This window comes from Netta rufina, assembly GCF_964035555.1.
Source record: "Netta rufina genome assembly, chromosome: 1".
Classification (NCBI taxonomy): domain Eukaryota; kingdom Metazoa; phylum Chordata; class Aves; order Anseriformes; family Anatidae; genus Netta; species Netta rufina.
In genome coordinates, this window is record NC_140123.1 from 118530641 (window position 1) to 118674819 (window position 144179).

General features: G+C 41.9%; 3 protein-coding genes across 6 annotated transcripts; 2 read left to right on the forward strand and 1 right to left on the reverse strand.

Moving 5' to 3' along the window:
* Window positions 1-49885: 49885 nt before the first annotated feature.
* COL8A1 (collagen type VIII alpha 1 chain) lies at window positions 49886-53763 on the forward strand (the record flags this gene model as incomplete). The annotated part of the gene is made up of 2 exons (XM_084291644.1): window positions 49886-50198; window positions 51664-53763. 2 exons carry the CDS (start codon window positions 49886-49888, stop codon window positions 53568-53570), a joined length of 2220 nt encoding a protein of 739 aa, XP_084147770.1. The 3' UTR covers window positions 53571-53763.
* Window positions 53764-56537: 2774 nt separating this feature from the next.
* ST3GAL6 (ST3 beta-galactoside alpha-2,3-sialyltransferase 6) lies at window positions 56538-110170 on the reverse strand. 4 transcript variants are annotated; one of them, XM_084300627.1, is made up of 13 exons: window positions 110044-110170; window positions 108173-108251; window positions 100199-100365; window positions 82391-82490; window positions 81641-81709; window positions 80345-80422; window positions 77326-77429; window positions 75949-76012; window positions 69534-69629; window positions 67492-67678; window positions 66220-66357; window positions 62439-62591; window positions 56538-60796 (listed from the first exon to the last, which is right to left on the reverse strand). In XM_084300627.1, the coding sequence occupies exons 4-13, from the start codon at window positions 82477-82479 to the stop codon at window positions 60716-60718; spliced, it is 1059 nt and encodes a 352-aa protein (XP_084156753.1). In that variant the 5' UTR covers window positions 82480-82490; window positions 100199-100365; window positions 108173-108251; window positions 110044-110170; the 3' UTR covers window positions 56538-60715. The 4 variants fall into 4 exon arrangements, with proteins under 4 accessions (XP_084156753.1, XP_084156755.1, XP_084156756.1 ...); XM_084300629.1 differs by lacking the exons at window positions 108173-108251; window positions 110044-110170 and having other exon boundaries at window positions 100199-100516; XM_084300630.1 differs by lacking the exons at window positions 100199-100365; window positions 108173-108251; window positions 110044-110170 and adding an exon at window positions 99411-99787.
* A 22694-nt stretch (window positions 110171-132864) lies between these two features.
* CPOX (coproporphyrinogen oxidase) lies at window positions 132865-141585 on the forward strand (the record flags this gene model as incomplete). Its single annotated transcript, XM_084282659.1, has 7 exons — window positions 132865-133288; window positions 133388-133534; window positions 134012-134122; window positions 135028-135169; window positions 137109-137327; window positions 139099-139203; window positions 141046-141585. The coding sequence occupies 7 exons, from the start codon at window positions 132865-132867 to the stop codon at window positions 141131-141133; spliced, it is 1236 nt and encodes a 411-aa protein (XP_084138785.1). The 3' UTR covers window positions 141134-141585.
* Window positions 141586-144179: the final 2594 nt, after the last annotated feature.

Here is a 144179-nt window from a genome sequence, read left to right on the forward strand (position 1 = left end):
AGGCAAAAGATAACTGAATTAATTTTTCTGCTCTCCTGTATTCAGCTGGCTAAGTGTGTAGGGGCTGAGACTCCAGAAAGACAGGAATGCATCATTTCAGCCTCCGGCTGATCAATAACCCTTCACATTTACTTTCAGATCCCAGAATTCCTTGCAAACATAACAAAAACCTACCACTGATTTAATCTCCTAAAATAGATAGCATTATGCTAGCTTCCCCTGGTATGAAACTGGAGCTGAAAGGGTGTAATTCCCTACATATTGACAGGAGCAAAAGTGGCAAGGATGAATGTTAACAACTCTGTTGGTATCATGATACATCTATGGTGTTTTTATTTGTCCAGAGGTAAGCAGAACATATTCACATATAAACACCAAAGAAGAGAGAAAAGGCTGCAATAAGTCATTAAATGCAATTCATTTGTCAAAATGAAATCCCTTGTTGGGTTCAAAAATGTTTCCCCTCAGATTCTACCTTTTCACCTCATCCTTATTTTTTGGCTGGGTTCAGAATGGTGTAGGAAGTCAGTCCAGTGCTTCTGTAAAGCAGAATTGTAGGCTATGTCCTGTGAGCCACTTACTGGCAGCGTTTGTCTCTGAATGTCTCCTGTTCTTTTAAACACATTCCCACAGATGGATCCTTACCTGAAGCAACCTTTTAAAATTTAATAAAAGAACAGCTGTTAGCTACATCCATTACATTTTCAAGTTTATTTTTTTACTCAAGGATAATACTGTCATCTCTTCAAAGTTGCTAGGAATTTATTTTGAAGCAGAAGTAAAAGGAAAGATATCCAACAAGTCATCTGATTTATTGCAGTAACCCTCTTTTATATGCAGTGTTAAAGTGATCATGTGCTTGGCTTTAGAAATGTTAAGTATTTCAATTCAGTGGAAAGGTTTAAAGGAATAAGTTATACACATATGCTTTTCCAATTACATCAGTATGTTAAAAGAAGTTGTTTTTTTAAAAAGTGCTAAATCACTGTATAGTATGTGCAAGCTAAACCAAAAGTTTACTTCAGAGAGAATATTGAAAAGATGTATCCTCCAGGCTAGATAGCAAAAGCTTTGGCACTTATGAAATGGATCTGGAATGTTTCTACATGTAGGTGTGATTCAAAACAGTATACACACATTTCCAACAGCAAGATTTGTAATTCCTCACCATCCTACCAAAAATGCTAAAGGAGGCTGATGGTTTGTACACTACCTTGGCTGAGCCTGTGTGTTCACTGGTGCCAGACATCATTCCTAGTGTATTCAGCCTTTTACATGGATTTCAGGACTCTGTAGCCAAGAAGTCCCTAATGCTTTTGTAGAAAATGTTACTCTTGAGGAGTGTTGCATGCAGGGCTTACACTTCTTTTTCTTCATTCTTTTTTAAGATACAAAGAGTTGTTTATCTCAACATGCTGTTTCCTTGTCTATCCATCTATTCATCTACTCCCCACACCCCAAAATAACATTTTTGCTTTCTGGACAATTTGAAATTCATCTTGAAAGAAGTCTAGAGTCTAAAGGAGAATTATATCCTTGCACAAGTTCTTGAAAATCAGTGGGTAGAGACACAGCTTGGCATGCCCACAGAGGGAAAGGCAGACAAGATTCATCTGTTAGTCATTCAGTTTGGCCTCTGGAAAGTAAAGAATGTAAATCCAGAAGAAATCAAAATTCATTAGTTTTGCTGCTCACATAGCAACTTGGACAATCCATTTGGGTGATGCAGTAAAGGAACCATTCGGGATCCAGTCCTGCTCCTTCATTACCGAGGCAGGAAGAGAGCCTCAGTGGAAATACACTGAGAAAACACAGTTTAGAAACTCACTCTAATATTCTTCTCTGACACTACATCTACCAAACATCAATTTGTCAATTTGCTTGTTGCTTTTTTTGGTGTGTGTGGGTTGTTTGTTTAAGTGTCACAGGACAGTTACATGTTGCAGAATAATGAATCATTCTTTAGCAAACATCTGCTTTACGGGGCTATCCCTCAAGGAACCAGTTTAAACTAATGATACCAAAAAGCAATGGTCAATTCATTGCTCAATTTTAGCAAGCAGGCCATTCCAGGGTGATGTGCACAGCAAAATAAATGAGTTGAACTACAACACCGTTATTGCCCTAACTTGTTGCGTAAAATCATGCCAGAATTGTCCTGTTGCTGGGCTACAGCAGTTGGGGTGAGATCTAAAGCTAACTGCCATTAGCAAAGCTGACATTTTTTGGTTAGACGCCAGATTGAGCTAAGGAGAGGTGGTGAAGTGAATTAGGTACAGACTGGCCTTAAGGAAAGAAACTGTAGGAATAGCCTAGTTTAGAAAAACAAACAAAGAAACCAGCAAAGAATAGGAGTTCATTTTCCATTTTGAAATTGCCTTTTGCTGGCATCATTGGCTTATGGGCTAGGTTAATGTTTTAGCCACAGGTGTTGCCACTCAGAGAGGCAGGCTTAGCAGGGTAGCTGCATGAAGCAACAGCTTGCCACAGGACGGGTAGCACTGAGTACAGCGCATTCGATGTACCCACCACTCTTGTTATTACGCTGAGGTAGCTGTGCTCCTGGACAGCTTCCCTTCCTCTGCATTATCTCCGTTCAACAACCTGCCTCAGCAGCACATGTGCCTCACTCAGTTGGTTAGGGAGAACAGTAACTATTCAGATCCTCTTAATTACGCATGTTCTTCTAGAGTGCACGCGCTAACTTCTGGTCCTTACGATTGCTCATTCATCTTCAGCAAATACTCCATACACAAGGTTCTTGGAATATTTTTCCCTACCCTCACCACAGAACATAAGGAACATATGTTGCCTGAGTACAAGTCAGATGTTAAAACAAACACAGAATTTGAGGAAGAACAGTCTCATATTTTGCCTTTTTAAAGGCAGAATTAGTCCTTCCCATTGTTCATTTGCTTTTTCTCCTCCTCAAACTCCCATTTAGTAACACAGGATACTCTTAAAGACAACTTAAAGCACCTCAGAATTTGAATGAACCAGATGAGAGCAACCATCCTTCTAGGCTACAGATATCCCACTGAAATGAAAACAGATGCTAGTATCATGCCCATGTCCAGCAAGATAAATATGTATTAAATGTACTTGAAGGAAGAGGTAAAGGAATCATTGCTCTTCCGCTAAACAAAGACTTGGCAGTCAGAAAAGCACTGTACAGGTAGTAGGAACCTGGAAGTTTGCCATGTATTTTACCGTATTACCACTGTTAAAATATCAGGTTCTATGATAACATTTATTCTTCACTTCCACTCATACAGTTTAGGGATTAAGCAAAATGAATAACAGAATGCCTTATAAAATAACAGGACATGCTTAGAAACACTGAAGTTCAACATTTTGAAGAAGATCGGTAATTGTCACAGTTTCACCAGAGTACAGAAAAAAGATGCTAACAGAGAGCTTCACGCTGCCATAAGCAGTGTTGCCTCATAGAGCAATACATACCCTTCCCTTTAACACAAAGCCAGAGTCCCTTCTGTCTTGCCTTTGTAGTTCAGAATCTCTAAACTACATCCACTGCAAGCATATTTCAGGCTCTGTAATTTTCAAATACTTGTACTAAGTCCTCACACTTTTACTGAAGTATGAAAGCTGTCCTCATGGGGACTATTTTTCCACTCTTTCTTCAGCCAACAATACAACTTTCAAAAGGAGCTTTGCCTAAGGTGAACAGTCAGGCACAGACACATTTCACAGCATCCACAGCTGCTGTACCACCTGAGGTTATTTTCAAGAATGCAATCTCAGGCCAGGCAGCCCTATTAAGAGAACGCAAAATAGAAGCTGGGGACTATGGCCTTTAAACTCTTTAAAAATAGAAACATCACAGTTAAAAGTGTTTTATTCCTCATCACAGTATTTGCTGTTATTAAACCCAAAGCAGAAAAGGAAGGGGACAGATGCACCACATCACTGCATTTCTAGTCCTTGGTGCAACATGCCTCTTCTTGCTTTTTATAACCCTTTAAAACCTGGGCAACACTCAGTAAATTACTTGGCCCATAGGTGTTGACAAAAGGGACCCTCAGAGTAAAAACACAAGCTACTTTTCTTCCCATCCCCAAAATAAACACAGCAAGTAAGCATAACAGCAAGCGTACTGTACTCCATCCTCTACAGCTATCTGCTGAGGTAACGCTGGTGATCTTTGTGAAGTTGACATACCATCAAAATTTATAAAGCCATTAATAATTTTCAAAGCTATTCTTTAACCTCCTCAAAAACTACTGCATTTGGGTTACAGTTAGTCCATATCTTTCAGTTTTTTTTTCCAGCCTTCCTGAAACATAAGGGTCATGGGCAGATTTAGTAAATGAAGTGTAAAATTCTAATGTGATCCACCAATTCCAGGAGATGGGGACCTACGTAACACCATTGTAACATCTCTGCCTCACTTCTGTTAACGGATACAAGATGACAAAAAAGTGCATGTATACATGGTATAGAAAACCAGAAAATTGGCAAATGAATTCAGAAATTGTTAAATGCACCTGCAACACACACACACACACACACACAAAAAAAAGTAATCCAGAGAACTTTTTAGGGGCCTAGAGATACACAAAAAGCAAGGGCAGAGAGTCAACTACTAACATTTTTACTAACAGAAAATAACTTCAGATAATTTTTAAGACATGTTTAAATTCAAGCAAGTATATTTGATTTTTCACCTTCTTTCAGTCATACACATTTAAGTTCCTTGGATCTAGAAAAGTTCATTTCATAGGCACAGAGATACAGTATACACATCCAAGTGTTAGAAGAAAAATCTTTCCTCAGAGAGCATTTATTTTTCTTCCAAATTGTGGTATTGAAAAAAATGCTATCGGCACGAATCTTTATAACTCATTATTACTTCTTCCCCCTAAACAATTACAATTTAACAACAATACAAGCCAACTTCAAAAGCCTCAGTGTTCCTTCTGCTTCAGAAACTTTTACTCAATGTCTCCTTGAGAGCACTAGGGAAAGAAAAAAAAGTATAAAAAGTATAGCAAGAATCAACAACACTTACCACTTGGAAGAAGGAGATATAGCAAAACTGCAGCCAGCTCCAAAATGGTCCCTCTAGGGTTGTATCTGCTTGGCTATACCAATAACGATGAGAAAGCCACACAAAAAAAAAAAAAAATAATAAAAAAAAAATAATTAAAATATATATATATATATATAATGGGAGAGAAAAAAAATCTTACTACAATCTTGCCAGCTCTTCAGTTACATGGTATTTTTCATTAAGAGCTAGATGTCCTCAAGAGACTATATGATTTTTACCATTTTCATTTGGAAATATAAAAGTCCACAATTAGACTTCCACAATGACAAATATGTGCACTACATTATAAAGTCTCAGAAACCAAAGAAAGCAGCAAGCAACCACATTTCCTAGATAAAAACATACACTTCCATACAAATGCAAGCACACACAAAAAATAAAAAATGAAAAATAAACCTTCTGCTTTTAGCTTCTGAATCATTTGTAACAACAGAGAGATGGCAATAATCAACCATAGAAAAACAGCTGAGGGAAAGGCTAAGTGAGACCAGGTGCACCTCATTGCAGAGGCTTAGGTCTGCAGGGAAGGAGTTAGCAAGTGTTTTGTATCACCACAACACCTTGTTGAGATTTCTAGTATGTGCAAGTTTCTTCCTGCATCTTTGTTTTTTGTGGCTTCTTTTGTTATTACGTTCACTATCAAGAACAATTTTGAGTGTTTTTCAGGTGCTTTTTTTCAAAGGCAAACTTTGGAATCTGAATGAAGTAAGATGTTAGTGCTACATATTCCCATCCCCACACTCCTATGCTAAGGATACGTTTGAATTCTGGAAGCTAGTCACACTCATGTGAATTCGTTTTTTTTCATACTGAAAAGTCATAAACCTCTCTGATGGCTTCAGACATGAAACCTGAAGTCAAGCCTTCCCTTCCATCAAGCGTTATTTCTCCCATAATAACTCAAGAGCAAAGTTTGTTGCTCAGTGCCATTCCATGTAATAATTAATCCAGACCTAACCTTATAAACACTGGCCCCTGCACATTCTATCTCAGGTGCTGTTTGGTTGGGAAGAGCTGATCCCAGTACGTACAGGTATTAGTGATTTGCTTACAATCTACAGTCTCCTCTGAAGCCAGTCAGAATGAAAAATACCTGCAAGACAAACTAGCTTTATCCATGCATAAGTATCACCATTCATAAAGTATTACTATTCATGTCATCATAGTAAATCAAGTTGTGCCAGGGGAGGTTCAGGTTGGAAATGAGGAGACATTTCTTCTCAGAAAGAGCAGTCAGGCATTGGGGCGGGTTTTCCAGGGAGGTGGTGGCATCACCATCCCTGGGGGTGCTCAAGGAAAGGTTGGACCTGGTGCTGAGGGTCATGGTTTAGTGGGTGGCATTGCTGGTAGGGGGATGGTTGGACCAGGTGATCTTGGAGATCCTTTCCAACCCTAATGGTTCTAGGACTCTGTGATGAACATATCTGAAATGTTCAGCTTACTTGCATGCATGTAATAGAAACTCTGTAGCTTGGTGTAACATCTAGTCCCCAGCCCTAGCACATAAATAACGATTGTCTAAACTAAGGTGTTTAATCCATACATGGCCACAAAATGCTGAGCAGCAATACTTTCTCAAGTCCCTAGAAAGATTCTGACGCTCACAGCTTCTGAAAAGAAGGTTGCTTATTAGATGCCAAGCTTTAAGCACTGACATTTGGAAAATGTTGGCCAAAGCTTCTTGCTTAAGCTCTAGGGATCTTGTTGAAGGAGTTCATAAACATGAAGCAAACAAGCAGTCATTGTGTGGGCTGAAGAACAGCACTGTTTGAGATGCACACAAAAGGAGCATTTTGATTAAAGGATGTGATACCAAGTCAACATTAGCTTGAGGTTGCTAAGAGGAGGCCACCAGATGACTGATAAATGCAAATGCACCCATAGCAGATGTTTCTCATTTCTGTGTGTTATTGCTTAAATATCGTGAGTTTTCTTTTGCCCAATACATGGCTTAAAACATCCGAAGTCCTTTACAACATACCTCAGGGCTCAAATAATGCATTGCCTTTTTCCCAACATGATAGGCAGCACTGTAAATAATGAAACAGGACATTTTTAGAAGAGTTGTTAGAAAAGGCCCAGATGCTTTAAATGTACCCTACTAACTTGAAATTTGACCCTTTTCTTTCTCTTCTGTAGCGAATGGTTCTTCCCTTCTAATTATTTTAGGCATCATTCTGGCAAAAGCAGAGATTTCCCTTTACCCATCATAGCTTTCACCATTTTTTTTAACTTAAGATGGTATTTTTCTGCTGTCTGATCTCCATAACTCATGACCATTTGCCACAATCTTGACAACAGCAATAAAAAAAAATGTTTGCAGTTGTTAAACACAAGGTTATGTTTACAGGGGTCTTTAACAATCTTTTCTTTTTTTAGTTGCAACTTATTTTTCATTTGAACAATCAGTGATAATTAATAAAACCGATTTCCATTTTTTGTTCTTGCAGTCAGTCATCACACCTTGTGGGCACATTGCTTTAACTGCTTCAAGTTTCCCACGTATCAAGTGACTGGAATATGTATTTTCAAAGGAGGCAGTGCTTTGGAATATTTGGCTTCCTAAGTGCCCAAATGGAGACCATGCAGCAAGGCCGGCCCTTCACCAAGTGCTGACTACCCAGCTCTGAGAATAAGATCGCTTCAAAATGTCTCAAATTGAGCATTAGGCTGTTTTCAAAACTTAGGCAAAAGTTGTCATCGTTTCTATCAGATATAATAGTGCAGTTAGTGTTTAAAAAAAAAAAAAAAAGCAAAGAGTAAAGGAGATAAGACAAATATTCACTGCTTCTAAAAAGCAGGTTGCAATTTTATGTTTGTGACAGCATCATCGATATCGATTGCTTTGGAAGTTACAGCACTCTAGGATCACTAATAAAATGCTGAAATCATAATCATACAAAATCCTCTTCTTTTTTTTTTTCTGTTGATTTAAACTGGAGGAAGAGGAATAGAAGAAATCAATAACATATGAGCAAAATTATCTCTAAATGGAGTGTTTAAAAATGTTTCCATCAGGCATCAGCAGACGGGTCTTTACATGAAAGCCAAGTATTAAATGGCATCTATTTTAAGTTTTGCATTCCAAGAGAGAAAACATGAGCCAGATAAGTTAGTCTGTGTTGACATGTAAAGTACATCACTCCCATTAAAAGGGCGGGCAGATGTGGATCTAAATGACCCAAAAGATTCTCTGTGACTCAACTGAATACCAGAGAACAGAAGCGTAAATGAATTTGACCATTGGTAATTCAATTGTAGACATTGCACCTCTGAATCAGCCTGTATGTAAACTTCCACTAGACAAAAAACACCTGGAAAAGCTCAGCTAAGAGGGCTTGATTCTTTGACAGCTTTGGATGACAGCCTGCATAAACAGAGAGACAAGAGAGACATTGTCCTCTCTATTTTTTATTTTTTTTGAAACTACAGCATTGTTTTTAAAATCACTTCCAAAAGCCTGAAAGACTGAATTTATAATTACAGAGCCCTTTCTACAGGCACACCACATACATGCATGGTGTTTTCAATATATGCTTGATATTTCCAGCATCCTTCACTCCAAATAGTGCTGTTTTTCTTTCAGGGTTTATACTACATTTTCCCCTGAAAGCTCTAAAATTAAAAATTTTGCACACCCAAAAACTTCACTCCTCGGCTATTAATCTCATGTATGATATCACTTCCTTTTGTTGTTTATAAGCAAGAAGGTTGTTCAGAAATGTCCCAGATTTGTGTACTCTAAGTGAATTAAAAATAATAATTTAATCTTTATACAAAATAATTAGAAAATGAACATGATGTCAAACTACAACTGGTTTCAGTAGCAATGACAGTAACTGATTAACTTCGGTCTGCTTAACAATGCTGTTTAAACTCTTCCTGCCTCCCCCTAAAGTCAATTATTTTAAAACTCAAGAGATTTCTCTTATGCACATCTGCGAATTCAATGTCAGTTCCAGGCTCACATTTTGGTGGTGAATCAAGCTGGCCTCAGTTCACCCAACAAGAGGCCAGTTTTTACCAGACAAACAAATTGAGGTGACTTAATACTAGTGGGGTTTAAGTGACTGATATCTGGCATATTTACTTGCTTTCACCATCCTTTTTCCACCTCTAATGAATCAAACATATTACTACATACTGTTGACAAATTGAAGATGATAGGAGAGAGCAGATGAGATAGACATTAACAATTTTAAACCAAGGGTGCATGGCTTCAGTCCCTAGCACCTGACACCACCAGTTCTTCAAAGGGAAGCCTTCCTTTTTTGGAAGATTTAAACCTTAGTTCAGAAGACACTGAACTAAGGTTTAAGACTTTTCTTCTCACTTAAACTCAGTTCATGGGAAGCTAAGCACGGAATACCTATTCCAAATTACTGCAACGTCAACATTAACTATACTTTAGAATTACTTAATGTTATTAGTTATCAATATATAGCCTCTTCTTATGAATGTTGGTAAACTGATGTATATATAAATATATGCAATTGTTTACCCACACTTTATATTAAACATAAGGTTTGATTCACCTTTTTAGTACAGATTTGAACAGTACCAAAAAAGGCAATTTTATTTAACTGTCTTGTTGTGAGCTAAGCCAAGTTACTACATTAAATATGAATTGATATGAACTGGATTTTTTGCACTGAGTGGGAATGATGTTGGGTGCCAGCATCTCTGAGCAAAGAGACACTTGGATCCACACAGAGTTGAGCAATAACAAGCCTGGAGACCAAAAGCCTGGCACTACAAGTGACTTGCTGGGAAACTTCAGGGAAATGATTCTTTCTATTTTCCTTTGCTTTCCTGTTTTCCTGGTAATAACAAAAATTAGTCAAACTTTCCCTAAAAAGTCTTGTGGCTGTAAGCTACTGGTTCTTTGTATTAGTTCAAAATCGAGTGTGATAAGCACTTGATTTTGTTGAGAATAGAGACATCATTTCATTTTCTCCAGCTGTGGTTTTTCAGCATGTTCCCATGTCATACTGCTAGTATTCCTTCCAGTGGTTATTTCCACCTTTACACAGCTTTGTTCCAGTGCTGTTGGCTCACAGTTTTTCAGGCCTGATCTCGTGCCTCTTGCTCACAGGGGGTTGTATGCATCAGTTCTTAAGTTCTTTCATGAGAGTCACTGAGACAAATCAATAATCAAAGAATTGCTCAGACTGGGAGATGTGACAGCATCCATGTGTAGGGGACAGAAATGCAGAACATCAGGCAGATCGCTAGGCCTGATAGGGATAATCTCCCCCTGTCATTTACTAATACTTTTCAGGAAGGATGTTCTTCCTACCTCTGGATGTGAGAATTCCTGTCTTTTCCTTGAGAGATTCCAAGTTTTGTGTTCTTGCTGCATTACTCTGTCCCTTTCTTTTCTTTTTCTCTCAGGTGGATGCAGATGTTTTTTTAGCACTCTTCTCTACATTGCTTCTTAGCCAACTGTGTCCTTCAGCTTCTATGATAATTTTTTACTTAGTAAGTATCCTTATTCACCCTTTATTCTCACCATCCTTCTGGACATAGCTTCACTTCCATTGCATAGGCCACAGAGCACTAAATGTGTTCCTGCTTTTACTACACAGTAACCACAATGCCCTTTTCCTTGGCAGTCTGACTGATGACTTTTTGTTGCAACATAACCAGATGCTGGAGACAGATGGAAGAATAGACCACATCAAATTACCCTACAGGACAGATATCTTGCATGCTTGCAAATACAGTGTGCACATCCTTTGAGTCTCCTGACCAAATTTGTTGAAGATGTTTTTGAAAAAAGTGCAGTGTCATTGGTAGCAAGAACTAATGCCAAAGCACATCAGTTCAAATATCTCAGAAGACTAGCAGTAGATGCTAGAAGCTCTAAACCCAATAATTATCATAGCATGAGAAAATCAATAGATTTTCCCAATAGCTTCTTAAGAGTTGTCTGGTTTTTCTCTTCTAGAAGCCCTGTTTACCAGAGGTTTTCAACTTAGTAGGCTGCGGTTCAATGTAAGTCCCAATATGTGCCATGAAAATACAGTGTAAGTAATACAGATAACCTTCTGCTGTAAAGAGAGACTTAGAATACCATAGAATGCTTTCTTGCTCACGAAGAGCACAGTATTTCCTACTGATACAATTTTATGTGGTGAAAAAAGGCCAGAGGACTATTTCAAGCTGAATCGCAGCCATTTCTGCTGAGAAAGCGACAGCTGCCTCAGAACTGTTAACAAAGAAGTCTGCTTTGAAGAGCTGCTGCAAGTTTGTTTGCTCTGCAACAGAGTAAACCTTCAGTTCTGATTTTATTATTTTTTTTGAAACATTCTTTCAATAGTTTAGCCTGGGTTTTGCACAACCTTTTCAGAATTAAGCACCCTACCAGACTGCTGCCAACAAAGGTTGCTTAATTCCTCAGTAAAGGGGAAGTCTTGTTATTTAAATAAAGTAGCTACTGTAGTAGATTTGCAGATATGTTAAGAGTATTACAGGATCTAGAGGTAGATTTAGGAAGCAAATAGTATAAAGAAGGAAAAAATTAAACAGTGTACTTATTGAAACTTAAAAGATATTATGACATGTGACATGATTGCATCAGATGTGAGCAGGTGGAACCGTGCTACCTGTACATCTAACGTAATGCCTGTTGCAAAGTGACACCCGATGATAGATACACTTTGCCTTTACAACAGGGTCACCTTCTAAAACCTCACACACACACACACACACAGACATGAGGGGAGGAGTACAGAAGCTACAGTGTCCTTCTGTCCCTTTTTGTGCACTGCAAAACAACACACTATGTTTTCCCAGGCACTAGCAGATTGCCCACAACCTTTTTTCATCAGCATCCAAAGGCGTATTCTTGTGCCACACATTCAGTGTGATGGGACAGCAGCTCCTGTATGTCCTGAGGAATCACAGCAGCAAAGGCCACAGGTCAGGAGAAGGTCTCCCTTGTGCTCCTGGTTGAAGTGCAGTTTCTAGGGATCTAATCCAGAGCAGGTACTGATTAGTGCACACAAAACAGTAAAAGAAATCCTAAGGAACATGATCAGTATGACAAAGATCACCTCCCTGAATAAAATACCTGAAAACTATCACTGGAAATCACCAAAGTGCAGTTGTGTATAAGGACTGAGCAGCCATCATAAGTGCCCCTGAATATCCAAGGGCTGCTTACACCTACGTGGTCCTAACCACGTGAGGTCCACATGCAAGGAGTCGCATGACTCCCACCTGAACCTTTCAGCCTGGTAGTCTTGATGGAAGACCATTAAGTTTTGCCAGGGTGTGAGTTACACCATGCCAAAGCAAACAGAGGGTCTTCTGCAGGCAGCAGTGGTAGGAACAGCTCAGTAATGCCTTCTTGTTGGTTTTCTTGTCCATGGTTCAGTGTTATAGCGGATTAGCTGCCTAATGCTGCGGGTAAATGGCTCAGTGTGAATGGTCTGAAACAAGGTGTCAGGCTCTTGTCCAGGCTTTGCATAAATGCCTCACTTGTGTCTGTCTGTGGAACCAGTGATATATGCTCTGGAAGCACACCACCAGTCTGAATTTTTTAAACTAGTGAAAGTTCATCTGTCAGACCAGCCTCTCCAAGTACCCTGGGATTTTACTGGAAAAAAATACTTCAACAGAAACATTCTCTCAGCGTACTCAAAAACCTGCATGCAAATTTTCTCCCTTTAGAGAATAAGCAGGGATGCTTTAGCAGACTCAGCTGCAAAAATATGATTGGCAGGTGATTAAAATCTTCAACTTTTTGATAAAATTTCAAAAAAAAAAAAAAAAGTAGACGCTTACAAAAGCATACAAAAGCATGCAAAAGCATACAAAAACACGGAAGAAGCAAGTGAAACTGCATAAAATGCATAAGCAAAAACCAGAGCTGGATGTCCTCAGAGCTTGCTTTGGATAAATTATTACTGATCTCTGTCAAAGCCCTTTGATTTACATGACTTTAAAGAAGAGTCAAATTATTTACAGTGTACAGTGAATGCACAGGAATCCTTTCTCCTCCCCATATTTTGGGCAGTGTCCTACCACTAGATATGATAAACCATCTAAGCATTGGAAAGTGCTTTTCACCAACCACCAATGCCATTGAATGGTCTCTTTTATGACTTTTGTGGGGATGACAACTCTGGAAACAAACATTTTTAGCTCAAGCTGTTATCAATCTATTTTTTTCTACTAGGTATTTACTATGTCAATTATATTCCTTTGGTACCTCAGCTTTCCAGTTATTCAACATTACGGAGAGCTGCCTGAATATAAAATTTTCAGAAACTATGCAAGACCTCATAGATACACACATAAATCATTAATCATTGTAGGGGAATTTCTGGCCTGTTTGAAGTCAATGGCAAAACTTCTCTCAACTTCAGCAAAGACTGGATTTCACCTCTCTATTTGTCTAGAAGGTGCCATTGCCTTAACGCCAACTGTCAGCAGGTGTCTTTGCTGGCAGTTCCAAATATTGTTTTCCTTATTATCCAATATATTAAAAATGTGTTTTCTGCTGGCTCACACTGACCTTTCAGATCAAGGTGGGGGTTGCGGCATTTGCCCAAATGAGATTGCACACTGCTGGAATGAGTTCCCAGCTCCACTCCAGGCTCTCACTCTCTGTCCCTTAGTGGCTTTGGAGCTAACAGACTCATAAATCAAAGCTTATTTGGAGTTTAAATGGCCCAGGACTTGAAAGAAAATAAAAACTTAACATGGGTAGATCTTCCAAAGCACCCTGCCAATTAGAACTATTGTTTATGTCATCGAGCTTCTAATCTGGTGAACTGTCCGATGCTGTGCTGCTTCTAGTACGTTTCCAGGCTGGCATGTTGAAAATGTGAGCAAATCATCTGGGTATAGAAATAATAACGCTAACAATTTTTTTGGACTTCCAGTGCAGCTTTCAACCCTAGAACTTTAAATAACTACACATGTTAATTAAGTTCTTCCAGCTTCTGCTATGAGGTAGATAAATGTTATTATCATCATTTTTCAGATAGAAGAACATTAGCACAGAGCTGTTAAAAGGCTTGCCCACTGGCTGATACAATGTCCGTGGGAAGTGGATCCTTCATCTAACAACTATTTTCATGTGTTTTTAAGTTGCCTAAGATTAGCTGACTACATATCTCTACAAGTTCTCCCCAGTTTGCTCCTATCTTTCTTTTTTTCAATCTCAGAATAAGATCTACCATATAGGTGATAAACAGATCCCGTTTCCCATCTTCTGGCAGTGAAATTTGTGCCCACTCAACAAGTGACCTGTGCAAGAATTCATATATCTAAGTAATACAGGTTTCATCTTTGGGAAAAAGCAACCCGCAGAGTTGTCTTTCTATCTTTCTCCAAGTAAATGTTCATTTTAGAATAGGAAAAGATCCAGTTTCTCTTGTCATTTTTGGGAGTCAAAGCATATCTAATTCTCCTCATCCTTTGTCAGACTCATCTCACTATATACAGAAATTTTATGCTTCTTTCCCAACTAAAAGATCACCTGGGAATAGTGACATAAAAGTAAGATGTTAATAGATGTGGGATTCTGATACTAGCTTTGATCTCTAACAGTTATATCCATCAGTCAGATTTGCAATCTGACCCATCTTACCTCACCAGACCTCATCCTATTCAAGTCAGATTTTATATTAAAATAACCATATCTTTTGTTTTACTGTTATCATAACCAAATGTTTTAAACTCTCAAGTATCTACTCAAGCAGCCAGCTATCCTGCTAAAATTTGAAATATCTTTTTAATATTTGCCAGACAAAACTTATCCCAGTCAACCTTGTACTGTTATTGGCTAAGAAAGTAAAGGCATTAACCAGCTGCTGTGGAAGATAAGCTGTTTTATATTTTCATTTGCATTCATCAGTTTTTAAGGGAAAAAAGGGCTGGTATTTTTCCAGTTTCCCAAAGCCAAAGGTTCTGTTTAATTCTGTGCTCCCACACAGGTTTAGACTACCACTTCCGAACATGGTATCAGGGGTCATTCCATATAAAATAAATAATAATTGTTAAGTCCCTAGGAATTGCCTACCTCCCCGTGACTTGGATACCAGAGAAGGTATTTGACTGTTAAATTTTCAATAGTTTAAGCCACAGAAAAAGAGAACAGAGTTATTTTCTACAACACGTAACATCTAAATTATTTTCTACTACGAATACCACATAAATTATTTAAAGGTGATGGTAGGTCCATCCTGGAAGTAATAATGGTATAGATCACTTTGACTGTGGTATCACTCTGAAGAAAGGCGGAACCTACCCAGAAAATGGTTTTATAATTGACATAACACACAATTTCAAATGAATTCAGACTAAAATACCAGGGATAAAGTAAAGAAGTGTTAACTGTTGGAGTTGTCCTCCCGCACACAAGCACATTTGTTTTTACTACTGATTACAGTGCAAACTCCAGAGCAGAGAAGTTCTATCACCGCATTTGGGTAGCATCAGTACAAGGGACAGTTTGGGGGTAGCTAGCCCATCCCACTCCATCAAAATCCTTCTTGCCACCTCCAGAAAAGACTGACATTAGACTCCATTCTACATTTATGAAAATTTAAAGATAAATGATCTAACATTATTAAGAACTGGTTCTTAATTAATCTGAAGTTATACATCCGATTTATACTTGAGAAGATTATTTCCAGTCTGCTGGCCAGGCCATTGCCTGCGTCTTACAATCCATCTTTATTCAGGATCTAAACTTTCGACACTCCTTCGTAATTTCAGAAGCATTAGGATTATGATTAGAAACATTCTTATTACCAAAATCTTTCCACTCAAATCAGAAGAGATATTTTTCCCTAGCATTAGTACATCTTCGTATCCTCTATAGAATGGTCTCAGGAATCCATCAACGCCTGGACTCCTGCTGCTTTTTAGAGCTGACTTGTTTCCAGAATCTTAGTTATGTTTCCATCCACATGTTCTTTCTGTTCCTACACTGTCTGTAGGAGTTCAGCTAAGTCAAAGTTCTTACTGTATTTTGCAGTGCTTGTCCTGTCTCTTCTTATATAAATATTTGTGGAAAATCATAAATACTTATTTTAGAGTCATTAGTTAATGTCCTCATTTCTACCAGCCCATTGTATTAGTTTAATACATTCATACTATATATTAAATATATAGTATTTGAAATGTTTGTTTCATTACTCACGCATGACAGATCCAAGCACCATTTCTGTCTCGCCATACACTTTGCCTTGTAACTGCTGCATCTTTAACTTGTGCAGTGGTGCAGCTTGGACTCCAGCACAGCCTCACCTATAAATACCATCTCTGTACACACATTACATGATGAAATTTTGGAAGAGAAATCTGAGGCATTGCAGAAACATGGTGTGGACTATAAGTTCTAGTTAGCTAATGACATTGTGAAGATACAAATAATCCTGTGCTTGGAAAAGCGTAGACCATGCTTTCTGGGGCTAGGGAGGTGAGAGGCAAGAGGATGTGAGATCTGGCTAAGATGACAGGACACCTCAAGAGGAACACAGTTTAAGAGATGGGATGTGTCAGTTTCCTCAAACATGAGCAGTGTTTGTGCTGCTGGTCCTGGATGAGGCCTCATATTCCTGCAGAAAGGAAGGCTGACCTGCTGATGCAGGCAAGGAATGCCTCCTTATCACATCCCACGTCTTTTACACTTCTCCTGACCAACCTTGGATGGAGGATTTGGCCTCTCCGTGCTTCATTTACCAACAAAATGGGAGCAGGGTCTCCTCCCCACCTCACAAGGTACTGTGAAGATAAACATCTGAATATTTAGGTACTACTGTAATGGTGACCAAATTATCCACTGGCATGAGTTTATTCTGTACAATATTAGCATGGAGAGGAATTCTCCTGCTTGCCTGTAATGGGAAACTCCTAAAATCTTGCCATAAAAGGAGTGGACAACAAACAGCTTGAATCCCAAGGGGGATGAGGGGAAGGTTGTACTTTGCAGTCCACAGAGGCATTTTACTTACAAGAGTGGTATTTTGAACATATTCTCAGTACTTTTTCCTCTATAAGCCTAAAAGCATTTCACTTTTTGATGAAACACACTAATACAACATATGTACTTTTTGATTAATAATAGTAGACTTGATCAATAATAGTTCCTTGTCATTTCCTCATCCCAACCTGAGTGAGAAATACACATCTGCTTGAGAAGTATTTGGTTTGATTTTACCTTAGAGAAAGAATGATGTCAAACAAAATAAAAATATGTTTTCCTGTAATTGATATTTTGCTGTCTGTTAACTATGGGGAGTATTTCCGTCAGTTTAATTTAAGACCCTGATTCAGCAAAGGAATTGATCTTGCACGTAACCCAATTTCCATGAGTACCCCTACTCAGTAACTCTCAAAGATAAATAAGATGCATGTTTAGTTACTTTATCAACTCAGCTCCCTAGAAGGATGAAAAAAAAAGCTTTTCCTTTACTTTGTGATGTGAAATTCTGTAACATTACCATAGAAACTGTTTGAAAAGTTCATCTCCTTTAAGCCTTGCCCATTTGCCAAAGATCAAAGATGGACAATGTCCAACATTCAGTTATTTGGGTATCAGCAATGGAGGACAGAATTTACTTGCTTGCTTGCTTGTTTCTGTCCGTACACAGTACTCAGATGACAGCCAAGGCTCTTCTCTGTTCTGATATTTCATAATGATTGGATTTATGATATTAAGGACAATCGTATATTACTCAGAGGTTAGCATAGTCCTTATGGCTACAGCTCAGCCTTTTACAGTAAACTACATGAAAAGATGTAGTGTGGTTCAGGTGGTTCAGCCAAAGAAACAAACCAAGCAGCAAGAATTGGCTAGGGCCAACCAGGGCAAGGTAAATGACCTGCTCCTGTGCTAAGTAGAGCATGCTGGTCATTGCACACCGTACTACCAAGTTATGTGTTCTGACTTTTTATTACGTTACATCAAAAATGTGCATTTCACTTCACTTTTCTTTATAACATGAGATTAATCTGATAAAAAATCCAGAATGGACAAAGAATTGGTTTGTTGAGATTGGCAGCAGCAACAAACTGGAAAGTTTACTTTTCTATTTTCTTTTCTTTTTTTAAAAAGGCATGCATAAATAACCTGCCTAAAATTATCCCATGCCCTTTATACCTAACGTTTCCTTTTACAGGTACCTCTCCCAGAAATAGCTAGTCTTGGCTGGCAGTAGCAAATCTTAGCATGTATTAGTTAGAATCAGGAAAAATTTCAAGAAAGAAATTCAGTAGTCTTAACAGAGCTTAGATTTCATCATAAATTTGAAATTCTGTCCAAGTTCATGGTGTAGAAACATACCAGAGAGAAAAACACAGTGATACTTAATTCTGTCCTGGAGGCCTGGCAAAATTTCAGTCTGGACCAATAATATCTCCCCATAATCTCCTTGGCACTTCCAGCCTACTCTGTAATTGCAGTTCAGTGTGCTCCTACAGACCTCTTTTGGGGAGGTGGTTTTGTAGGAATTGCTTTGGCTGAAAACCTGGGAAACTTATCACAGTTACAAACCACTATTAACCAAAAGCACATCTTGTGATACTCCCTGTATCACTAAAGAAGTCACCTGCTGTAACCCAGTATCTACATTTACCTCGATGCAAGTGGCTCACAGCCATAAACCAAACCACTCCATTTTCATGGGCTAAATGAAGTGCAACATCTATACTTATTTGCATGCAAGTTGCAATCGCAGCCCAATAGCCTGTAAAAGCTTAATCACCAGAATAGTTACTGATATTGGATGATAAGAAATGTGTCCTGTACCTGCACAACAAGTCTGAAAGACTGCATTAATTAAGAAGGTAGAAAAATTCCTTAGGCAAATTAAAAATGGAGAAAATCGAGACTATGCTTTCATTGGCTTAAGGTAACACTTTTACAGCTAGATATTCAAAGCATTGTGCTGGTTCCTTATTATTTAGCCATGTATTACTTTCAGTACAGTCTGTGGAAATTGTCTGGATAAGACCACCCATTTAGTTCTTAAATTTTAATCCTTAATCTTTCGTGTTGATTTTCCATGAATCGCGTGTTCGGTTTCCGTGTTTAAACTCTCCTGCACAGCAGGAGAAGGTGGCACAAAAGCAGCCCGGCCCCGCGCTGGTATGCACCATGAGCAGCTCCTTGTGTTAGCACATGGGGGAAGGACAGATCTGGAGGGCAGCAGGCAGGAGCAGGGCCCCCACTTGTAGCTGGAAGAGCAAACAAGAGCCATGAAGCAGAGCTAACACTCACCTACCTCAGTCACTCTTTTGATGAGAAACACAGCCCAGCTCCAGCCCTGCAGAGTAATTAGTTGCACAGAGCTTCCAGCCCATGAACACTGAAGTCACTGCAGCAGAGGGAATATACATGACCACGTGCATGCTTAAATCCTCACCCTGCCAAAATATTTTACTGGCCTGGGCCTGTGAGCCCAAAGTCTCTGTTGGGTCCCACCTGGAGCACCCACTGTGCACCCCGGAGAGAAGGTCTCGAGGTCTGTTTGGGCAGCGGGGGCTGCCTGCCTCCTCCTGCACCAGAAGGAGCAGGTCCTTCCCCGATGGGTGCTAAGAGCTCATGCAGAACCCCAGCACCTTGCTGACCACAGCTCTCCACAGGACACCAGGCCAAAAAGAGGGGACGGAGGAAGTGCTGACTTAGGTCCTAGGGAACAGGAGATTGGTTCCCCCAGTGGTGACTAAATTTCAGCCTATATCACCTGATCACATCAGAAGCACTGGTTAAAGTTTCCCGTGAAGTCTAATAGCAAGTGGTAATTACTGAGAACACACCCAATGGGACCGACCCTACCCACCGACCTCCAATACATGCCCCATACGCAGCGTGAGGTAGCCACACGCACTGTGGTAGGAAAAGTAGCAGTAAGAGGCGACCAGACTGATCCTTTTCCAAGAACAGCACATCCAAGATCTTTCCAGCAGCACAGAAGACAGACAAACCCAACAGGAGTTAGGATGAGAAAAGCGAGTAAGGACAGAGGATGTCATGACATTCCCCCTTTCTGTTTTTATTGTCAGTCACTGGTAGAAATTTGGCACACCGTTTCTGAAGCAATTGTGGCAAACATACACAATATTATTATTTTTTGGTGGAAAGACATAAAAATACTTTTACCTCAGTGTTGCTTAAAGTCTTGGTTTTGATTCAGACATCTCAAAATATTCAGAATAATTGCAACATTGTGTGCCGCCAGCATTTGCAGTACGAAACTCTTTGTGTTTTTCTCACATTTTATGTGAAAAAAGAACATTTTGCACCTCAGTAGATGGTTGTGGTTTTGGATCATAATGTGCTAAGGGTTTTGATCTGTACTGATTCCTACCCCTGTGTCTCATTTTTCTCATGGCTTAGAACAAAATATTAATGTGACTCATCTGTCATAAGTAATTCTCATATCCTCTACTCTGTATTTTGGTGCGTGTCTAGAGGAAAGTTGTGGTTATGTAAAAGTATTTGTGTATTTTGTATAAGGGAGGATGGGAATCACAGGTACTTTAAACAAAAAAAATAAGGGCAATGGCAGGAGAAAATTGTGAATTATAAATAAAAGCAACTTTTATGTATTGTAATTAAACATAATAGACACTTTAAAACACACTATTTCTATTTACTACTTCCTAGCTTTAAAAATCACAGCTGTCAGTCCCTGGAACACTGGAAAAGGAAATAATAAATGGCAAAAAAATATATATGTTTAGAGTTTGTGGACTGGCTTGTCCAAAGTGAGTCCCAGATTTGATACTGAAACATTTACAAGGACACTAATTATGCCTGGAAAACTGGCATTTGAAATTGCAAATGTCAGTTCCAGGACGTCAACGTTTTCTGGTACTGTTTAGGAAATCCTATGTAGCGTGCTGCTTTCGAAAGACATAATTATCTATGCACATTCCTGCAACTTTGCTCCAGACCCAGACTTCTACTCCACAGTAGTTCTCTCACAAAAATTTAAAAAATTCAGTAGAAAATAGCCCAAACAATGAATACAGCAGCAATTCTGCTACAGGAGCATTTGCAGCAATTGACCAGATTCCTCTTTTCTCCCCAAGAGCAGACTGAAATACTTTACTAAGTAGATCCAGTTCAATGCAAACCTCATTCCACAAAAGTCATTTGCATTTGGGCTGAATATTGAATCAGAGGGACTCAAGTATATGCTTAAAATAGAATTGTTATTTATGTGATTACTTAACCGAACTAGAGGTCATGCTGTTTCTCTGCTAAAACAGAGAATCCAGCTATTTTCTGCCTTTCTGCTGTTGCCTTTCTGTACGTGAATAGAAATCACAAAATACTGTGTTCCAGACCTGGCAAATACCTGCAGCCAGCAGAATGGGAGAGAGAGGAGAATGCAATGCCACCTCCTAAATTTGAAGATTTTGCACACAGAAAATAAATTCTCCCCTCTCCTTTCAGCTACAGATTTGCACTAAACTGTTCCTAACAGCAGAGCAACGAAATGAGACTGTACCCATCAGGAAATCTAATGCTTAAGTTTCTTCTTAGGAATGATTTCTCTCATTCTCTCTTTCATATTCCCTCTCTCCCTTGCTTCTCCAGGAAGCTTTATTGTCTCCAAAGCTAAAAAGACTGCCTTGTGTTGCTGCATGTTCATGTAGTCCTAACCTATGTATCAGGATCTTCATGTGACTGAATGACACAGGAGAGACAGGAAATGTAACAGTAGGAAACTTTCCGTGAGATTTATTTTGGGGGTTAAAAAAAAATCATTGCACCATAACAGGTTTTCAGGTCTGAAAGAAGTTAAGTGGAAGAATGCACACACAGTCATTGGTCTCAGGACACAAAGAGCAGGACAATAATAATACTGGAAGGGCACATAGAGAACATCACCTCAAAGCAGCCAGGAGTTCCTCTCCGAAAAATCATCAGGAGCCAGAATCTGGCCTTTTGTTGGCTACGCTGTGCAACAAAACCCGTCAGCAATGGCCAAGGGGGTCCCTGGAGCAGGCGAGGAAGGCAGGGGCAGCAGTGGTGGTGTGAGAAGGAAAGGTAGGGACTGTCTGGGATGTTAGGGGGGCTTTTCGAGGACCAAGAGGACACTGTGTGGTCTCTTTTCTTTCCTTCCCCACCTGAAGGCAGCTCAGACCCCCTCCCCTCACTTCTGCTCTCTCCACCATCAGCACCTACACATTTTTCTGTACCTTCTTGATTGCCAACGAGGGGTCAGTCTTGGTTTGAAGGAACAAGAATTAGGATGGGAGCAGGGCAGAAAGCCAGGAAAATCCTGCTGCCGCTGGAGGTAGAAAGGGCAGGAGTGACTGCTGCTGTACTGGGGCCCGCTGGTACAAGCTGGCACCCCTTCACCCGCCCTCTAATCCCACAAAGGCAGTAACAGCGACATGGATGGTACAAGCAGCAAGCAGGAATGAGCTGTGCAGCTGAAACACCTAATCCCTCTCTCCTCAGGCACAGGCAAAGTAGCTTGCCATCCCCTCCAGTCTGGCAGCTCCCCGTTTTGCTAAGTATTCAAAGCTGCTTCTGAATCCGTGACTTTCCTTCGTCTGTGCGAGAAGCTGAGCCAAAGCCCCAGACCTAAGCACCTGGGAGCTATGGAGAAGTTTGTTTCCAGAGCTGAACTTTGGAGCCCAGAGCCATATCTGAAGGTGATGAATGAATGTAGATGTGGTCTGAATTACTGACTCCCCGCTTAAAGGAGAAGGCCTGGTTGGCAGGATAAACAATTAAAAGCTACACTTCATAAAACTATGCTGCACACGGCGATGGAATTGGCAATTTCTGCTCTGCAGGCTGTAGAGTCCCCTCAGGAAAGATGCCAGATGCACATTCTTTTATCCAGCTCAACGAATTGAATGAAACCGATTGCAAATAATCCACAGTTCTTGGGAATTATCTCCTATACCTTGATAATGGGGTGTGAAATTGTTTTTCTCTTTGACTACTGAAATCACTCACAGAATCACGGAGTGGTTGAGGTTGGAAGGGACCTCTGGAAATCATCTAGTCCAATCCACTCAATCTGGACAGCCTGTTCCAGTGCTCTGTCACACTCACAGTGAAATCTTTTCTTGTGTTCAGCCAGAACTTCCCATGTTTCAGCCTGTGCCCCTTGCCTCTTGTCCTGTCGCTGGGTACCACTGAAAAAAGCTTCACCTTCTTCCTTTTTGTTTTCCTTCTTTCAAGTTTTTCCTGTGAAGTCCTTGAGTGTCTGGAAGGACAGATGCCTGCTGAATTTTTGTTCTCACTTATTTTTACTTCCATACTCCCTCCATATATATTTTTTGAAAGTAGAACAAAACCATTTAAATGCAAGAAAATCTTGAAGGACTATTATATAATTCCTTCCCCTTTTTCAAGCAACTGTCTCAAGCAGAAGACTTTGCTTTTTATGTAAGAACACTGTCAGGTATCTCTCTTAAATCTCAGGGTCAGGGCACTGGGACATCCATCGTGGTGGCTCCCCAAGCAGCAGCACAGCAGGAGAAAATCACCCCGGATTATCTACCAACACAAGGGCAACCACAAGCCAACACTAGGTCTGGCATTGCCAGAGAGCTGAGCTGGTTGGTCACCAAAACAGAGATTCTTCAAAATAATTTGATACTAGAGGCCAGAAAGCTTTGTCACCACAAATGTCACCCTAACCTACAGCAGAGGGCCTGGAGAGCAGGTTTCCTGGTTCATGGTTTCCTGAAGCACAAGGACTGGTTGGCAGCAATGTGCTCTGGAGGGAGCTGGGCTGAAATCTCCTTTATGGCAGAAAATGCTCTTCTGTCAACAAGATTCAAAGTTGTTGTTGTTGGTTTATTTTGGTGAAAATGTACTGTTTTGACCAAAACTTAGTTATTCTGTCAAATTTGAAAGAGACCTCACAAAAGCCCAGTTGGTGCACTCAGAGGAACAGATGACAGCAGGGAGCGGGCACATTTCTAAGGGGCTGGAATAAATCTGAGGTAAAACAGGCAAGCTAACTGCAGGTTTCCCCTGCAAAATGAACATTGCTTTTTGGCTCTCCTCTCTCCCCAGATGCTTTCTCCCTCTAAGGTTATCGCAGGTTGGTGGCAGCAGGGCCACCTGGGGCACAGACCCCTGGGGTATACCAGGCCCTGGAGTAGGCACCACATCTGGGCTGCCTTCATCTGCAGAGAGGTTAGAAGCTGCTGTTCTTGAACTTTCCTCTTGGCCTGGCTGATAAAATGCTTCAAGTAAATGGAGAGAGACCTACCTTGAACATCTTGGTGGCAGCTGAGCCCACCAAATCACAGAGTCCTCCCAGTCATGCCTGTGGGACGTGGATCGGGTGAAATGTGCGTCTTGGTAGCAGCAGCCTGAGAGTGATTAGCCCATAAAACATGCAGATTTTGTATTTATGTAGGATGCCAGTGCTGCCTGTTGCTCCCCTTGTTGCACCTTCATGAGCATAGCTGTGCTCGGGACTTTGTATGGTGGTTCCAAGCACCTCATATATCAGTCCAAGCCCCTTGGGAACTAATGTCCATATGTTGCCCATTGCAAGGAAGGGTTTGCATGTACATTTTTGAGGGGGCAACACACTTGGAGAAAGTTGAGAATAAGTAAATGTTTTTCAGCCGTCATTCAAACTGATAATTTTATACCTAGTAATCTGAAAAAAGCTACACAGCATCTCTCCAGAAGGGTGGGAACAAGACTCAAGGAGCTTTTCTTGAAATCCAAACCCAGATTTTGATTTACAGACTAATTATTACAGGATTGCCAACAAAAATATCAAACATTAGGATTTTTAGTCCCGTATTCAAATTGCTACATCAGTTTTTGCAAGCACTGAGTAACTAAAGAGGCTACTCAGAGGGAACGAGCTGCCAGGTTGTCACACTTCTGAACAGCAGACCTTGAATAAGAGGCTTGAACATGGAATGAAAAGACTATGCTACGCCACAATGTTTGGAAATCTTGGGCAAATTTCCTTAACATTTCTGAAAGAAAAAAAAAAAAAAAAAAAAAAAAAAGGCTACTGTGCTCATGAATTTCTTATAAGCTTTCTTTTCCCTCTAGGACCAACTTAAAATCAACAAAATAACACCGGGCCTTACACAGACAGGAAATCTAGGTCTCTTACAGTGAAAAGCAAACAACCTGTCCTTCTTCTGCCCTGTCCTGATATCTAAATGTAAGTATATCCAGCTTTGAAATCCTGAATGAGTTATGCATAATGCCAGAACAAAAGTGCAAAGGCTTAAAACAGAAGTTGTCTTAAAGCAAGCACCAAAAAGGATTTGATAAGTTATTCAAGTGTTTGCTACGCACCAAAAGCTTTTGATTTTTGAGTAGAAAAATATATGGTACACATACTTTGGTGATTATCCTCAGCAGAATTTTCTTTCCTAGATTAAAAGAAAATCTACTCTTTCGGACACTCTTCATAGTTTAGGAAAGTCAGGAAAGATTAAGGATGGGTTTCATTAAAAAGGATGACAGAAAACATTTTACCCTGGGAATATAGTGAGCTATGCCGTTGATGTACTTTCGATATCCGAAATACATATGTACACGTGTCTGAATCCATGTGTATGCATATGTGAAGGCAAACAGCAGTAACATTCATTTGGAAATCCATGTTTAATGCAATGTTTAGTTTAGCTCAATAACGGGAAGAATATGTTAAACATCATTTGGAGCCCTAATGGAAAAGTTTCTGACAACTAGACATTAGCTCATAGTATCCACAGTCATCTTATGCTTATGACTATTGTTTGTTATCAAGTGTGACTTTTGGAAGAAAAAATGCATTATTGCTTAACAAGCTACGTTGCAGTAGTGTCCTGTGCTCTGTTTTGGTTTCTAGATGGCTAATTAAAAGAATCCAAATGTTACAAATTAATCATGTAAATTCCTCAGACTTTCTCAACAGCTCTCTGGGAAGATGAGCGCCACGTTCGATCGTGCGCCTCTCCTGCAGAGAAATCCTGCAGAATTTGTCTGAAAGGGAACCAGCAGAGTCACTACAAGCACGGCTCCACCAGTACACTGCTCCAGACACCGGCCCTGGCAGACACCCTGCCTGGGGAACCCACTGGGCTTCTCTGGGCACCGGGGCAGACTCGCCCACGGCTCGATGCCCAGCAGCTGCCAGCTGTCAGAGCTGGCCCTGAGACCCGCTCCCCTGGAGCCCGTCCCTAGACAGGGTGTTATCCCGGGGTAACACAAAAATAAAGGAAAAAAGGGGGAAAAAAAGTAAAAAGAAGAAATTGTAGAGCCCAAGGCCCCAGCCCACAAAACATTAATAGAGTATAAAATGCATTCCTGCTGGTATTTAAGCTCTCCCAGAGCATCTATAAGAAAGTTTTAGAGCCCAATCCACCTAGCAATAAAACACACATCCAAGAACGGCGGTGGATTTTGATAACTTGGCTGTAAAGGTTACATAGCAGCTGATTAACACACTCTGTGAGAGCACTGCTATTTTTATTAGTAATTTCTTCAAACCTTCTGAGAGAGATTTTCCAGTGTTATACAATAATGTAGATCACTTCAAAAAACCTCAGAGTCCTTCACCTACAGCAGGTGAAATAGGAATACAGACCATTAAGCATATACTCCAGACAGTAAAAAGCAACAGTTAAGTGCAAACGAGCACTTGCTACATTTCATGCATGGCAAAACTGCATTGAGAAAAACAAACACTGTACTCAACAATACAGAGATATCGAAGCACAGAGAAATAAGAAGAAGGGGAAAAAAAAAAAAAAAGCCTAAGAAACCGTTGAGAGTTCTGGAAAATGTTATTATTTCCTTTTTTTTCTCTTTTCGTTTTAATCTATTCCAGTGAATAGAGAATAATTTCAGCAAAACATTCAGATCTGGATAGAAATATCCCTCAAATTAAAGGGAAACAAAGCCCAATATCTGCAGCAAGAATACAGAAATATTTTAGACTTGATCATCAACTGGCAATTAGACTTGAAAGGCATTTGGGTCCAATAGAAGTCCTGAGCTCCTACCAAAATCAACAGTCTAATTGTCTCAGCTGAAACTGGGGCTTAGTTTTTGGGTTTCCTGTAACTAAGTCTTGCCACAAACAGCTCTGCTAAGTTTTTCCTCCAATAAAATAAAATACAGCGAAATTAAGATAAATACAAGAGACAATGAAGATGAGTGTGTCGTTCACGATGTAAGGAAGGGAGCAGATGTTAGAGAAAACTCGTGAAGATATCAAAATAGAGTTCGTCAGTTCTGAATGGATGATATGACAGCTCTTTAAAAATAAACAATCAAACATCTGAAAGTAATTGCTAGACTAAGGGATTTAAGTTTATTTTATTTAAGCAATATGGTATTTTAAAAATGTACTCGGATTGTCTAGCTTGCTTCAGATTGCTTTGGTTTTCTACACGGTGTCATGGCAGTCACTACCCACCCAAATGTGGTATTTGAATAATATTTTTAAATTGAAAAAAGACAACTGAAATGAAGAAAGCAAAACTATTCAGGAAGGTTACCAGAATGAGTAGTTTAGTTTAACTTCAGACACTTCATAATCTGATCAGGGAGAAGAATGAAGAAACCTTGAATTCATAGCCAATGAGTCAGGTGATCAAGTTATTTATGTGGTCCTAGTGATTTCCCCTCAAAATCAAAGGCAAATCTAGGTTACTGAAAGTAACATTTCAGTTTGTATAGGCTGATATTCTTTTTGTCTATCCTTTATTCCATGGTCTTTTACACTTCTCCGTGTTTAAACCCCACGAACATAGTCTTCTCAGCCCCCAGTTGCCTCCTCATTTTCTTGTGCCCTATGTCCCTCCATTCAATCCCTGTTTATCTACAATATGGGTTAGTTTGCCAGTCTTCCTCTTCCCTGTCTGAACTGGGGAGTTGGAAGCCCTAGACGACTTTTAGTGGAATTTAAACCTCATATTATTCATGCGTTTATAGAAATGTTATCTTACATTTCCAGGTCCATTGATTTTTCAAAAGAAATCAGTGGACGAACTGCCTTAGTCTCTTGAAAAGCTAGCTTCAGACTCCTCTCAGCACTTCTGATGGGAGGAAATTAAAGAGGAATTACAGACGAAATAATCCTTTCCAAGCATAGCATATTCAATAGCTTAGAAATTTACTTCTCTTTTCCTATTGGCAAATGAGGTTTCTTTGACTAATCCAAATATTATTGCGCATAAACCCAAGGGTTGCTTTTGTCTGTGTTTTGACGAAGAGGGGCTTCTTTAGGGCTTTAGTAGTGATACTTGACACATAAAGCTCTGCTACTGAGGAACACTGAGGAATAACAAGATGAACTTGCCTTCACAAATCATACAATTCGGGGCTGCTCTGGGGATACCTCCTGCTTGCCGCCAGCAATGATGAGGACGCGTTTACGACCCCAGGCTGTGCAAAGCAGAGTCCTGCAGGACCTGCTGCTCTGTAATTCTCTGCTGCTCAGGCTCCCCAGCTCCCCAGGCCAGCTCGCACGTGCACGCACACACACAAGCTTGCCTCTGATCTGCAGGGACAAGCTCACCAGAAGCATTTTCCCTTGTGATGTGCAGGGGCTGCCCCTCTGCAGTGTGATGATAAGCAGCTAACTCAAGGTGCTTAGGCTAAAAAAAAAAAAGGCAGGTTTTTATCCAGCAAGTCCATGGAAGACTAGCACAATATGCCTGTCTGCTTTGGGAAACAATTAAGTCTTTTTATGGGCTTTGCATTAAGCATAAATCCTCCTGGCTATGTGCTGAAGGGTACGGTTTGATAACAGAGTTCAGTAACAGCAACAGATAGAGCATATAGCTGCAGTCACCACGTTGCAAATGCATTCCACATGTTTTCCCATAGCTTCTCTGTCCAGGGATAAGTAGCACTAAGCAAACGCCTTCTTTCAAAAGCCCCACTGGCATAACTTCTCAACAAAATTATTCCCTGCGAAGTCACTGAGTTTCTTCAGGAAACATTAGTACATTTTCTATGCAGGAGGCTCTCCAGAAATGTCACATTTTTGACCAGTTTTCTAGACCTAGGGGGCTCAGACACAGGAACTTTGTCTTGTAATGTTCAGAGAATGTTACCACAGTGCAGAACAGAACTTGAAATACGCTCAAAAGGATTACCCAGCTAGCAATGATAGCCCATGAACCTATCAGGTTAGTAAGTGAACCTTCAGCTAAAATATCTATTACATATTTCAGCCTTCTGTTTAGTTTCAAAGGATTTTGATGCAGTTGTTGGGTTTTGCTTAAGTAACAAGGTTATCTTTATCCTTTCTCAACTGCAATAGGTATGCAAACAGTGTCCAATATTAGAGTTCATAGCAATCTTCCAAAGGATCCTTTTCTACTTCATCTATCTGAAATTCCCCCGTACTTATTCTCTGCAGCAGTCTAGCTCATGATTTACCAGGGGTGGAGGAATACCAGAGCACAAAGCTGAAATCAGAGACCTTTTACTTGAGAAGCTGACACAATCGTTTACTGAACGCATTTTTGGACCGTTTGCTCTACAGTAGCCTGAGTATTCCTGGCGTAAATGGGAGACGGCGTAAATGGGGCCAGCTAGGCAGCACCGTGGCATCAGCACACACGCGGGAATGTGAGCCGCACCAGCTGATGGCTGCAGAATACTTGCTTTGTGTGCAGACGGCGTGTTTCATGCTGCTTTGCTCGCCTTGCAGGTATTTCTGAGCAATGCACAGCACGGAGGTTTAGGATTTTGAACCTGCAAAGGGGTCTGGAATGTGCTCAGGCTCCCCCTCCTGCCTGGTCCTTGGGAAGCTGTCCCCCGGTACACGATAAACTGGGAAGATGAAGAAAAAGCAGCAGCATGGAGCCTGTGCTGGCAGTGTACATAGAAATTTGAGTTTAGCGGACAAAGTTCACAGTTTGCAGTGAAAGGTCATAAGGATTTCAGGCATTTTTGGTATTTTGTCTCTGCTGTCTGCACAGTATCAAGCAAATAATAAGAAAGAAAGAAAGAAAAAAAAAAAAAAAAAAAGATAGACGGCTTCCAATTCTGTATACTTGGCATCTCTGCTTGGCCTGAAAGAAGTTGGAAAGCTCTGTCTTTGGCATCTACAATTATTTTTGAGGACACGCCATCCTAACAAAGCTTTAACACTTACTCAGCCCCAGCTTCCCTAGTATTTTTTCATGTGACATTTGATAATCTAAAAGGCTTACCCAGCTTCAGCTAATCCAAGTGGCTGGCAGCTTTCTTGCTGAAAATGAAATATTGAATTTAGCATGGGGAGGAAGAGTCCTAAAACGTTAACTCTTAGCAGGTGATATTCTTCTTTTTCCATCCAGTGCATGGTCTCAATAAAATGTCAAATGCCTTTCTGAGAAATCTCTTCCAGTCTGTAGCTGAACCAAAGGAGAGCTGGAGCAGTCTAATTTATTATTATTTTGATTACAGTTTTTGCCTGCAGTGAGTTCACTCTCTTCTCTGGACATTATTGTATTATCTCCCATAGGAAAGACTTAACTCTGGCCTGTGAAATATGGATGATGACATTTTTATTTCCTGGACTATAGTAAATCTAAATCAAGCGGAGACTGTTTTCCTGGAGATATATAATCTCAGAAATCTAAAGACTTTTATTACGTATGTATTTAGGAAGTAAGTGCAATCACTGCTTTTTGTGAAATTGCTACTTCCACTGTTTCGGGCATGTACTGCTGAGGCACCAAACTAGGAAAAGAAAAAAATCCCATTATTCTTGTCTTTGGGTGCATCTCATGGGCAATGGAATATCCAGAGACCTCTTAGGAGTGTGAAAAGGATTAAACAGTAAAAACAGGACAGTAGGTGATCCAGGTATTGGCTAAATTTCTTGTGACACGTGTTCATGTAACCTCCCAGAGGGGATTGTACTTTGTGTTCCTGTCTCTGTAACCCCAGCACATCTCAGGGGTCACGGAGTGGGAGTCGGTGTGTGCATTACAAGTGGCAAAAGCTTGAGCCCATGTCGTGCCTGCAGGTGCTGTGAGGCACCTGGGGGCTCCCTGCTCCTCCTGCTGGTGCAGCCACCAGCATCAGGAGGGAGCTGCTCCCAGCCTCAGCTGCCTGGGAGCTCTGTGCACTTTGTCCTCCAAGCTCAGGCAGAAACTGTTCCAGCTGCCATGAAACACAGCCCTTCACATCCTTCCTTAGCATCCTTCAGGAGCTAAAGACAGATGCTCTCTCCAGACATTCCTGCTTTAGCTTCCTTTAGCTCCTTTGCTCTTTCTCTTCCCCTTCACTTTTTACCTAGAGATGGAAGATTTTGCTCTTAGGTTTAGTAATGCTGAACAGAGCAGAATAAATGCCTGAACATACAGCATAATGCTACCTCCTCTTACAGTGGTCAAGTATGAGGTACAAACACCCTACTATGGGTGATTAAACCTAGACAGGAATGAGTATGACCCCCAAAATAGGAAGTATAACTGCATAGGAACTGCAGAGACTCTACAAAACTCATTCTCTTTCTTCCCTAAATATGGAAAGATTGATATCAAAGGGTTGGTGCTCAACACTTTCTGCCAGCCGGCAGAAAGGTTTTGATGCACTCAGAGCAGAGCACTTTCCACCACAATCCACTTCTGGGTTAGACAGAAAACAAAGCCCCTTGCCTTCTGATGAACAAGAGATTAAAAACACCTGAAAAAATACACAAAAACTAGAAGACAGAAAGACAGAAAGGACTAAAAGGAAAGATATGTCAGTCTCTTTTCTCAGGTGACAGGTGAGAGGATGCAAAAGAATCGGCCTCAAATTGCCACAGGGGAGGTTCAGATTGGATATCAGGAAGAATTTCCTCATGCAGAGGGTGGTCAAGCATTGGAGCAGGCTGCCCAGGGAAGTGGTGGAGTCCCCATTGCTGGAGGTTTTAATTAAGAGATATGGGGATGTGTCACTAAGGGAAATGGTTTAGCGATGGGGCAAGGTAGTGTTAGCTTGATGGCTGGACTTGATGATCTCCAGGGTCTTTTCCAACCTACATGATTCTAAGACTCTATATTTGATAACAGTCAGGTTACATCAGATTTGCCCTGGCCAAAACCAGGAATATGCTCTTTTTAAACAAGCTGTCTGTAGGTGATCCTAATAACTGGTAGAAGACAGAACCCTCCTCATCCAAAGACACAGGATGAACGCTGACAAGATTCTACCTTTGTCACAAAGAAACGTCTTTATCATTTATCATGACATGATCGTTCTGACTAGAAGGCAGCAGAACACAGCTGTGCCCCAGCAAACACTACGTGAAGGTGTAGCTGTGACACCAGTAGCACCCAAATAAAGAAAAATTATGAGGACGTGCTTTTATTATTTTGCTTTAAAAACAATTTCAAGGAACTGTCAGGGCTGAGCCTGTGCTCAAGTGGATCGCTTACGCCACCAAGGGGCAGCTTCAGTAAGGAGACGTCTGCGCTCTCAAAGCTTTGACTTCCCAGGAAAACCCAATGCTCAAAGACTGCTCCAGCAAAAATACTTGTATTGCCTGTAGTGCCTGTCAGTAGCTAAATAGATATGCATCGATAGGAAGCATTTGATCTTCAGATGCACTGCTGAAACATTTGAGGTACTACAGGCTTGGTTTTACAAATACATTTGTTAACAACCCATTTTTTATCTTGGTTACAAATAAGGATTCATAAACATCTGATCATCTGTTTGACTAATGCCACAAATTACTTAAGGTGACTCTGCCTGGATTTGCATTAGAAAAGATGGGTTTGAAATATCAAGTCCCCTTCATCCAGTACAGACTGCAGCAGGGAATGAAATAAAGCTCCACGCAAGGCTTACAAAGCTAACATTGCTCACACCAGCTGACTGTCCCCGAGCTGCCCGATACCGTGTTTGCTTTGCGCCTAGACGTACACCAGCGTGTGGCTTCATGCTAAAGAGAAAAACGTGTTAAATTATAACTGTAGAAACAGTAACTTGTCCTTAGGAATAACAGTATTGCCTTTATACAACTGTGCAAGTGCCAACCTTTCCACTGCTTTCAGAGGCTGTTTTTGACCAGCCATTTTAGCTCTTTTTTCACCGTTTCACTTTCATGAGCAGTACCTAGCTGTAAACTCAGAACAAGCCCCAAAAGCAGGGCACAGCCTGAGCCTTAATGTGGGCAGCTGGAGATAGACTCAAGCCTTTCAGGACAAAGAGCGATTGGCACATCTTTACTATATAAAAACAAATCAAAACCTTACTCTGGTTGTTTTTAAACTGGAGTGAATAGTTACTGTACAGAATCGAGGCATTTTCAGGTGGCCCCAAAACATACAAAACAGTAATCCAACCTGGGATAAATGACAATAGCAAGACAAAGAAATGTGTCCCTTTACTTAAGAAGTACTGTTTCATCTCTTTATGGCATCGCAGACTGCAAAGGCATGTGTTCATGAAAGCTGCTGCAATTAAAGGCATAGAGGGTGTGCTTGTGGTAATGGGGTTAACAACAGTTTACGGATTGCATTTACACAGAGGATTAATGAACACAGAAGCAGCAATAACATATAGAACCTGTGTAATACAGCCAGCATTTAAGAAAAACTGAGGGTAGCACCTACAGTTTCATACGAACTGCAAATACAGTTCCAACATACATGGATTAAAAAAAAAAAAAAAAAAAAAAAAAGGCAGCTCCAGTCCTGAGGTCCCCAGAGTCAAATCCATCTGATTTTGCTTAAGCAAACCAGATGGGGGGAATGTCCTGTTTTAATTTCTCTTTTGGCCTCTGCTACATTGTTTATCTTGAGTGCTCATCTTCTTGACAAATACATTTTGAGGAACTTTATTCTTTTGAGTCTCATACGCCTGAAGAGAACCTGAATAAATGTGTCTGCTCATCAAGAGTGGCTTGTGGTCTCTGTGCGGTTTTATTTAAAGACAGAGGTTCAGAGAGACATGTAAACACTCAGCTGTGGGGACTGGAGACTGAGAAACAATGTAGTACATGGAAGAGGTTACTGCCAGCAAACGTTTCTTCTCTCCATAAATGTGTTAGACACACACAAGCATGAGGACGATAAGAGAAGACTGATTACTTACTATAGCCCTCATTAAAATGCTTTATGTGCTTCTCCTTACAACATCACTTAGAGCTCAGAGCTCCAGACCCATTTTGCAAATGAGGAACAGAAGGCGAATGGCAAAGTGCAGCAATACCCACTCCGCGGTCCCAGAAGTATTTGCAGCGTATTGCAGAGGTATCAAAGTTTAGCTCGAAAGGAGGCAGCACAGGTACCACCAGCCAGCCAGGCTGCAGCACCTTGGTGCTCAGCACAGGTTGGTTTGCCAAGTTATTGCTGCTCGCAGCTGAACTCCAGATGTGTCCTACATCAGATGTGTGAGCTGAGGGACCTTAATAAGCTCCACTGGTTGTTGGTTGACTTCTCTTCATTGCTCCTCCTTCCTTCTCCACCACAAACTGTAATGCTTGGGGGCAGGAGGGGGAGAAACTTGTGACCAAGGGCTGGAGCATGCCAAAAAATATAGGGAGAATTAGCAGGCGACTCACACACACGTGCAGAGAGGGAGCAGGGTATGGTGGAACATGCCTGCCTTTCCCATAATGAAATTAAAAAATGATACTCGTACATCTAAGTTGTTTGTTCTTAGCAGTTCCTAGGGAAAAAGCAACAGCCAGGTATTTTTTAAATCTTAAGGGGCAGCATGTCCTATTAGGAGGCAGAAACAGTATTTCACCATTATCATTTTTAGATTCCTTCCCCTCTTGTGGTATCAGAAAGAAAGACTGTCTTATGAGAACAGCAAACTTTCAGCTTGTGCCTATTTCACCATTTTGATTCAGAGCATCAGCCTCACGTGCAGAGATAACAGTTGTGAGAGTCTGTGCTATACCTGAAGTTAAAAAAAAAAAAAAAAAAAGGCTTTTCTGGACCTTGACTCTGCCACCTCAGCTCATTTCTAATGTGCGTGCTTTGGCAGCACACAGCTGAGCAAGGCCATAAATGTGCATTTTAAAATGTGGTAACCTTCAAACTTTGTTCTTCTTAAGAATCATCTGCATTTGTATTATAATTACAAGGGAAAAGTATGGCACCACTGCATTTCTTTACAAATCAATTTAATTTAGGATCATTATTTTTAGTCAATGAGGCATCCTCACTGACAAGTCTGAATGATGAGTAAGTTTAAAGTGTCTTTTGTAATGAGTTTGACACATTTAGAAGCCCTGGGTCCTCCCATGCCTTCTTTTTTTTTTTTAATTTTCTTTTCTTTTTTTTCTTTTTTTTTTTTTTGCACCCATTTTCTTTGACTGGAAAAAGATCAAACATAGTGTTGTGTGCAGCCAGCACACAATATACATGATCACTTTGGTTAAATTAGAAAAAAGGCTAACATATAACTTGTATAACTTGTCCATGTCATGTTATTTGGCAAAAAATAATTATATAATTAAATGGGTCCAAAAATCAAAACCATATGTATCTGCTTGCATTTATACTTTTTTTTTCTTTCCATTTACAAAATAATGCTTTTGTTAGAGAAGAAAATTCAATGAGCTTCATATGTACTGATGCAGTTCTGCAACTCAATTATTTCTTCATCACAATGGCAAGAGAAATTCCAGCACAAATAATCTACAAGATTTATAGACCCGATTGCAGTGTTGACACTTGGCCTGCAGAACTCTCTAGCAGGCCAAAGAGAAGTAGTCTTTTCCGCAGGTATGAAGCGGGCTGGCTGATAGCATCGGCTAAGCCATGGTGAATAATCTGAGCAGAACATTTACAGCCCTACTTCTAGCTAAACTGGAAATCTTTGAAGTATGATGCATCAACTCCACGGGTGCTTAAAGCAAACTCCTGCAGGAAATGGGATCCATGTACATGTTTTTTGGGGAGTTCTTTGCAAAGCAATAGTCAAGTCTGAACATAAGTATGTGTTTTTAATTTAATTGATAGGTTTACTTTACAGGTTCTTCCCTCCTTCTCCTACTGCCTGTAGAACTGTACATCAACAGACATTCAAAATCTCCTTTCATTTAATTAAATGGGATCGTTGTTGCCAGTCAAAAAAAAAGATACCAGATATGTGAAATAATGTCTGTTCTCATGACATCTTCAGCCCAGTTTCCAGAAAGACTTTGGGAGAGTTTTGAATAGATGAAAAGAATGATAAGAAGAAAAACATTTCCTTCAAAAAAAAAAAAATCAAAGAAAAGGCTCTCTCCCACTTCTCTTCCAACTCTTCCATCTTTGGAAGCTTTCCTTGTAGTTCAGAGGCGCTAGACAAGTGAAGTTGTTCATCTGCAGTATCCCATTAAGTATCATCACTCGCAAGATGGGATGCAGTAAAACAGACTCAACAACAATCAGTGCTGTCCAGTACGAAACATACGTTTAACCACGGCGATCACTTCCACAGCAGACAACCAGCATCGATAAATAGAGCATATGGAAAAGCCTGGACTCGGTGATATCGGTTACTCTGCTAAATGCAGGAATTACCTCCACTGCAGTCAACGTGCTGCCACAGCCGAGGACAGAATCTGGGCCAGCGGTGGTACCTGGTTATTGAGGCACACAACAGTAGGACAGAGTCTGGGTGTTTTTAAGTTAATACAAACCAGAGTGATTCCAATTTTACCGCCTGAAAATGGGAATTTAGTAGATCTAAACTGACATTTGTTCCTCGCCAAAATATTTTGCACTGGCACTTACTGTTGGAAAGGCCAGTTTTTGCCGACTGCCAAGAATTTAGTAAAGCTCAGCCAAATTCTTCTGTTCTTAATTGAGCAAAATTCTCATTGTAGTTTTGCTTGATTAAGAAAAACAGGCCACGGTCTAATGCATGACTAACTGCCTAGGTTTGTAAGTCTTTAAGTTGAGAGCCATATAAAAATATCTAACAACTACCAAGTTTTATACATGTTCTAGTTCTCATTAAAAAATAATGGGGTCGTCTATACATGTCAATTTGCCCATCTGTACAAGTGACCAGCTCCCCGGCTGCTGAATTTCACAAGCTTCTAATGTTGCTAATTGCCACATGGAAGCGATTAATCGAGTCACTTGAGAAAAATCTGTTCCAGATCATACGGGGTTTTCTTTACAATTGTGGAGGCCTGAATTACTGAACTCTAGGAAATACATATATAATGTATAGTATAATTGATGCACAGGAACTGATAAGACACGAGTTTCTTTCTAGCAAGGAAAATTCTTCAACAATATTGCATTAACAATTTTGCATTTCCAAATTAAACATAATTAGGTTTGTCTTTTCTTCTGTAAGTTATCAGCATATTATGAATGCCACACCAGCGTTGTGTGGTTGCAATGTACTGATTTTTGCAAGTGGAAGGAAAGCAGGAATCTCTCCTCTTTTTCCGGATCATTTGTTACATCTTAGTCCTTTGAAGACAAGTTTATTTCAGGCATCACATTTAATCAAGATGAGGAGTTCATTCCAAACTAAAGGCGTAACAGCACGTAATCGTTAACATAATATCAAAAAAGAAAATAATTTTCAACTGACCAGTGTTAAGAGGCTCTGCCTCTTTTGGAAAATAAATACAAGACAGGATAAAACAAGGTATAGCTATTAGTCATAGACAGAAGAAAGATAAAATAAGAAGGAATTCAGGAAAAGGAGAGGCAGGGGAAGAAGTTAACAGCTGTTCTCAAAGGTGATTTATGAGTTTTGTACAAGCACACATTAGGAGAAAATCAAGTCCAGAGTGTAAATAGGCAAAAGACAAAACTGCCAAAAAATGAGATACACTGCATGTTGGGTTTGGAGCACTTTTGTTTCATTTTGGTTTTTTGTGTTTTGTTGTTGCTGTTTTATTTGCTTGGTGATTTTGATTACTGGTGCTGACTTCTGGGGTGAAAAGAAGAAAAAGGAGTGCTGTTCTTTCAACATATATCTTTTTAAACTAATCCTTCCAAATCTGCATTTAAAAGCAACAGCATTGCCTTGTACCAGTAATTTATACTATATTTTAAGAGATGAAAACTCTCCATAATTTTGCCTTCCTTCCTCTCTCTGAGGCATTACTTTCAAAAGCCCGTGATGAAAAGTGTATCAAAAGAAAGAGCTACCCATTGCAAATCTGAATGCCAAGCAATCCCTCACCTTATGGGAGATCTTGGAGGGAGGAGGTTAGGTAGCTCAGCTAATCTCTGGTAGCTCAGCTAATGCCTTAACCTCTGCCCCTCAGCTCTCAGCTTTGCTCCAGGCACTTCTCGGCTGGAAACCAGACCCTGTGCTCCAGGGTCCCACAGGGTAGTGGTGTGACAGGGTTACGCCAGCACAAGCTGCCAACAGATGCAGTAATACCAGCAAAGCTGACTGGGTTTTCTGGTTTGTTTTTTTGGGGGGAGAATATTGAGGTTTGGGGGTGGGGTGTTGTTTTTTTTCCTGTATTTTTGTTGTTACTGCTTGTTTCATTTGCCTGCAAATGCACACGCGTGCATGTTCAGGCAGGGGCTGGCCATCCCCACGCACTGCTCAGGTCTGCTGGAATGGCTGCTTCCCAGTGCCTGGATGACCTCTAGCACAACCTGTGAGCCTGGGCCTTTAGGGAGCTCATTCCTGCAGGGTCTTATCAGCCTGTTACTTAATTTGTTTCATTTATTAAGGACTTTGCAACAGTTTTCAGGGAATACAGCTCAGCCCTAAAAAAAAAAACATCTCTATAAACAAGCTCAGAGCCAGTGGGCTATAATCATGTATTCATGCTTCTCTAGTATGGTTAAATAAGCCTTTCACAAAGTATATTAGAAGTATTTCTATTAAGAATACAAGATTTCCACTAACATCTGAAAATCTGTGTACGTTTCTTGACCTAGCACAAAACAAACTTCGAGTAGGTACCACATCCCACAGCCAAACAAACAAAGCCAACCTCCATGTACTAAGCACTACTGACACTGCTCACAGCCATTCTGTTGTCTGGAGAAACAAAACTGTTTCCTTGCTAGTGAAATACCTGCCTGGTGGATTTATTTGTCAATCGGGTAAGCCATGGCCTGTAGGTAGCCACAAACCTTTTGTTCTGATGCTCAGCAGCAGGAATCTGGTGGAGAAAGTTAGCAGGAGAGAATATGATTTTACTCCAGTGTATTGACTCTTGTGATTCCAGATTTTCTAAAGTCAATCTTTGCTGCCTTAACCACATCACCCTGGGAACAGCTAGCAAATGCCTTAACCGCTCCTTTGAATAGATACAAGAAGAATTAGAGAAATACATATCGGCTTCAAAGAAAACAGAATTTTAAAACAAAAGGAGGACCAGGCAGGGAAAGCAGAGGCCTTAGTTGATTGACAATACAGGATTTAAAATCTTTCAGATCCTAATCCACGAAGGGATGTTTGCATCTGGCTCCATAATGGAGTCCACATGCCTGAATTAGATGCCTGGACTCCGTGCATGTGCGAAAGGGGAGTTAAGTGCCTCAGAGGAGGATTCACAAAAGCCACTGTTTGGGGAGCTGCCTAAACCAGCCAAATAGGAAAAGCTGAAGATCGCAGTTCGTCCTAAATCCTAGCTCTCTCCTGGTTTTAAGAGCCTTCTGCTGAATGGAGCACACAGACACAAGTCCCCCCGTGCTCAGCTCATAGCCCATAATCCTCTTTTGAAGACGGGTGCCAAATTTTTTCTTCAAACCATGAGCAGATAGCAGCAGCTCAAGCAGATGCTTACTCAGGCTGTGGAAGAGGGGTTTTGCTCCTTTCTTCAGCTAAGGGCACTGAAGTGCCCATTTCCTACCCCCAGAGCCCCAGCAGGAGGTGAGCGGTGAGCTGGCACAGTGAGCAGCAAACCCCAGGGGGACAAAAGCCACAGGAGACTTGTCTCAAAGGACAGGAGGTGTTAGTGCGCTCCCTGCACCATGTAAGGCTTGCAGGCTGATCAGGGACTTGAATTTCCATTACAGACTAAAGTCCTTTAACTTCTCCCTTCAGCCCTATTTGTTTGTTTATCCCAACCCCATCTCTGCTTGTAACGGGGCCAGCTGCAGGCTGGTGCCCCCACCAGATCCAGCTGAGTGGCGGGGTAGCAGCAGGCTCTTCAGCCCACCACCGCTGGCGTAGTCCTCCTTCCTGGCCATGACATCGGTGAAGTGCGAGGGTCGGTTCCCACTGCAGACGTTTTGTAACAGGCAGACAGGAGAGCTGAGCACTGACCTGCTTTATGGCCTTCGCTCTTGCTGCTCTCACAGTTACTGCTGGTGGATCCAAAGGGCTATGCTGAACATTGTGTGCTGTTTCTCTTGGAGGAGAGTTGTGAGACTTCAGCAAGTGATAGTATTTAGTCTTCTGTGCTTGGCTCTGATTTCCACTGGCTCTTGGTTGGTTTATTCCAAGGTGAGAGATACAGTAATTTCAGGTCCTTTGAACCGCAGGATGTTGGATTGCATATCGGAAATAAATTCTGCCTCATGGCATCGTAGGGGTCTAATCCAAAGCACTTCAAGTCAAGGAGACACAATGGATTTACATCTTTGATAAGAGAATCTCCCTCTAACTTGATTTATTTCTTATTTCACACAAATGTTTAAAAGACTGTATATTTTCTTGGATCCAGGATAAGTGCATTGGGGGCAGGGGGAAGCTCTGCATGTCTGTGAGTGCTTCAGAGACATTATTTTTCCTTGCTGTGCTTTTGAGAGATTTTCCAAGCACTTACTATCAGTATTCACTGAATCAAACCTACGCAGAGTTCACAACTCAGGTTTTAAGCTTTTTGACGGTGTCATGCTCTTATTTCTGCACTTGCAGAGTTTCAGTCTTTGCTTGTCTACTCATTTACTACTCAAGTGAGTATGCAGCAAAGTAGATTTGAATAAGTAATATTTCATACCTGCTGCACAAGAGGAAAAGGGAGGAGGTCCTTATGAATTTGTCTGGTGTGTGGATTTGTCTGGTGTGACATAGGGATGTACGTGTGCAGTTCAGCCACAGTGGCAGTGCAGAGCAATACGTTAGAGTTTTGGCAGTGCTTGCACCAAAGGAGCCAAATTAGAAAGCGATGTACATTGGTAGATCCACTGTCAACCATCCAGCAACTTCCAGCTTCATGTCAGCCCACAGATATGTCCCACAAAACAAAGGGGCTTTAAAAAAATGAACAGCCCAGTTTTTAAACCACTTTAACTGAATGAGTGCTTAACTGTGGTTATTGTCATCTTAGTCTTCATCTAGGCAAATAGAATAAAAATAAGAATTACCCATTTGGGGAGTAGGATCACACGATAGCATCTGTTTGATTTGTGGGAATGGAACAGCGTCAGGTCATGACTAAGATCAGCATGTCCTAACAACTACGACAATATCTGCAGTATTTGACAATAAAATGGGAAAATAACTGTTGCTAAATAATTTTAGAACGTCCTTCACTGATTTCTATCTGGGTGACGTAGTCTAGTATGCTTAACCTTGTAAGGTAAGATAATTTCTTCCACTGTTTGAACAAAGGTAGGAAAAGTATGCAAAGGGCAGAAATCTTTCAATGGTAAATACCCTTCCAATAAAAATTCTCTAAGAGACAGGCCATTTTTTTCAAGAAAAACATTTTGCAGACATTTGTTATTGTTTTCCCGTCTCCCGTAGACTGGAACTTCGGGGTTCTGAGAAGCTGTAAAGTTTGAACACAAAAAAGAAAATTAAGGGAGAGAAGAGCTGATCTTTCCCTTGACAGGCTCATCAAAGCAGAGGGAAGGGATGTATTCTAAGTGGTAACAATTCACCTCCAAAAACCTCTTGCTTTTATTTAGAAAGAAAAAAAAATCATGAAACAGCAATTGGATGAGAGCTAGGAAAACGCATTTTGTATACCATCAAAGTAGGAAAATGAACAGGCAATGCTACGCTTTGCCATTTTCAGAAAGAGGCAGTCAAGCAAATATGGCAAGAAGGCAGAGCTTAAGGCCACAGGATTGCAAGAGGAGTCATAGGGAACAATAAACTGTTTCAAACTATTCAAGCCAAATACTTCAGTCCCTCACAGATTTCTTGCTTTATAGTCCAAGAACTCCAGGACTGTTAAAATAAATGCAGGCTGCGAAGGTGAGAGTATGATCACTACAAAGGTGCACATTAAATGAAGTTTCTCTGTAACAAAGGCTTCAATCCAAGAATGATTGTACCCAGAATTGCAATATTGGTGGGATTTCATGATTTTGACGCTGTGTTAGTGGTTAATGGTTCCCATCTGGAACCCACTGGAAAACATACAAACTTAGCCAATATCCAAGAAGAGGAGAGAAACGGGTGGGAATTATACATGTAGGTCTAAACTTCTAAGAAACCCTTGTTTCCTCAGTGATAACAGAGAGTAAGACATACCCCTTCCTGACGAGCTGTCACCCCCACCTGTGTCAGGTACCCAACAGGTGCCAGGAGCCCTAAGTGCAGCCTTTTTTCACTGCAGGCAGCACCAGCGACTGGCTACAGCCTGAGGATCAGGAGAAACACAAAAGCAGTTTCTGGCCACTTTTCCCCAGTCTCCTCAGGTTTGGTGCCACGCACGGCTTACCTAGTCTGAAAAGTCTAATATGAACGTATATTACATCTGCAGTCACCTACACTTCTTTAAATAATCTAAATTTTTATTAGAATAAGCATTAACCTCCTTGTGACATCTGTAACAATCCACCACTGCAATTGACAAAAGCAGTTTTATAATCAGCATTTTCCTATCTATTGCCACTTTTGAGGAAGCGTGTTTAAGAAAAATATATACTGTAGCACCTGCCTGTGCATTATTGATGTTAATGAATGGGATTTTTATAAACAAGTATAAGTTTCACTAAATATATTGAGATCTACCAGCTCATGCAAGGTTCCCCTTCTAAGCAGTCTTTCCAGAGTTGTGAGGCAGTCTGCGTTAGCAGTCTGTGTTAGAATGAAACACATATTGCCTGCGTTGATCCCTTCTGCCTCTTTAGGAATCATTACACCTTCACAAATTACATTTTAATATGCCTGCTTTTAGTACAATAATGGATCAAATGAGCAACTAAAAGTTCTCTGAGAGTAAAACTGGCAGTTAACCCTTAGAAAATTCTTTGCTGGTCATGTTTGGGTGAAGATGCAGGTTACATGTAATTCGATTCAGTTGCCACAGCCAGGGACAGCCTCCTGCCCCAACCTTTGCCTACCCCCATGCACCGATCGACATGGCATCTCACGGGTTCACTTGAAAGCCCACCTGCCAAAGCAAGGCTGGCATCAGAGTGACGAGACAGCTGAGAAGGGAGGCTGCCAGAGAAAGCCTGTAGCTATCTGCCCACACCGTTTTGCAGCCAGTAACCCCCACAGCCCGCTATCAACACTTCAAGGTTCAGCCAGTCCCAGCACCGCACCAGAAGGGTGACCAGGGCTGATAAGGGGACAGGCAGCGCTGGGCTGTGATCGCTTTGTGCCACTGGGCCTGGTTTCCAGGCCTTTGCGGCCAGCTGCTGCACGGGGAGTCGGCACAGCCTGTCACTGAGGTGTCTCCACCACAGCCACCTGCCACCAGGACCGCAGGCAAGCTGCCCAGAGGAGAGAATTAGGCAGGGGATTCAAGCGCGTGCCACGTGGCAGAGAACAGGAAAATGTATTCACAGGCAGGTATTTGCTAAATCCTACCTACAATTAATTCTAATCCCCTAATTAGAGTTGCATGCTTTTCTGCAAACATGCTCCTAAATCGGTCCTTCCTCCCCGCCCCGAGGCTGAGCAGTGCTGCATGCAAGCACATCCACGCCACAGGGCAAGGCAGGGCCACTTCTGCATGCCCTAAATCAGGAGCTTGGGGCTTTTGTTGCATCAGCAGGGCCCGGCGCCTGGGAGCCGGGGTGGTGGAGGTGCCTGTTTCCTCCTGCCCAAAGTCACACCGAGCAGGAGATGGCTGCTTGCAGGAGAAGGCGGGCTTGCAGCAGACTGGGTGCAGGGAGAAGGCAAAGGATGTGTGTGTTTTCACATCCATGCACCATAAATATCTGCATGCAGACAGATGTTTTCATACGTATGCAGATACAGACACACGCACACAAATATACACTGTTCGAAAGTAAGAAATGGGACAAGCTGAATGGTGCCATTCGCACCCAGATGGATGGATCACCATCCAGCCCGAGCACATGTACTAGTCAATTTGGAAAAAGATCGGAGCAGAAACAGTTGCTTCATCTTTGGAAACAGATTTATAAACAGATAAATGAAGATATCTCCCCAGGCAGTGCAAGAAGAGATTGTATAATTACCACTGAAGCCAAAGGCAGTTTATAGATTATAATCTGTTTTTACGATTAAGCCATTTAGATATTTTCACACTTCTTTAAGAAAGCAACTTGAGGCACCAATTTGAATTAAAAAACAGAAATAGCATCCATGACATATTGAATATTCCCCATCAGCAGCAGGTTTATGCATACGTGCATTTTCAAATGTTCACTGTGACAATCCTTGACTGTCCTATGACTGTCTTAGATTTACTAAATACCACATGATAATCAGACACAGTTGTTAGACCTTGAGCAAAATGATTTAATTTATTTTTAACATACTGAACAATAGCTGTTCCTCAGCAACTCAAATGGAGCACAGACACTCAACACTACTTTGTTTCCTTGGAGGAGGCAGTGAAAAGGAGGGGGGGGGGGGGAAATAAACAAACCTGATCTTTGTGGGAGAGTTTCACAAGAGACAAGAATGCAGGGCTGCATTTAACAAATCCCAGTTAGCCGTGATCTTTCCTCCCTGCTGAGTATGCAGGCACTTTAGGAAGATAAACTCTTCACCCACTAAGGAAGCAGGCATCGCCCCAGTGACACTGCAGACACTGTCAGAAGCCAAATGATGAAGGACAGTCTAAAACTGACATGGAAGAAACATTTCTTCCTGGCAGCGCGACGCAGCCCGTGCACAGGGTTGCTGTCTCCCCCAGCCCTTGTGCTCTCTACCACCGAAAATAAGATTAAATTGGTAGAGCTAGTCTCAATTTGTGTTATGGAACTTTGAGGGGAAATTTGTGCCAAGTTACATTTTGTTGCCCTCACTTCCTGTTTATATGTGGATTGCAACTGAACATACAAAAAGAAAACCTCTAAATTAGGAGTTTAATTAGTTTGATTGCAAATTTGAAAACATCTGTTCAAATGACATAAAACCCTGCTTGGCACAGAAAGGCAGAAGAGTTTTCTTACCTTGAAGTGGTAATGTGTGTATTAAGTGGCACCCTAAGCACTGAGCAAACAAAATTCTTTGGCAAGCAGAAGGCTGTCAGTTTCTCCTGCCCCTGAAAATGCGAGTTGCCACTGAAATTCAATTTCTGTGCAGTACAATGCCTCCCCAAATCCATTCGGAAAGTATTCGGCGATATACAAAAAAAAAAAAAAAAAGTCCTCAAGGGAGTTAAGGACTAATGTTGCAGAGATTAATTTTAGCTGAGATTAAGTTTTGAAATCAAGTCTGAAAACTGCGGACAACAATGTGCTAGGAAGATGACTGCTCAAGTCACGTGCACATTGCCATGGTGCTTCCAGGAAGGAGAAGCCCACGTACTTGACTTTTGACATAAAAAAGCATAAAAGCATTCCCCAGTCATAGTCACACTCACCCACTGGTGCTGAGCAACCACAGGAATTAAAGGCTTTACGGCTGCTCTTTTTTTCTGTGAATTTTGTGAAAAGAATCTTAGAAGAAAGCTAGCTGGGTTAGAATTGGTTTACAAACGGGAAAAAAGATATACCCATTGTTTTAATTTAATGCTTTAGAGCGGGTCAGGACATTAAAAGAAAAGTATAGGGATGCATGGGGAGTGCATGTGTTTGCAGGTGTAACACAGAGGTTTAAGGAACAACCTCATATAAACAGTAACAGTATAGGCTATTTGTTACCAAAGTAACACTAAAAAGGAAAATAGAAAATGGCTATCACCTCTTGCAAGCTCTTTTTTGCCTCAGCCTGGGATGCCACATACCTCTGTCTGTGAGCTGGGAGCCAGGGAAATCTCTGCAGAGGGCTGCTGTGCATCTGGACCTGCCAGCACTCTGCCATGCAGCTGTGCTCCTCCTCGCTGGCTGGGTTACGTTGTTTGCTGCTGGCTTGGCACTCTGCTTCCCTGCGTGCCTCTGTGTGACAGGGAGAGACTTCAGTGAGGTTTGTGGGGTTCCAGGTGGGATCGGACACCCCAAGATAAGAGCCATCCCTGGGTACGCCACTGTAATACTTGGTAATGCGATCAAGGATATCTAGGATACTCCAAAAGTAGCTATGTTCCTAAGCACTCTTGATCTCAAGCCAAAATCATCTCAGAGAACATAGCTTCTTGGCACCAAACGTTTTTAGTAGCACTCTTCTGGGCACAAACTCTCCAGAGTCACTGGGAGGCTCACTTTGCAAGTTTTCTGGTGCTCCTTTCCATGTGGAAACCCAAGTGCTGGCAGTCCATGCACTCCATGCAGCAGGGAGTGAGTCCCACAGCTTTAGGGAGCCCCCATGGAAAGGACCCCAGGGCAGAAGAGTTTGGGTCCCTGAGATATGCTCATTGCGCCCTGTGCACCTTTGGGAAACACAGCACTTCACAGGCTGTGGCAAATTAAGCCAACAGAGCTAGCCCTGGGGCGAGCAGCTTCCAGGTTCTGAGACACTGGTAAGTTCTACATGTATTTAACCTGAAAATTGGTTGCAGAGCTTCCCTGTAACAACCAATTAATCAAAGTCTGGCTTCCACCCTTCGCAAGACCACCTATGATTTCAAGTCCCATGCAGACGGGCTTCACTCTTTCCATACATTCTTCACCCAATTAGGCTAAAACAGCCATTATTTCTTCACACTAATTTAAGAATTATGACTGCTGGTACATTTTGTTTTGTCTTCAGTTTCTGCTGACAAACACAAACAGCCAGAGGGAGGTCCTTTCTAGTTTTCTCAGGAGAAAAGCTCTACCAAGGAGATTATTGAGAAATGTTCTCACTTGAGCTTTGCCCGTAAAACTGCATATTTTTTTTTTCCAGGGACTCTCTCTCACCCACAGAGAGTGCCACACGTGTTCACACACAAGCAGTTGAACATTGTGGTTTGGGATAATTTTTCTTTGCCCTCAAGTTGCTTGCCCCACCCTAGGTAAAGCAAAATATTTACTGTGTCTTAATCTCAACGATGGCAGCAAAATGACGTGCCACACCACATCTGCTGGAGCAGGAGAGACATGTGCTGGGCTGTGCGTGAAGACAGCAGCTTGTCCTCCCTCGTTCTTCAGACATTCAAGCAGTTAAGGATTTACCTGCCATAAACACGTAGACACGTTCTCACTGCTTTCTGCCAGAAGCCCAGGAAAATCCTGTTCCAAAGTTAGCTTATCGCTCTGCTGACAGATACCTTTGAAAGTACTTTGGATCACACTACACCAGTGCGTTTGGAGGCCATCCCAAAATTGTTGAGATATGGGTGAAGGGTGTGGGAAGTCTTACACTTTGGCTGCATCTTTAGCACGTATTTTTCTCCTCCTTGCTCTGATATTGTCCTTACTCTGTTGTCACTGCTATTGGTCTACTTTTGCTATTCATAAGCTCTGACAGACCTGTCCAATGTTTAGGATCTATACACTTCTTTTAAAAACGAAGACCAAGGTTTCCAGTAGCTTTTAGGCTTTTAAAGATGCTGATAGCTTCCTAGTGAGGTCTTCACACAACTAGAGAGCAGTACATCCAGGCATTCAGAAACAAACTGCAGGGCAGAAAGAGACCTCCAGCTTCCTTGTCCAAGCACCTAAGGGACTTTGCAGAGAAGCCAAGCAGGATGAGAGACAACGAACTTTGGCTCTGAAGACATCCCCAGGGATGCTTTGTGCTCTAGGTCAGGCTTGCCTTACCAGGACAGTCCCCAAGAGCTGTAGCCCATTATGGGGAGGTGGCGAACAACAGCACACAGCTTCACCTCATTCCTCATCAAAGTTAATTTTGCCAGACCCCCTTCTCTGGGCTGTACGGCCAGCACCCAGCATGTCCCTTCCCAGGTACCTGCGGCGGATCCCGAGCCCCAGACAGCGTGCGTGGGGCTGCCGGGAGACGCTGACCTCCTCCCACGAAGACGTCGGCCAAGTCCCATCTAGCCCGAGGTCGCTCAGTAAATAAACCCCCACCTTCCACCTCACAGGCACCGGCCCCGGCCAAAGTCAATAGATTAGAAGCAATCTGTCATTTCCAGGCCACACTGTTTTGGTTATGACAAGTGAAAAAAAAACATTTTTTTAAAGGAAACGCAGATGCAGTGAGGTCACCTCATTTTCTGGAGCCTTCCTATCTCTCCAAACTCTTGCCTGATTGCCCTCAAAATTTCCACGCATGCACACAGAAACATCCCCTGTGCCTGTAGAGCTGCAGGTGCGTTGCATTAGGCTTGGCAGGGCCGGGGGCTCGGTGGCAAGCATGGGAGGTTTGGTTTTCTCTCCTCTGTGGGGAGACTGGTGTCTCCCCGTAGGAATTTTTTTCAATTACTTCAAATAGCTCCCACTTGCGCACAAAAACCACATCTTGCTACACAAACAAAGAGAAAAATTAAATCTGAAGGAATTTTACCTATTTCCCTCTTCACTTATTCCACTGAAGCAATTTATTTTTTAAAAAAGAAAAAAAGGAAAAAACTGGCCACCAGAACAGCAAAGTAGCAAGGCACTAATTTAATAACCTCATTCTTCAAAGTCCACCCTGCCCCCTCATACTTCTAGGCTTTAACAACAGCCCCAAACTATCCAACACCTTCTGTTGTTTTTCTTCCCAAGGTTTCACCGCATTTCTCTCCCCACACAAGCGGTGCTTTTCCTCCACAGCACAGGGAAAGCTCTCCAGCAGCTGGGATTTTTCCTCCACATTAAGGCAGGTGTTACCCTACAGGCAGCCGAGGTTTTAGCCAGTGTTTAGGTCTGGTGAAGAAAGGATTATAGAAAAGCTGACAGAAGAGACCCCAAAGAGGTCACTTGGGGCTGAAGGGCGCTCAAGCTGTGGGGCAGGGACTCCGCGTACCTCACGCCCATCCCTTCACCACACGGCAAAGCACCGAGCCGGGGGCGAAGACCCACACAGACCTCACTGGAGATGAAGTCCGTGCTGAAATGCTTTGCTGAACGAGGGCGAGCGGCTGCCCGTTGGGGTCTGGGTGCCCCTGTGGGCTCGGCTCCGCGTCCCCTCGCCACACGGCGCTGCTGGGCGGGAAGCCGTGTGGCGCGTGCTCCACCCAGCGGCTGCGGGCAGCACACCGTGGGGTCGGTGACTGGTCCTGATAGAAAAACATTAACTTTCTGCCGGTTGTTTTAACGACAACAGTGCTGTTACAACATCTGTGGGGAGAAAGCTTCTTGAAAAACGCTAGTAGGAAAACGGAGGAATCACAGTATCCTGCACGGTTTAAGTTTACCCTCCCTCAGTAACAATCATATCCGAATTTCCTTTACGTTATTAGATTTCACAGAACAAAGTGAGGGAGAGACATTTTAAAAGACGAACAAGCCTTTCCCTAAATGCTCTGCTAAGGCAAACTACTGGGGAACTCAGAGCAGGAGCAGAACACAAGAACTGAGTGAGATATCACCACCCGGTCCATAACCCTCACAACACCAGAGAGACAAGGCTTCTCTGATGGCCAGTGCCAGCACTCCTGGTACTTGCACCGAGCCCTACAGCTGCGAGTGGGGACAACACCAGACAACCCCTGAGGGCCCGATGCCTGCAGCGCCCCACAAGCTCACCCCCAGCTGCTGCCGCTCACACGCTCTCCTCACCTGGGCACTCCGTGCTTCCCGCCATCCAGGCCCACAGTGCTAGCTTGAGGTGATGAACCAAGCCTAATATAAAACAATTTCCTGCCAACTGTGGGTTTTGCTGTTTTTTTCCCACAGGTGATGGCTGTGCTGCTGGTCCCCGTGCAGCTACTGGCGGTGGCTGTCGCCATTTACCTACAGCTGGTGAGGTCCACTCAGGGCGGCGTCTACTATGGCATCAAGCAGCTGCCACCACAGGTGCCCCAGTACCAAGCCCTCGGACAACAAGTACCTCACATGCCGCTGGGCAAAGAAGGCATCCCGATGCAGCACATGGGCAAGGAGGTGCCACACATGCAGTACGGCAAGGAGTATCCCCACCTGCCTCAGTACATGAAGGAGGTGCCACAGGTGCCTCTGCTCGGCAAGGACATGGCTCCCAAGAAAGAAAAAGGTAAGCGGGCTCTTCATCAGCCCTGCATGGGGGGACACATGGCTGCCCATGGCAGTGTTTGCCCATGGGTGAACAGGCTGCTGCTGGCTGGATGTAGCGTAGATTTGCTCTTTTGATTCCTGAAGTCATCTTTCTGTAGGTTAACCGTGGGACTAACACGTTGAACATACAGGGTGTTGCTGCTCAAGTCTGCACAAACAAGCACTTTCAGAGTTCAGTAAAAGAAGTTTGGAAAGTACTAAAATATTTAAGAAAGCAACTAAAAATGTCCAGACCTGTAATGTCCAGTGTCATACAATCCTTGTGGGCACAGCAAGTGTATGTGCAGCCTCAGCCCAGCTGGTTAACTCTCTGCCTTTCTAAAGGTCCAGAGTAATCACAGCTTCCACTGGCTTCAGTGGGAAATGGAGGATTTCAGGGCCTGTTTTTGGAGTGCCTAAACAAGCACGACTAACTGTAGTAAAACCAACCTGTCTTGTAAGCAAAGGTTTTCTACATGCATAAAATGCAAAATGTGCAGAGAGAGAGGGTTTCTGCCTCTCAGAGAACAGTCAATTCCCTTGCCCTGAAACCTCATCTGTCTCCTTCCCCCATATCCCAAAGCTCTCACTTCTTCAATTTTAGAGCAGGAGAGAACCAGACTTTCCACTACATGCAGAAGTCTGCAGCTTGAAAAGCAACCTGCCCCTAGCACAACCGCTCCCAGGCAGCATCTCCCTCACCTCAACCTGAAATGTCAAATGGTCACACACAAATAAAAACGTGGTTTGGGACCATAAAAAGCTTTTTGTGAAGTGTTTAGAGGGAGATCTAATTAGCCATGGCTATGCCAAAAACTTTTGAGAGCTTAGCAATGCCAGGTAAGGCTGTAGGTTTCCAGTAACATTTTAATGTGAACTAAAGCCTTGTTGAAAAGGCAAGTCATACCAGACTTAAACTTTGTACTGTTTCAACCTTATTTTAATGATGTTAATCAAGGAATTCTTGCTAATGTAAGCCCCTACAACGAGCAGGGCCCCTCCAACAAGTTACTTCACCTCTTAAGGGTGAAGTACTCCTATCGCATGAGCACACTGAGCAGCTCCTGCGTTCCTCTTAAACTCATACAGCAATATGGGACAATAGGCAGATTTCACTGCTTAATATCATATACATGGAAACACTACTAAATGGCTTTTACGTGACAAAAAATAAGCGAAGAGGATGCAAAACAAGTATTTCATATAAACAGAAATACACACGCAAGTTTGGGGTATGCAAAACAGCAAGAACATCCTCTTAATTACAAACATCAGCCAGTAATTTTCTGGCCAGTTCGATTTTTCCACCTACCACAAAAACAAGAGGTACCATAAGAAGCACATTCAGTTTAAAATTACCTTTGTGTTTTTCAAGAGATGTGATTACATTCACCTTTTTTCTCTATTCCCCCCCCCCTTCCCTATTTCTTTCCTCCCCAACCCAGAAATGCCTGTGCGCAGCTTGAGGGGTGAGCAAGGTCCCCCTGGTGAGCCTGGACCAAGAGGACCACCAGGGCCACCAGGATTACCAGGTCACGGCGTGCCAGGAGCCAAAGGAAAACCAGGTCCACAAGGATATCCAGGAATTGGGAAGCCGGGTTTGCCAGGGATGCCTGGGAAACCAGGGGTGATGGGGCCACCAGGGCCAAGAGGGGAGATGGGACCAAAGGGGGAGGTCGGGCCCATGGGGATACCGGGGCCACAGGGACCACCGGGACCTCACGGGCTTCCAGGAATAGGGAAAGCGGGTGCTCCAGGGCTGCAGGGACAGCCAGGACCTAAGGGTGAACCTGGGATGAAGGGGCCCCCAGGGGCCCCCGGGATCCCTGGTCCCAAAGGGGAGAAGGGTGTCGGGATCCCCGGTTTGCCAGGACTGAAGGGCCCGCCCGGGCTGCCCGGCCCCCCTGGCCCCGTGGGTCTTCCAGGGGTCGGCAAGCCGGGGATGGTGGGGTTCCCAGGACCACAGGGTCCCCTGGGCAAGCCTGGCCCACCAGGCGAGCTGGGGCCACAGGGACCCCCGGGGGTCCCTGGCATGCAAGGCCCTCCCGGCGTGCCTGGGGTCGGCAAACCCGGCCAAGACGGCATCCCTGGCCAGCCGGGCTTCCCAGGAGGCAAGGGGGAGCAAGGCTTGCCAGGCCTGCCGGGGCCCCCTGGCCTCCCTGGGGTTGGGAAGCCGGGCTTCCCCGGGCCCAAAGGTGAGCGTGGGGTGGGCGGCCTGCCCGGCCCCCTGGGGCCCAAGGGGGAAAAAGGGCACGCGGGGCCACCCGGCATGGGGGGGCCTCCGGGAGAGCCGGGCCAACCAGGCCTGCCAGGCATCATGGGCCCCCCTGGTGCTGCGGGCTTCCCAGGACCCAAGGGAGAAGGCGGCGCCGTGGGGCCACCGGGACCTGTGGGCCCCAAGGGTGAACCCGGCTTGCAGGGGTTCCCTGGGAAGCCAGGTTTCCCCGGGGAAGTGGGAGCCCCCGGGCTGCGGGGGCTGCCGGGCCCCACGGGGCCCAAGGGGGAAGCCGGGCACAAGGGCTTGCCGGGGCTGCCGGGCGTCCCTGGGCTCGTGGGGCCGAAGGGCGAGCCGGGGCTGCCTGGTGCCCAGGGGCTTCAGGGCCCCTCAGGGATCCCAGGCATTGCAGGGCCCAGCGGCCCCATTGGCCCCCCAGGACTGCCTGGGGCCAAGGGGGAACCTGGCCAGCCTGGCCCCCCCGGCTTCCCTGGCATGGGCAAACCTGGGGCTGCAGGGCTGCAGGGCCCCCCGGGAAAGCCCGGGGCGCTTGGACCCCCTGGCCAGCCCGGCCTCCAGGGGCCCCCCGGCCCTCCCGGGCCACCTGGCCCCCCAGTGATCATCCCCCCAACTCCACCGGCTGTGGGACAGTACCTGCCTGAGGTGGGGCCGGGGATAGATGGCGTCAAGCCCCCTTACGGCTACGCGGGCAAGAAGGGCAAGGCCGCCGGTGCCGTCTACGAGATGCCCGCGTTCACGGCGGAGCTCCTCACCCCCTTCCCCCGGGTCGGCGTGCCCGTGAAGTTCGACAAACTCCTCTACAACGGCCGGCAGAACTACAACCCCGCGACAGGGATCTTCACCTGCGAGATCCCCGGGATCTACTACTTCGCCTACCATGTTCACTGTAAAGGGGCCAGCGTCTGGGTGGCTTTGTTCAAGAACAACGAGCCGCTGATGTACACCTACGACGAGTACAAGAAGGGCTTCCTGGACCAAGCCTCCGGGAGTGCCGTCGTTCAGCTGATGCACGGAGACAAGGTTTACGTTCAAATGCCATCCGAACAGGCAGCAGGACTCTATGCTGGGCAATACGTGCATTCGTCTTTTTCAGGATATTTATTGTATCCCATGTAAAAACAAAAACCAGACAGTCACACACACACACATACAAATCTAAACCTTTCTTCTCCGCTTAAAACTCTTATACCATGAAAGATGCATTTAATGACTGTTTCGGACCATCTTGTACAAAAAAAAAATACGAAGTTTAACATTATGCACAGCTAGATATAAAAAAAAAAGTGTGGTGAACATATTTAAAGGTGTGTATCAGGTTCATAAACAGTCGTTTTGCACCCAAGGGGGACATATTAGCTGTACATTATATATTTCTGTGACGCCATGCTTCATTTCATTCACAATAATGCAATACTAAGGTTCAAATCAGTTTACGTCACTCTCCTGTTTCATATTTAATTGATGCATTGATCACAGTTATGAGATGAAAAACAGTGACTGAAAACATAGTAGGTCAATCTCAAATTACATGGGAAAATTGAGTGGCTTTTTACTTGTTTGGGGGGTTGTTGGTGGTGGGTTGGGTTGGTTTGGTTTTGTGGGGGTTGCTTTTTTTTTTTTTTTTTTTTTTTTTTTACAGAAGGGCTGCCAGACAGGCAGAGGTTCTTTTAGCTGGAGATCTTTATTTCTCTTCCCATGTAAGATAGTCCTGCAGGTTTTTGTTTTGCTTTGTTTTCCTAAACAATTTGTTTATTATGGAAAAGGAATACTGATGGCATAACCATTCCCTGAGAGCTTTCTCCAGGGGTTTCTGGACTCAGATGGGTGCCTGACTCCAGTGGGCACTGGGTTCACCTCCAAATGCACCCAAAAAGCCTCCATCTGCATTTGCACTGTTGAAGCAGATGAGGTAGATCACACAAAATTTAAAAATTTGCTTTATGCCACATGATTAAGACATCTTGGCTGACATGTGGCAATGCAGCAGGGTGGTATAAATTTGCTTCAATTCCTGTATTCATGCTAAAAACCTGCAGTCTGTCTGGCTTGTAATAAGATACAGGTATTCTGCCACTCAGCCAAAATTAAATCAGTTTACTCTTCGATGACTAGGCAAAGCAGAAGTAGCTCTGCTTGCTAATTAACTAATTCATTGTCTGAGATCAATCAATAACTTTACCAGCAATACTGACCATAAAAATTTATCCAACAACTTCATTTTACATAAAAGCTGATTTCCAATCCTTATTTATATGTTACCAATTGTCTAGGAGAATCTGCAGAGGCCTCAATCTTTTCTGTATGTGGGGAAAAGCAACTTTTATGCAAGAACTGTCTGTTCATCAATGGTGCTAATCTCACCTCAAGAGTATTAATTTAAAAATGACAGTGTCCTTTTCTGTGTTTCCCTGTACAGTGCTGCACATCACATACTTACGTTAGTTGAAAGAGTCAAATACTCCTCACTTCTTCCATGTCTTAGCTAATGCTACTGCTTTTGATTCAAAAAATGAACTAGATTTTTCATGCAGAACTAAAATTGGATTTAACTGGCATTACTGTTATTTAAGTGCAGAGTTTAATGCAGTCTAACATTGACTAAGGACTCCAGTGATATAATGTGGTGCTTTATCTCAGAAATTTTATGGAACGTTGGCAGGAACGGATGGACAGCTTACCAGGCATTGGTGACTTGGGTATGTTTCCAGAATATATGAGATATGTCAAAAGCAAATAATTTTGTATTTAAAATTTTTGTACTGATTTGAAAAAAAAATATCTTATTAAATATCTTTAAAAAAAATCCTCTCTTCATTAATGAGGGTTATTAGAATGAACATTCAAGCCACAAAATACATGTATCAGACTACAAGGACCCTCTGAAGCCACTGACAATGTGATATGAAAAAGCAAATCTATATATAAAATACGTAGATTTTTCTTTGTTTCCTCCCTGCTGACAAGACTTACCTTAACTCCCTGAGAGGAAGGCATTGTCCTAGCGTTGCATTTAGCAGGAGGCAGCAGCTGTGGACCCAGAGGAATCTGGGGTGCAAGAGGCTCCCACGAGGGCAATGGCACATTCCTAGTGCACTACACAGAGCAAGGGTTCGGCAAGGAGCAGGTGTTATGGACTGGGGACAGTAGCACGTGTAGGAGTGCAGCTTAAAAAGGCACAGAGGACAGGATGTGTGGAAGCTGAAAATTCAAATAGCTATGAGATGCGTTGTTGGGTGGTTGCACTCAGCCAAAAAGCCAAAGTTGGCTGTGGGCTTCCCAGGCTTCAAGACACCTGTTACAGCCCCAGCTCTTCCGATCATTTGAGAACAGCTTTTCCCATTCTGCTGATCTCCTCATGCCCCGTTTTTTCTCCTGTGGCAAAAAGCTGGTGTGAAAGTGGCAACCAGTTTGTCACTGACTAGCTCAGTGATGATCTGTCGCTCCACTGCAGAGAGTGGATTGCAGCCGGTGGTCTCACCTCAAAGATAGGCATTTCCTCCAAGCTGGTGAACTCCTGAAAGGTCGATACCAAAACGAATGCATTGAATACCCACCACTTGGGGCAGGCAACTGTTTTAAATTGCCCTCAGACTCCCTGAGGCTGCTGGCTAAGCAGGTCCCTGCTCCCCATCATCTCATTTTTACTGCACAGGAGGAAAGAGAAAAGACGACATGAGTGAAGTACTGAAATCAGTGTTGATTCTTACAATCTAAAGTCGTTCCTCACACTCATCTTCCTAGTTAAACATCTATCTTAGCATTCCCCTGAAAGAAGGCAGTAAGGCTGGTAAGATTAAAAAGCCATCAAACAATGTCAGGAGGATGCTCGTCTTGACGTTGCCCACAAATACCATGTCCCAGCTGTGATTTTAATGAGTCAAGAGTGATATTTCTACCTGCAGCACAGTCCAGGTACTGTACCTGGGCTCAAAAAATTTCAGCCCTGTTTGCCCTACTAACCACAGTAGTCCATTTTGAAACTCGATGCCCCATCTGACAATCCCTTATTTACTTTACACAGCACTAATAATGGGCTTGGGCACACACACGGCACAGGCCTTGCAAAAATAAGCTTGAGGGCAGTATCTTTAACACAATTTATTCACAGAAAAATATTTTTTTTCCATTTGTAGCATTCAAAATTTCACTTGAAAAACTCTAAGAATGTCTTCAAAATACAGTTAGCACTTTAAAGGCATATAAAACTTAAGAAAAATGGCAAATAAAATAAATACCTACACCAGAAACCGACATCGAGCTTTCTATGTTCTTAAAAATCAGACTCTGCTTAAAAGTTAAGATGTTATATTACCTGCCAGGGCACTGTTAAAAAAAAAGAGAAACATGGCATAGGATACAAGAAATACCATACACTGATTACTAAACACCAACATTGTGATTCTGTATTATTCTCAACACAGAGCCACTGGAATATGGTTTTGTTTTAAGCACTCTTTTAATCTTTCAAGCACTCTCAAATTCATATTTAGTGCAATAATTTCTCACCTTCCTTCTTGCATCATATCTCAGAACTTCCCTTAATTATTACAGTAGAGGAAAAGATACCGACAAAAACAAACAGGCACCCTAAAAGTCTGAGCCAAACAGAACTTCGGCTGATGCAAGTTACCTGACTGTGTGTGTCTGTGTGTACGTGTTGGTACTTTAGAGCTGGGTCTCTCTGATGGTGGAGCATTTTGTACGGGGGTGGCAGGTAAAATGCAGGAGCACGTCTGCTGCAAGACGCTGCTGGCTTGAATTTCAGCAGACTGCTGGAGAATGTGAAGGGAAGAAGCAGTGGTGAAACCATCTGCAACTGATACAGAAATACACTTCACATAAATTACCTGGCACCTACGTAGTTATGCTGTTACCAGACACGGAAATAAGGCCTGCAGCACCCTGGGATTTAAACGTGACAGCTTCACCACTGATGATGTGATCAACGTAATGGGCAGCTAGTACAATAAAATTTCAGTGCAGAATCCTTGCCTTTAGGAATGACAAAAATGGGAAGAGAAAACCTTAATATCAACTCACTCTCAAAGAGATTGAAATAGTTGGTGTAAGCATTATTGCTTTTTATTAATATTTTTTTTTATTAAAAAAGTCCCAAGCCTTATCTTTGATACTGCAAGCTACTTTTGAAAACATGTGCCCAGATAAAATAGACACCATGATCTGTAGACATTACTGACAGAGTACACAGCGTTATTCCTGCCTACATCAAGTCCATGTAAAAGCAGTAACTGTTCTCAAGGCAGAACAGCACAAAACCACCTCATGAAGTGAGGCTGACGAAGCAGTGCTGGCATACACAGAACCCTACCAAAACATCTTACAGGGGAAAAACAATGAATCAGGTAGCTCACAGCTTATTATTGAAGATAAGAGCTGGCAGCCAGCAGGCTGTGCTTTCAAAAAACACTGCCCTACGGTTTATCAATAGCGTTAACTCTTGGCTCAGGCCCGAGCGAACAGGCCTGGCTCTAACCTTTACTGAGTCACCCTCCTGTGAGGGCAACCTCAGCCTACACTGACTCAAACTTTCCTGCAGGAGAAAAAGAAGCAGGGAGAAAACATCCACAGGAGTACTGTTTAATTGCCAAAAAGAGAAAGGTGTACAAGTGGGGAGACTTACTAAAAAGAAATGAGCAGGAGCAGCTGATAGGGATATATGCCGGTAGACAGCACACTAATCACGTGGAAAACAACAAACACAGCCAGCACCATCACAAGAACCAGACACTGCACGGAGAGGGCAAATGCAACAGCTCTCCTGGACAGAAGTCCTTGCAGTCAGCGTGGTGTGGGATGTCAGGTGGATGAGGCCGTACCCTGGCAGGCAGCCTGCAGCAGCGGGGCACCCCACAACACTTGGGGGAGCCAGGGCTGGCTCTGGGAGCAACCCCAGGTTCCTAGGGGGGATGCACCCACCTCTGCCTGGCTCTGCCTTCAGCATGGTGAGACATCTGCTAGGGGCTGCCATGCCAAGAAAGGTCAGTGTTGTGAGCTTTATGAAAAACCTTGCCTTGGCTTTTTGTTTTCCTGGGGAGTTGCTGTTGTCAGTAGTTTAAAATCACTGCAGGTCTGGTGCTATACAGTCATGTACAAAACTTACTAACTGAAATAATCATGAGAAATACATTATGGTAGAGCTAAACATAGTAGTATTACTGCCTTCTGGTACATAACCCCACCTATTCCTGTTCAGATTTTTAAGCAGAGCCCTTCTCAAAGCCTCAGAAATGTGCCTGTTAAAAAAGGGATGGGGGAAGGCTGTACTCAAGAATAACTGAGTAAGACTCCTTCCACCACCTTGTGAAGAAATTCTGGGTTCCCACACTCCTGCCAGGACAGGCACCTGCCCCGCTGCCCCCAGCACCTCTGGCATGCCCCTCCCCTCCCTGCACCCAGCTGGACAAGGACTGACCCCACACAGGATCACTTGAGGTGGCTGAACTGCCACACTCATGGCACTGCCTGTACCACAAGGGGGATGCAGATTTTTATGACATCCTCAGTTATTTTGAATGCATCCAATTTGCTTGAAACCAAACAGAAGTCAGGAGTCATTAAGTGAAAATACCATGCAGCAAAAGGCACCTCTTCTTTGGGTGAGGTTTGCCTGCAAGTCATGCTGCACTCAGCAATTCCCAACTGGCAGAACCAAAGGGCTAAAGAAAAAGATGAGAACTACAGGCAGTTTTCAGATACCTATTGCACTCTGCAAGAGAGATAGGAAAAGGATGAGACTGATCTCTGGTCACTTCAATGCTTACTCTTCTATGTTGCTGTTCAGTACGCTTGTAATCCTCAGTTCCTGAAAAAGATGATACTGTGCTAATGACTTTTTTTCTACCAACATTGAAGAGGTGTTTTTTGTTTTGTTTTGTTTGTGGGTTTTTTTTGGAAGCAAACTTTTGTGCTTTCTTTAGGTGTGATTGATCAAGATAACCTAAAGATCTTCAAACAAACTTGACACAATAAGGAAGATATACATGTATATATATCCTATGAAAGAATTAGAATGGCATTTCACTTTTTCATTTAATCTTTGATAGTTGTCAAGGTCATTCCCTAACAAATTCAACTAATTCAGCAGGCCTGTCTGAGACAAAAATCAATACAGGAAATGTAACCATCCCATTAAGTACTTTCATAAAATCCCATGTAAATTCCCACTGCTAATTTAGTTCAGCCACTTTCTTTAAATCTAAAAGTAAAAATGGAAGAGATTAGCAGAAGCCAAATGATAATTCAGCTGATGTACATCTTGAATGTTCCCTAGCATGCTCCACTACCAAAAATAAGAACAGTTGTTCACATTGATGCATTTCGAAGTCGGATATTCATTACAGCATGTGAAAAAGGGGATTATGCTAGTCTGGAAAAATTATCTTGATACTTGACAAGTGAACAGGAAGATACACTCTGCATCTCTGTCCCAGCTCACATTCCTCTTGTGGTTTGCAGGAAGTAACAGACAAGTAATTAAGACAAATCTTCAGTCTTCAAACTCCCTTTTTTCTAAGAGAAGTCAAAACTTGTAAAATTTATTGGAAGCACAGCACAGGGCGTATGTTTTTCCATAAACTGGATACAACACAAGCATTGTCAATACCAACAAATCCACAAATCAGACCAAAGGGTATTCACCTTTGGCACACGCAGACAGCAGTTCAGAGTTGATGACCAGTGCAGGCTGTGGCTTCTTCACTGAAGATGATGTTCTCTGCTCAGGAGTAGGACAGACTTACGCCTGTGTGCTTTATATGTTCCCTCTTCTCCCAGACACAGTAATGATTTATAGGCATTGTTTTTAAAGCCACTTTGAGATTACAAGAGATTCAAGACTTTACATCCATCTATTACCTAAACACTCTTCGCAGTCTCTTGACAGTGTAACCTTTTTGGAGGACAATGTTAAAAAGGAAGATATTCCAGAGAATTGAACAGTTGGAAAAAGTTCTTGCTGATAAATAAGTCACGTGGATCACATTTTTTTCTATATCCCTGATACTTTCAGCTGAAAGTGTCATGTTTTTCCCCACTATTAAATAGCTTCACAGAAATTCAGTTCTCTGCTTGCAACAGTCCATTATCCTCAGGCTTAGAAGAAGCTTCTGCCTTGTGAGGTTTCTGTGCTCCTTTTAAACAGTAAACAGTTACGTTGCACTTAAAAAATAAAAGTGTCATACAAAAAAATAAAACTTTTTTGAATCTTGAAAATAGTGATTGTTCTTCATATTTTCCATCTTTCACGTCAAATTGACCACAAAGTTCTTGTCTATAAGCTTCTTCAAAAATTTCTGCTCAGCGCTGATGTCATGGTATTCATTCTAAAGAGATGTGAGGGAATAATAATTAAAAAAATTAAATTCAACTTATTATCAGAAGCACCACTTTGTTGCTCTTTCCTTCTAATTACTTGTGTTACTTGGAAGATGCTAAGAGCAGGAAGCAGGGAAAAGACTTCTTAGATTGGCTGTAGTACAGTCTCCCAGGAAAACAGGTGAGTGAACCCATTGCTCAAAACTAGACTAGACTTTCTATTAGGACACAAACCAAACCCGTAGGACAGAAGCCCTTCCTTTACCAACTCTCCCAGCTCCTCCCTGGGCTTATAGGCAACAGCAGTACAACGACATTTACAACACAAGCAGTCAGAAAATGAGTAATTCTCAAAGCTCAACCCAGGTTCTCAAAGAGCACACGAGACATTTGTAGCTTGAATGTGTCCTGCCAGTCAGCTCTAACAAGCCCAAACCAACCCATTTTCTGTGCTCTCTCATGCAGGGCCCCAGATAATCAAGAGACCACTGAGGTTAGTGGAGGACAGAACAAGGAAATCCAAAACATCCACTGGGGACTACAGGGAATTCAAAGAACCTCGTGCTTCAGGTAAGCTTACTGGACACAGAATCCAAAAAAAATTAAGATGAATTCAGTGTAAATGCTTCTGTTTCAAGTTCTCAGATTTTAGGAAAGTTATAGATGTCTATTCAACTAGTGATCAACCTTACCCAAGTCTTGAGTATATTGGCAAAAAAGAAGAAAAAAAGCAAAGCACCTGCAGAGAAGAACCTGAAAATGCCCATGAGTTCAGTGTCAGAGGAAAATTAGCTCAGAGCAGAGGGCACATAGGATTCATCAGAGAGACTTGAGAGGTTCGTATGGACATTGCCCCATACTACATTTTCAAGAAAGGCAGGAGGAAAGAAAATAAGCCCTGGTTGGAACCAACACACCACACTAGGCGTGCATATGGATGAGAAAACTGTTCACATTGATGTAAAGGGCCGATACTAAGATGCTCAGAGTACAGAGCTGAAGGCAAGAGCAGAGACATTACAGAAAATAGAGGCATGGCTGTAGAAAAACACTTCTCTGCAGGAGGAGAAGGCACTCCTGATGTCTGCCAGCCTCCTGTTGCTTCCTTCCCTGGTGAGTTGTGGCTTCCACCTCCTGGAAGCACTTCCTTCTCTTCCTATCCCTCTGTAAGAGCTACTTTTCTTTTCTACTTTTCAATTCTGAAATTCAGCTCTTTCCCCAGCTGCAAGTTTATAGATTTTAACTCCTTTACTTCTTTCTTATTAAAGAAATTTGGCAACTAAGACTAGTTTTTCAAGTAGCCACCAAAGAACTGAAACAAGAACAGTGCCTATTCATGTTCTGACAATGTGCCTCTACAAACAAGAGTTGCGTAGCCTAGGAAGAACACCATTAAAGCAAAACAGAGTACACAAATGATGATGTTACAGAATAAGGTGTAGCTCAAGGAACAAATGTTACCCACATTTTTCAGAAACAAAAGCAAGAGATGTGAGTTTAAACAACATTAACCCATGAGCAGCTGAACCAGTAGAAGATGGGAGGCCTTTCTAAACTGCAATCCAAGTTTTTATCTCGCTGCATTGCCTTCCTCACTTACCAGCAGCGTTTCTCAAAGCATGCCCCTCAGCATGAACAAGTGCACCTTACCTGCATCATCTGAGACATTGTATCGTTGCCATAGTAGTGCAAAGAACTGTTTCTGTCAGTGAAGTCGTACTTGAAGCCTGCCAGGTGAACTTCATGACAAATGTGAAATGCTAGTGTAATGGCAATTAGCCCCGTTGTTGGGTGCTTGGGTTTCTAAAAGAGAACACAAACAACATGCATGCAGAATTAACTGGCAGCTTGACATGAACAGCAAAGCTAAGAAAAAAGGCAGAAAAAAAACAGGGAGCCTAGCTCTTCTACAGACATTTTGTTTTGGGGTTGGATCCCCTCCTGTCTCATAAGGGAGTAAGGTGCTGCCTGCAGCTTTTCCATGGCCAGGATACCTACTGTGTCAGCCTTCCCTGAGATCTTCTGCTTTTCTAGCAAGAGCTGAGCCTGTACTGTAGCTCGTCCCTCAGCAGAGGCACCAGTAAGGTCCTGTCACCCCACCACTCAGCAACCTACTTTCACAAAACCAGTCAGACTTCTATACATTGGAGACAGTTTCTCCTCTATCAAATGTGACAGGGTTATCAGATGTGTTCAGAAAGTTTCTAGATGACTAAGATCCCAGTGAACAGAGTATGACATGTCTCAAATCTTTTTATCACCAAACTGAAAACATGCACTATAGCTGTATTAACTTGGCTATATTTGAACTTTTTCAGCAGGGAAATTCATGAAAAGGCAGCTTTAGATCTTCCCCCACTATTTTCATTAGAAGAAAGGACACTATATAAAATTGCTTATGTCTCCCTACAATAAGAAAGCTCAGAAGTAAATGCAACTTAAAATACCAAGAGCAGGCAATAAACAGGTTTTAATTGTGCAAACTTAAGAGCATTGAACTGAAGATTTGCATTTCTTACAAGACCAGAGAACTCTTTGGAAGCATCATGTAAATTTTATGATAACAGTCATGGCTCTTTTAGCAGCAGCTAAAATGATCTAAGGAAGTAACTGAGGCAAGGTTTGTACACAGAGGTAATTTCTTTCATCATACCAACCGACGAAGCTTAAAGAAAAAATTCCCTATAAATGGGTAAAACTTTCAGGCAGACATGCCAGTCTTAGCTAAAATAACAGTTTTATCAGAGACCAAATGAACTGAACACTTCCAGTAGTTGCAGTCATACCCTAAAGTGAGCACAAAATCACCTTATTTTTTGAATTCTTACTCAAGGCTCAGATCATTTGCCTCTGAAAACAAAGCAGGCAAAGCAGCAGGGGATAATTCTGCACAGGAAGAAGGCAGAACTAAATGACACAAAAACACATCTTTGTATTATATGATAAAGGAACAAATCGTCAGGGAAAACTTACTAACAACTCTTTAATTAACTCTCCTAATTAAAATCACACAATTGAATTATCTTTTACGTCATTTTTTTTTTCTTGTACCTTTATACAACTTCTGGGGTACTCCAAAAATGACACTGACTTATAAAGCATACCACTGCCCAGGGTTCCTGCCAATTAGCAAAACAGCTTTCCACCCTGGGGGCCTAATACCATAAACTTAGTGGTGCACCTGTTACAACGTCCATATTAAATAGTCCCCCAAAATTATGACAGGCATGGTACCTGTCAGAATTAGTCTTATTTGGAAATCTCAGGAATATCACAGGTTGTGAGCTAGCTCTATTTACCCTTGCCTATCATAAATACACAGTTCACTTCAAAGGAACATAGTAATTATAGTAACAGACCTACTTATAAAATACATTTTCATGCTTTAAGCATGCTCTTTTGTCCAACCAAGCCTCAAAGGAAGTTCTTATCAAGCAAACTGATTTTCTGTGGATTCTGCCAAGCAGAACTGCTGTCACTGAAGTGTGCAGATCCTGGCCTGCCCTAGCAATGTCCACAGATCTTGGCCCACAATGAATTTTGTTCAGCCAGTCATGTTTAGTGGGAACAGGCACGGTGCTGCAATGACTCTAACACTTTTTGACTTTACTGCTGCTGGGGAAGCACATTTCATTTTACAGTTGTTCTTCCCAGCTCTGTTAATACCATCATATTGCTGGCAGAGAAACTGAAATGCTTGCAGGACTAAGCACAAATGCACACACAGGGAATATAATGTTGGCTTAATGGTAAAGGCAGCGACAGTAACAGCTGTCTTTGGCATCTTTTCAGGCAGAGGGGGCTGAAGCATAGGACAGCATAGGCAGCACCAGTTCCTCCCTTCCCCCCAGGGATGTGCTCTAAATACAGAGAGCTCCAGACTGGGTCATGCAACAGACCACCCAAGACGAATCCCGACTTAACTGAGCTGCTTCGCATCAGCTGTGCCAGAGTGACTGCAGATGTGCAGGCTCCAAGCCACAGCCCACCTCTGCGTGATGGGAGAAGTGAGGACAAGTACACCTAAGCTCAGCTGTCGCTGCTGTCTGGGATGTGGGGCTGTAAAAACCTGGGAATGAAGCAAGGGATGCAGAAGAGGCTGAAAGGGGTACCTACATCCTACCACAGACATGCTCTGCTCCAGCTCCAATCAAGGGCACCCAGCAAGCAGGAGAGGAATGAAGAACATACACATTACTCAAAGGGACTGAGCAGCCTGCACCTGCATATCAGCTCCAGGACACCACACACATCTGCTTGGCTCACTGACAGCACCAGCTTCAATTTCACTTCCACTAAGCGAGGAGCAGCACAGGAAGAGACAGAAGAGATTTCTGGAACCATGAAAGCCATGGATACTCTGTGGCCCTTTCGGAGATCAATAAGCTCCCAACTTCTGTGCTGTCCTCTTCTCAGCTGAAGAGCTGAAATGCCACGGAGCCCTGGCAAGCATGCAGCCGAACTGGGAATTTCGGTTTGAGAGTTCATAAGGGAGACAAAGACACTAGTAGACCACTATTTTTTAGAAAAAATATAATAATCAACAACAACAAAAAAACACACATAAGAAAACAAGCAACAAACCACAAAACAACTCCCTCAAACATTAGAAAGATTAAACTGAAAAACAGTTGTGGTAGATACTCCACAGTAGCAGCTTGTCAGAAGTTTCCATGTGTGTCAGTTGACTGATCCTGATGAAGCAGCTCCATGCAATGACAAATGCATAAGAACTGCATTTGTACAAGCATTTCTGTTAAACAGCCCTTGTGCAGTCAGGAGTGACCATGTCAGGTCTCCTACTTGAAGCCTTACCTTTCATCAAAAAAACCATTCTTCAGCCAGAAGCTGACAGTTGAAATGTTGTTGTTGTATTTTGTTTTGTTTTTTATACCCAAAATGTTGGTTAACTCATTACTTAGCTTGGCATCAAATCAGTAAGTTCAAGAATGCTGTTAGATACACATCATTAGAGCAGGTCTGGAATATCCTGTGTGCTCCCCACTTCCGACCCACCCCCAGTAGAGTGAAATTGCAGCAGTGCTAAAATTACTGCTTTGTTTGCTTGCTTGTTAAGAAAAAAAGCCCTACGTTTAGTTCTTCAAAACTCCTTAATATTTCTAGAGGCTCTTCAGATCCATTGTGTTCCAATGCCTATCTGCTTTTCCCAATTTGTAAGGGGAAATGAGACAACACTTGTAGACAGAAATAGTTAATACTAATTATTGAACCCATAAATAGAGATTTTTGGCTAACAAGACTGGAGTTCAGGAAGTGTCTATTTTCTCTTTTTTTTTTTTTCAAACATCACCTAAGCCCAAGCTTACGCAATGAGAACCTGAAAGATGTTCTAACACAGTCCCACTATAATGAAGAAATGATTATTTCTTTGGTGGCATGTAACTAAAAGCTAAAAAAGAAGAAAGCTTACCTCTTTCTTGGGAAACCTTGTTGGGAAATGAAGCCAATCATAAGCTGTTTTTCTAGTGATGCTGGGATCAAGAATCCTGATCTGATTAGATTTGTATATCATGTTCAGAGCTGGTTTCTTCCAAAAGCCTTTAGCACTCTGTAACAGGCAAATAACTACATGTTTTTAACTGCCAGACATAGTTGAATTTGTTTTGTTAGCTACTCTAATTCTAGCCAGAGCAAAATCCAAAAGCAGCACTTTGAGGAAGAAGAAAAGGAATGTTGCACCTCCTAGACAGAATTCAGTAATAGTATGTGCCATATTGTGCTCCTGCAACAGGACAAACCCCTGCTACAGCAGAGGTTAGGGCTAGTTGGCTGGCAAGCATCTTTGCAGAAAAGTCCCTGATGGACAACATGCACCAGCACCGTGCCCTGGGGGCAACAAATGCTTATTATGTACTTGGCTAATTTAACAAGAACATATGGAGCAAGTAGACAAAAATCATCTCTCTCAAGTACTTTGAACTGAGCCTGCCTGTGGTTTCACAAACACCATTTTGGGTTCCTTCTAGCCCCAGCACGAGAGAAAGCATCGAACTGAGGCAAATTCAATAGAAGGTCACTAAAATGGGTAGGGGGCCTGGGCACATGTTGTGCAAGAAGGGTTTGAGAAGTGTGTGGTTTTTTTTCGGCCTATCTTTAAATAACTGATAGGGGATTAAAAAAAAAAAAAAAAAAAAAAAAAAAGACAGACTAAGATCCTGCGGTGCGCAGTGAAAGGATGAGAAGAAATTCTTTCCTGTGAAAGTAGTGCAGCACTGAAACAGAGGTTGTAGAAATATCCCTGGAAATAATTGAAATTTACCTGGACAAGGCCCTGAGAAACTGGTATAGCTTTGAACTTGGACCCATTTTCTTTGAGCAGGGGTTTTAGACTTCAGACCTCCAAAGAGAGGTCCCTTAAAAAATATTCTGTAATTTCACTAAGTGTGCAGGATAAAATAACCTGGGAAATGGCTGGAGCACATGTGTGAGAATACGATATGGTGCTAGAACAAGATAAATATATTTCTGAAAAGATAACTACTTTGGGGTGAACAGCCAAATTCAATATAGGAGTGAAAGAGAATAGAGGCATACAAGGGAAAGAGAAACTGAACAGACAGAATGGGAGATCCAGCATTCTTCCCAGTCAGGAGGGCTAAGAGGTTAAAAGCAAAACAGGTAAGTCTCATAGGAGAGATGTGTGGCAAGCTGAGTGCAGAAGTGCGTAAATATTTAAACTCACAATTTTCTGACCGCCTAGTATCTCCCAAAGCCACTTTAAGTCACGTGGTTTGAAGACGATGATAACAACAGTTGTATTGGGGTCATAGTGGATCGGATCTGAGAAGATGGATTCTGGGTAAGAAAGGCGGAAAGTTGTCCTTCTCCCAACATCCTCTTCATACCCTATAACAGGGCCATTATTCATTCTGCAGAGGACAGAGACACAGAGATTGCAATGACTGCCCCACACATCTGTCTTTACTGTGTGTGGTTGGCACACACAGAAGTCTGCAAGGCGGGCAGCACATCCAGGCATGCAAGGGGTTAGGGGCCCAGTGTTCACTTATCACGTTACACAGTTGATGAGCAATTATCTGGTGCCTCCTGCATCACCTGCTAACCTAGAGGGATCAAGTGCATATGGGAACATGGCCAAGGTGGTTTAGAATACAACTGCATGATTACTTATAATGTGTCACTTGAGCAGAAACTTTCCAATTTTAAATCAATCACAGCAACTGGAGAAAACCTAAGAGAATATCTTGCTTGAAGAATTACCAGCTGCTCCGTTCACATTACCAGATGACCTGATTCCCACAAAAGACAATTCAAGAGTGTTTTAATACTCTCCGCTGTCTACAGCATACGGCAACAGGGACTATGACTGCATATAATGATGCTGATACATATTTATAGCGCTTTTTGTTTTAATAGTTCCTGTACAGCTGCCACTGCTTTGTGTTACAACATATTAGTAAGCAGCAGGCAGGTGATCTCTTCTGGGTAAGGTCTCTTCTGCTCTGAGGTGCCAAAGGAGCTCTCCATCTTGCAGTTTTTGCTTGATGGCTGTGTTGCATATTCTTTGGAGTACTCAGGCATACTTTGGTCTGCTAATGCAACTGAACTGCTCACAATAGGAGGTATGCTGGTTGGGAGCAAATGTTTTAGGCGGGTACACAAAAGAACATTTCAAAGTTTTTATCACAACTGGTTATTAAATACAAAATGCAAAAATCACCTCTTTCTTCATTCATAGTAAAAAAATGTATACTGTATCTCTGAAGCAATTTTGTTTTTAGAACCGACCATTTTTAAATGTGTGACCCAGACATCTGTAAAAATTCCCATTTTAAGGAGAGTAAATAGACCTACAAGGAGCTTTTAAATTGAAGGATTAAATCCAAATACTTGAAATAAGTTAAAAAGATTTCATGGAGCTTCCTTGCATCACTGACAGCAAAGTAACAATGAGGTTGAGACAACATTGAAGCAGAAACTGAAATGGTAAAGGTTTTAATGAAAGAGGGTTCAGGCATACCATCTGACAAGACACCTAGTGGCAGAAAGGCCATGTTACTGGTTACTATCTCAGTTTCTGTAGAGAAGAAACTGTTTTATTATTACGCAGAAAATACTGTTATAATTAGCTAAATAGTCCATTTCAGCTTGCTTGGCATTAGAACATCCCCACACACCTGTTCCCCTCTGAGCACTTTTTCAGTTTCCCTGATCCAAATACCCCTCCTCCAGACCCCAGCACCCTCTTGTATGCTTCTAGTACAAGCTAACATGTTTGAGGAAAAGAGACAGACACCAAAATAATGCTCCAGATTACATGTGCCTTGAGATGGACTTCACAGTCTAAGTGTTACTTTTAATCCACTCCAAGCAATGCATGCACTAGCACAAAGGAAAACAGGCATGGTGTGGAAGGTCAGAGGCAGGGCTGCCCAGGATGCTGGCTCACAGCAATGGGCAAATACAGGACTCTGGACTGTCACATACCCAGACCCATCTCAGATGGCAGCATCTTGCACGCATGTATCCATCCATGAAACAGAATACACACAGTGTTCCCTCCTCCCTCGCATCTATCTAATAAAACACTACCTTTTTTTTTTTTTTTTTTTTTTTAAAAAAAAAAAAAAAAGGATGTAACAGAATAATGGGAGCTTTAATGCATTCTCATTTGTATAATAACTGAATTATAAAGCTACTGGCTTACAACAAAAGTTTGTGACTCTCCATATGCAAAGAAAATGAAAAATAAATACCATTTACCTTATTATCACATCATATGAGTCAATTTTTTCCCCTAACGTCTTATTTCGAAGTACTCCTCCGTTACCGACCACAACACACCGTCGACAGGAAACGCTGCAGAACAAACAGAGCTTTAATATGCATTACACCCCTTGTTTCAATATTGTAATTAACATAGCTGCCTCACGAGCATTTAGCTGATTTATTAACAACCAATGTACTGTATCATTGACACTCCTCGTCCTCACAGGAGTACAGATTCTGTTTTGCACACTAAATTTTTCAAAATTTGGCTACCTTTTTTTTTTCTTTTTTCTTTCTTTCTTTTTTTTTTTTTAGGAACACAAAAGCCAGGAAGTGGCTGCTCCTGTGCAAAACAGTAACTAAATGTTGGTTTTCTAGCAGCTTGTTGTTTAAAACATGTATAGCTAGTTAGTGATGTGTCTGCCATTCAGTAAACCATCTTCCAAAACACTTCAGATTTTTCCTAGTCTACCAACTGGGATGGCTTTCCCAGATTTGCTCTAACTCAAATTAAGATGCTCCTGCCAAATTGTACAACCTCTTAACTTGAGACCTCTAAGGAAAGTGACAATGGCAAGATTTAGGTTCACAATCTAGTTTACAAACCTCTGAATTGTAAAAATAGCACACAATGGGTCTTTACACAAATATAATGCTGTTGAATTTTCTCCATCTACTTATGAAGAGCTGTCAAACTCATGTAAGCATGTGCTGAAGTGCACATTGTCATGACCTAAGAAGAAAGATGATAAAAAAGCTGTGTTTTCATATGACTAAATTCAAATCAGACAGCATCACCAGGTATATAAAACACTGAGGAAAAAAATTAGATCTTATGATACATCCGAAGTAATCCATCCTTTTGAATTTAGCATACATTCACAGCTAAAAAGCGTATGAAAAAACATTATGTAAACACAGAAGCTAAACTTATGAAATGAAATTCTTGTAGTAAAAATTCTCCAAGGAGTTGTCCCAGCTCATCTATTCATATCCTTTGCTCTCTGCTGCACATTCCAATGCTAACAGAATGTGTGCTTTGGTTTCAGAAAGGAGACTAGACAGGCTTGGTCTCATTTTTCTCAGGAAGCATTGCCTCTTTATAGAAGGTTTGTGGCCTTGCATGCTATATGTAAACCCACACCGTTCTTCAAACAAGAAAAAGGCTCTGTACCATTTCTTACTGCAAGGGACCACAATACGAAGTCATAAAGAATACTTTAACCACTATTAAATGCCCCCTGTAGCACTTGATGCAGACTAATTAACATCTTACTCCACAGACAGTCCAACTCATTTTTTCAGTTGAGAAGGATATTACTCAACATCAATGAACAACAACAATGAACACTGGCATCTCATTGTATGAAGTTCCTACAAAATTGTTAACACAGTTATGCTGCACTGTGTATGAGCTAGGGGAAAAGAAACTGTGACCAAAACCAGTGCTGAAAACCTGAAGCTTATAGAAAAGCTTAAATGAAAATAAATGCCAACTATTAAAATAACTATGTTTCCAAAGAAATGTTGAGATGGCAGCTTTTCACCTGCTGCTCTAAAACCACATCTGCAGAGGGAGTTGCCTTTATTTAAAAATGTATATATACACACACTATACATTTCATATATATACATATATATATATACACACATATATACATATATATCTTTGACCAGCCTGTTAAGTATCTCTAAATCAATATACACATCCAACGAAATCTAGAACAGCTAAACACATCTCTGAAGGTTGAGTGACATGGAAAAAGCTGGCACACCTTTCTCTAGTGTTTCCTAAAAAGCTTAGAAGATGCCAGGTGTTCACAAAAAGAAAAAGATTTCTAACTAATGCCACAATTCCATGTGACTTGGTACCTCCAAAATCAGAGGGGCAAAACCTGCTGCACCATCTTGTCCTCAGTATGCCCATTCCCTCTACCACTACAAAACCATTCCCTCTATTCCTAGATTACTCCAGCCCATACATTTCCAAGTATTTTTTTCAATCTAGCTTTAAGACGTCCTGAGAAAGCATACAGATGAACATGCAATGATTGCAGGTGAACTTTTGCAATGCATACAGTGAGAGGAAGGGAATCGAAGTTACCCTTCTTCTGAATTACACCTTTTTACTTGCAACTGTACCACAGAGCTCAAAGCAAGACCCTGGGCCGTGGAGAAACAGCAGTAGAGAAGGAAACAGGAAGGAAAAAAAAAAAAAAAAAAAAAAAAAAGAGAGAGACAAAAAACATCATCAGGAAGTGATGAAGGCAGAACAAAGGAAAAGTGAGAAAGCACATCACACTTTCCTGTCACTTACAGCACGCCTCTAAATCACTGAGTTTCAATCATCTGGACCACAGCTGGGTAACTGTGAGGTACAAACCTCATCACCATAACACAAATACTAAACAAGTGATTTCTATTATTCTGATCATGATAAGCAGCCAAGAAGTTACTTGAGGCTACACTGCTAGTTCTGTCCCTTGTAGCTGAATTTTAAGTGATTCCTTAGACTAAATATCTTTCCATTTTTGGCTGAAGTGATGATTGGAATTGAAGTGACAACTGGAACTCACCATGTCCACCCCTAGCTATTGAAATAATGTCTTTGACTCTGAGCAGTTCTTCAGTTTCTCCCCTTTGCAGCTGTGATATGGCAAGGAGGTAAAATTAAATGTGAATTTAGAGCTGGGCAACTGAGGTTCACGCAGCTATAGAAACTCAGTAGCTGCTCTCGAGTCAAATCCACTCACTCCCTCTTGCTGAGAGATGCAGACCAGATCTTGTTCATTGCTTTTTAACAGTGACTAGTACTACATAAACAGAAAAGCAGACCGGAATTTGAAGCGTGATAAAGCTTTAAGATTCCAGTAATCTTAATAACATGTACTGAAAAAATGTTATCAGCTGCCTTCAAATAACCAATAAAGCATCTAACACTGGTATGTGAACTATTGAAATAGATATCAAAGTCAACAAGCAGATAAATACTTATGATGAAGTGTACATGTCATTGTACAGTCAGAAACAGACAAACACACTTGAAAGATCAGCTTTTATGCTCTGTCAGGCCCTGAAAGTTAAAGGCCAACTCAAACAGGAAGTTTGGTGTAAATGTGCCATATCTGAATCATCTCCTCCCCTCAGCACCCTCTCCCACCAGTGCTGGAGAGTCTCCAGTTATGATAACAGGTCTACGTCCACAGTACCACAGATCGCATTGATAAGCACAAAAGAAAATGGTTTATTCTAGAGACTACATAACACCTGCATGTGTGCATTGGGTGTAACACCAATGCAAACAGAAAACAACTTCACAGGAAACCTGAGTTATGAAATGGAGGTAAAGAATACGTAACAAGGCTGGATTGCATTGAAAGATACTTAAACTGACCTGTACTTACCACAGACCACAGAAGTGAACTACTTATTTTAAGCAAACTGTTATTCCCAGATATTTTACCAGTCCCTTTTTCCTAGTTTCCTTTTTCATGTTAAAAAAATGCTGATCTTTTCTTCACATTGATAAGTCAACGTGAAAAGAAGTGAATTCAGATGTCCTTAAATGACATCAGGTACGCTATACATGAAATATGATGGACTGAGATGTCTGGAGGTCCAGTTTGCAATCTCCAGCACAGTATTTAAGAAAGGCAAAAAGATTAAGACCTGGGATATAACAACAGTCATAGGAGTGGTTCAGGTGACTATGAGATTACATTTAGATGTTGGAAATCTACTCAGGAAATCTACATGGATGCAAAAATCACATGGTAACTGATCTCCAACACCTAAAGGAAATCCCTTAGTCACTCAAACCATTTCCCTATTCATATTGTGTACAAGGGCCTCTTAATTTAAAGGTTAGACATTGGTTTGCATAATTTTGTTTATATGGTGAAATGCTAACAGAAACATTTTCCTAGTCACATAAAAGAAAAATATTGTTAAGCTGAAATGTAGCCTTTAAAGGGCAAGAAGATTGCATCATCTGCATTCCTCTGGGGGGGAAAAAAAAAAAAAAAGCATCTTGACCTCAGCTGCTTTAGCCCATACCCCCAGTAGCCTGTTGAGGAATGCAAATTATTTCCTTTGAGGTTATTTGGTAAAAGGAGGATACAGGACATATATTGTTGTCTTAGCATTGTGTAAGCGTATTCGTAAGAATTTACCACTGATAAACTTGAAATCCTGAAAATGTCTGCCACTCATAAGAAACTGGGTGGAGCGGGTGTCTGGAGGCTATTCTATGGATACACCCCTAGCCTGGAAAATCCTTCTCCCTACAGGCTATTCCAGAGAAGTCAGTGACACTGTTCCCTTCTGAACAGTTTTGCAAAACAAAACCTTTACAGAGTGAGAATTCAATCTAAACTTTAAAAATTGCACTACTCAGGAAAAAAAAAAGTCTTTTGTATCTCACTGTGTACAGTTTTATCAATATTGCATGGAAATATAGCTCATGTACATGAACTTAATGCTCATATTGCCTACCGTTTGTTAAAATATTTTAAAGTAGATTTACCTTGCCAACAAAAGTTTACAGGGAAATTCAGTTTGCATTCTGCCAAGGAGGCAGTGGTAGGTGACAGCAATACACAACTGCCTAATAATTCTGTTACTGTATTACTGGAGAATGTTGTTAAGATAAATTCCCCAAATGTTTCATATTTAGAAGCCATTGTATATTGGCTAAAAGTATATTTAAAAGCTCTTCCCCACTACAGTGATTCATGCCCTATTAGTGCTATGCAGAAGAAACAAATAATTAAGAAAGAACAAATTGTATGAAGTCATTGTATGGTCAATTCATTTACGCTACTACTTATTAAGTAGTAGTAGTTCTCACTTAGCTTTGGTCCTACTTTTATTAAAAGAATCATACTTCCCAGAACCACTAAACATGCTTCTATCTCAAGAGGAGAATCTACATTCAAAGGATCCCTTTGCTTTCAAGATACAGAAGAGACGCTTATTAGGATATATTTAGGATATGTTAGGATATACTATGCTGTACTATGAGGTTCTTTACGGACAAAATTATTAGTGAACTTGTCATTTCAATAAATTTCTAATATAACCTTTGACATTCTCCTTCAAACTCCAGACGAAAGCCTAGCCTTTCTCAACCACTTTTGTGTAAGTTTCCTCAGTTATGCTACTCCTCATAGAGGGTAGGTATTGGGTTGCTTTTTTTTATTATTATTATTTTTTTCCTTCTATCCTCCTTCTGAACTTTAGAGTAAATCTGAACATCCTGGAATTAGATATTAAGCACAAGGAAAAGAAGGAGTACCATAGATAAAGAAAGAGAAAACTGAATATTAAAAAAAAAAAAAAAAAGAGATAATTCTTATGTTTGAAAACCAATTTTGTTCATATTGCACCTAGATTTGATTAAAATGTGATCCTGTCATTTGACTTGGAGCAACAATCTTCTGTTTGATCTCCTTGATTAAAAAAAAAAAAAAAAAAAGAAAAGGACAGTCAACCTCAGTATTATTTGCATCCTACTTTATTAAGTATTCCGTACATTAACATATAAGGTAGGTTCTCAGCCCATTTGCTTGACTGCAAAGAAATCATTTGCGTCACTTGGTAAACACATGATTTTAGTACCTCTGCCAACCACACTACCCTAAGTTAAAAAAAAAAAAAAAAAAAAAAACACAAAGCAAACAAAAAGGAACTAGAGAAAAACACACATACACACACAAAAAGACCACCTCCAAAATATCAACAAACAAAAAATCTTGGCAGAAATTGCTTCTAACAAAGATATAAACAAGACAACCTAACGCATGGAAAGCAAGTTATCTATGGCATGCTCCATGCTGAACCAAACCCTGCTTACTCTAGAGCTGCCAGGAAAGATCTTTCCTGGCTGCGTAAGTCTCCCTTGGGAACAGGACACAGTCATTTATGGGAAAAGGAAACTGAACATACATATGAGTAAGTGTGTGCAGCAGGACAACAGATGCAGTAGGTTGAGGATACACAGGTAAGGTTTCTTTTATCAATCTACAATCTTCTGAAAATATTTGAGATATGCAGAGATGGTGAAAGTTATCTACTTACACAAGTAATGACTTCGAAAGAGATTGTGTGCAATTTTTAAGGGTGTAGGAAGCTGGGACTGTGTTCAGACAGCACATTCCGAATGCAGTTCAAGAAAAAAATAGGGGTTTTAAGCTCCCTCACAGAAAAATTATTCTTGAATGTTGGTGCTGCAAGTGTTTAAAGCCAAACTTATTTAAACCTTGAAATTAGTTACACAGACACTGTAGGCTTGACCTGCACCTTAGGTACTTGAGTGATTTCAGGATAACGTCACTGACACTGCTTTACAAATAAATCTTGAACATTAAAAATGCAATGAACAAAAACTGTAGAAAATAAGCCATCTTACCTGTCATCTTCATTGGACAGTCCACAGTTTTGCAGTCTTGAAAGAGCTAAACGAAAAAATTGCTCTAGAAAGAAAATATAAAGAAGATTTTAATTAAAACATTCAGTGCTTTCCACTGTGAAAGTAAAAGTATGCCACCCTGACTAAAGCCTTTTCAGATAAAATATTTTTTATGCACTACTCAAATGAACTCAAAACTGAGAACACTTGTAGTTTAAAGTCACAGGTCAATCAGTGATGCCAAGGAAATTCAAATTTATCAGAGCTCCTCTCTTGGAAGCTTTTCCTGCTTCCACAATCACGTGTTGGAAAACAGCATGAGATTTTCCTCAAAATTAAAAAAAAAAAATAGTTACAAGTACATATTGGAAGAGTTTCCAACACCTGCATCCTAATTGGCTTTGTTTTTTTATTTGACCCATCTTCAACAGGAACAGATGCAGCATTGTCTTAAGAGAAGGGGCCACCCAGCCAAGGACAGGAACCGCATTACACATCTTGGGAGAAGACATCAAACCAGCCTGTACTCACTGGCAAATCTGAGCAGAGGCACCTCTCCAGCCCACCCCTGTTGGACACTCACATATCTCTTACTCAAGCAGGACTAAACAACTCTCACTCCCAAATGCATTCTTCCCTCATCAGTGCCCCAGAGGTGCAGGAAAACTCACCATCCTTGTTACGCTGATGGAGGACAAAGTGAAAGGCTAAAGCCCAGATCTGCAGGTATACTACAACAGTGCACTGCTCATCATTAAAATCTCTCGAAGGCACTCAAGAGTTTACAACCCTTTCTAAAAGGAAAACTAAGGCCTAGGCTCTCTGACCCCACCTACTCTACCCGTTACCAACAGACATCATCAAACACCGTGTGAGTTCAGCAGCCATCCAATGGTGGGACTACCCTCTGCAGTCACAGCAACACCCCCCCAACTAGGGGAGGCAGTCCTGTAAACGGGAAATTTTACTGATGTAACCACACCAAGCTGGGGAATATTTGCCTCGGTAAGACTCTGAACCCTGATCAACTTAGGTGTGTTGATTGAAATCCATTGCACTCACTGAACAACGCATGAGCTAAATATCTTTAGTGCTCCAGTCCACATTCAAATGAAAGGAAGCTGAATAAACTCTACTCTTCTTTCCATCTTTTTGGAGCTTCTCTCCCAAGAGGGAGAACTCCCCTCCCGCTGCAGTGGTTCTATTAAGAGCCAGAAAGCGTGAGAAAAGAGGCATGAAATAGAACTGTAATCGACTGATAGGTGACCCAAAAGCATTAGCATCAGTGAACAAGAAACATCAGGCCCACAGATTGAGATAGCCTTCCATCACATTTAGGTATTTCTGTTTAAAAACAGGTACCTAGGGAACACATACCTGCTCTCTTTATTCCATAAGGTAGCTCAAACTTATCACTTCCATGGAACTCTGCTGCTCTGATAAAATCGTTGGCACACAGGAATGGGTATATTTTGTCAACACTAATGGAGGAGGAAAAAAAAACAGTTTTTTTTTTTTTTTTTAATACATCCACATGGTGTATTTGATTAAGACAATAATTCATACAGTCACTTTTTAAAAGACTCATATCCTACTTAAGAGTGATAATACTTGGCTGTTTCAAAAGAAGGAAACTCTTAATTACAGGGAAAGAAAGCAGGTGACAGGAAAGGGGAAAACATTATAATGGAAAATTCTGGCAGGGAGTGAGATAAGAGGACTTCGCTAGTATAAGTTATGTAGATTCATTAAAATTGCATGCACTGAAAAAGCTCGCATCATGAGAAAGCATATTTGATAGACAACAACCTTGTAAGACAACAGGCAACTTCTGGTTTGAAAAGTAAATAATCACACTGAGGGGAAAAAAAAAAAAAAGGAATAGTAGTGGCAGCTAGAAAAAAAAATTATATATATATATATATATATATATATATATATATATATATATATATAAAGCAATTAAATAAGTAGAAATGGGATTTGAAGCAAAATATTTTAACTGAAAAAATTCTATCTCCTACAGATTTCACGTTATATGAGAAGCGAACCCATTCCAAACAAGTAGTACTTTATGGCTACGTCGATATTAGCAAGTAGTTTGGGGCAACAGGAGTAGAACTATTCAGCAAGAAGGTATGGAGTTCCCACGTCTGGGTTGCACACGTCTCAGGTATTTTGCTTTGGACTAATACTAGTAGGGTCCTACAGACTGAACACGCCCATCAACTGCAGCACATCAGGTGTGCTCCTGCAGTGCATCTTGTGGTGCAGCACTGTCTGAAAGGAGCCCAGTCCAGGTGTGCCATGACTGCTCTGCAATGAGAAGCCCAGCACATGGAGATCACGAGGAGGTTTGCCTCAAAAGCACATTCCTCCTACAAACTGGAACAGGACTGTGTCACACCTTATATGCATCAAGATGGAAACAACAGGTCACTTCTTCTAAAAACAGTAGCCACAGCCAAAGGTTATTTCATAGCAGGGAAGGGACTCTATTACCATATCCGTCAAAAATCAAGCCACCTGAAAGAGCAGTCAACCCCAATCCTGTCACATGCTACCATACCCGCAGTTTCACTTCATGGTTAGGTCAACTTGCACTCATCGAACTGGTTGACTTTGCAGCAATCCTGCATACTGGGTCTCATAATAAGATGTAAACACAGAAGTATGCAGTCACAGGGAGAAAACCTGGAGTGTTGACCATAAATACCCACAGCCAGCACATGACTTGTTGCTCCATTAAGAATATTAATAGCTGTAAACACACACACAGCTCTCTCACAGTCCCACAAATCAAGTGTCTCATTCTTTAAGTTCCATGTGCTCAGCTGGTACACAATCCACACACCAAGAACTGGGCTATAGGTTAACTGAGCAAGAACAGCTAACTTTGAGACATCATGCACTAAACTCTCAAATTAACAACTTGCCTTGCTGTTCAGAAGCAGCTGGTAAGCTTAGCCATAATAAATAATTTACTTATTGCACAAGGATTCTTAATTCTGGCACTTCTAGCTCTGGTTCATTTCCAATAAATAATTCTGCCAGGTCAGATATCCTTTCAACCTCCGCAGGCTATTACCAAAGTGCACAGACCAGATATTCAGCTCACATAAGCTATCCTAGTAAAGGACCTATGGAAATATCTGGGAGACTCAGTTCTAGCTCTGAACCTACCTTCTTCTTGCTGTACATCTCTGAGTCCATCCCTGCCCAGGAACAAAGCTACCCTGCTGTGCCTGACACCAAGACAGCCTGGGCATTCTGTGGGTATGGGACCTAGAACCACCCTTCTGAGACATGCAGCTAACCAAGACTCAAAGGCTCTGGGGAGGAGAAACTTGAGATCCTTGCATGTTCTTTAAAATAACAGCAGCACTGAATCAAAGTCCTGTTTTCTTATACAGGAAAAATACTTAAAAAAAAAAAAAAAAAAAAAAAGCAATAATTTCTTTGCTTCAGCCAGGACTTGATCTAAACATTTTCCCAAGCTTTCCTCAGGGCCATGCTTAATGTTTGCTCAGATAAAACAAAGCCAACAATATAGCCTGTCTGCTTCTGCTCCTGCAGCATTACTTTGATCATTCTAAGACATAATTCTAATAACAAAAACTCCCAGTGTTTCTTGACAGACATCTGAGACGCACTTTTGTGACCAGACACCTCCTATGTTTTGGGTAGAAGCTCCTCCTTTTCAGCTGACTGCTTCATAACAAAGGAAACTTTCCCTGAGTATCTTAAAGCAGAGGACAAAAGCATTTAATTCAGTAGCACCTATCCAATGAACAAACCCATAAACAATCCCAAGTTTCAATAAAATTTAATTCCACTAAAATTAAGGATCCATTTAAAATGAGGGGGTGTGGATGAGTTTTTGCACATTTTATACTCTTCTCTCTGGAAAAAACGAAGAGACTTTCAAAATTTATCTGGCCTCTGGCTGCTACAGAAGTGCTTAGCTATCAAAAAAAAAAAAAAAAAATCTTTTAATTCAATGCTCTTAACAGCAGAATAATTGAGTTTCAGTCCTGGACCTGAAGGCTCCTTTTACAAGAAAAGCATGGGAAGAAAAAAAAAAAAGATGAGGGCTTGTATTTCAATCAAGAAAATAGTTTCACTGTTACTAGCTACAACACATACAGGATTACTTTTTTATTCAATACATACATCAGCACATTGAGCTAGTTGTGTCATATTACTCAGATGCTGAACAATGACAAGCTAAACAACTTGTGTTGCCACAACCAGGAAAAATGACAATGAACACAAACCCAGAAGCCTGTACTTACACAGATGAATCAAAATGTGAAATAGTCCAGAACATGTAAATAACCAATATTTTTACTTACATCACCACCACCTTTCCTCCCCCTTCTCACAGAATACTCACTCCAGTAAAGATTCAAATGCTGGTTTCAGGAGACATGTGTCTAGCATGTTCCTCCTCTCCACAGCCGTAGGTAGCAGCCTGAAAGAGAATTTAAAAGAAATAGCAAGAACAGGAAGGGGCAGCAGCAACAAGATAAACTTGGACAAGCAAAACAGTAAGTTGATCGAGATAACACCATGGCAAATTTTCATGATTGCTTCTGTTGGTATTATGAAGATGGGTCTTTCTGATTGCAGTATGATTATTTTCCCTAGTAAGGCTTTTATTTTACAGTGCTCCTCCCTCACTAGGCAGCTATTAGAGCAGCCATAACCAGAAGTTCGATCTCAGACCCACCTGCAGAGAAGCAGAACACCTCAGCTGCATCACCCTTGCAGCCATTTGAGACAGTTGCACTAGCACTCCTCAGAGAAGAGAGGTGAGTCCTTTTTTGGGAGACGAGAAGAGACTGCACCACAGAGAGTACTTCAAGGAAAATGAGATTATATTGGGATAAGTGATTCCCCCATAATGAGGCTAGAAGGCCAAGGCTTACGCTTCTAAGCACATTCCTGTCTTGGTGTTTTAGCTCCTTTAAGAACAAATATGAAGCCCAGAAGGGAGGGTAAAGATCAGCATGTGCAAAGCTTGCATCTGGGCTGCATTATGAACAGAAGGATGAAACCACCACATTAGAGCCACAAGCCAAGCAGACCATTAAGGTTAATTGCTTTCAGTACCCTCAAGACGTCACATGAATACTGACACTGAGAAAGCACCCTGTGAAATGGAGCAGCTGGTCAGCTCATTGCTTTCCAGAATCAACCTCACAGACAGCATTTTGCAGGACAGCCTCAGAGAAAATGAAGACCTTCTTTCACATTCCATCATATGCCCTCATTAGTCTCGCAAACTCAATTTAGCACACAAGATCTGCTTGTACGAACATTAGCATATCACATAAGTGAACCACGCCTCTGATTTATTAAAATTAAGCACATAAATTGCCCTCATAGCTCTAATTTTACTCAGATATAACTCCAAATTCCAGGAATTTGGAGGATGTAAACAAACATCCTTCCAGCAATTCATTGCTTTCCACTGATAAGTGGCCATAAATATTAACCAAACACTGGAGATATGACAGACAAATTCCTTTCTACCAGACATGTTACAATTGTGTTCACAACAAATACTCCATGGACACAGCTGTACAATGACCAGCTGAACCAAGACTATGGATTTTACTCTCACCCACCCACAAAAAAAAACACAAAATAAAGTGAGCACACAAAATCACTCAACTGCTGAACTTACTGGGTAACTCCACTAGCCTCATTGGAAGAAGGAGCCCTCACAGAAGAAGTTTGTCCATAAAAGCTAATCCTGCAAAAAGGGGAAATGGTGTAACACTGAGGTTTGCTATACAAAGAAACCACAACAGAGAACCGTTTATATCAATTGTACACTAGAAGCTCAATGGAAACTCAACTTCTGCAATAAGCACTCTTAATTTTAGGTCCCAAGTCACCTGTCCTGTATACCCTGCAGACAGCAGAGGCCTGCTTCCCAGAATCTTGCCTCCAGGACTTAACAAATTTCAGCTTTGCAAGAAGGAGCCCACTCCACCTGCAGATATTCCCATGCATGAGGCAGGTTTCTGCCATGTCATTTATCAGACACCTAAAGCAACAGCTAACACTAAACACACAAGGGGGTGGACAACACAGAGACATGACACAGAACAAGATCTCACTTCTTGCTGGAGCACCTCTTTTGATGGAACTCAGAATGGCTTCCTATCTTTGAGGTCCTGACCTCTCCATAAAAACACGTTCAAATTGGCTTAAAACCAACACAAGAGGAAGGGTGACAAGACAGAACAATCACACGCATTCCATAATGGTACACACACACACAAAGAACAAAACAAAAAACCCACAAAGTACATATATCCACAGTAGTAATCCCTTCTATTGATTACTAGTAAACAGCTATTCAGCAACACATAACTAACACCTACATATTTCATCTGGGCATGGAGGTATAAGCAAAGTGTTGCCATACCAGTAGAGGTTATTCCTCCACAAATTTCCGTGCAGTATACCATACATAACAGCAGCAGCCAGGATAAAAAACAGAAGAATTCGTTTCATGACTGGTAGACCTGAAATAAGAAAAAAAGACAAATTTAAATCCAACTTACAATATTAAAGTGAACTTCTGCAAAAAAAAAAACTACATCTTGCAACATATGAAGGGAAGTCACCACTATTACAGCCATTCTCCATCACCACAAATTTGACAGGATCATTCCAGTCTGTTTTCTCATGCCAAGTCCCAGTAGCTGGAGTTGAACACCGCTCTGCACCTAACATATGTGCATATTCTGCATAGTAACATAGAAATATGAAAAAAGGCTCACTCTATGTTTCCTCTGAAGAGGGTGAAAAAGGCAGACTCTTCCAGACATGTCAGAGTAGGAGCTCCATTGTGTCCACTGGTAACCTAAAGGAACCAGCCTCCTGGGTCAGAAGTTAGCCTTTACAGGTACCTGTTCTTCTCTTCCTTCTTACTCCACCCACCATCAGTTTCCATAATTATACAGCTAAACAACCATGCGCGCTTTGCAGGAGGCAGATAGGCTGACGCCAGTGCATCTGCCACAAATCGCTACTGGCTTTTTAAGGACCACTGAATATTGTTAAAGTCTGGGTTTGGTCCTTTAAAGCTGCACTGAAGCTGTCAGCTAACATCCTTGTGTCAGGACTTGATGAGTGGGCAGGACACAGGCCAGACTTCATTGCTTAATGACAGAAAAATGCTATTTTCATTGCAAAGCAAGGAAGAGAAATCAGGACGCAACATGTGAAAAGCACTTAGGAACTTGCTACGTTTTAGAGATACAGCAGAGAAAGGTGTTCGTTTTGTTTTTTGTTTTGTTTTTCAAGTAGAGTTTTCACCTTATTGCACAGATTAGTAAAACAAAGCTAAATACCAGAAGCTCACACTTCTCCACACTCGACAGGGGAAAAGCAAGTTCTGCATTGCTTACATCTTAACAGACTGCGCTGCCTTTTCAGCATCTATGAATGAACTGTTGTTGTTTAACCCTCTGAAAGTCCAAAATAGACACTCTGGCCACAAATTACTGTGGAAATTTACGCGAGAGCCATACCATCTATTATTTTCACCTCTCCCCCTATCATGGTAAGGGTAGACAGGTTCAATACACACAATACGTAAACACCTACTTGTAGGTATATGTATTTTAAAGTGAGGGTAACAAATAGCTAGCTGTTCAACAGAAACAAGCCACATCCAAACAAGCATACTGCTGCTGCATTTTCCAAAAGCAAATCCTTTGGCTTTATGCTTTTTTGTTGTTGTTGTTAATTCCATGGTGTTTGTGTTTTGTTTTTTAGAATATTTAGAGTTGCTGTTATTTTAAACCTGCATTAAACAGTGTTAAGGCAGATTGTATTTCGTACCTTCAGTTTAACTAAGTGATTTACAGCTTTATGCTAGTAACATCTCTGCACCATACTCTGTAGTAAAGGTCAGAAGACAACCACAGAGACAGTTACATTTTGGTATTAAAAGAAGCAAACTACTACCGCTCACACAGATTCCAGCCTGAAGAAATACCTAACAGTGAGCCATTTGTCACAATGAGTTGAGTGCAACAAGCCAACCACTTCCTTATTTTATTTATTTATTTCTATATCCGTCACAGAGATTTAATTGTAGGGTCAGGGACGGGGTTTTATAAAGCATCTACAAGTAACAAAGCCACGCAATGAGCAAGCTATAATCTATCAATCTTAAATGTATATCCTCCAGGCTATCCTGCTCTCTTCTGAATGGGGTAACCCACAGGAGGCAGCTATTGCAATTTCAACCTTTTATCGCTCACTGGGAAGTAACACTGCCTTCCTTACAGCTCCAACTCTTCTGACTCTTCTCAATAAGCTGCAATTTTTTGAAAGTCATTCTCAACTTCTGGAGCAAACCATTACTTTTCACAATAATTTTGTCAAAATCTATGCCTAAAAATACAAGAACGTTATCAAAAATGAAAATCACCCCTTGGGTTTAGCCAAGTGTCATAACTGGATCATTTACTTGAAAAAGATACTGTGCTCTTTGTGTTTTGTATTTTTTTCCCTCCATTTCATTGTAGGCATTACCTCCTGCTTTGCAAATGCTTACTAAAATATACCACTAAAGTGGAAATCAACTGTTTACATTTTACCTCCTAATTCAATCATTGCAAACATCAGTTAAATCAACAGCATTTAATGAACCAACTCCTCAGAAAAAGTCATTAAATTAACAATCACCAATTTTGTTGACTTCAATGCAAATTAATAAATCTCCATCAACAGAGAGAGCCTTGCTGAGAAGTCAGACCAAGTTGTGCAACCAAGATAAGGCAAAGCTACACATCCAGGGGCATATAAGAACAAAGACATCGTGTAACAGTATTATTCACCAATAGAAAAAAGAAATCTGCTGCTTGCCCTGTATTTACAAAAGTATTGCTAGAGCCTGCAAAAAATTAGCAAAAGCAACATAAATCAACATGGTTCTTCCAATAAGATCATAAGGAATCTGTAACAACTTTCAGTATCTTACGTAGGACATTCTGCCTAGAATACACATGAGAATGTAGCATCATTAAGGGCGTATCTAACTCAGCATTTAGGAAGACAAAATGGTCTTTAATTATACAAGTGTCTTCTCACCATCCCATCCCCCAGTGCCTGGCTTCATTCAGGTCTTTGAAGAGAGAGTTTTGTAATGAAGACAGACTTTTTTTTTTTTTTTTTTTTTTAAGTGAACCTGGTTTAGTAAATAGAACCATTGCCTTGTTTACCAAAGAAATTATGAGTGTATTTTTAACAGTGACAGCATTTTCCATCTCTCCCTTCTTAAAATCAAAGAGTAAAAAAGTAAAGAAAGTATAGAAAGTAAATTGAAGAAAAACAAACACATTTGATGCAAATAATGCACTAAAAGACTCCCATAATCAGAGAAGAAAGAAAATAGGCAACTGGAAAGACATGGTTCAGATGTAAAATGGCACTCTCATTCCGCTTACTTATCACAACACAAGACCCTGCATCTCGATTCAAGCTCACCAACCTAAATGACAGAGGTCATGGTGCCCATAGGTCAAGGTCAATCGGGGTTAACAAAACACAAAGGACAAAGCTGGAACTCAACTATTCAATTCCCTCTGCTTTCTAAAAAGCTTCCAATGGCACACACAGTGACAGAGGAGTGGAAGCCGGCATGCCAATGCGTGCCGTTCACGATGTTAGCTGGTCAATTTTCTAAAAGTAAGCAACTGGATGCATTAGTCCTTTAAGAAAAAGTGTCACTCATTTCTGAATGGGAACCCAAACTAACACCTGCTGCTCAACTTCCCACCCCAGCCAAGGCGGAACTATGATCACAGAATTAGATAAGTCGGGCTGCTACAGTAATAAGAGACCTCTAAGATCAGCCTGCACCTCCTTGGGACAGGAGGGCCCTCCCCAGCTCCCACCAACCCACTAGAGGGATGCACTGGGTATATGACACATTAGCTGTACAAGCCTGGCGGCTACTTTTTTTCCTCTCCTTGGCAGAGATGGAGAACCAACTCCTTTGCCAGCCACACATCTTCACTTACACCAGTATTTATTCTGCTACTTCAGTTAAGTGCTGTATCTGATAGAAGCCCTTATCTCATAGACTGTACCTTTCAACTTACACGTGCATACAGAATAAAAATAATCATGCAGGCAACTACAGCTGTGGGACTGGACAATCACATGATCACCTTTCCTCATAATGCTTGTAAGCCTTCCTTTTGTTTTCATGCTTAAAATTAGATTATTAATGATACAGCGCAGGAAGTTTTGCATCTGTCCTACTTACTTGGAAAGCACCCTTGAGGATTAATAAAGTAAACCATTAATATTTAACTAAAAAGTGCTTACTGCTAAATTAAATACTACTCATCTTAAAACAATCCTAGCTCCATACCTGGTCTTGTGACAGTTTAACTTCTTGCTGCTGCAGTTAACTGACAGCATGAAAATTTCAGCTCATTCAGGCCTTAAATTCCTAGCTCTTGTAGTTGTGGGGGAGGAAGGGAAGTGAGTGTTGCGTGGACCTTGAAATTTAAAGGGACAGGGAGAAAAACTATGAAACGAGATTAAAAAGAAATGTTAGGATTCAAGACAGTCAGCATTTTCTGGGAGTTTTTGCGATCACCAGTCCTGCAGAACTGTTTCCTTTTGGTCAAGGTGCATGCCTGGTGACACAACTATGCAGCAGACTGACGAGCCAGAGTTCTCATCATCATTTTTCTCAAGTTAAGTTGCCAAAACGTGGGCATATTACAATACACATATAGGTATTTCTGCTGCCAGATCTATATATTATTCACCATTAACTCTTCCAGTTCTTGCTCTAAACATGTGCAATACAGTTCATTGTTTCTTATTTTTCAGGAAAGAAATGCTGTAACAGACAATACAATAGCTCTGCAGTAGTCTTAAAGGTACTAAAGCTGCTGAATCAGTCTAGTGCCTTCCCTTACACTCTTTTTAAAAGAAGTTTTTAATCATTTCTTGTGATCCCTTTCAATTTTATTTTCTAAAGAAGTCCTCAGAAATATTAAGTTTTAATGAGGAAGGCAGATATATTGGATTATCCCAGCAAAGTGGCCCTGAATTAAAGCTACATTTCTAAATCTCTAGCAAAAGGGATTCAGTGTTGACATGCTAAGTTTAACAACATGTTAACTGGAAAATATTTCTTTCAAGCCTCCTCCCCACACAAAAATAAAGCAGTTATTCCTGTTCCTGAAGGTCTACACAACCACAACGCCCTAAAACTAAGCTTTTTCTCTGTCAAAATGGCACTGGGGACTTGTACCATGATGTCACACGTAGGATCTTTACCAGCAGTTAAAGATTACTCCTGCACCAGAAGATAAGACATTATCAGGCTCTATCTGCCCTATCATTTGATGGGTCCAAGAGGCAGAGACAGACACTCCCAGAGACAGGAAGATTTCCAAAATTTCCCTAACACCTCCAACAACTACAGAAAACTTGGGAAGTAGCAGCAAGACTGTCTGTCTTTATGTACCCAACTGCAGGCAATGGTGTCCAGTAGATTTAATAGCACAGCAGTGCTAACATTCAGTCGATTCAGTAATTCAGTAGATTTACTCAACCTTTGTCCTTTATCAGCTACTACTGCCAGAAACATAGCCTCTGCTGACATTAATCTACTGCGGAGAGGAGCAGACTAGAGCTGTATCCACCTTGGACCTTCTGCATGGCTGCACAGCGCTTTCAGGACAGGCTGGAAGAAGCAATAGACTGTTTTTATGGCTTAAGTGCTTGCCTCCCCCTCTTTCATCACTCCACTAATGGTGAAATGTAAATGTACCGTAAGAGACTGAAATAAGTTTATCATTTTGTGGGCAAATGGTGGTTATCTTATTCCATTTTTGCCTTTCAAATGTAGACACCAGTATTTTTGCTCTTCAGCAAAGCTGCCTGCCAGCTGAATCAAGCAACAAGGAACGGCAACTTCTGCTGTATTTTTCAGAAAATTACCATTTCAGTTTGCTTCAGTCCAAAATCTTCAAGGAGATTTCTGCATCATTTTTGCTCTTGTAATTCTCCAATTCTACTTACAAGGCCAAAAACTTTTCCTATGCAAACAGATCCTTCAGCTAAAATGTGCTAATAAAGTCTTCAGGTCCAGTCAACAGCTCTTCTGTATTCTCACCCCAGCAATCTGAATTGACCTTCATGGGACAGCTGGTGGAAGAGGGAAGTTAGCTCCCTTCCAGGAGGCCGCAGGCAGGTCTAGGAAGGGAAGTTTATGTGCATGACAGGCAACACAGCACCTGTACCACCCAGAACCATCATCTCCAGCCCTGCTCACTCACCTTGTTCCCATTAGCACTTTAAATACAGACAAGTTGTTCTGGAGGCTCGTTCTACCTAGACCCAAACCCTCCAACATTTCAGGCAAGATCTGTAAAACATGAGTTTGCAGCCTCTCTCTCGTGTGCACGTAAGAGGTAAGCCAGAAAAACATGCTATCAACGCAGAGAGTCTGGGAAAAGCTGCCAAAACAATGCAGGTCCTGACTCACTCGGCCTTAGCACCATGCCCATGGTCTCCTGCTCCTCCCTCCTATTTATCAAGTGTGATACAGCCTGTTCAATGTCACCCCTTGTCCACTCCTCTTACCGCCACCTGGGCACCCAGCAGCTTTTACACGTGCCCTGCAGTGGGGACAGGAGCAGAAACAATGCACAGGAACAGACCATAGAAAAAAGGAGGTTGTATTCACTCTTCTGACTGTTTCTTGGACAGCAAGAAAACACCTGTACAAGACTATGGTCATTTATTACAAGCTTTTATAAACTTTCTAAAACAGCACTGCAATCCTGTGCCACAGTTATTGAAGCACATTGTTTCATAGAGGTGTCACTTCTGGGTCTATCTACACAGAATTCAGCATCGCTTACACTGACACCAAATACTTTGCTCCACAGATGAAGAACAGTGCTACAGATCATCAGCCAGGGTATCCTGCCAGGAAACCTGGATGTGTGAAATGCAACAGAGCACATGCACCAGGTGCCACAGTAGGTACAGTGTTCAGTAAAAAGGTGTGATGCTGAGTTAATTAGCCCTGCTGAGAGACAGAACATGTCCCCTCCAGCCTGAGGCTAGAGTAGGGTTGCTATGTCACCCGTGAGAGCTGAGCTAACAGTTTGACTCAGATCAACACAGTGCAGTGGGGATCCTTGGCCCCAGCTCGAGGCATCAGCACGCTCTGTAGTATGGTGTAGGCACAACTTAAACTGAGAGCATTAAGAGGAGATAGCTGGTTTGCCATTTTTAATTATTTTTCCCCTCCAAGAAAACAATATTCCCTAACATTCCAAAATGGCTTGGGGCTCATTCCACCAAATTACATACCTTTTGTAGTACAGTTAAACACTGCTAAATTGGGTTTATAAGGCAGCCCTAGGTAGATCCACATCCAACTTGTGTTTTTAGAGGGGAATAAAAATAGTAACTACTGGATTCTTACCAAACTGGTGCTTTCTAAGCATCACAGATTTCCCAAAACATTGTCTACAACCACAATCAAGTCCCAGCTTCTTGCTGATAGTTATACCTTGAAATGATGACTAGCTGGAAGTAGCCAATTTCCACAAAGGTGCACAGACGTTGGGAACAGACATTTTCATATGCTTTGCCTATCCTGTTCCTCCACAGGCCTCCCTCCAACACACTTTACTTTTTTTTTTTTTTTTTCTTTTAAATAAATTCCTCCTATGCATTTGAACACAGACCAGCACTTATTCCCACACCCAGCAACAGAGCTGCAGTGCAGTTACTCTGGGTTCTGTCAAAATCTAACTTAGGCATGCAAATACCAAAGCAGGTATAAGCTAAGCAGATAGTTCTCTTTCCTTGACTCCCAAAGCTTTAATCAACACAAACACCACAAATTCAGCTCAAACTGCATCTAAAAACAAATGATTAACAACAACATCAAACACACCACCACCAAATTCGGTAAGACAGCCTTAACTGAAAGGTTTCCTCCAGACCTGTTGTACTCTCCTGAATTAACGTTTAAAGCTTTAGCCAGCCTAAGATGGACTCCTGTTTATATATTACACATCATAAGTGTCAGCAGACACCAACATGTGCACAATAGAACAAAACACACAGAGAATATGTGCTTTAAGTCCACGCAGGCTCCTCCCACATACTGCGGGGCCAACGCTGTACCTTTTTAGCCCATCTTTCCCCTCTTCCTTCAGCTTTCAGCTCCTCTTCCAGAAAGACTGGAATATAAACAAGCCTTGCAACATGTTCTGGGGGTCAGAGTTCAAGTCCTTTTCTCATACATTAACGTGCAGAACTGAGGTTTCTGTCAACTTAAGGCAGCTGCTCTGCCTGAAGGAATAGAGCATCATAGTCTTGGGTTGTTTTGCTTCTCCAGTTTCTCTCAAACAAGAAAGACACATACTACATAATGCTTGAGAAAACAGAAAACGATTAACAAATACACACCCCACTGCAGCATCACTTTGCTCATTCACACCCACTGGTCTTTATCCATGAATGCCTGCAGAGTCAGAGGCTGGAGGTCAAGCGAACAATCCTTCTTGGGTTTCCCAGATAAAAGACATCAGAAGAGGTGGAAGAAAAAAAGGCTGGAAATAGCCAAATTAGTCACATTTCAAAACAGTTCAGTTACAAAACGTATCAGCTCACCAGATTTTTCCCAGAAAACATGGTCAATTTAAATAAAGAAGGTCCACTCAGAGACTTTTATCTGTACTACATGTGCACGTTCACCCACAGCCTTAAGTTCACTTTAAAACAAGGCACACTTTGTCTTCTAATAACACCTAGGATATCTAAAACATCCAGCTACAGCTGATTTGGAGTTAGTGATTTAACCTCAACTCTCACAAGAATGACTTGGAATTATGCAAATAAATCTACCAGTCAGTTTGGGGAAGTTACGTTATACAGGTTTGTGTGGATTAAATGAGCCAGCAAATAGGTGAACTCATACACTTGTTCTTCGGTGAACATACTCGTACCAGCACACAAAACTGAACAGCTTAATTTTTAATGAAATAACACACAAAGCATGCCTGTAGTCAGAGCCCTAAGCATGCTACATTCACTAATTTTTGCTTTGTTGCTTTCAGTCTTGCCCCAACTGCTTTAAAACACATACACACCACACGCATACCCACTCACCACCACCAAAAACTAGCTGCTTGAGATGGCATTTACCCTTAAAAGCAGATTTGGCAAGTCAATCTTTCATGGTACACATGTGCCAACAGAGAGCTCAGAGATCCTCAGGAATGTAGCAAAACAAGTCAGTGAAAAGTGTAAAGCTAAATTAATTTAGGGGAGGGGGTGGAATGGAGATAAGTGGTGGCACTCACCCCATACTGCTGGCAAGTCTTGGAAGCTGGCAAGGACTCTGCCAGCTTAGAAGTAAGTTGCAGGACACCAACAGTTTCAGCAACTTCTCTGATAACATTAGTGCTCTTAACTCAGCGCCGCGACAAATACATTCACATTGCCTCTGGGTCATGAAAGTTAATCACTGTACACACTGTAACAGCTAACTACTATAAGAAAGCTAAATCCAAACAGACATTGCAAAATTAGAAAAGCCCAAGTACTGTAAGTATTAAGTTTGTTTTCAAAAGCCTTCACTACATGTAGTTTCATTCTCTTGGCACTAAAGCTCAAAAATATTATTTACAACAACAACCAAAAAACATGGTAAGAAAAGCTCTAATGAGCAACTTCACAGCTGAGAATGCTTTGTGGGTGTAAAGTGTTTTTGAGCTAACAAAGAACTGTTGTACAGGTAGCAGAAGAGCCCCTAAAGGCTTTAGGTGCTTTGTTTCATTTCTTAAATACGTACACAGGAAAAACTACCGCATACAATATCCAAACAGTACTTGCCCTGAGGATTTCCAGAGCTAAGAGACACCAAACAGTTGAAAGACACAGTACTGAATGAAGAACACGTAACACAGAATGCGAAGTCCTACATTCTCTGAATGGGAAAAGACACCAATAAGTTTACATCTCAGAATAAAATCCATTCACATCTTGCTGCATTCTTTACTATTTAAAATAAGTAAATAATTTTTTAAAGTTTCTGTTATTGTTGGGTTTTGTTGTTGTTGTTTTATGTTATTTGGTAAGCTAACAAGCTTCCAAAGAAGATGTAGCTCTATCTGAGTTGGAAGTATCATTAGTTGTGTGTTTCCCAAGACAAAACTGAAATCAAATTCACAGCGAAGAAAACAGGGCAAAGGTGCAGGCTAAAAGACACAAAACCAGAACTGGAATCCTTCACAGCACAACTGTGTTAGTTGTTATACAGGAATTCAGTTCCTTACGGAATAGTTTGCATAAGTTCATTTACATGTTTCTGTCAGAATTACAATGATGCAGAGCTATAAAATGACACCACAAGAGCCCATACTGCGGTGATAACTTTCAGGGGCATTTGGCCTATACTGAAATTCACTGCCCTGAATTATGCACCTTAGTTTCCCTGGCTATACATAACGAAAGCTAATTATGTCTGATGGTAATCTTCAACTGCCATCTGTCTGACAGGAAAGCTGCCTAAATTAGTCACTAGGGAATGCTGGGAAAGCTTATATGTTTTTTCTCTGTGCTACACAGAGATTCTTCTCTTCCCATTTCAGGCTTTCAGACCTCAAACCTCACCAAAGGTTAACACCACCCACTTCCCTACCCAAAACTGAGAACTGATGTATCACTGTTTGGGATGTTTGCTTTTGAAGAGAGTCACCCCTAGGAAGTCGGAGGTGCATTTCACCCTACCCATACACTTTTACGTCCTCGCAGCCCTCCCACAGAGGCTGTCCCACAGTGGCCAAAACACCAACAAGCCCCACCAAGAGCAACAAAGTGTGAGCTGGGGGCCAGCAGGTAGTGCTCCTGGCAGGGACTCGCTGCAGACACACAGCCCCACGCTCCTTACAGTCCAGTCCTTCAGAGAGCTTCATCTGCTGCAAATCATCCGTTCCTGGCATCGCTTTCACTTGTTACTTTCTCAGCCTGGTCTGGCTTGCTGCAGGTGAAGCAGTGTCTATTTTTGCCATTTGATTCTCAGTTTCAACAATGGTTAAACACAAGAAGAAAAAAAAACAACGCGAACATAAGTTTCCTCGTGAGTTTCCTGTGTTTTTATACACATTAGCTGTTCACCCCTGCCTGATCTTTGCTAAGCATTGGATATGCCCAGGGTTGTATGTGCAGTGTCTCTTAGTGAAGATAAGCGAGTAACAGGTAAGCCCTGAGACAACAAATGGCTCACCTTCCTGAGTCACAGCAGGGTGACAGACTTCTTTTGCAGCACAGATCTGGTCCCCTATAACCCAACTGTCTGCACTGCTGCAGGGATATAATGTGAAGCCTGATGTTTGCTTCAGCATAAAACTGGAAGTTCTCTAGAGCAAGGCACGCTGCAAGCAGGACCTGCTGTGTTGACTGCTGGCATCTTTTCCTTGCTACCCCGAGCACACCAAATCCAGCCCAGCCTCCAGCACCACCACATGCTATTAGATGGCTATTCAATGCAACGCAGCAGACGATGCAGGGCGTCATTAGAGCATGAAATGCAGTAAAAGGCTCTTTGTTCTGTTATATTGCACATGTTTTGAGCATGAAGTGAAATTTATGCAATCGTACACTGTATGTACAGATGTGCCTGCCCTTTCTTTCCTTCCCCATACAACTCTCAAACCCCTTTGGCTAATTTTAGTCAAATCTGACAGGAGATTAAGAACTTAATGTATTTGAGACCTCTGCAAGTTTTGCAAAAATAAGTAGGCAGCCGGGTAGAAGAAAGAAACCCCATAAGCTCGTCTTTCATTAAACATCAGAAAGTCTACACGCAGAAAGTCATCAGAAACTCAGCTTCATTATTTCTGCTTGTCACATAATTGCATTGCAGAGATACTATAACAGCTTCTGGCCATTAAAAAAATTGCTAAAATTTTGAAAAGCCTTGCACAAACATATAAATGTCTGAATTTCCTCAACTGTGTTGCCTGAAGTTAAACCTTTTAAATGTTTAAATATTTAAAATATCCTTTTTAGCCACTTAATAAGTAGCATTAGCTGACTTCAGTCACTCAACTTCAAAAAAAAAAAAAATCACTTTGACACTAGCCAGTGTTTGTAAGAAAACCTCCCTGGGAAATCTGAAGAATAAGACCCATGTTCGATTTCTAAATTAGAAATCTTTAAAATAATACAAAACCATCTAAGAACCGATGCTCTAGCTGAAAACAAACTACAGCATGCCATTAGCTTAGAAGGAATGCAAATAGCTATTTAATTTAAATTGCTCCAATTAAGATGAAGTAACAGTAATTTCTTAATATGTTTTGCAAGAATAAGTCAATCTTAAGAAACTGTACAAATGGTATTTACAGTGACCAGTATTTTAACCATTTGGCTAGTCAGAATCCAGTCTACACACCTAGCCTGTGCTGCTCAGCTCGTGCTGAGGAGCACACACATGATAACAGCCCTGCTACGTCACACTGATGTCCGTCCAGCCCACTAGTCTGCCTCCAGCAACAATGGGAGATGCTATTTAGGGAGAGCACATAGTGGACACTTTGTGGTTGATTTCCCTTGTGCACACACAGCATCAAGAACTGTTCAGTAGAGGAGCTGGAGGATACATCCCTGCCCTCTTGCTTTAGTATTCTTTTATGGACCTGCCAACATCAGCGCTTGGGAATTGGGGCAGGGAAAGGAGAGGATGCTCACCAAAGGAGACTGAAGCGGTACTGCTACATCAGAGCTGCTGAACCATGCGGCACTTCACTACTGACACAGTCCCGAGTCCCTCTGTGAACTGGGGATTAAAATTGCCATGGGCAGTTATAAAATTGGGGGAGGTGGGTGGGAAGGAAAGCCCTTTACAGCCTTCCAGATTCCCAGCTGAGGCAAGTAACTGTCACCCTGTCTCATTAAATATTGCAAAACATTTGGGCAAGCAGAGCTAGCTGTAGTGTTTTTTTTTCCCTTTAACTGTTTCCAGTGGAAAACTGCCTTTTCCCAGCTAACTGAATGAGAAAACAGTAACTTGCCTATGCACAGGGCATGATCAAGACTAGCTACCACATGCTAGTGAGCCTCGTACACATTCACCAATATGGACAAATCCTAACTTGTTCTGACGCTTCATCGGTTGGATTTAATATTATGCCTCCATTTAATCTTGTGCAAATTTTATGTTCAAACAAACCCTACAGGGTATCTACGCTACTAACCCTGCTCCTGGTCTCAGCTCTATACATTGACTTCAGACTACCCGAAGCACTGTGAAGATCAAGGTGATAGCGTTTCCAGGGTGCTCAGACATGACATTGGTGGAGGACGTAGACAAGCAGGTTCAAGAACTTCAGAGAAACAGGAAATACCTATTTTGACTGGAAAAAGATGAATAAATTTGTGGTTTCATTCAGCAACAGCAGTTCTTAAGAGGCCAAGCACCTTCCCCTCTTCTCATTGCAGGGAAAAAAAAAACAAGTTCTTTCTCTGCAGTACCCCTTGCTTTGTAATAGGGTGCTTCCCTTTCCCTAAATAGATCATTTCCCCCACACGAGTCACCAACTGCCAGTGCAACACAGAACAGCAAAATGTGAGGGAGATATTTAAGTTAACACTTATGTTGGAAAAGAGAAAAAGACGATGATGGCAGAAACACGTCAATTCCTTTCTTACCCTGGAAAAGGGAGTCCTCCTCCCCAACCCCACACGATATTCCATGCACACACCTTGTATTCACTGTTAAATGGCCATTAGGTATGCATATTTCCACTGCCTACCTCTCCTAGCACTCTGGTTAAGGCAGTGACATGCCCCTCACGCCATTCTCGTTTCATTTCTGGCCACAGAATCCTGAAAGCAGTAGTGAAAAAAAGAAGCACCGTTGTGCTTGGGAAGCTTCAGTATAACAAAGAGCTTTTCTCGGCTCTGATCTTTATTTTAGCATTTCCATCTTGTACTCTCAAGGCAGAGAAACTGTTGTTTTAAAAGTGAGTTGAAGAGCCTGTGGAAATCTAAGACTGTTAGCCACCCACTTCACAAATACAGCTTTCTGCTGGCTTGTGGCCCAAAAGAAAGCAATATTTCTGCTAAGGAAATGGAAATTTGCACTGTGAATCAACAGATGTTAAGAAGAGCTTCGCTGATTAAGTCAGAACTTCACTCCTTTTTGGTTTTAAAAACCAGTCCCTGCATTACTCCATTCCTGCTCTTCCAACAGGAGGGAGGATCGGCTTTGTGGCTTCTCAAGTTTTCCAGCCTTCCCTTCCCAGCCAGGGCAAGTGGGGGCTATTCACGTTTTTGCCTTGCTCCTCCTGGCTCCCCACGGATGCAGGAATGTAAAGAATAGCTCCAGCACAATGCGCTCCAGTTTTACTGCTGCTGCTGGGGCTGGGAGTGGAAGCAACACAAACAGTTACATGCAGACTTTGGGCATTATCCAGAGGACACTTAAAAATACAGCGTTGCAACAGAGCAAATGAGAAGGGTCTTCCTGTTGAGACAGCAAGGTTTCAATTTTGCCCATAAGCATGAATATTGACTTTCTTCTGAACACTGAAGAGCTACCTCACCCTACCAAAATAAACTTTAAAGAGGATGTGATATTTTAAGACAACACATACATCTGCATTACTGTGAGGTGTTTTGACCACTCTGCACCTATATTTATCCAATTAAGTTTTCAAAAGATGCTGATACTTCAAGCAAGACCTGTGTTCCTATTTTTAACAGCACACACTAGCTAGTGTAGTGCTGCCTGCCACTTTTCCGCTTCTTAGTTAGAACTTTTCAGCTTCTGATAGCAACAATTAAAAGACTGAACTGCAAAGTGAAAGCAGATGAATTTCGATACTAAAAGATGATTTTCAGTGGCAACAACAGCTTGCACATCACATTTTCCTTACAACCGGAACATCTATCACGAAAAGCTAAAGGTTTTATGATCATCTGTAGGATAAGAGATGAAGAGTTAGCATTTAAAGAAGTTCACACACCAAAGGAGAAAAGAAAAAAAGAAAAAAGAAAAAGTTCTATTGTAATTTCCCCTGGAGACTACAAATAGGTAGAGAATTAGTCATATGTAAGATTACAAAATTGGAAGCAGAAAAAAGTGGATTAATGGGGAAGTTGAAGGTTGTGTGTTTTTTTTTCTTTTGTTCTGCTACCAAGCTCTTGCCCTTTTAAGTAAAGAGCAGAAAATAGAAACTGTGAAAAAGACCAAAAACCCCTCTACACTGTTTCCCCATAAAATGATTTCCCAGTATTCTTTACTAGTTTCTCAGTAAGTCTAGCAAAAATGAACATAACTCAAATGAATGTCAAATGAGTTTTACAAGCTTGAAAAATTAAACTTCTCTTAGAAAACATGGTGTATATTTCAACTTGTTTAGTTAAGACTTCGTAAGCATCTGTAAGAAGATGTCTGAAACAGTATTTCAAGCAAGCTTGAGCCTGTTCCTAAAATGCCCTTAACTACAGAGCCACAGTACAGTATCTTCACCATACACTCACACCCAGTATGAACAAACTTTTATACGTAAAATAACCTGAATCTTAAGACACAAAGATGAACAAAACAACATTCTGTGCTACAAGCTGTATTGGGGAAAATAAAGAGTTTTTCCTTACAGATGCCTTTGAGACAATGGTGGGCTCTGCCTCATGGACACTCAGGGCAGTCTTCAAGTTACATCTTCAAGCAACCCACCTGGTTGTGTCCTCTTCCAGGCCAAAATACTTGAACCTGAACACCCGGCAGCACACAAAGCTATGTGCAAGAAGCAGACAGCCACATCTCAGCCGAGGCAGGCTTGAGAGAGGTCTTATAAACCTGTCTGGGGAGGACAGATCAAACCTTTACTGAGACACACTAACCATGGTGTATCCAGAAAAATGAGCCCAGGATAAGAATATTAATAGCACAAATAAACTATCAAAAAAAACAACAACAACAAAAAAAAAAACAACAACAACTATTCCCACTCCCTGCCATCTTCCATCCAAAACCAGCCACACAAAGAAGAAAGCGATCATACAAAATCTTTTAAAACCATCTCTGCCTGTAACTTTTCAGACTTCTGAAAAGAAAGCGGACAAGGAGCACCTCAAGGACTTGCTGCCGTGAATGAGATCATTCACTGTGTTCCCTTCTCTGTGAGGCAACACCCATACGTAACTTCTGAAGCCTTTATCTAGCAGAGCACAAGATACACATCAGACTCATGTCTCGCCAACCACCGTAACTCACCTATTCCCCTACACCTTTACAACCTAGTACTCGCGCAGCTGAGATCTCTCTGACAGCTTTCAGGCCTCGCTGTCCTGCCTACACACTCCACAGCTGCTCCCACAGGCAATTCCCCACCAGGTAACTGCTTGCCTAAAGCAGCTTTCCTCCTGCCTTCAACAGAGGAGTACTTGGGCACTAAGAGTCTCAGGGGATGATTCGTACATCCCATTGGCAGAAGAAGTCTCATATGGCCAGGAAGACCCTCAGGGAGACCATGGGACCTATCCACCCTTAATACCGCCGCTTTAATAAAGAGCCGTAAGCTTGAAGAGTGGCTTAACCTGTCTCTGCTTCAGCTCAGCAGACAGACAGACAGACATGATGAAGGCTCAGGTACTGTATCAAGCCAGAAAGAAAGGTCCATAGATTTATTTCACATAGGTGGGAAGAAAAACAAGCGTATCACTGGTGCGATCTTATGTACAGGAAGAAAGATATTTTTCCTTCAAAAATATCACTTCTAGAACCTATTCATCTGGTAATATTTCCTTGGTCTGAAATGGGTCCATAAGAAGTCCCACTTATAGACGTTTCCTCTTTCTTCAAGCCCTCCCTGAACTTAGCTTTTAAAATTTAGGAGTGACAACTCCAGCACACTGGCATTCTCCGCACTCGAAATTATATGCTTTTCTGCACAATTTGCATACAGTTTAGCTGTAAGAGAATTGTCAGGTTGCACCAAGTAATCTCATCCCATTACAAAGCTGCCCTTTCTAAATACTTTTGTAGCCATGTTGTATCTACAAATAGCTTGGCATGAAGCCGGTAAAGAAGAGAGGGACAAAACAAACGAAGAAACAGAGTTTCAACTGGGCAACACCAGCTCTACATCTACATAACACAGACCAGTTCTCACTGCCTTTGCCGAGCTTTGGTTCCAGGAAAAAAGTTCCCATTCCCGTCAGTGGGGATCCTAACTCGAGAAAGGACGGCAGAACGGATCTCCCAGTTTGTAACGAGGACAGAAACACCAACTCCACTGCGGAATAATAATCCGGAGGCTTTAGCAAGCAGACAGCACAAAACTTGCAGGCTTTGCCCTCCCTCCCTCCCCCCCGCACAGACCGCCGGTACCTACCGGCTTTGCCTAGCAGCGGGCAGCACCTACCTAGCGATCCCTCGTTTCTCCCTCTAGGCCCGCAGCCCTTCCCAGAGCCGCTTTCCTCCTCCCGGTACCCCCGCGGGAGGCGCGCACGTCCCCGCAGCCCCGCAGGATTACCGGCCCGGAGCGGCTCAGCAGCAGCAGCAGCAGCTCCAGCTCCAGCTCCAGCTCCTCTCCCTCCTCGCTCTCCAGCCGGGGGCAGCCTCCCCCGGCTCCCCCCGCCGCTGCCCGTTAGCCGTGCGCTCGGCCACCCGCGAGGGGGGCCCCGGGGCCGGGCCGGGCCGCGCTCCGCCCGCTCCCCCCCCTCGCAGCGGGGCTGCCCCGGGCCGGCGGCTCCCCCCGCCCCGCCGCCGCCGCAGGGGGGGAGCGCGCAGCAAGCCCGGGGCGCGCCCCCGAGGCGGAGGCGCGCACCCGCGGGGCCGGCTCCGCTTTCAAGGAGGCTTGGTGGAGGCAGGCTCCGTGTGATGGCTTGAGGGCTCGGGACGGCCGGCTCCGCCTGTGCATGTGTGGGCTCCCGCACTCACTGCTCGCTGCTGCCATCAGCACGTACCTGAAGGAGGCTTTAAAACCGTAAGCGCGCGTCCCCCGTGCACGAGCTGCGCTGGAAGTTTTCCCACGCAAAATAACGCAGGAGAGGGGCGAGGCGATGCCCCACGTCTTTCTGGTGGGAAAAATTGGGAACGAGCACGGCCTGCGTGCCAAGTCCCCTGGGTTCGGGCAGCAGCCATGAGGTCCTCTCAGCCCGGGCAGCAGATATGCCAGCTACGCTCTATGCAGCAGATGCATTCACTTACCAGTTGTCGACAGGGCGGAGTTTCTATCTTTGAATCTTCTCACTGAGAAAACTGCAGAGAACAGAAGAGCTTCTGTAGCTTCTTATCGGGGCTATTCAAGTCTTATTTCCGTATGGTTTTGTTTATGGTGAGGATGAAGAGGAGAGCTGGGTTCAGCGGAGCCCCATCTGCAAGAGAAAATGTGAAAGGAAGCATGCTGCATACTTTGGCAGATGTTTTTTGGCTCGAGTCAACTGAAACTCCTCCTCAGTTCATATTAAAGCTTTCCCGGGGGAGCAGGGACTTGAGTGAAGGAAAATACCGCGCTGCTCCATCTCCCCGCCGTGTCCTCCCTCACCACTTCCAGCTGGAAGCGCAGCGCCTGCTCCTCCTTCCTGCCCCCAGCCAGCAACTCGTCACCCTCTGGCAGTTAACAGCTGAGAAAAACACATTGCCAGCTTGGGGAAAGAGAGGAGGCAAGGCAACTGGTTAAAAAATTGAACTACATTAAAAAACAAGAAGCCCAGCAAGGTGAAAGCCACGGGTGCGGGACTGTCCCAGTGCAAGCATCTGCCTCCAACGATTCCCCCCAGCAAGCCCAGCTGAGAGGCAGCCAACAGGGCAGGATCTGTCCTGGCGAAGAGCTGCTGCCGGAGGCACGGGGAGGCCACACCCTGTGTCACCAGCCCTGGGAAGAGCCATGGGGTTCCTGGAAAACATCCCCTTGCTGCAGCACCCAACTGCACGGGGCAGAGCGTTGGTATTGGAGAAAGAAATTAATAGCTCCACCAGTGACAAAGGAGATGCAAAACAAAACAAAACAAAAACACCACTTGGTTTAAAATCAGACCCTGCATGCATCAGTGCTGCGTTTTGTCCAGTGGCTGTATCATATAAATATTTTAATTGTCCTTTCCTGCTTCCAACATTACAATTCTCCACGTTCCTAATCTGAAGTTTTTCTATATTGTGTTTAAGGGCGCTTGTAGTACGTGTTAGCACTGGATCAGAACAATGCTTCCTTTACTGGAAGCACGGCTTCTGGATGTGTATTTTTAGGTGGCTACCACTGTCACTGCTGTGGTCAGCCTCAAAAAGTACAGGGAACGACTCCACCAGCAGCAATTTTATACAGCCTATATGTACATGTAATAATATCACAACTTAAAAGCTGGGAAAGTTTGTCTGTTCTTAAGGGACTATCCCAGTCCGTAGCCAACCGTGGTGGTTTTCAGTGTGTTCTGGGCTGGGAACCAAAGTTCAGCCCTTTGTAATTTGTCTTGCCTTGGGCTGAAAATACCTTCATACTTTTGCCCCCTTCTCCCAAGAAGTTCCTCAGGTCTTCACCCTTTGCATCCTGGCCTTTACAAAACCAAGCTGCTTCAAAGTACATAGCTAAAATATCTACCTCCCAAAATTAGTTTACTAATGCTGCTATTATCTTTCTCCTACCACCTCTCATCTCTTCTGCCCTTATCCTTCAATTCACCTCAGCATTATAGGCACAAAAACAACTCAAAAAATCATTAGGATTATGCAACAAAGGAGTCACAAGTTAGGAAACAGCAGATTGGTTAAGCGACTCTGCTTCAATCCCCTTGCATTTATGCTTCATGGCAGTCTTACCTTATGCACACCCAGTGTTACATTGTTTTAGCTTTGCTGTACTTTTGCGAGGCCCCTCCTTTGTTTAGAACACAGGATGGACTTACTCTAAGGATGTGCCAGATTTTTGCAGTACAAGATGCTGGGACAATTCGCTGCGGAGGCGCGTAGGAAACCTTGAGGAAACAGATCCTATTCCTGTCTCTGTTCCAGACAGGATGTGTATGCTGCAGCTGCATCTTTTGCGCATGAGTTCATGGGCGTGAGCTAATTTCACACTGCCTAACTTGGGTGTTGATAACAGCATAGCATAGATCCCTGGGCTGGCTGAAAAAACATGGGGGTGAAGAACCTGAACGTGCTGTTAGCGGGGCTGAGCCACTGGCTCGGAGGCCACTTCATGTTGCCGTTGCCTCTGAAGTGAATTAGACACATGCTGTGTTCCTATCATGACTCTCTCTGATTACTTAGAGGAAGTCATTTGACTTTACACCTGGCTGTAAATTATGTGCTTGTCAATTTTCCAGGAGTCTTGCACAATGCATCTAACTCTAGGAAGAGCCAAGCATTCCCATTTGCATCAGAAGTCCACAGGATATGGAGAGCTCTAAGGAGAAGACCTGTTGCTGACAGTTTGATTCCTCTGCATTAAGGCTGTGTGTGTGTGTGATAAATAAAAAGAAATGCACATAAGACATCTGAAAACACTTCTATCTGGAAAAAAAAAAAAAAAAGCAAAATCCCCAAATCTATCTGCATTGGTCAAATAACGTAACAATGTAGTTACTTAATAGTTCTTTCACTTCAGTTGCTTCTGGCAACTGCAACTATCCAAGGCCAGCAACAGAATGAAAGCTGGTGTTTGTCGTCTAACTAAAGTCATGGATTCAAATGCCAAGTTGAACGATGAATGTGGTGAAAATAAATAAATAAATAAGTGTATTATTTAGTTCTTAGTCTTTTCCAAAAGGATCTGCACAAACAAGAAGTTAATAACTGATCTGTAAGACTGGCACGTTTATTTGGCAGAAAGTATAAGGATCACTTCTCTGGGATATATGCCATTGCACACAAACAGTATCAGCAATGATTTGACAACAATGGATAGCCTTCGAAATGCTTTGGAAAAGGATGACTAGCAGGAAGTCAAATGAATGCTCCCACAAGCAAAAACAATGCATGTCACCAAAAAGTCAACAAATTTTTTTGCCATTTCAGTTCAAAATCAACTCTCCTGAGACTCAAACCTCTCCCTGAACCAAACATAAAAGCCACAGAAACCTCTAAATGCAAAGCAATAGCTAAAACAAATTTACATAGAATGGAGTCATATTTAACGGCTTGAAAACATGTACCTCCTGAGTCACTACTAAACTGAGAAAAAGTTACACCCAGACTCTACCCCAGCTTCTAACATGTGAGAAAAACAAAACAAAATAAGAATACAGAAATTTGAAGGAAAACTTGTTGAACATGGGAAAAACAAAACTGTGGAGAGTACAGAGTAAACAGAATGGAAAGTTGCAGCATCAGGAAAGTGATTTCCTCCCCTGCAATCTAGAAAGCAAGATGATTTTGGTAATCTGGCTCTGTGTGTGCAATGCTCCACACAGTCTACCACACACTTCTGATCCTAGCGTTAAAATGCAATTAAACTGTCCCCTCTGTTAATGACTTCAAGAGATTAATATATTTCTAGAAATACAGACAATCACAACATCCCTGCTCCACTCATTTTCTAGCTTTACAGCCCACCTACGGTCTGATACTGATCTCCTTCGCATTGCACCATCAAAACAGCCCTGAGCTGAGTCCCACACATGCTCAAATCTGTTACAGAGCTCCAAAATCTGGCTCAGTACAACTCTGTCGTAGAGTTTCTCTCAGTTCCCTCACCCCAAATGCCAGGGGACTGATAACCACTGCACTGACTCCACAAGCTGTGGCAAGCGCTCATCCTCATGCAGCTTCTTTGGTCACTGATTTGTGGCTCTGTGGTATTTCTGCCAGAGACTCTTTGCAAGGAGACAACTTGATAAAGCCTGCCACAGGAGGTCTGAAAAAAAATCTGTGCAGTTTTTGTAGGAATTCCCAACAGAATCCACAGCATTAACCATGAGTTCACGAGACCTGACCCCCACCTGGTCTGAGGTCACATTTCAAGGCTTGTTCAACCAAAGACCTGCATTAGGCTGTGACTGTTCTCATGGTCCACAGGAACAGCCTTTTCTGGAAAGTGCACAGAATGTTTTATCCTGGGCTGTGCCATGCTCCCGCACTAAATCTAGGAGACAGGATACAAGCAAACAAAACATAAACCAGCAAGAAACATTGTGGAGGCAAGCCAGGTGGGCTGTGACAGTCTCCCTGTCACCCAGTTCAATGCAATCTGAAGTGCTGAGCACATGAGGAAGCCTGACTGGCCCAGCAAAATGAAGCCCTCAAGGCATAACATTATGCGCAAGAGCATTTGCGAAACTCTTAAAGAACTACATTATCCAATAAGCACTACCCATCCCAGTGCTTCACTGGGTGTGTGCAGAGGAAGAAATAGGTGAAACACCCACTTGAAGAGGAGAAAAACAGGAAGAAGGAGAAAGGGCTTACAAAATTAAGAAGAATGCATCCTGAGCAGCTACTCGTTTTCACCAGGTCAAGAACAACATAAAAAAACAGAGATCCCTCCTCCATTTGTTATCTTGTTTCCATTAAAATACACTGTCACAGAGAACTCAGGGGAAGTTTCAGACTCGTCCCCCTCCATCCTTGTTGCCAACATACTAGGATGACTTCACCTCTGCACGTATCCAAGGCTAACCCAAACTGAAGCTTCACAGCACTGAGAGCAGCCCTTCCCTCATGGGCAGAGGACAAGGGCTGATGTTCCCCTCCCTGGCAGGAGGCAGACCTCTCAAGATCCAGCTCTCCCATACATCTGATGGGGATATTGCAGTCACCTTCCCTCCCTCTAGCTCAGGGGCACAGTAGGCTGCTGTTCACGGAGGATGCCAGCCATAGCATCTGGCATGGGTTAAGACCTGGAGAAGGAGAGAAGTGAGGTTGGGCACAGGAGGGAGTACCCAGCCGAGGGGGCAGCAGGGCAGTAGGAGACCCTCATCTGCAGTCTGCTGCTAGGGCACAGCCCTGGTGCCAAATGCAGCCGGGCTCTGAGCTCAGAGGGAGCGAGAAGTCTTTGTGCCTGTGCCTCTGGGACCCTACCCGCTTGGTCTCACATGCTCGGCTCGCTGATACAAGATGCTTTTGGAAGATGAAATACATGGCCTTTTATGATGGCTCTGTCATTCCTACAGTACCATGCCAGGTTTCATTGTTCCTTGTCTGGTGTTTCAAGCAGAGGATAGCATGTGAGATGCCCTTCCCACTGTAAGCACAGCTTAATGCTCAGTTTCCTTCTTCGTGAGTTTTACCAAGACCTCCCTGTTTGTTCCTCTGGCTCCTCACTGCACAGCCTATCATTCTGGTCTCCAGACCACCAGGTATCTGTCCTGTGTTGTGCTGGCTTCACCTGTTTAGCCCACTCATTACTGCAAGCACAGAGGCAGCTACTGCAGCTCTCAGATATATGATATCCCATCTTCACACTTTCAGCCTTTTTCTTTAACCAGACCAGATTTCTTCACTGGTGTGCAAGAGCTAAAACCTGGGAACAGGTGCATGTTTTTCCTCCAAGTACTCTTCAGATTGGGCTTATGCTAGAAAATATCCTGAATTGCTACATCATAAGAGACAGGGATATACAAATGATACAAATAGACATAGACCCCAAGAAGAAAGAGTCTCAGAAGGCTAGGGAAGCCAGGATAAATCAAGAATGCTATGGCAGAAGCTGCTAGAAGCCTTGTAGTATGTGAACAGCAGCCGAATTTCAATGAGAGAAGGACAGGGGCTGAGAAGAAGAGAGCTTTGCATGTTCCTTATACTTAAGAGCTCAAGCTGCACTCAAAGTCTTGGATGTAGGTACAACAACTGGGAACATTTGAAATGCAGTTCTTCCCATGACTGAATTAGCTTGCAGATTCTGCCAGGTAATGACTATTGCTACGGGCTGAAAGGTCTCCGCTTGCAACAGGTCAGGCAACTCCAGTAGTTACCACAGGAAATTGGGCTGGTGGCATGGGAGAGGGAGTTCTGCTTTCATGGCACTTTAGGCTGAAGAGAGCAGCCTTAAGGCAGAAAAGGGCGGGGTGGTGTCCTCAACTCACAAGTATAATCATGGAGGGGACTTTTCTTCTACTGCCCTTTTCCAAAAAGGAGCTAGATCTGACCTATGTGAATATGATCAATAGACCAATAACCAAGGCATTTGTAATCTTTATACAATATTCTTATTTCAGCATTTAGCCATTTCATCCAGCCTAGTGGAAAACACCAAATGAACTTTGCAATTTATTTTAAAGCTGTTTGTCTTCTAACTCATCATCATTTAATTCACCATAAAATTCCCCATTGTACATGAACAGGAAGTGCCACTTCCAGCAGCCCACACCACCTGTTCACAGCCTTTGTTTTTTGGGGGATGGTTGTTTTCACTTTGGACATCTCATTGTAACCTGGCCTTTCTTGTCTGCTGCTAAAATAAAAAGGTGCAAGAAAAGGTCTGTCACTGAAATGTTATTATAGAAACATTACTGGGAATTGTGCCATGGTCAGCTTTAACCTTCCAGACACCACTTGGGAAACAAACGCTTCTATTAATAAACTTGTGCCCAGCTTGTCATATGGCCAATAGCTGACAGATTTCTTCAACTGACAGAAGTCAATGAGACTAAAAGAGACAACCCCAACTTAGTAAGTAATGAATACATTCAAAAAAAAAGCTGGTCATCCAAAATAGCATTGGGCTGATTACTCAGCAACTGTTTCTATTTACATTAAACAGAAAAACAAGCAGAAATAGGTGAGTAATTAATTTTTCCAACTTCAGAAGGGCAAACTTTGTCAGATTAAGGAAATTTATTAGTGAATTTACCTGGACTGAAGAGCTGAGAGACTTGAAGGCTGGAAAATATCTAATCAAAGGTATAAAAACTATCCAATGTGTGTATTCTTGCAAGCACTCTAGGACCAAATAAATGAACAAACAAGCAAACAACAACAAAACACTATAGAGATGTTCTTATGAGCCACAAATGGCAAACGGTGCTGGGCAGCAAAGACAGCTGTGGTGTAGAGACTGAGATACATGGGATTAAGGCCAGATTTGTCCGAGTCAGTGGGATGGGACACATAACAGACTACTGAAATAAACAATAAATAAGTCTTCAGCTTTTCACAGAAAAGGAGAACATGCCACAGGAAATACACTGTTTCTCTACTAAAGGTAGAGAAGAACTGATGCAATTGTACAAAATTGGTGTTTCCCCCAGGACATAGCATATGATTTGTTCTCACATTCAAGAATAAAACAATTATGAAAAAGATGCAGAGAAGGGTTACGTGAAGAATGGAGAGCCTGTCTTGTGATCCTCTCACAGGTGATCCTCTTGTGATCCTCTCCAGCTAAACAATGCTGGCATAAGAACAAAGAGGTACAAACTGGCTGTGAATTTAATGAATTCCTTGCCATAGCACAAACCTGGGAACTTGTTGATACCCTTGCTCTACTTTCTGCTTCTCTGTCTGTGGCACGTTATTGTTTGGCTCTTTGGCCTTTTTCTACAAGCCTGAAGTTTGTTGTAAAGTATTGGTAAGGACTCTGTGGCACAAGGTGAATTGGTAGTATATAAAGGAAATATTTTACAGAAATTTTTGAACAAAAAATTTGCCATGCAAACCATCACAGCCCTGCCTCAAACCATTTAGGTCCCTAACTACTACATCTCTTCTGGTGCAAAATCTCTCCCTCTGCTGCTCACATCCACTCCCACAAAGAACTCCGTTTCATTAGTATCATCCTCAGGTCTAGTAGCCTTCACTTTTGCTAGACAAAACCTCCCCCTTTTCTTAGGAATACACTTGTACCCTCCTTTTTTGGGAGCTCCTCCCCCCTCAAAAGGCATAGGCATACCTTTAGCCTTTTTTCACTTTGTGGGATAAGGCCTACTTAAGCCTGCCAGCCAGGAATCAGAGCCTGAGGCTAATTTACTTTCTTGCACCTTAAAAAAAAAAAACAAACAGCTGCCCTTATGGGTACTTAAATGCCCCCATGCCTGTTACATGTAGTTGCCTATGGCAGTGGGAGAACCAGTTCTGATGACACCACTGGTCTTTTCAGTCCTGATGAGCAATCATTCATACAGAGAGACTGGAAATTACAGGAAAATCATAAGGACAATCATGAGCAAGGTTCAGGGAAACCCACTTGCAGAAGTGGTGAAGAAGCTCATCTCATTTCTTGCTGATTGGCATAAACAACTCTGGCACGGGTACCTGTTTCTCTTGGCAGATGGACTCAGGACACTTCTCCTCCTGTCTTTGTCTCCACGTTCTTTTTGTTCATGCTCTGAATCTGTGTTATAAGCAGGAAAATGATGGTGATCCACTTGAAATTAATGAAAACAAAGAGTTTATAGTTGCTGTGTCTTGAATAAAGAGACGATGTCCTCAGTGGTACTTAGCCAAATTGTGCTGTACAAGTAATTCAAACCAGCTTTTATCCAGCTAAGGAGTCTTGCCTGCTCAGTCAGTTCTCACTGCGTAAAGGCTGGAAGCACTGGCAGCAGCTTTTGAGCAGTTTAGACAGTCACTTCCTGCCCTTCCCCCTGCAATGATCTTAGCACAGGCTTGAACTACATTCTACCATGACTAATGACACTGCAGACATATTAACCTTGACCCTTAACTAAATGTGGGCTCCTTCGGCAGTGAAGGTGAATCTGGAACACTCAGAGGCAGGATTCCAGTCGCCATGGCACTGCCAGTTAGGAAAGCACAATGGGATCAGAAGTGAGACCGCTGTTGTTCCATTAACAGTCATCCTCTTGAACTAACCCAGTGAGGTGCAGCCTGCTGCTCTCCTCCTCTGCAGCTGGCTCTGCAGAGAGCCCAGGGTCAGGTTACATCTTCAGCACCTATTTTAGGAGTCCTCTTGGAACCAGTCTCACTAGTGTACGTTTGTCTACAGCACAATAATGCCACTGAGGTTTCACAGTCTTGTTAGAGAAATCCATCATTTGCTACTTGGCTTTCATTAGCTGGAAGATAGATTTAGAAAGCGCATTTATCTAGCTCAGCATGGTATGTAAGTGCATAGGCAAGAGCATGAAAACTTGGGGTGAAACTCTGCCCACAAAATGGGCATCATTTGAAGTCCTGTGAGCTTCACCTCTCTCTTTCTTGCTGTAAAAGCATGGAAGGACTAAGTCAGAAAACCTATAAACACAAACAATGCTGCTTTGGCTTTTTTATTTATTTATTTATTTATCTATTTCTTGAACTGGCTATTGTTTATAATTACCTGGTTGAGGAGAGGCTGCAAACTCACACCTTCTTTTAGGCGTCATACAGAAGTGTGACCAGATTAAGTAACTTTCTGCTATGTGACTCTCACCCTTGCACAGCTGATGTTTCCACCTACATTTGTGCTTTTCAGCTGACTGTTGAACTTGATAAGAATATGTGAAGTGTCAGTTAGCCTGGGCAAGAGCACAAGTAAAGCCTAGCTGCCTTTCAGATATTCCTGTTATATAAATATAAATTCCATGTCACTGAAACTACTTTTGTTTAAAGCAATACCACAAAGTGCAGAATCTGTCTCATTGCCTGTCTTAACAAACATTTTCTACTTTTTTTTTTTTTTTTTCCCCTCAAGGATTCTCCTTTTTTTCTTTTCTGTTTTAGTAATTGGGAGGCTCAGTTTTCCAAATGGCCTATTCATACTTTCTTGTGAACATAACTGAACCAGATCTGACTCTTGTCCCAAAGGTATGTAGGAAGTGTGGAAAAATTAATTACAGAATTAAATTACCTGGGACAAACAACCTCGTTTTGCCAGTTTAGCCAGCTATCCCATGACCTAAAGAAATTTGGGTAACACAGTATCTGGGATGTCCAAAAGTGTCCATTCAAATCAACTCTATTGTAGATACATGTAATAGTTTTTCAAAATAATTCTATTTAAATAAATAGTTCTGTTAAGGATTTCCTGATATACTGGTTGGTAGGAGCTACTATAAGGTAGTTCTGTATCCCAACAGCAAACAAAGACAATCTTGATGGACTGTTGCCTACAAGTTTTGCTTAAACATGTAGTGACAGCTGAATTTATAAATCAGAGGATACTTTATAAAGAGAACAGTTACCTTTAGGTGAAAGAAAGCTTGACCCAGCATCATTAGAAGAGTCCACATCTTGCAGGTGGATATGTTCTTGTAACTCTTCTGATGTTACAGTGTCATGAACATGTGGAACAAACATGAAAATTACCCCAATGCTACTGTGCTCCTGTTGCTGAAAAGCAATCATGAACAATGATTTACAATAGGGAACAATAGAGAAACAACAATAGGGAAATTTGAGAGCAGAATCTGAAACATTAATACTGCAAGTCAAAAGTCTATTTTATAGGAAAGAAGGCTCCTGCAACCTTTCCAGAAGAGGCAAACAGCATGGGATGCCAACAGTTATAGTAATTACATGCACTTAATCTCTTAACAGAAGCAGAGGTGGTCTTTTCAGAAGTAACACCAACGAGTAAAGTCATATTTTCAGGAAAAAAAAAAACAAAAAACAATAACTCACAAGACTTTACTTTTTAAAGTTGCAATTTCTTGCCTTTATTTACTCTTTCCAGCTTTCTTCTCTAATCTGATGTTATTCTTCCAAAAGGGATCAATCTGCTGCTGCATCTGGTTTTGAAGAGACAGCATGTCTGGCAAGTAACACGGCCTGCTTTCTGAACAGGTTTTCTTCCATACAAAATGCCTGCAAAGTAGGTGATTACTAAAACTTTCATACTAACTTTACTATCATTTGTTAGTAGAACTTACCCAATATTTTTAGAGTGCTCTTAAAATGTTTCAAGGTGCCTTTAAATGTTAAAAAAAAAACTTCAGCAAAATAAATGCAACTGAGTCTTGTAATATACCACTCTCTGAGTGGAAATGTTTTGCTTTCTACGAACAAAAAAGGACGTTTGTTTCACTCTCCAAAACACATGCAGAGTTGTGCCATGAACCAAGGCACCAAACCGGTGCCACAGAAATGATGGCATATAGCTTGATTTTTCAGTTCTTTCAGACCAGTAAGGAAATGTAAAAGGAGCCTAGGCCACATGAAGAGACGCAAACAGGAGAGTTAAAAAAATAAAAAATAAAAATGCCCAAAATACTTTTTTAGACATCTTTTCATTAAATATTTTTTTCAACAAATATTACCCATTTTCTAAAAATAAAGTCTAAAGTCTACCTAAGTTCAATGTGTCTGAAAAGCAAGCAGTGTGTCTGAAAAGCATCTTGGTCCAGATCTGCCTTCAGTTTCTGGTGTCTGTGGGTCCTGTGTACAACTTTCAGTTGACTCAGAAACCACTTCTGAGCATGGGAACAGAAACATTGAGGCAAGTTGTAGCTATGAAAATGGGGTAGAGGGTCAGCTTTGTTTTAAGCCAGTGCAGCTCTGATGTCACCATGTGACACCAAGAAGTAGAAATTCTGTGAGATTTGCGTCAGATGCATTTGACTCTGTGACCAGTAACTTCTAGCAGCACTCCCTTTGTTGTTCAGTCATCATCACTGTGTTCTACCTTTTTGCTTGCTTTTCCTCTTCTACAATTACAGTTGTACCTTTTCAATCAACAACAAGAAGCACTTGTCCCTCAGAATCCTGCTTGAATTCTTGCTGGTTTACTCATTCAGCTCCTTAGAAGTTCAGAAGATGGACTGTGGGGTGGGCTTCTGGTATCCTGGTCTGCAGGCAGCCCTGCTAAGCAGACTCCCCTCCCCTCAGAGTCATGTGTCCTCCAGATCCTGGCAGCACTCCTGAGAACGGGACTTCAGGATTTTTTTTGATTCCTTGCTCCAATAGCCCAGAAATTACAGAATCACAGATGCCCCCTCCTTTCCCACCCCTGGGCAGCCCACTACTGCATTGTCTAAAAGGGAGCAAAGAAGCCCCAGGTTTTATGGCAAACCTAGGAGATTTCAGAATTAGAAGCCTACAATTTCTTAATCTTCCTTGGTCCTTATTTGTTGAAATTAGCAAGCCAACACTTTTCAGATTTCTGTTCTGTGGAGGGCTTAACCATTATCTTTTATTGTATTTTGGACTGAAAATAAAATTGTTGATTTTCAAAGTCCTCTGCAATGTGAATTTACTGTTCTATCTTCTTGCCTCTGGTTTGAGAAGGTGATATAAGATCTTTGGGAAGATAGATGGATGAATACAGGTCTGAACAATCAGTAATTAGTAACAGTCTGCAGATATTATAGTAGCTAGTTTCAAGAGGAGAGCCTCTGATGGATTAAAAAATATGCATTTCAAAAACATCTCTAACTTTCAGCATGAAAACAGATGATATTTAAAGAAAAAATAATTTAAAAATTAAAATAAAAAGAATACATGCGGAAATTCGCAAAAGCTGGTTTCACCTTACCTCTTTAGCAAGTCTTTAGGGATTGATTTGCTGAAAATATTGAAGATGAAATATTCATCTGTTGAGTTGATTAAATTGAGCAAAAGCAGCTTTCCCTAAGCAACAGGAGGGGGGGGAGAACAAAAATCATACCTTCAACTAAGAAATAACTTAGACTCAAATACAATAAGCTAGAATTCAACAGAGAGCCTGAATCAGATTATTTTATCTACCAGTAATTTTAAAATGAAGTGTATTATCAGTCCCCAGAGGCAATAAAGAGAGAGCCAAGCTGATTGAAATGCTGGGCAAAACAAACATAATACAGATCTGACCATTCTGATGTTTGTTTGTAGTCTAAAACAATTCTATGCCCACACCTGTGTTTAATTTCTATACTACAAACTTAAAACATTTTTTTTTTTGTCAGAGCAAAAAAAATTGAGGATGAAAGATGTTCCACTTTGCTGTAAGTAAACATGCATTTGATTAGTATTATTTTGTAGTCATGCCTGCTAGAAGAGACCAGAAAAATGCAACTGCCACTGTAACAAGAGAAACAAAGAATGATTAGCATCTGATCTGTGGACATTTTTTTTCTCCATAGTTGATAAAGCATAAAGCAGTTCTGATAGTTATTAGTTCTTAGTTTCAGCTAAACAACCTCCCTTCCCCCCACCCCCCCTTTTTTTTTTTTTCAAAACTGGTACAGGTTTCTTTGCAAGTTTCACCTGTGCAGGGTGGTCAGACTGATTTACTGATACTTGGGCTGGTGGATGTTCTTTATCAATTATGGAGAAAAAAAAATGTCCATGATATACCATATGTGAAAAAGCTTATTCGTAATTATAATACAAATTTTCCACTCCTTGTTTATGCATCTGGAGGCTCAGCTGCATCTAGTGGTTTATCTTGCTAGAGCCAAGACTGTATATTTTATCCCTGCAAACAATACGGTCAATTATCAATACCAAATGTGCCAATAATTTGTCTTGTAAAAAGTGAAAGACTCAAACCTAATTATTACAAATAATAATATATTGGTAGATTTATAAGATAGGTTTGGTAAGTTTATCTATTTGTCCTGTTCTTCAGTTGCTTACAAACAAATCTTGACACTGTAGATTTCCTCATTTGTAATTACTGATTGTAACTTTTTGGGAAAAATTTATAGGGGGATTTGCAGCATCTTGGTTCAAAATTGATTTTGGTTGGCTCATATGAATGTAATTACTGAAACAAACAAACAAAAAGACCAAAAAAAAAAAAAAAAGAAACATGAGTGAGGCAAGCTCATTATTTGGAGTTTTGTTCAAAAATTGACTGTTTATAATACTGTAATAGTTGCAGGGTCACTTGGCATAACATGAGAAACATTTTGTCATAGGCATGCAAGTATTGGTTTGTGTTGGGGTGGAAAGGTGACAAGTAGCAAGAGGCAGCTCACCAGCGAAACTGCATCAGGAAATGACATGACTCAGATTTCTAAGAACTGCCATACAATAGTAGAAATGTGATCCTGGAGAAACCTAATAAGCATTTTGTCACCCACAGTCATAATCCTGTTTGCTACTGAGGGAAACAATTTCCTGAGAAGTAAACAGAACGAAATGTCATGCATATAAATAGCTACAAGTATTGTCAAGTTTGTATATACTCAATGACTGTAAAGTTACACTACAATCAAAAATGCATTTGAAGAATTAAGAGCTATGTGCTCTGTGCCACTTGACCCATTTGGTTTCTGATACAAAGATGACGTTCCATAAAGTTTTCACCACAATTTCCATAACATTAGAGACTGTCAGTGTGCTTCTTATTGGAAGCTTTGCACCTTCTCAGAGAAGGAGGAACAGCAATGAACTGAAAAGACGAGTCTGTAGTCTACTTTGTTGGTGCACTGGCTAGCCAGCACAAATTCACAACCCATGTATTTCTGTTTGAACTCGGATCTCCTGGTAACATCCACAGCAGATGACCAATCAACACTACTAAATGGCCAACGAAGTTTAAAGGAACCAACTGATGTTAAATTTGAAGCTAAAGTTTATAGTACTGAGTATTAACATTCTCCCTCCACCAATGGATCAGAAGCTCTGAGTTTCCACATGATAAGTGGCCACCTTCAAAACCAGTTACAGCTACACAGAGAAGCCCTGATCTCTTTCTGACCTGCCTTATCTACTGCATCATGCTTTAACTCTGTAATAGAACCACAATGTGCAATCTTGTGACAGAGTTAACTATAATCAAGGAACCACACCCATATACCCACTATTTCCTCTCCTCCCTTCATAGTGGCCATTTTTCATTTTAAATCAGATCTCTTGATTAAGGTATATCTGTTATGCCACACATTTCTTGGTAGTTGAAGATGAAAACCAATACAGAAGTCTGGCAGAGGTATTCTAGGCCAGTATTTCCACAAAGGAAGAGTTGTATTCACTCTCTCTGCAGTGTCAGTTTGTTCCTGTGATGTCCATATTTATTCATAAAAGAGCTGTAACCTACTCTTATCTTGAGTGACTTTATTTCCTGGGTGGATACCCTCTCACCAGGTTCCTTCCTTTCCGTTCTCTAAAGCATGCCCATTGCCATATGTTCATTTTTCTCCTCAGGCACCTTAACCTTCAGTATTCTCTTTTATTCTCCCTATGAAATTAAAAACACATATCCAACAGGCTTCTCTCCCTTCTCAGTCATCTTTTCACCACTGATGTCTCTGATTTCTGTCCAATTCTTTGACTATTTGCAAAGAGATTGCCCTGCTACCAAGATCTGCTGTCCTAAGAAAGCCTCTTTAAAAGCCTGCTCTGTATGGTATTCTCAGTTCTTCATCATAGAATTGTTTGGGTTGGAAAGTACCTCAAAAATCACCCAGTTCCAACCCCCTTGCCATGGGCAGGGACACCTACCACCAGACCAGGTTGCTCAAAACCCCATCCAGCCTGGCCTTGACCACTGCCAGGGATGGGGCAGCCACAGCTTCTCTGGGCAGCCTGGTCCAGAGAAGCCTAACCACCCTCTGAGTAAAGAATTTCTTCCTTATATCTAATCCAAACCCTTTTTTAGTTTAAAGCCACTCCTCCACGTCCTGTCACAAGAGTCCCTCCCCAGCCTTTCTGCAGGCCCCCGTTAGGCACTGAAAGGCCACTACAAGGTCTCCCTGGAGCCTTCTCTTCTCCAGTCTGAACAACCCCAACTCCCTCAGCCTGTCTTCACAGGAGAGGTGCTCCAGCCCTCTGATCATCCTCCTGCCCCTCCTCTGGACCTGCTCTAATAAGTCCATGTTGGCCTTGTGCTGGGGGCCCCAGAGCTGAATGCAGCGCTCCAGGTAGGGTCTCAGGAGAGCAGAGCAGAGGGGGAGAATCAGCTCTCTCGCCCTGGTGCAGAACCTGGCACTTGGCCTTGTTGAACTTCATGAGGTTTGCACAGACCCATCTCCCAAGCCTGTCCAGGTCCCTCTAGATGGCATCCTTTCCCTCCATTGTGTTGACCACACCACAAAGCCGGGCATCATTGGCTAACTTACTGATGGTGCACTCAATCCCACTGTCCATGTTACCAACAAATATGTCAAACCACACCAATCCCAATAACAACCCCTGAGGAACATCACTTGTCACCGATCTCCACTCAAGACACTGAAACATTGAGCAACTCTTTGAGTGCGGCCTTCTAGTCAATTCCTTCCTTACCCACCAAGTAGCCTATCCATCAGATCCACATCTCTCCAAATTAGAGACAAGGACATCAGGTGGGAAAAGTCTGGTGCCTCAGGTTTGTACATTTTTTTTTTGGCTCCAATCTCAGAGCATTGTTGAAGAAAAACAAGGATTTTCACCAAAATTCTTCTATTACAGATTCGTTATCAGCCCTCCCCCCCCTCCATGTTTATTTAAAATACCTTTTCTGCTTGAACTTTACAAAGATCTTTATGTGGTACCAAATCCACAACAAATGTATATTTTGTCTTTACTTTGGCTAAAAAAAAGATAGCATTACTGGTGTGATGGATACACCTGTCATAATGACAGTCACAGGTAGACCTACAGTCTCTGAGCATATAATATTTTTAATAATGCCCTCAAATAGCATATTGTGTAGACACAGGGTCTTTAGTACTGTTTGGCTCTACAAATCAATTCCTATTGCACTGTGCTACTCACTAATGTAGACAGCACTCATCACCTCAAGGCAATATATATATATATATCTCCATACACGCACAAATACCCAAGTGCTGCCTCTACAATTTTTCTTAGCAAAGACAAAGCCCCACTGCCAAAAAGCACTTGGGGTTCTTCCAATCTGTAATTAATTAATGCTCCAAGAAATAGCAATTCATTTAATTACCTCTTACCTGGAAGGTGATTTTCACTGACGCAGTATTTGAAAGTTTTTGACCAGTAAGGCTTGTACAGACTAACACTTCTGTGAGTCAGTGAGTTCAAACCTTGGGTCACAGGGCCCCTCTGTAAACACTTCTTGCAAGAAAAAAAAAAAAAAGTGTCATATTACTGTATCATGTTCTTGGTTTTCTTACCAGATAAAATTTCCTATTGATTTCATAACCATCTCTTTCCTCTGCTTTGTAGGCTTTGTTTTAAAACCGTGGGGGCGAATGCCCTTTTCTGAGCTACCATACAATTAGATGCAGAAATGAAATTATGTCTTTTACTGTTCAAATAGAATTATCACATTCAAGTTTCGGAAATATGGTTAAGCATCAATATAAAGAAATCTGCCACAGTTGTACCATTCTTAGTGTTATTTTTTTTTTTTTAATAATTATCTTACTGTTATTTTTTTATTTTTTTAAAGTTTCATGAAGGTTAGTAGTTTTGGGAGATTTCCAAATGGTCCCTTCCTGACACAGGTGTTATTCCTTGAATGTCCTACAACACTACTCAGAACACTTCTAATCAATGAAACCTAAGAACCCTATGCCATTATATCCACACAATACCCCCAAAGATATTTTGCTATTGTGTAATATTTTGAGATAATATTAAGACATTCTACAGTAGACATTGAGTAAGTCAGAAAGATCCCTAACTCCTGGATCAGTGGCCCAAATATATCTCCTCTAACTGCAATATTTGAAGTCTCATGAAAAATACCAAACACAGCACCGATCCTTCAAAAATGGAAAACCTTACCTTTACGAAACAAGCAGTTCACAAAGCTGCTGACTGCTTTTGTGCTGTCTTTGAACAATTGTTCCAGTCCATTATTATTCTTTCTGGCATTTTTTCCATTTTGATCATTAGAACTTTACTCATGGCCTGATAAAGAAACAATTCTTATGACAGATGCTCATTTCCTTACCTTCAGATTTCAGCAATGATCCTCACACCCTGTGAAAGAGGACAGCTGGCCAAGGTTTGAGTCTACCAAATCACTTGACTCTGACTTGGCTTTACTGATTTAGTTAACATAGCTACCTGTGTAGATTGACAATCTGAAACTCATTCAACAATAGATAACAGATTGAATCAGGTTCAGCTATTTACAATACGACTTAGGAAAGAGCCCACAAAAGGTATCTGCACTGATTAAAGTAAACTGAGTCAAACTGATGCAACAGTCTTTATTATCTTCCTCTGTGATTTTCGTTCCTACATTGCTTAAGTAGGACCCTGACACAGGATTTCTCCTGAAAAATGCAGATAAAACAATTCTCTCAGAAGACTTTTTTAATTAGTGTGCATGTGGCGATGATCTGGACATGACAAGGTAGAATAAACACACTTAAAGAGCATAAGAATTCTTATCTTCCAAGACTAACGCTGCTTGGTAAGGACTGCTTTTGTGTAAATTTATTCATTAGAGTTATGCACTTGCTGTACTGTATCAGCCAGACTGCAGGTAAAAATATTTAATGAGGTTTCCTTTGGGTCTTGGCACTTTCTGTTCTGTCTGGGGTTGATAAAAAATGAATAATAGCAGAGTTCAAAGGAAAGGAACAACTAAGTGAGTTCAACATGCCTGGGTTAATGTAGTTTTCCATTCAACAACTCACAGTATTATAACAAATACCTATGGGACAAAAATAATGTGTAGGACGTGGTCCTACACAGTTCCTTTCTCATACCATACCAGTTCACCTATCACCCTGTACTGTGCTATGATCACATTTATGTAGTGCATACCAACATACTAGAGTTAGTGTACACTACGTAGAAAACTGATCAGGTAGGAGACTAGAAAGCATGGAATGAATTGAGGTGAGTTGGAAAAAAATGATAGGAAGAGACAGAAAAGGAAGAAAAAGAGATGATAAAGAGGATGAAGATGTGCATAAACTGAAGGCATATTAGAACAGTAAGACTGAACTGAAGAAAAGAAAATGACAAGACACCCCAGAATTTCTCTGATAATAATACTGGCTCCCTGAGTGGATAGAGAAGGAATAAAAAATTAAATGATTACCAAGGAGGGTCAGAACTGTTATTCCAAGTTACACTCTTAAGCAATTCACTTTTCACTTGCGAAAAGTTTACCCAGGATACAGTTTTTTTTCTACCGTCATTAGAAATAATATGGCTATATTGATTCCTTCCTCTTGCATTTGCAGCAAACAGACTATGCCACATGGTCTCAGCAGTCAGTAAGGCCCCTGTTTGACTTCAGATTGCTTATGTGTTCTAACATCTTGTATCAATGAACGGCTCAAGATCAGGATATGCCTAGGAGTGTCCATGTCCTCAGGCTCAGATCTGAATTCTGCTCACCAAAAGGGAGAATTGAGCTCTACATATCTGAAAACTTGCAAACACAACCACAGATTGGTTGTGAAATAGTCACACAGGTCCAAGAGTAAAGCAGCTTCCCCTGTCCCTCCCTTGCATATTTTCCTGACTTATACCAACATATGAGTCAACTGTGAAAACTGGCCAGGAGATCTTGTCTTCTAATCCCTGCCTTGCTGGGGGCCCTGATGGGACCTAAAGAAAGTCATATCACCCCTACTCCAAGTCTTCCTACGCACAGAATTGTAGCCTTATTCATCTTCTTAGATGCTTTTCTAATTACTACTTCTTTCATTTTGTCTATAAGGAATCAAAGCAATTTAGACTTTTTAATGTACCCTTCAAAACAAAACAAAACAAAACAACAACAAAAAAAAAAAAAAAAACAGAAAAAAACAAACAAACAAAAAACACAACACCCAAACCCCCAAACTAAGGGAAATCTTAACTCATGTTAAGAGAGATATCAGGCCAGCGTAAATTGGGCTGGCTGCCACTTTTAAGCTTATATAACCACAGATAAGTAGAAGAGCCTCACCCCAAGTTCCACCTGGAATTGCTTGGTCTTCACTGCTACTTCATCTGAATGCCAACAGAAGCTCATCACATGCCAATTTCTGGTGTATAAATGTATCTTAGAGTCCTTGGAAAACAATAAGAAGTGATAGATGATATAGACATACAAATTTCACTTCAGTCAGGAGAAATAAATTAAGGTATATTAGTCTAATTAATCCAATATAATCTGACTTGATTTAATCTGCACACTAGTGGATGGAAATGAAGCACAAATAGAGTCATAATACTCTGTCCCCGCATAAGTAACGTTCACATGCTTCCAAATCCCAGTCTTGAACGGAGATCTTCATGTGGCCACTGGCATGAAAGGTAACAGACCTGGTGCAAGGTCTATGCATGCTAACTGCCAGTTCTCTTCAGTAAACCACAGCTGAGAGTAGAGGTTGATGGAGGTTTTGCATTTCACTGCTAAGGAATGTGTGGCTATTAGGCTACGCTGAGGCCACCAAAGAGATTCCAGAATCAGTTCACCCAGTAATGATCTCATTTTTAAAGTCATGAATGTTGTCGCTCACAGGGGAAGGATGAACCATTAAGATAAAATTCAAAAGAAGATGGTCACATACTGTAGTTCTTTATGGTCTTCAGTGACATTCACTTTCTTTCTTCCAGTGTCATGAGAGTGCCTGAGTCATGGCTGGTATTTTGTGAGCCCTGCTTTGGCATACATATAGTCCCCCGAAGAAAAGTGTGAGTTTCATTAAAGCAGCTTTCATTTGCACAGAACATGTTGCTTAAAGAAGCATCTTACCACCCTCATGCTGTAAAATGCAACCTCCCTATGGCTAGAAAGAAGAATCATTATCATTCCTTGAGGATAGAGCAACATTTTTTTTTTCTCATTTTCTTAGGAAGAATTATTAGAAATATATTCTTTCCCTGGTGCTGAAAAGCAATTCAAAAGAACAATAACGCTACGCCATATTGCTAAATCATGCAATGCTGGCATTTCTGAAGGCTGACTCGTGCAATCAGATGACTGCACATGACCTTTAACTCCCTTGATAAAAGTAATCTTTCATCAGCCTGGTTAAAGATCTAAAGCTGAAAAATTTTAATTCCTAGACAGAAAGGCAAATAGAGAAGAACCCCAAATTATTACGTACTTTAAACAAATCTTGTGACTTTGGCATCATCTTCAAATGGATGGCTTGGGCAATGCTGCACTTCCTTATCCTTCATTCTGCTTTGCTGATAATCTCTGTGCAGAAGTTAACATTTTACTTAACAGGCAATATAATTTGAAGAGAATTGTGTGAAAAGGTTGTACCTTCCAACACTTTTGTGTAATACATGGCAGTAGGAGGCTGCAGAGGACACTCAGATCCAGACCTTTTTAATGTTACATGGTGCATAAAAGCCAAGCAGGAAGATAGGCTGAGCCCCCAGAAAGCTCATTTTTGGACACTCAGCTTGAAACTCATGCTAGCTTTAAAAAGTCCCAAGGGGAAGTAGCTCTCAGCAGTAAAGAACCAAGGCTGCAAGCCCTCAGCATCCTTTAAGACTCAAGATGTGAACAAATTCTAAGGGCTTGTGGTCAGCATTTCCAGTTAGCATTGCTTTTTTAAAGGCATATCATCTGCCAACAGAAAATTAAGCTGTTTTACTAGGGCCTAGCACACTGCAAATCCCCCAGATGTTGAAGATCACAGCATCAGCAAACCTTCTGAAAATGTTGCTTGTCATGCTTTTCCACATCAGAATGCTATGCAAAGCAGGATTCACCTAGGTTCTCCATAGGGTTCATTGCTCATCGCTTAAGGTTTTACAGTTAGTCTGATCTGACTGATATGCCCCAAGAATGTTAATAAAAAAAATAACTGAGTGATCATTTTTTTCTGAACTAAAGCATTCCATGTACTATCATGGCTATTATAATAAAACAACAGTAAACATGAACACCCCCCCTCCTCCCACCCTCCCCCAAAAAGCAGTGAGAGTCCTGAACTGCTGATATTTTATTTCATGTCAGCACTAAGTAGTGCAAGACTATGCTGAAAGTTTTTTGGGAAGGAAAGTTCTTTACCAAATCTACACAACATAAAGTAAGAATCATAGCATACCATTATAGGGACGCTTCCTCAGGGAAACAGGTGGTTAAAACAATTTCCCAAGGGCTATGAAGTACATCAATGAGCCTGAAGTGCTAAAATCCTATTCTGTGCCTGATGTGGTTCTATTTTGGCAAAACTCCACCGAAGTCAGCTAGGTCTTCTGCTCGGCTGAAAGACAAGTTTAACACAAACAAATCAGCTCTGTCATCAGTCCTTTCCTTCTGTAAGGTTCGCCCCTTTATTTTTTTATTGCAAAAGTAAGTTTGGGCTCCTCTCTCCCTGGATGTTTCCATGCTGAGTCTGAAACCTACTGGGGCCTTTGAATTCAGTTATTGGATTGTATCATTCTTTCCTTCCTTCTTCTCATTTAGGACTCTAAGCCTATCTCAGATTGTGGTCCAAGGTTTGATTTTCTTTAATTTTTAACTTGGATATATCATGCAGACAATACGCTAGCATTTCTTGTTTGAATACTGGGTATTTTGCTTCTGATTTCAGTGAAGCTAACTGTTTAGGATGCTTAGTGGGTCTATTTTAGCCTGAGATATTCCATGTACTCAATTATTTATGCATTTTAATCACTCAGATTTCAATGCCAACACAATGCTGTTTGCAGCACAGGCCTAAAGATACGGAATGACTGTCCTCTGTAGTCAGTAATCCTTCATAGGTACTCAGCAAACATAAGAATTAAAGAACTGGAGTTTACATGCGGGTATAAATGCCTTGCCAAAGATTGTTTGAAAAGTATACACTTTCAGCAAATGTGTAGAACTTGCTTTCATATACTTTAAGTTTAGCATCCAAGTTTTAAGAATGGAGGTCACAAGTAAAATAACTGCTTTATGGAATTATATGACTGGGATGTTACTCAGTCATAGAATTTTTTTTACACTAACAAAAGGGAAGCCTCAATTTTATTATTTCTGCCAATGCTACTGCATTGCCACTTCTTCACGCACTAAATAGCTACCCTCAGGTATTGTTTTAACCAAAGGTCAAGTTGATATTCAACAGAAAAATTATGTTATTAGGTATACGGTTAACAAGAAAAATGTATCTTATGGTTGTGCTTGATGAAAGTAACTAGTGTTTTATAACTAAAAGGAAGAATACCTTATGATTGGAAAACAGTGTCATTGTTTTGTTGCAAACAACTTAGAAAGTTGCTTTTAAACAACTTAAATTTATTTAAGCAATGTCTTCAAAGCCAGTGACATCTCCCTGAATACATGTCCATCTTCCTCTGAAAGAAGTGTGTGAGTGGATTTAATGAGATTTATACCCAAAAGCCTACCAGAGCCTGTATCTGTCCATTTCACAGAAGAGATATGCATTGCACATTGGTCCTCCACACAACTGATGTCTGTTACCTTTTGTCTAGTTCCAGTGTTCCTTCAAATCCTTTCATCTTAAAGAATCTGCAAACAAAATCAAGATAACAAGATAAATGCTGTCCTGTGTTTAGGTTTATCAAAATTTGAGTTACAAGCGGAGAATGTGTCCAACTTTCTGTTTGTAGCTGCAAATGCATACACTCTACATGATGTGTCTTCTGACTCATCTAGTGCATATACAACAGCATAAGTGAGTCTTTTAAGCATCCTAAAAATGTCAATCATCCTTAGCAGGCAACACAATACAGGCACAGGTAAGTCCCAGCTGGCAAATGTAAATGTCTCCCAGATCAGGAAAAGCCAAGAAAGATGAGCATGAAATCAATTTCCCCCTCTCTACCCTTTCCTGCCTCTGCAGAGCACAACTACATCATACGAAGGAGGGAAGTGTTTTTCAGTGACTCCACTCTTGACCAAAAAAAAAAAAAAAAAGACTTTTTCTGTGATGTTTGTGCCTAAAGTTATGGCACCTGCTGGGAGGCATCAGCAAAGTACAGTACCTTCTATAAAGATTTTTGGGGGATTAGTGCTAAAACTCTGTGGCAATAAAATACTGCCATCAGCTTTATGTAACTATGTTAGTTTTGTTTGTATTATCATAGCATCAAATGTATTACTAAATAAATCATGGGTATTTCTATGTCTTGCAGAAGTAACAACAGTATTGCCTAGAAGGGATGAGAATGTCAGAAACTCCTCTACAAGCCCAAGAAATGCAGATACGTGGGACAGAGAGCAGAAAGAGAGAGAAAGAAGGAAAAAGAGTCAATGAACTTGTCTGATGTAAGAAGAAAATTTTCAGTATCAACTAAGTAAACAGTTTATAATCTGTCTTTTTCTCTAATGGAGAATTTATACCCATGAAAGTATCCCAGTATAACAATTTTATGAGAAATGACTACAGATTCACCCTTCAAAGACAAACAGGATTTTCACCTGGACATACAAAGCAAGCATAGATTTCCACGTAATCTTCAAAGAAGGTTTCACATATACACAACAAGACTTTACAGTTCTCCAACCCCCTCTCCTTGAAACATTTTATATAGCTGATTTATTTTAGTTGACAACTTCTAATGGTAATGGTTTTTTAACAAAACCAGCACTCTTTGATTGCTGGCCTTGGTTGTATCAGAGCGAATCAGAAGTAAATGCACCGGGCTCTGTGAGTTTCTCCCAATACACACAGATAAAACGAAAGTCAGAATCCGGGGCCCAGGTTTCAGACTGAGTTGGAAAAGAGATAGTTAACTACTTTCAACTCCATAAAAGAAAAGCTCAATATACTAACAAGATAGTTGCTTTGAACTGTCTCCAGACATGAACCATGAATATTTTAGTACTGCAAACTAAATAGAATAGATTGTCTTAAGACCTTTATGAGAAATTGCCCTTTCAAAAAAGTTTTTTCAAATCAGTGATTCATATTGACATGTTATTTTTCTCCTCCAAAAACACAGAACAGGGGCACTGCTTTTACTGTGAACGTTTTTTTTTTTGTTTTTTTTTTTCTTTTCCCTGTTTCTGGCAAGTATCCTAGATTTTGTAATTTAATATTCCTGCCAAAAGCATTGGAAACATTTGAGATGATCCTCAAGGGATTAAGGACAAACTGTGGATTACATTCTTGGCATTAGGCTGAACTAGAAGCTTGCATTTTTCTTGCTGTTACTGAAAATTTGTAAACCAACCAAATAAGGCTACAGCAGAATTAAGAATAACTTGATGCTGTTTTACTTTTGCTTCTCAGACTATTAGTCCATTATCAGAATATTAAATTACAAAACTAGATCCCTGTATCTAATGCACTCCTGCTCTTACTCTAGAGAACATATTTAAGTCAAGCGGATGTGTTTATGCTCGTTAACCTTGCATATTAACAAAGTGAGAACAGGTTGTGGTGTGGCTGAGGACATGACTTTTACTTTTTGCTCCTGTTTCACAAATGTAGGGGGTCAACAACATAAGGACAGCTAAAGTGAATCAATCAAATCTGTAAAAAGCCAAGCTCCTTTCTCTGACAGTGACCAATAATGGGTATTTTGGCAAAGAGTACAACAACATAGGACAGGATCAACTCTTCCTCTAATATACCCTAGTGAGATCTGGTAACTTGCTGTTCAGGGACAGCCAGAGTTGGAGGCTGGTTTCACATCTGTGCATTTAAAAGCTGTTCCATGATTTTATTCAGTTCCTTTACTGAGACCACTTATACTCATAGCCTCAGTAACACCCTGAGACCCTCAGTCTCATTGTTCATTTCCATTGGACTATGGAAAAACACCTTGCTTTTCCTTGATTTACGTCTGCTGCCTGGCAATTTCAATAGGCACTCTGGCTTCTGGTACTGTAAGAGAACACTCCTTCCCTAACACCTCTCTGGGGCATACGTTGAATACCAGGTCATCAGCAGTAGAACCACTATCTGTCCTACCACCCTCTGGCGGGATTTAGAGGTACAGAAGGAGATACAGAAATAAACCAAAGAACATAAGTTACATCTTTTGCAGTCATTATAGCCACAAATTACAGGGAAAACTTTCAGAAAAAAAAAAAAAAATCAATCTAACACTTTCTGAACTTAATAAATAATGAATGAAGTACTCAGAGATCTAGTAGATTTCCCTTGTATAATAAGCCCAGTGTTTTATATTTAAAAAAAAAAAAAAAAAAAACGAAACAAAACTGCTCAAGCTAATGAATGACAGATGTTGGACTTTACTTCCCAGTACTTCCAGGATGGCCTGGAAAAATGTTAGCTCAGGCATTTTTCAAGATCCAAAATGTCAGTCAAACATATCAAACTTTTTGAATGCAACCTGTAACTTGTTACCTGAGTTTAGGGATTACTTATCAAAAAATTATACGAGAAAGCAAAATTACATGTTTTAAGCAAAAGTTGAAACATATTAAAATATATCAAAGCATATAACACTGTTGAAAGGTTTAAAAGCTATTTGTCTTTTGTAAAAGTGCAATTGAAATAACAGAGCTAAAGAAAGTATGTACACCGATTGCATGAAATTGGTAGACTTAAAAATTACAAGAGCTTAAGAACCTTGCCTATTTTCTAGAACCTTTTCTATTTTCTATTACCTAGAGAAATGCCATAGCAGCAGTAAAAAACTCTCTTTTCTGTTATATTGTATGATTCAACTGCTGCTCCACGAGCTCACAAGTCCTGATGCACATTTCTAGGATAGGTTAATATTGCTGCAAACTTCTTGTTGTAAATCTAATATCACTTCCTTTAAAATCCAGTACCTAGATATAAATTAAGAAATGGATCACAACGATAGCGGGTCACAGTGATACCATGGTGAGGCAAGTGAACGAATATTCAACAAGTGAAATATGCCTATATTCTCTATTTAGTTCAGTAAATAGATGCAGCCTCTTAACTGTTTAAGAAACACACTGTAAAAACACTAAGGATGGATTAAAGACCACTTTTTAAATGCATTTTGATACCGTGCTACTCAACTTTATAACCTAAGTGACAGTCTATCTTAAGAAGCAGGAAAGGCAGACAGGGCTCTATATCCCATGGACCCTGGTTTTAAAAATAATAGCCATCCTCTTACAACTTCATTTTATAAACAGGTGAAAACGTGAGAATTTTTCCAAGTGCTTCTTATTACAAAATTAAGGGGGAAAAATTCTGTTTCTCAAGAAAGCAGGCACAATGCTTCTGTGACTGGTTGGTATCTCACATTAAAGGAAAATGAGGACATCTGGAAGAGAAAAAAGGTTTAACATTTTTTGGAGAGGAAACTTTGCAGGGGTTTTCCACAAGTAAGAGTAGAAACTGCTCTTCTGTGTAAAAGAAGACTAGGGATGACAACACTAAGTACTGTGTTTTCACACTAAAAAAGGCCTTTGGGGAGAACTGGTGATAAGCATGTGATAGCCTAGCTAGGGACTTTCAAGAATGGGGGAGGGAAGGCATAAGGACAGGGCTCTGGGTTTTATTACATTTAAGAAGGAATTAAACTGAAGAAGTACCCAAAAGGGGAAGATAATACAGTACTGAAATCCACTATTGTCTGGGGCACTTTGTTTCACTTAAAAGCTGAAAATACAATGAAATCTCACAGAACTCATGACAAAACATGCTCTGGGAAAAAGGCTGAGTTATATAAATAGACAAGAAAGGAAGTCTGATACTGAGATGGTACAGCTGCCCTACAAAGCCCTACACCTTGTCAGAATTTTTGAGATCTCTTGATCAGAGGTCATACAGGTCAAGCTGTTGGAAAACAGTAGTACCAGTAAGAGATCAGTTCTGTGGCCTTCAGTATGCTGGCCTGCTTCTCAAATCCATTTTGGTCAGTGCAAGCCACACCGTACCCAGCAGGGCTCACCTGGAGTTCAGCTCACTAAGGAAAACTAACTTTTAACAAACATTAGTGGTTTCCAGACTGTCACAAGCTGCCCCAAAAAGCTCCTGCTCTGTCCTGCTGTCCTGCTCCTGCTGTCCACTCTCACCTCAAAATACACTACCTACATTCATCCATAGGGCAGGCTCCTCCACCTCTCTGCTGTAACTCAGTCCCTAGTATCCCTGCCTATAGACCTGCCTTTGCACTCCCCAGCTTTGTCACTAGCAATATTTTTTCTGCTTCATTAATACTGCCCAGTCCATAGGTATAGACCACTGTAAAATGAGACCTTAAAAAAATGTTGGCAACAAAAGAAGTGAAATGTGTTATTCAGCTGGTGGTGATTCCTCTTTGGTAAGTCTAAAATCAGAGTTTTGTTAAGACACTTATTAATGGGCACTCAAAGCACACTTATCAAAGCACACTCAAAAACAGACAATAACAAAACAGTGTTCTTTGTTTCTCAGAGTTCTGAGCCAGTGGGTTAATTTAGAAATTCACTAAACTGATGAAGACCTACAGTGTTTCATTTGAGAAATGCACGCGTTTCACAGGTAAGTAATGTGTTCCCAACAAATACTTTGCATACAGTGACAGTGGTCACCATAAAAAGGACCAGCAGGCTAGGATTCTCTATCCTGGTGAAGAGATACCTTAGGAAGGCCTGATGGCATGGAGAGGAATTTCACTGTCTCTTTAGATATTCAATAGAGAGGAGCCATCAATGAACCTAAGAGAAGTTGGGTTATAAAGACGACCTACAGTCCTATAGAACTCCTTGCCAGATGATTTTTTATCTTCAGAAAATCCTCAAGGAAGGTTGAATGAGGATTTAGAAGAGAGACCTATTGATATAATCAGCAAGCGCAGACCGTGAAAGACTCTGATGTAAAAACCTTGAAAACCGCAGCAAACTGTACAAAAGGAATGTGAACAATTATTAAAAGTTACTGGTCTAAATACGATTTTGTCCAGTAAATAATAGATGAACTAGAACCTAATTTCATGGCTTTCAGCCTGACACCATGCTTTATACCACAAAAGGTTTTAGACACACAAGATAGGAAGACTGCACTTCACATCTTTTAACCCAAGCTTCTGAGGTTACCACAGTCACGGAAACAGATTTTAGCACGTGGGATACACTCTTTCCTCTTGCCTTTCCCTTTTATAATTTCTCCCTAGAAATAGGCAGCAGGCACTCTCCTTCTGACAGCCTTTCAGCACACTCATTCTTCCCCATTCTCCAGACTTGGAGGTTCTCCTCCTAATCGTCTATCCTCCTGTGATGTTTGGGGTGGCAAAAGCTCCTAGAGATCTGGCATGTTCGCACCCAAGCTCCTTACAGAAACAAACCACGTGGGAACTCCTGCGGCACTCTGCTTCTGTTATAGCTCTGTTACATTACTGTCTCACTACAAATACTTTAGCAAATGCAGAGATAATTGATTCAACAGTGTGAGGTTTTGCCCACACTCTGGGGACTAAATGATAGCGGGTGAATCATGAACCTGACTGTATCTTTCTGCTGGCTGTTTCTGGGCGTTCTTCAGCGGATGACCTTATCTCTTTTTTTCCAAATGAACAGAAGTTCAGAAGTTTCTCAAGCCACTCACTTTTACCATAAAAAATTAAAGTACCTCCATTATGACTCTGCATGATTCATGCATGCTTTTTGCAAAAGGTTAAGAGCAAATGCGTTCTTGGGAGAAGCAGAAATATATTATTTCACATGATTAGTGCTCTCTGACACCCTTAAAATCAATGGCCTTACTGAACTCAAGGGAGAAAGGAAAGGAAAGGAAAGAAAGGGAGAAAGGGAAAGGGGAAAGTTAGCATGAACCTACCACACAGACAAATTACTGAGATCATAGATACAGAAGGAAAGGTTATCATCTTTCTTTTACAGGCTTTGTATCACCTACTGTTTCAGCTCAATCCCCAAAGTTTTTACTTCTCTTTCGGATGCATACAGAAAAAAATAACTTTATTCAGCTTATTCCGTCATGCAAGACCTTTAAGCTGACCTCTGTTAAACAAGAGTACTTTTTCAATTTTGAAGTTCACATCAGCACTTAGAAGTCACAATCAAAGCTCGGGGTAATACAGTAAGCTGGAAGAGACTGGCTTCTTTAGCTTTAGAAGCAACAGAAATGAAAAACTGAAAGGGATTTTTTCTGTTCTCAAAAAAAAAAAAAATCTTCCATTTTTCTGATAAGCAACTGCATTAATTCAGTAATCAAAATAAAGATATCAAACAGCCTCAATGAATACATTATGTCAGTCTCAGTCTGAATCAGACCTGATCATGCTTTGCTATCAGACCATTTAGTTTCTCATGGTCTTTTGTTAATACTCTATTTGTGCATAAATTCTTGTAGAGAAGAAAAGCAACACAGACAGCACCTAAATGCACGCAGCAGAAAAACTTCAGAGCTCTTTTTAAAGCACAGGTGTTAAATAAATAAACAAATAAATAGCAATAGTCTGTCTCTGGAAAAGAATAAAAATGTAGTTGAGTCCAGTTCTTCAACTCTACAAGTCTGTAGACTTATAGCCTTCTCTAGAATCGTACTGGTTTGCACCAGTAGAGATTTTGGCTACTCTAGTGTCACTCTCTCTGAAAACAAAACCCCACAAGATCCACAGTACCACATTACATTTGTGTATGAAAAGCATCAAAATGGATGACACAATAACTAAATAACACAATATTCACAGTCATCTTACCATGTAAAATTTCAGTCTTTTAAAGCTGACACAAAGACCTCATTGGGAAGTCGATACCTCAGAATTTCACCTAGCCCACTATAAAAGGGTAAGGTATATTTCTGCAGATTCAATTTTTAATTAAGCAAATGGAAGAACCAATTCCAGGTTTTCTTTTTGTCTTTGCTCCAAGCTCAGAGTGCCTTTTTTTTTTCTTCCTAGACAATGCTGACTGGACAATGTGATTGCAACAAAGGAAATTCTCACTAGATATGAGGAAAAAAATCTTCCTCATGAGAGTAGTGCAGTGTTCGGGCAAGACCCAGGCATAATGTGGAACCCTCACCTTGGTGGTTTTCCAAATGCAGATGGATAAGGAGGCCCTGAGTAACCTTATCTATCTGGGGAGTCATAAGCCCCTGGAGCTGGACTAAAGACTTCCAAAGGTCCTGTCCAGCCTGAATTATCAGATGTTATCAAAGTTTGTACTCAACCTACAATACAAAAAAATGAAATTTTTAGTAAAAAAAAAAAAAAAAAAAAAAAAGTGAAAAATAGTGGGACTGTTTAACCTAGAAAAGAGGAGATTGAGAGGGGATCTTATCAACCTCTACAAATACCTGAGGGGACAACATAAAGAGCACGGGGCCAAACTCTCCCCAGTAGTGGCCAGTGATAGGACAAGGGGTAATGGGTATAAATTTTACCACAGGAGGTTTCATCACCATTTAAGGAAGAACTTCTTTGTGGTTTGGGTGACAGCACTGGAACAGGCTGCCCAGAGAAGTCATGGAGTCTCCTTCTTTGGAGATATTCAAAACCTGTCTGGATGCGATCCTGAGTAACATGCTGTGGGTGACCCTACTTGAGCAGGGGAGCTGGACTACGTGATCTGTGGAGGTCCCTTCCAACTTCAGCCATTGTGTGATTCTGTGAAATTCTCATCAGTTTGAATGAATTTTACATGTCTTCTGGTATCAGCATTTATTTATTTATTTTTTCCATTATAGTAGCGTCTAAGAATCCCACTAAAAGAGCAGAGCTTTACCACAATTAAACAGTGTGGAAGCAGACATAATGAACGCTGTTTATCATGAAAATGTTTAAGTAAATCCACTGGATGTAATTCAAAATGAAAGTAAGCTATCACAGCCCTCCCTGGATAAAGAACTGTACAAAGAGCTGCTTAGTGCAGCTGAATTAAGCAGGCTTACCACAGTTCATAACATGGCAGTGCCCTTCTCCTTCAGCTTCAGATCTCTCCTGCAAACAAAGGACACTTCCCTCATTCCTTTTGCCAGTGGTTCAGGTCTCCTGGCTCAACCAGGCACCTCAGAAAGATCCCATCCTGCACAGCTGATGGTAGAGGAGATTGTCCAGCTCTGAGGTCTCCTTCCCATTTTACTTGCAGAGCTACAGCAGCTTCACAGCAACCTCTGCTGCCAAAGACCAGAATCAGATCAGAAATGATGGAACTGTCTAAGCTGTTATCACTTTACATAGAAGATTCCCCCCACACACACACACAGTGGAAACAACTAGGTAAGGAAGCCCCGATCCATACTAGGGACAAGACTCCCTACCTTCGTCTTGGATACTACTGGTGTAAAACAGTTCTGAAATACCAGCAGCGGCCTGTTTCCAGAACTGTCCCATACCAAGTACAAACCTTGCAGGTTAGGCTTTTGAGGTAATTGTTGTTATTCTCAGTCTAATCCTGACACGAGTCTTTAACTGATGACAGTTTTAATAAATATCATTATTTATTAAAAAGTAATAAACTTAATTTAAAAAATGTTAGTAAATCTGCTGCTTGATTTGAAAGAAAATTCTCATAGCTCAGTTCAGCACAGTACCATCACCCATGGCTGCACTGTCACTTACACGTTTGCTTGAGGAAAAACATAGCTTTACTTGTTTGCTAAAGTTTTTGGTTATTGCGGTAGTCCTTCGTTGTACTGTCTTACAGCAAATACAGCTGACTTCAAGGCAGCTGAGAAAAGAGAAAATCGGTTTAACAGATCTGGTGACAACATCAGCACTGAGAAAATCAAACTGAACTGTAAACTGGTGGTGCGTAGTACCTTTCAACATCTGACTCAGTGTTGATTCCTTACTACTCTTATTAGTAAAAACGAAAACAAAATACCAAACGGTGTTTCAACTTCAGAGAGAAATAAGAAAGTGTAAGCATGTGCCTTGTGAAATCTGTGGGAAACTGTCTCATTGCCCGACACCGGCAGTCCCACACATCGGTGCTAAGAGACTCGGCTGTGTGAGCATGAAAACGAGCCGTGTCACGCACAGCTGAGCAGCTCCACTGCAGGGCACTTGAAGAAAATGATGCAGCTGCACCCCTGCTCCAGCCGTGCCTGAACCTGCTCGGGCCCTTACTCACAAGCTACTCCACAGCCTCGAAGCAGCTGCATTACCGAAACTAGGTTTTTCGATCCTAACACGTAGGAATGTTTTATGTGAGGAAGGACAACTTGAGGAAGGACGAGAGCTCGCTGCTTTATACGAGCCAAGCTGTAAGGCTTGAATGCCGTGTGGTGATGCCACTTCGCCCCTCTTTGGCTGTGTGTACCCTCCTCACCGCCTGATAAGCGCAGTGTGACAAGCCGTGGGCCACGCCTGCCATGCCGCCCCGCCCCGTCAGTGCGCCTCAGGTGCCCGTCATGGCGGCGGCGGCGCAGCTGCTCCGCGGGGCCGCCCGCGCTGCCCGGGCTCCGCCCGCCCTGGCCCGCCGGGCGCTGGGCTCGGCGCCGCCGCCGGGGGTCCCGGCCACCCGGGGCGGGCCGCGTTGGGCGCTGGCGGGGGCGCTGGGCGGGCTGGGCTTGGGGCTGGGGCTGGGGCTGTGGCGGCGGCGAGCAGCCATGGCGGCGGGCGAGGAGGAGGAGGAGGAGGAGGAGGAGGAGCGGCTGCGGCGGCGGTTCATGGCGCCGCCCGTCAGCGGGCTGCGGGAGCTGCGGCGGCGGCGGCGGGAGCTGCGGAGCCGCATGGAGCTGCTCATCATGGAGACGCAGGCGGAGGTGTGCCGCGCCCTGGCGGCCGTGGACCCCGGCGCCGCCTTCGCCGTGGACACCTGGGAGAGGAAGGAAGGTGCGGGGGGACGGGAGCAGCGGGGGGGGGGGGGGGCTGCGGCCCCGGCGGGGCGCTCCCGGCCCTCGGTGACCGGCGGCGCGGTGCTGGCCTTGGCAGGCGGCGGCGGCATCAGCTGCGTGCTGCAGGACGGAGACGTCTTCGAGAAGGCGGGCGTCAACGTGTCCGTGGTGTTCGGGCAGCTCTCCGAGGAGGCGGCGCGGCAGATGAGGAGCAGGGGCAAGTCTCTCAAGGCCTCCGCGGACGGTAAGCGGCCCGAGGCTGCCTCTGCGGGCGGGGGGAAGGCAAAGTCACAAGGTTGTTCCTCGAGAAAGATGCTGCAGGAGTTGCTTCTTGTAGAGGTGGAGGGAGAAAGCCAGAACGACGCGAAGGCCGAAGGGGATTCGATGGCATTCCTGTAGCAAAGGTAGTTCTCAGGATGGGACGGTAGAAAGCTGGAGCAGTGCCTCACATTTTCAGTGGTCATCATCATCTAAAGGATGCTCTAATGTTACCTTTAGGTTGCGTTTTTAGGACAAGTGTAGAAAGGGTACTTAAGTGCATAAAAATTGTGTGTGAGAAGTAAATCTAATTAATAATTATCACTACCCAACATAATAGATGGTCTTGTAGTGGACCAATAACTTGGAAACTAAGTATAAATAGTGATGTTCCTTACATTCAAATAAATGAAGTTATTTGACAAGCTGAAGACTTCTTTTTCCTGTGCATCTTTTTACCTAGGAAAACTGCCTTTCTGTGCCATGGGTGTAAGCTCTGTTATCCATCCAAAGAATCCTCACGTTCCAACTATGCACTTCAACTACAGATACTTTGAAATTGAGGAAGCAGATGGTAAGAATTGTCAGCCATTGTAACACGTATGATGTGTGACTCTGCATGAGGAAAGCAGGAGTGCATGGCTAGGGTTAGAGGTTAAGAACCAGTCCAGTTTTGTTCCCAGGTATGCCAATAACAAGTTGTGTAGCACCACATTTCTTAATCTCTGGGGTTTCAGAGTTATGTTAATGTGCAAGAGGCCATAAATATATGTAAAACATTGAAAGAAGCAACTGTAGAATTTAATAGGAGAAAGGCCTGAAGGACTGGTAAGCATTCTGGTCAGGCTATGCAACCTTTGTCTCAGAAGCTGGAAGGACATACTGTCAGAAACATCACTCTCTGTGTTAGTTTTCCTCCCCCTGAGTTTCTGCCATGTGCTACTGTCAAAAGGCAGGCTTCAAAGCTAGGTGCTTTAGCACCAAGAGGCCATTTGTATGTCAAAGCTCAGGGAGAATTTTCTTTGAATTATTTTGTCAGAGTATTAAAGATAATTTCTAACCAATTAGTTACCCTGGAATTATTAACGATGTTTCCTTTCTTTGGCATGCAGTAATGTTTCTAGATACTTGAAGTATCCATGAAGTTGCAGTTTCCTTGTCTTGTATAAGGTGTAACTATGACAATAGGAATTGACAGCCCATTTTGTGAAATTGATACTCCGTGGCATCTGGTAGAGTAACATCTCCAAAATATCCAACAAATAGTTCTCACTGCTGTGCAATTTGTTCCATGTTTTCCTGTTTGTTGAATTACCTTGAACTCAAATTTGTCATGATTGTTTAGGGATACCACTGAATAATGATTTTTGTATTGTTCAAGTAGTTGTTAGTTGTTGGTGAGCCACTAGCAATGTATTTCTGTTTGGCAATTTAAAAAAAAAAAAAAAGAAAAAAGTGTTGTTTGCCCCTCTCCTATAGGCACTAAACAGTGGTGGTTTGGTGGTGGAACTGACCTCACTCCAACTTACTTGAACGAAGAAGATGCTGTACATTTTCACAAGACTCTGAAGGAAGCTTGTGACAAGCATGATCCAAAGCTGTATCCGAAGTACAAGAAATGGTATGTGGGGAGTGATGTGCTTGGATCCCTGTTGTGGGAGCAGAAGATGGTGTTGGAAACTGTCAGTTAAGTGTGTTCTAGGAAAACTATGTTCTGTTCTGCCTTTTGATAAGTATCAGCAGGCCCTAATGAAAATGAGGAGATGTGTATTGGGATAAAATGTAGTCTAAAGCAGTCTGCTATTTACGGAGGCCCGAGAGATACTGTTTGGCCATTGTTGCAGTTTTGAAAACTCCATTCCAGTTATTCTGCCTTCAACATGTCCTTCATTCCTTTTTTTTTTTTTTTTTGGCCAGGTAGGTAAAGAAGCTTCTCTTTTTAATGTAGAAGCTTCATAATTTTGATGGAGCTGCAGTTTTGTTTCAAGTGACGCATTCACAGAGTGTTCAACAGCATATTCTCTAAAGATGTGAATTTTGAATGTTCTTGAGCTGAGAGATGCAGTTGATGGGATCCTTTGCTACTCAGTGGGGGCTTGCTGCTTTGTGTCTGATAATCCTATCTGCTACAAGCTATGGTATCCAGAAGGGAGGGTTAGCCTTTTGTAAGCTACCAAATTTTGTCTGAGGACAGGAGATAAAGTGGGTGTTGCAGCTTGGGTGTGAGCCTCTTAGTGTAGAGAAGCACGTCTTAAAACCTTAAGACTACAGTCTGGCTCTCCGAGGAATCTTTTTGTGTGCTGGTTCAGAGTGCCTGCCTTAATGGTCAGGTTGTGTGCAGGGAAAGTAGGCTAGCAATGCCAGATGCAGGGCATCAGAGGGACAGACATCTGTTCTTAGTCTGAGGGCAACTCAAGGGAAGACTAATTGTATCCCATAGACAAAGACACTGGTTCCTAATTCGAGCATAAGCGCTTGCTGTAAACAGCAGCTGTGTAGGGGCATGTGGTTGCAATGATGGAGTAATATGAATCTCTGCGTCACCCTTGTTCCACTCCTCTCAAACAGGAAAGCTCTTATGTTTACCATGCTGCCTTCCTGATCCAGCTTTAAAACTTTGTTAACAATGATTGTGGATGGACACATGTATGGCATGCTAGTCTTGAAGGCAGGCATGATCTTGCTGTTGGTGGTTTCTTCTTCCATTTCTACCCCACGTGAAGGCTTGCAGGGCATGGCTGCCCAAGCATGCAACTCTAAGTTGGGTGTGGATACAATGAATCAGGTGATTTATAGTAATTGCATACCTACACACTCCAGTAAATACAAAATAGATTAATTCCCACCTCATTGTAGGATAAACTGCACTTATTCTTCCATAAACTTGAAAATGAGCTGTGAACAGCCACTGCTAGAATGACCTCATCTTCTACATTTAACCATTACAAAGTCTTTTTCCAAAGAAAGCTGCCTCACTTTTTTTTTTCCTGTCCTCTTAAGTGACAGCAGCTTTCTTATCCAGTCTTGGGTTTGCCAATTCTTTTAGTTCTGATGTAGAAAATACATTTTTCACAAGAATGGCAAAAAGAGTAAAAAGATCCTCTTTCAAGTTTATTTCACATCTGCCTGAAAGCTGTACAAATAATCTGGGATCTGCATGTAACCCTGTGAATGAAACCTAGAAAGAGCTCCCAGGGTGAAGTTTTGAAATCAAGTGTCCCTTCTCATAGGTAGAGAACGTGGATTGGATCACTCCATATGGAAACTTTTGCCACGGTTTTTGAATGTTGCATGTTCAGTGACTGTCCAGTGATACGTAGCTTTTCAGGGACGATTTAATTGGAGCTTTTACTGTGCTTGAATGCAGGAGTGCGTTCTGTGTGGTGTTGTACAGTCCTGCTCTCAGCAGGCAGTGAAACAGTGGTGCAGCCAGCACTGTAGGAATTGACTTTTTGTCGCTATTTCACCAGTGCCATCCTGTGCCATGTAGCTGTTCGGAGTAGTGTTTGTTTCTTTTAATATTGTGGGCCATATTATTAATTGTCTGCTGCCCCTTTCAGGTGTGATGACTACTTCTTTATCAAGCACCGTGGTGAGCGAAGAGGGATTGGAGGCATATTCTTCGATGATTTGGACTCTCCTTCCAAGGAGGAAGTTTTTCAATTTGTGCAGAGCTGTGCCAAAGCCATTGTGCCTTGTTACATTCCCATTGTGAAGAAGCACTGCCATGACGCCTTCACACCAGAGGAGAAGCAATGGCAGCAGCTTCGGAGAGGACGGTGAGTACTGAAGGAGCGAAAGAATACCTGGGAGGTGGAGGAGACTGGCGAGAATAAAATGCGCTAGTTCTTCATGGTTGTGGGGTTTATGTCCTGAAGTTTATTTTACATTCTGTCACAGTGTAGGTTAAGTTTGCACAAGTGCTCAAAAGCTTGCCAGAGGGTTGCAACACTTTCGTGTACAGAACTATTTTTGATATCCAGTGCTGAGTTGCCAGGGAGGTTGCAGAAGGTACCAGCACACCCTTGTATGTATCCCCAACTCTCCCATATGCAGCAGCACAAGCAACCGATATAAAATGCTACAGTTTCTCTGACACCTTCAAGGAAAAAAAAAAAAAAAAAAGAGAAGCTCTGTACAAGCAAAGAGGTGCATGTGTCCTGAATCCCGCCTTCTCCTGCAGTCCAGTGATACGGGATATAGAACTGTCCTGTCACGAGGAGCATAAGGGTGAAGGAGTCATGCATACTATTCAATAACGAAGCTAAACTCCAGCAAGTCAACAAATATTTGTACCCAAGAGTGTTTTCAGTTTCTTACATATTTATTCTATCTGGTATTTTTCTTGGCATTGAAGTAAGCATGCTGTGAACTCTGTGAAGGAATAAAGATAAACAGAGGTTTTATTTTTCTGGAATGGTCCAAAGTCTTTAATGTAGACACTTGAAGATGCTTATTACTCTGAATGATTGTTAATGCTGCAAAAGCGTAAGTACATTGGTACGTACTCTCGTCTCTGTCCTGTGATTGCCTAAGCAGGTGGAGAAATGTGAATATATGTGCCCTGTGCAAAAATGAGGAGTCTTGCTGCTTTTTCTGCAAAGAAACCTGTGAAAGTGGCATGGAGAGGACATAAGCATTCAAGTTTAGATCACTGGCCTGCAGCAGTTAGTCAAATAAGCATATATGCTTAATTGGCTAGAACTGTTCCTGGGAGTGCTGGACTCCTGGGATCCATTCTGTAGATGGGATTTAGCAAGCCTGGTAATGTTACAAGAAGGAATAGCTTCTTTAAGCTGCAGCTAGGACTGGTTCAGGCTGCCTGTTGCTCTGGACCTGTTTGCAGGTTGTTGAACTAGGCAAAGCTCTTGTTTCTGCCAGTAAGAAAGAGCTCCTTCCTTTCTGTTTCTCTGCTAAGTATTAATACCTCTGTACTGGTTGTTAATATAAACCCTACAGAATTGTCACTGCTCTGTCTGCATGCTGAGGGCAGAAAAATGTCCGTTCTGGGACTAACACGTCCCAGCCAGCACTTTGAAGCTGTCTGACTTTGCTGCTTTCCATACCTCCTCAAGAAACAGGAAAATCTTTTTCTGACCATGCTGCTGATGCATCCTTCAGAAGGACCTGGAGCATGGAGGACAGCATAGAGGAGTTTTTTAAATGTATATGGTCACTTCCAGCTCCTCTTGTCTTGATACCACCACATGAGAGGACTTAGTGTAACCAAGCTAAACCTGGTGTCGAGCTTGCTAGCAGGGTGGAGTCCTGGTAGAAGTAAGGTCGTACAGCACCATGCACAATGCTCTCTGCATAGTTTGTCCGCTCATCTGTTAGCTAAGGCCTTACTTCCTATGCTTTGTGCAGCAGCAAGGTTTTATTTTCATTTCCATGTAGAAGATGCTAGAGACAGTTGGCCCCCAAAACAGGTTTCATTTGACACCCAACACAGCAGAAAGGCAGTTTTTGTTTGACATCTGCTAGCTGAAGAAGGCACAAGCAACTTGTGATTATAAATTTGTTTTTCTGTTGTATCTTCACTCCCCGTAGGTATGTGGAGTTCAACTTGGTTTATGACAGAGGTACAAAGTTCGGCCTACTAACACCAGGATCAAGGATTGAAAGCATTCTTATGTCTCTGCCACTGACTGCAAGGTAAGGGCATAGCTGTGTATGGAGTTGCAGGTAGGCATTGTTCTCACCAAAATACTTTAGGATTAAATCAAAGGTCTGTTGTGATGTCCAGTCTCTTAACAGTGGTTGGTTCATGCCTGATACAAGAACTAGCCAATTACATACAGATGCTTCTCTGCTCTGCTACAGTCACCCATTTTCTGCTAATGTGTGGCCTGGATATCTTCTGACAAAAAAAAAGGTCATTTTAAATGTTTAGTACCCATAGAGGGAACAGGAAAATCTTTCAGCAGGTATTTATTTAGTAGCTCTTTGAAACCGTGTGAAATTCTGGCAATACCTTACAAGCCTGTGGCAAGGAGTTCCACGGTTTGTGCACTGTATGAAAAAGAACTTTGTTTTCTACTTGCACCTGATGGCTTCATTTGACTTCTCAGTGAATAAACAGATTTTTTTTTCAAGAAAAACAGATTTTTCTTCACAACAGTTCTTATTTCACAGACTTCTATTGTTCACTGTCTGTTTTCCAGGCTGACAAGTGTTCCTCTTCCTAGTCTTTGTACAGCAGCTGTTCCACACCTTTCAACGCATTTACCACTTCAGGCTTAAGTTTTCTTTGTCCTTGCTGATCTGGGAATAAGGCTCAGACAACAGAAGCTACATATGTATATTTAAGATGCAGGTGTGCTGCTGACTCATACAGTGGCATAATGTTGTCTTTATTCATTATTCTTTTCATAATCTTAATATGCGATTTGCTGATTTGGAGCACAGGCTTTTTCACAGAACTGTTACAATGCCAAGATCTTGTCTGGGCAATAGAAGTTAAATGAGTCTCTCAATGTGTGGGTAACTTTTTTTCCTCTCTGCGCTACTTTAGATTAATCAACATTGAATTACACCTACCACATTATTGTTCAGTTGCTTGGCTTGATATTAGTGTTTTTCAACTACCTTTTTGTTTTAAATTATCTCACTTAATCTCATAACAACTAACTCTGGCATTTACTATTTACTTCCCTTTTTAGGTTGACTTTAGATATGCTGATTGCACAAGTCTGTGTCATGAATTTAGTGACCTCCTTCCCCTAGCAAAGCTAGCTGTCACTTGCTATCCCTTAAATGTGAGGGCTGTCCTGTTCTCACCCTACTGCCAACACCAGATGTGTCCCCAACCTCCTGTTGTATCATGGTCCTACCTCTTGATTTCATGGCTGCAATGGTCTGATTTTGCTTGTTTTCACCAGCATAAATAGCTCACTTCACAGCATGAAGGGGTCCTTCCTAGAGGGGAAGGAAATGGAAAAAGGTTGTACCCATCCCTTTATGACTGCTGACACTTTTCTTCCTGCCATGCCTCTTTTAGTTGACTTTTCAATAAAAGGTGGTCTCTCACCACCTTGGTTTTTAAACCCAGGATTCAGCAAGGACTGGTGGTGCTTCCAGTCCAGCCATCATTGAAGAACTTGCCATCATGGACAGCTGAAAACATTGCATCAGGGTCAAGTGATAGAATATGAAGCTGGCAATTTCCCTCGGGCCTCATGTCCTCACTGTCTTATGCTGGAGTTTCTTTTTGACCTATTGTCTCATGATACAAGTGTGGCATGAGGCTGTTAAACAGTTTGGAGATAAATCTGCATGTAGGAGGCATTTCTGATTTTTTGGTTATTTTTTTCCTGTCTTTTCAGAAGATGGAAAAAAAAGACTAAGCTAACATTTCTGCTGTATCTTTGCATTGCCTGTCTTTAATGAACTTAATGATTTGTAGCCTTATGTGTGATACGAGACTATCAACTGTGCATGTAGCACCCTCAGAAAAGGCAGCTGGGCAGTCTGAGTGCATTTCCCCTCTCCCTGCAGGTGGGAATACATGCACACCCCTCCGGAGAGCTCAAGGGAAGCAGAAATCCTGGAGGTTCTCCGCAATCCCAAGGACTGGGTGCACTGACGTGGATCGTGAAGAAGATGGATTGCTCATACTGAGCCATTATGAAAGAACAAGAATGCCTGCGAATCAGCTCATTTGAAGTGCTGCTGCATGGCATTTTAGTGTACCTATTTATACTCTTAAATGGTGCCTTAATGATGTTGTAGACTTGTTGTAACTTGCAAATATATGAACTCATTATTTAAGAGTGATCAGCTGATGTCATCCGCTGTTGATGTTGCCTTGTGAAGGACTAGTGATACCCTCCCAGGGCTAGCGTGCATGCTTAGGAACTTCCTCAACAGATTTGTTTGACTGCAAAATGTTAAACTACTATGAAATGTTCCCCCAGTGGAATGAAAGTTATGTATGCCTACACGGCACAGCTCACTATAGGATAATGTTGGGATGATTCTAGAAATTCTTTTTTAAAAGAATAAATTTAAAATAATAAAGAATAATATTTGTTATGATTTTAAACTTGAACGTCTGCCTTCTTCACCTTGTGAAAAAGATGTGTATATTGACCCTATTTTATTTGGGGGGGGAAGCCTCTGTGCCTTTGACTTGACTGACCAGTGAACGAGGGATTCTGGGTTGGGGTGCTGGTTGTGCCTGATGTGGGGTGAGAGCTGGCTGTCAGCTTTAAAGAGAAGCTGTCTAATGCTTCTCTCCTTAAATCGCAGCAGCCATCAGCTGCAACAGCACCCCTCCCCTCTGCCTCTTGTCAGGGTGGGTTGGGACAGGCCAGGAAGCTGCTGAGCGCTGCCCTGGGCTTCCCCTAAAATACCCAGGCTGCTCCGATCGCCCTCCCACGGGCACGAACCGTTTTGGGGAATAGAAAGCAAAAGGCGATCGCCGTCTCCCCGTCGGGGAATCGAACCCCGGTCTCCCGCGTGACAGGCGGGGATACTCACCACTATACTAACGAGGAGCGCGTGCGGGACACCCGGCCTGCCCGCGCCTTCTCTGACGTCACCCCCGCGTGACGCAGCGCGATGGCCCCCGCAGCGCCCCGCCCAGACGCGCTTCGCTGCAGGGCTCCCCAACGCCTAACGCGTGGCCCCGCGCTGCGGGGCGATTAACCGGGAATTAACCAGGAATTAACCAGGAATTAACCGTTAATTAACCAGGAATTAACCGGCTCGCGAGGCGCGGCAAAAGCCGGGCATTTCCCGCCTCAGGCACCAAAATGGAGCTGGCCCGTACGGGGATCGAACCCGCGACCTTGGCGTTATTAGCACCACGCTCTAACCAACTGAGCTAACCGGCCCGCCTTAGCGCCCGCCGCGCCCCGCGCCGCCCCTCAGGCTGCACACCCGCAGGAACACGGCCGCAGCTGCGGGGCTGCGAAGGGCTAAAAGGAAGGTGCAGGAACCCTGCCTTTGTCTGCAGGGCGCTGAGGGGCCCCTGGCCGCGTCCCCGCACCTCCCAGGCACGGCCGGGCGCAGTGTGGGCAGTGCTCCGGGGGGCCACAAAATGGCTGGCGCCTCTCCCCGTCGGGGAATCGAACCCCGGTCTCCCGCGTGACAGGCGGGGATACTCACCACTATACTAACGAGGAGCGAGCTGCGGGAGCTGCCGCCCGCACAGCCCCCCAAAAAGGGTCCGGAGCGTCCCGGTGTGTGGGGCTGGAGGGGAGCCTGCGGGGCAGATCCCCTCCCCAGCAGGGTAGACCACGTATACAAGCAAGACACTATACAAAAAATAGCCAAGAAATACCTTTGTTTCAGCAGAAAGAAGTTGTTGAGGAGGACATCAACAAATCCAAGCCATTCATCAACCAGCAGCCTGAGTGCTGGCCTGGGCTCCTCAGGTATCTCCTCCTTTGCCATTTCACTTGCCACTGATACCACCTACCCTGAAACACAATAATAAATATAATACGTTTAGGAAGCAATAAATAAATAGATAGACAAATAATTAAACGGCAACTGCACATAGAAAGCATACCACTGTGTGATGATAATTCAAGAGCTTTCTTAAAACCAAGCAATATTTAACATGGATTTTCCAACACTTGCCACAAAAACAAACAACAAACAAACAAACAAAAAACGACAAAAACACAAAGAAACCAACATGGTGGCAAAGCTGCCTCTTGGTGAATGCCTGGCATGAAGAGACTGCCATGGAGCCAGTGTGAGAAAACCTGGAGTTAGAAAGCAACAGGACAGGAGATATCTGATGCAAAAAATGAGCAGAAAGAGACAGGTATACATTACAGAGAAACAGAAACTCCCACAATAAAAGTTTCTAAGTTTAAAAAGTATATTTTATCAGTAAGATACTGGGGCTTAAAAAAAAGTTGAGAGGCATCCACAAAAAATGTTGAATTAATGAACAGCACATGAATGGCACAAAGGCACAGCCCTAAGAACAACAAACCTAATATCCTCCAAATTCTGTAGTTTTTTTTGCATTTCTTGCCCCTCAGGATAATTGCCACCTCACTAACACAGACCAAGACCTTCAGAACTGTGGGTTTTGGCCCATCAGAGACCAGAGTCCTCAGGAAGCAGATCAAAAGAGTCTGGGAAACTGAAGCAAACCAACCATGCCAGTGACAGATGGCAAATGCCTGTCATAGCAAAATGTGGATTTTATACTTCAAAATACTTCAGTCTCACTGGCTCACACCATCTCACAAACATACATGTAAAGGATTTTGTTAAAATTTTGAGATAAACAAACAGTATAACAAAAAACACTAGTCAGCAAAGAGCAAAACTATAAGGTCTACTTTATGTTTCTTGGAGTATGTACCACTGCTGCACCAGTATGCACGATGCTGTCAGAAAACAAGAACAGACTAAATTTTAGCATCTAGCTAGTACATGTCAATCTTAAACCTTTCATGTAAAATAAAACTTCGATAAAATGAACACACACGTATGCTTTTGATGTTTCCATGACTTATCCCTAATTATGACACTTCTCAGATCACATCCACATATCTAATTTTTGTACTTCAGTTTAGCCAAGAACACTTCTACCAGATACTTATGATTTTGCAAGCTTTGGTGTCCTAAAATTGTCCATAATATAACTTTACATTATATTATAT

Excerpts from the sequence above, each read along its gene's own strand:
- ST3GAL6 (XM_084300627.1), bottom strand. The coding sequence starts at position 82,479 with ATGAAACGAATTCTTCTGTTTTTTATCCTGGCTGCTGCTGTTATGTAT. Across the intron at positions 76,013-77,325 it reads TTATGGAATAAAGAGAGCAG|AGCAATTTTTTCGTTTAGCT; the intron begins GTATGTGTTCCC and ends TTTTCTTTCTAG. Across the intron at positions 62,592-66,219 it reads CAAGGTTTCCCAAGAAAGAG|AAACCCAAGCACCCAACAAC; the intron begins GTAAGCTTTCTT and ends GTTCTCTTTTAG.